This window comes from Pongo pygmaeus, chromosome 18 (assembly GCF_028885625.2).
Source record: "Pongo pygmaeus isolate AG05252 chromosome 18, NHGRI_mPonPyg2-v2.0_pri, whole genome shotgun sequence".
Lineage (NCBI taxonomy): Eukaryota > Metazoa > Chordata > Mammalia > Primates > Hominidae > Pongo > Pongo pygmaeus.
Genome location: NC_072391.2, coordinates 24152405 through 24280868, shown reverse-complemented (window position 1 = coordinate 24280868; position 128464 = coordinate 24152405). Strand labels below are relative to the sequence as shown.

Here is a 128464-nt window from a genome sequence, read left to right as displayed (position 1 = left end):
CATTTTGGGAGGCTGAGGTGGGAAGACTGCTTAAGGCAAGGAGTTTGAGACCAGCCTGGGCAATACAGCAAGATCCCATCTCTATTTTAAAGAAAAGTTTCACTTTGGGATGCCAAGGCGGGCGGATCACAAGGTCAGGAGATCGAGACCATCCTGGCTAACATGGTAAAACCCCATCTCTACTAAAAATACAAAAAATTAGCCAGGCGTGGTGGTGGGTGCCTGTAGTCCCGGCTATTCGGGAGGCTGAGGCAGAAGAATGGCATGAACCCGGGAGGCGGAGCTTGCAGTGAGCTGAGATTGCGCCACTGCACTCCAGCCTGGGCAACACAGCGAGACTCCGTCTCAAAAAAAAAAAAAAAAAAAAAAAGTTTCAGCAAATTCCACCTAAGAATTCCACCAGAGTTCTGTTGTCTCCAATGTCATCTTCAACAGATTTCAAATTGTGAGGCCCTGAACTGTTAATTTATCTTGAGAATGTATATTTAAGCTTAAAGACTATATACCTAAAAATTGAGCATATAATTTGTATAATTTGTTTATGTAAGTTTCTGTAAGTCATAAGTATGTAGTTTCCAAGTGTATAATTTATCTGAATGTAATAGGCATTAATATATTTTACATTATTGGGACCATAGTACAGAAATTTCTAAATGGTTTATAAAATAACTAGTTATTTGCGTTGTTGTAAAAGTAGTTAATACAATGGAAAAACTCGTAATAAGAATATACATTTTAACATCAAAAAGTTTACCCAAGGTAATTATAAGTACTACCTGGCAAAACTTTACAGAAGCTGTGGTATCACTTTTATGATGGAAGAATAGTGCTTGCATTTTGTGTAAAAGTACTTGGGGCTGGGCGTTGTGGCTCATGTCTATAATCCCAGTGCTTTGGGAGGCGAAGGCAGGTGGATCATCTGAGCCCAGGAGTTTGAGACCAGCCTAGGCAACATGGTAAGAGCCTGTCCCTTCAAAACCTACAAAAATTAGCCAAGCACGGTGGTGTGAGCCTGTAGTCCCAGCTACTTGGGAGACTCACGCACGAGGATCTCTTGAGCCCAGGAGGCAGAAGATGAAAAAATAAATGGATGCAACTGAATGAGATGAGGTCTCTCTTGAAGGAGAGAGCAAAAGAGATTTAAATAATAACAATTATAATAAGGCTGGGTGCGGTGGCTCACACTTGTAATCCCAGCACTTTGGGAGGCCAAGGCAGGCAGATCGGTTGAGGTCAGGAGTTTAAGACCAGCATGGCCAACACGGTGAAACCCTGTCTCTATTAAAAATACAAAATTAGCCGGATATGGTAGTGCATGCCTGTGGTCTCGGCTACTCAGGCGGCTGAGACAGGAGAATCGCTTGAACCTGGGAGGCATAGGTTGTAGTGAGCCAATAAATATAAAAAGTATTAGAGTACTAACAGAGGAAAGTTTCCACTGATCACCTTTTAGCTTTAAATAATGCAGAAGCACTTGCCCAGTTTATTGTAATTAAAAATCATGCATCATTCACAATTTATCAGTCTTTTTTGTTTGTACAAAAACTAATACAAGTTATTCTCTTTTATCTGTACTGTGATTGGTTTGGTGAGAGGTAATTAGGCCACTTGAGAGTTTGTGTGTGTTTAAAATTTTCTGGTCAGGCACGGTAGCTCATGCCTGTAATCCCAGCACTTTGGGAGGCCAAGGCGGGTGGATCACTTGAGCTCAGGAGTTCGAGACCAAACTGGGCAACATGGTGAAACCCTATCTTTACCAAAAATACAAAAATTAGCTGAGTGTTGTTTCTTGTGCCTGTCCTCCCAGCTACTTGGGGGGCTGAGGCAGGAGGATGGCTCAAGCCCAGGAGGCAGAGGTTGTAGTGAGCTGAGATCATGCCACTGCACTCCAGCTAGGGCAACAGAGCAAGACTCTGTCTAAAAGAAAAAAAAGAAAGAAAAGAAAATTAACTTTGGTATTTCAGGTTGTATTTAAATGGGGACTTCACATGAACTATGTTCATTACAGTTGACCAAGTTAAGTGTAGACAGTCTCTTTAATAGAGAGATTATCTGGAACTGCAATTTCTAACTCATACATCATTGCTACAAATCTTATTTGTTTACTGTTTCTCTTCGAAGGACCGTCAGTCATCCTTTAAAATTCATTTGAAGCTCTGAAAAGATATTTTTTGTTACATGGGCAGTTTACTTTTAGTACAGTAAAATGTTATGTGAATTTCTACAGTATGTTTGCCAAAATGAATTATATCTAGAATATGCTTAACAATATATTCTGGAGGCAGCTTTCATTTGAAATTAGGTTCATCTTCTGAGAGTATTAAAAAGTTAATGGGTTTTTGTGCCTGAAGATTTTGATGTTGCTTTTGGCTACATTTAATCCACTTTCACCCATAAGGTTTAGCATCTAAAAAAAGTAAATCACTGCTAATGCAATTAAAATGCATTATGAAATGCATTTCTGTCCAGGCTGGAGTGCAGTGGCACAATCTCGGCTCACTGCAAGCTCCGCCTCCCTGGTTCACGCCATTCTCCTGCCTCAGCCTCCCTAGTAGCTGGGACTACAGGTGCCCGCCACCACGCCTGGCTAATTTTTTTTTTTTTTAATGAGGCGGAGTCTCACTCTGTTGACCAGGCTGGAGTGCAGTGGCGCGATCTCGGCTTACTGCAAGCTCCGCCTCCCGGGTTCATGCCATTCTCCTGCCTCAGCCTCCCCAGTAGATGGGACTACAGGTGCCCGCCACCACACCCGGCTAATTTTTTATATTTTTTTAGTAGAGGCGGGGTTTCACCGTGTTAGCCAGGATGGTCTCGATCTCCTGACCTTCTGATCCGCCCGCCTTGGCCTCCCAAAGTGCTGGGATTACAGGCGTGAGCCACCGCGCCCGGCCCCGGCTAATTTTTTCTTTTTTTTTTCTTTTTTTTTTTTTACAGCCCAGAGGTCTTTTATTTATTTATTTATTTTAACACCTATTATGCCATGCATTCATAGGGAATAGGTTCCAGCACTCAGGCTCCTTCCCATTGGTTCTCACAAAGTGTGCTTCTCTAGGTGGAGCAGGCTGGCACTTTAGTTGAACCCAGGTACCTTTCTCTTTGGCTTCCTTCTTTTTCTGATCATTTTCCTTCACGCGTTTCAGGAAGCTATCTCGGCTCTTAGAGTGCTTAATGTGCTCAACACGCACATTAATTCTCTTGGCAAGAATCTTGCCCTTCACTTGTTTGTTTACAATAATGCCAACAGCATGCTGGGTAACATTGTAGACTCTTCCAGTTTTGCCACGATAACACTTGTGGGGCATTCCTTTTTGAACAGTACCCATTCCCTTGATGTCTACAATATCACCTTTCTTATAGATTCACATATACGTGGCCAAAGGAACAACCCCATGTTTTCTAAAAGGCCTAGAGAACATACATCGGGTGCCTTTCCTCTTTCCCTTTGTGTTCATCATTTTGGCAAATTACTGGAAGATGGCGGTTCCGGCCAAAAGGGCAATATTTTCTATTTTTTAGTAGAGATGGGGTTTCACCATGTTAGCCAGGATGGTCTCAATCTCCTGACCTCGTGATCTGCCTACCTCGGCCTCCCAAAGTGCTGGCATTACAGGTGTGAGCCACCGCGCCTGGCCACGAATTGATATTATTTTATTATCTTTAAAGTAAAATTAGGAATGCCTTTGTTCTCCAGATACTGGGATATTTGGACACTCCCAAGTCTGGGTCTGTTTAGTAAACATTATTAATTTGTTCCCTTAACTGTAAGCAGTCAGCAGCTAGGACTGCTTACCTTTCTGGGAATGCAGCCCAGGAGGTCCTAGCCTCATTTTCCTAGCCTTCAATCAAAATGGATTCACTCTGGTTTGAATGCCTCTGACAGTACTCTATGTCAATAAAAAGAATTAAACTCTGTAAAATATTTTAAGAGGTTTATTTTGAGCCAAATATAGGTGACCAAGGCCTGAGGCACAGTCAAGACGTCCTGAGAACATGTGCCCAAGGTGGTTGAGTTGCAGCTTGATTTTATACATGTTAGTGGGACAGCAGTTACAGGCAGACATCAATCAATACATGTAAGGTGTACACTGGTTGGGCCTGCAAAGATATAACTAGAAGCAGTGGGCAAGCAGGGCTGGAGGTGGGGGAAAGTTACTAGGTCATAGTTGGATTTAAAGATGTCCTGATGGCAATTGGTTGAAAAGGTTAAGCTCTGCAGTCTGAAGTCAGCAGAAAGAAATGTTTGTAGTGAAGATAAAGGGGGTTGTGGAAGCCAAGGTTCTTGTTACGTAGATGAAGCCTTCAGGTGGCTGACTTCACAGAATAGATGATAAATATGTCCTATCAGGCCCTAAAAGGTGCCAGCTTAGTTAAATCTCTCCCGGATGAGGGAAAGACATGGAAAGGGAAGGAGATTCTCTATAGAATGTAGATTTTCCCCAAAAGAGATAGCTTTACAGGGCCATTTCATTTCATAATACATTAAAATAATGTATTTTGGTATAAAATACTTTGATTTCTTTCAGGGCTTATTATCTGTCCTGACTAGGGTCAGGCTATAATTTGGTATCTTGTTGCTACAAAGAGTCTGTTTTGTCAGTCTTAAGGCCTCTTTTTTTTTTTTTTTTTTTTTTTTTTTTGAGTTGGAGTCTCACTCTGTTGCCCAGGCTAGAATGCAATGGCATGATCCTGGTTCACTGCAACCTCCGCTTCCTGGGTTCACGTGATTCTCCTGCCTCGCTGGGATGACAGACGTGCACCACAATGCCCAACTAATTTTGTATTTTTAATAGAGACCTGGCTTCGCCATACTGGCCAGGCTGGTCTTGAACTTCCGACCTCAGGTGATCCCACCTTGGCCTCCCAAAGTGCTGGGATGACAGGCATGAGCCACTGTGCCCAGCTTAACATCTCTGTTTTAATGTTAATGCTGGTCAGTTGTGTCTGGATTCCAGAGGGAGGAAGGTAGAATGAGGCATGTTGACACCTCGCCTTCCCATCATGGCCTGAGCTGGTTTTTTCAGTTTACTTTGGAATGTCCTTGGCCAACAGGAAGGGTCCATTCAGTCGGATTGGGTGGCTTAGAATTTTATTTTTGGTTTACATCTAAACTATCACAGCAGCCAGGTGCGGTGGCTCACGCCTGTAATCCCAGCACACTGAGAGTTTGAGGCAGGGGGATCACCTGAGGTCAGGAGTTCTAGACCAGCCTGACCAACATGGAGAAACCCCTGTCTCTACTAAAAATACAAAATTAGCCGGGCGTGGTGGTACATGCCTGTAATCCCAGCTACTCGGGAGGCTGAGGCAGGAGAATCACTTGAACCTGGGAGGCGGAGGTTGTGGTGAGCTGAGATTGTGCCATTGCACTCCAGCCTGGGCAACAAGAGTGAAACTCCGTCTCAAATAAATAAATAAATAAATAAATAAACAAACAAACAAACTATCACAGCATAAAGTAGGAGAGAGATTTCGTTACTGTCTAGTTAAACTGGTTAATACAGAAAGGAAGTCTGGAAATTCCAGTTTTAAAGTAAAATTTTGGACATTGTAGGATTATTTGGCATAGTTGTGATGTTTGTTCCTGCATTATGGTTTTGTTGTCAGGGCAGCCTTTAAGGACCTGTATATTTTCTTCTAGACTCTATATATTCCCTGTGAGTATTAGTTCCATGGTCAAACTGGCAAATTTTACCATAGGTATAAATAATAGAGAATGTGGAAGAATAGTGAATAGTGTCAGAGATAGTTAAAAGTCCATACAATAGTAGAGAAGGTAATAAGTAATAGTGGCTTGAACTAAATATTTGTTGAATAAATTTTTTAAAAAACAGGCTACCTAAAATTTGTGTTGAAGATATGAATGAATGAAGTTTCCACACCCTTATGTGGAGTCCTGATGAGTAAGCAACAATAAGGGTCCCCAGGTTGGGGAGAGCCCCAAGTTGAGGAGAATAATGAACAATTATTCTATGAACAATTGTTAGAGACAGCTAATCACAAACACCCTGCAGGCACAATGACCTCATTCCACATGTAGCACCCTTCAGCATGACCCTATAAAACTTTCCTCCAGCCCTTGCCTCTTTGCAGATAGCCCCTTCTCTGCTGAGCTGCCCATTGCAACCTTGCAACATATTTTCATAATTTCTCTAATAAATCTGCCTTTCTTTACCTACAACTATCTTGGTAAATAGCTTTACCACCTGCAAAACTGACCCTAGGTAGTTGCTACCTGTTATGGTTTGGCTGCATCCCCACCCAAATCTCATCTTGAATTGTAGCTCCCATAATCCCCATGTGTCGTGGGAGGGACCTGGTAGGAGGTAATCGAATCATGGGGGCAGGTTTTTCCCATACTGTTCTCATGATAGTGAATACATCTCACTAAATCTGATGGTTTTATAAAGGGCAGTTTCCCTGCACATGCTCTCTTGCCTGCTGCCATGTAAGATGTACCTTTGCTCCTTCTTTGCCTTCCACAATGATTCTGAGGCCTCCCTAGCCTTGTGGAACTATGAGTACATTAAACCTCTTTTTCTTTATAAATTACCCAGTCTCGAGTATTTCTTCATAGGAGTATGAAAAGTAACTAATACACTACCCGAGACACCTTAGGAGATTTGTAATAGCTGTAATGCCAGGTCCACCATATTTTTAGCATAAAGCAAATGTTTACCCATGATATGACTGCACAGGCTTTCAGCTGGAGCCATAGCAACTCAAGTAGTAACCCTATCTTAGTCTGATTAGAAGTAAATATTAGTCTAGGTATGGTGGGAAATGCCTGTAATCCCAGTACTTTGGGAGGCTGAGACAGAAGGATTGCTTGAGCCCAGGAGTTTGAGACCAGCCTGGACAACATGGAAAAACCCCGTCTCTACAAAAAATACAAAAATTAGCTGAGCGTGGTGGCACACACCAGTAGTCCCAGCATCTTGGGAGGCTGAGGCAGGAGGATCTCTTGAACCCAGGAGGTGGAGGCTGCAGTGAGCAGTGATCATGTCAGAGGCATGTGAACCAGAGCAACTCCATTTAAATAGGAGCTGGGAAAAATGAAGCTGAAACTACTGGGCTGCATTCCCTGATGGTTAAGGCATTCTAAGTCACAGGATGACATAGAAAGTCAGCACAAAATACCAGTCATAAAGACCTTGCTGATAAAACAGGTTGCAGTGAAGGAGCTGGCCAAAACCCACCAAAACCAAAATAGTGACAAGAGTGACCTCCCATCATCCTCACTGCTACACTCCTATCAGCACCATGACAGTTTACAAATGCCGTGGCAACATCAAGAAGTTACCCTATATGGTCTAAAAAGAGGAGGCATGAAAAATCCACCCCTTGTTTAGCATATCATCAAGAAATAACCATAAAAATGGGCAACCAGCAGCCCTCACGGCTGCTCTGTCTATGGAGTAGCCATTCTTTTATTCCTTTACTTTCTTTTTCTTTTTTTTTCAGATGGAGTCTCACTCTGTTGCCCAGGCTGGAGTGCAGTGGTGCAATCTCAGCTTACTGGAAGCTTCGCCTCCTGGGTTCACGCCATTCTCCTGCCTCAGCTTCCAGAGTAGCTGGAATTACAGGCGCCCACCACCACACCTGGCTAATTTTTTTGTATTTTTAGTAGAGATGGGGTTTCACCGTGTTAACCAGGATGGTCTTGATCTCCTGACCTCGTGATCCACCTGTCTCGGCCTCCCAAAGTGCTGGGATTACAGGCGTGAGCCACCGTGCCCCTCCTCCTTTACTTTCTTAATAAACTTGCTTTCACTTCACACTGTGGGCTCACCCTGAATTCTTTCTTGTGCGAGATCCAAGAACCCTCTCTTGGGGTCTGGATTGGGACCCCTTTCCTGTAACTATCATGCCACTGCACTCCAGCCTGGGCAACAGAGCAAGGCCCTGTCTCAAAAAAAAAAAAAAGTAATATGACTTAATACATTCATTTTGGAAGGTAAGTCTCTTAAAATAGGCCTTTCACTGGGAGAAAATGGTAAAAATACTCCCTGGTAATTCAAGAATTGGAGACTCCTGAGATGCTGCTCATATTAGCTGAACACTTACCAATACTTCACTTTTTTCCATATATGCTCAAGGAACAAGTGCTATTTAAAGTGTTTCACTCTGCTGTGCTAGGTGCAAGACTATAAAGGGTGTGAGGATCAACACTTTTATGAAAATCAATGTCATTCTGAATATAGTTTGAGATGCTAGTGCAAAGGAAGCTCTTGGTATACGGAAAAAGTATTCAACAATAAATTAGGCATAGTTGCTTCCATTTGCTGCCTCATGTACTTTTTTTTTTCATGGCTAAAGTGATGAAATGTCTATGATATTTTAGATTGGCAGTTGAAACTAGCGGTCCTCAGCGTGCTTTCTATGACACCTACAAGGTTTGAAGACTTTGATTTCATATTAAAAATCTGGGTTTCAGGCTGGGTTTGGTGTTGCACGCCTGCAATCCCAGCACATTGGGAGGCTAAGGCGGGTGGATCACCAGAGGTGATGAGTTCGAGACCAGCCTGGCCAACATGATGAAACTGTCTCTACTAAAAGTACAAAAATTAGCCAGGCGTGGTGGCATGTGCCTGTAATCCCAGCTACTCGAAAGGCTGAGGCAGGAGAATTGCTTGAACCGGGGAGGTGGAGGTTGCAGTGAGCCAAGATCGTGCCACTGCACTCAAGCCTGGGCAAGAGAGCAAGACTCCATCTCAAAAAATGAATACACAAATAAATAAAATCTGGGTTTCAGGCCAGGTGTGGTGGTGCACTTCTGCAATCCCAGCACTTTGGGAGGCTGAGATGGGCAGACAGCTTGAGCTCAGAAATTCCAGACTAGCCTGGGCAACATGGCAAAACCCCATGTCTACAAATAATACAAAAAAATTAGCTGGGTGTGGTGGAGTGTGCCTGTAATCCCAGCTACTTGGGAGGCTGAAGTGAGAGGATTGCTTGAGCCTGGAAGGTTGAGGGTACAGTGAGCTGAGATCACACTCCTACACTCCAACCTGGGCAACAGAGCCAGACGTTGTTTCAAAAAAAAAAAAAAAAAAAAAAATTCTGGGTTTCTGGCATCTCAAAAAAAAAAAAAAAAAAAAAAAAAAAGGAAAGGTCTGGGCACACGGCTGCTACAGTCCTCTATTAAGCAATGTGCCGCAGCAGGGGTCCCTGACCCCTGGGCCATGGACCTGTACTGGTCTGTGGCATGTTAGGAACTGGGCCACAGAGCAGGAGGTGAATAGTGGGTAACAATTGAAGCTTCGTCTGTATTTCTGGCCGCTCCCCATTGCTTGCATTGCTGCCTGAGCTCTGCCTCCTGTCAGATCAGCAGCATCATTAGATTCTTACAGGAGCATGAACCCTGTTGTGAATTGCACACATAAGGGATCCAGGTTGCATATTCCTTATGAGAATCTAATCCCTGATGATTTGAGGTGGAACAGTTTCATCCCAAGACCATTACCGTCCTGAGCCCCATCCCTTGCCATCTGTGGAAAAATTGTCTTCCACAAAGCCAGTCCCTGGTGCCAAAAATGTTGGGGACTGCTGTGCTTTAGAATGTGCCATGAATCTGCAGCCTCTATTATATAGTTCCCTATAGACTTTGCTTCCTACCGTCTTACATTCTGCTCTATAGGCATTTGAGTTTGCAACCCTTCTTTTTGTTAGTATGCTATGCTGGTGACATTGACCAAATGACCACACATTAATTATAAGCTTAGTTGGTGAAGACCTCAATGGAATAACGTGACATAAGTACTGTGACAATACTTCTTGCATGTATCTGCAGGTGGAATTGTAAACCTGGTGATCTGAGATGGTCTAATTCGATCTTCCTATGTATCTCCTTATATTAATAGTGGTAACATTTGAGGTGGTGATTCAGAGTTTCAATGCCTCTTCTCATGGCAAAAACAAATGTTTTCCTTCTGAATCAGCATTAACCTAGATGTTACTGTGGATCAAAATTAGACTGTACATTTTCAACCACAGAAATATTGGGCAGTAAAAATTTTTCTTAATATTGATTGCCTACGTAGGTTGTGTAATTAGCATATGTTTATAGTTCTGTGATTTATGCGTGGCTGCTACAGAGCCGGAGGGGGTAAAGCAACAGTGTTTTCTCAGTTGTGTGAGCAGCATTACATTTTAATGAACAGGTAATATTAAACTGGGCTGATGAGAGTTGCAAAAGACTACTTTAAAGTTCATATGGAACCAAAAAAGAGCCCGCATTGCCAAGACAATCCTAAGCCAAAAGAACAAAGCTGGAGGCATCATGCTACCTGACTTCAAACTATACTACAAGGCTACAGTAACCAAAACAGCATGGTACTGCTACCAAAACAGAGATATAGACCAATGGAACAGAACAGAGCCCTCAGAAATAATACCATACATCTACAACTATCTGATCTTTGACAAACCTGACAAAAATAAGAAATGGGGAAAGGATTCCCTATTTAATAAATGGTGCTGGGAAAACTGGCTAGCCATATGTAGAAAGCTGAAACTGGATCCCTTCCTTACATCTTATACAAAAATTAATTCAAGATGGATTAAAGACTTAAATGTTAGACCTAAAACCATAAAAACCCTAGAAGAAAACCTAGGCAATACCATTCAGGACATAGGCATGGGCAAGGACTTCATGTCTAGAACACCAAAAGCAATGGCAATAAAAGCCAAAACTGACAAATGGGATCTAATTAAACTAAAGAACTTCTGCACAGCAAAAGAAACTACCATCAGAGTGAACAGGCAACCTACAGAATGGGAGAAAACTTTCACAATCTCCCCATGTGACAAAGGGCTAATATCCAGAATCTACAAAGAACTTAAACAAATTTACAAGAAAAAATCAAACAACCCCATCAAAAAGTGGGCAAAGTATATGAACAGACACTTCTCAAAAGAAGACATTTATGCAGCCAACAGACACATGAAAAAAATTCTCATCATCACTGGCCATCAGAGAAATGCAAATCAAAACCACAATGAGATACCATCTCACACCAGTTAGAATGGCAATCATTAAAAAGTCAGGAAACAACAGGTGCTGGAGAGCATGTGGAGAAATAGGAACACTTTTACACTGTTTGGTGGGATTGTAAACTAGTTCAACCATTGTAGAAGACAATGTGGTGATTCCTCAAGGATCTAGAACTAGAAATACCATTTGATCCAGCCATCCTATTACTGGGTATATGCCCCAAGGATTATAAATCATGCCGCTATAAAGACACATGCACACATATGTTTATTGTGGCACTATTCGCAATAGCAAAGACTTGGAACCAACCCAAATATCCATCAATGATAGATTGACAAATATACACCATGGAATACTATGCAGCCATAAAAACGGATGAGTTCATGTCCTTTGTAGGAACATGGAGGAAGCTGGAAACCATCATTCTGAGCAAACTATTGCAGGGACAGAAAACCAAACACTGTATGTTCTCACTCATACGTGGGAATTGAACAATGAGAACACTTGGACACAGGGTGAGGAACATCACACCCTGGGGCCTGTCATGGGTGGGGGGAGGTGGGAAGGATAGCATTAGGAGATATACCTAATGTAAATGACGAGTTAATGGGTGCAGCACACCAACATGGCACATGTATACATATGTAACAAACCTGCACGTTGTGCACACGTACCCTAGAACTTAAAGTATAATAAAAATAAATAAATAAATGAACTGGGCTGATGAATCATATTACAGTAATTCAATATTTCACTTGTAAGGTCCCTGAGGTTTACAGAAGGAAATCTTTTCTAATAATAAGAAGAGTGAGGCATGTGCTTTGGTCTTTATTTCCTAGTGATACGATCCTGGGTAAGGAGCTCAACTTTTCTCTGCCAAAATTAAATGAGGATTAAATGAGATCATATATGTGAAGGTGTGAAGGACAGTGCCTGGCACATAGTAGGATCAATCAATGTTAGTATCTCTAAAATAGAGATTGAATCTGAAGATCCACAAAGTGGTAGAACCGATCTTAAGATTCCCAAATGATAGAATTGTTGTTTATTTGCCTAAGTAGTATGATATTACTTATTGTATGCCCAGGGGATCCTTTTTTTAAAAATAATGTTTATTTATTTATTTTGAGACAGAGTCTCACTCTGTCCCCCAAGCTGAATGCAGTGGCACCATTTTGGCTCACTGCAACCTCTACCTCCCCGGTTCAAGCAATTCTCCTGCCTCAGCCTGCTGAGTAGCTGGGATTACAGGTGTGCACCACCATGCCTGGCTAATTTTTGTATGTTTAGTAGAGACGGGGTTTTGCCATGTTGGCCAGGCTGGTCTTAAACTCCTGACCTCAGGTGATCCAGCTGCCTCAGCCTGCCACAGTGCTGGGATTACAGGTGTGAGCCACCGCGCCCGGCCCTAATGTTTTTTTTGTAGAGATGAGGTCTTACTATGTGGCCCAGGCTGGTCTTGAATTCCTGGACCCAAGTGATCCTCCCACCTTGACCTCCTGAAGTGTTGGGATTACAGGCATGAGCTACCGCGCCCAGTTCCCTGCTTAAATAGTTTTAAGGGGGAGAAGAAAGAAAAAGACTGATTTTCTTCCCTTCCACTACCAAGACAGGCAAAACACACCAGAATACTTTTTTCTTTTCTTCTTTTCTCTTCTTTTCTTTTTTTGAGGCAGAGTATCCCTCTGTCATCCAGGGTGGAGTGCAGTGGGGCGATCTTGGCTCACTGCAAGCTCCACCTCCCGGGTTCACGCCATTCTCCTGCCTCAGCCTCCCGAATGGCTGGGACTACAGGTGCCCGCCACCACGCCCGGCTAATTTTTTGTATTTTTAGTAGAGACGGGATTTCACCGTGTTAGCCAGGATGGTCTGGATCTCCTGACCTCATGATCTGCCCGCCTTGGCCTCCCAAAGTGCTGGTATTACAGGTGTGAGCCACCGTGCCCGGCCGTCCCTTAATTTTTTAAGATAAATTCACATACCACAAAACTTACCATTTTATTTTCTCTCTCTTCCTTTTTTTTTTTTTTTTTGGCAGGCTGGAGTGCAGTGGCCCTATCGTGGCTCACTGCAACCTTGAATTCCTGAGCTCAAGAGATCCTCCCACCTCAGCCTCCCGAGTAGCAGTAGCTGAGACTATCAGTGCACACCACCAAGCCTGAGTGATTACAATACTTTTTTCTATTTCTTTTCTGTTTTTTCGTAGAGATGGGGTCTTCCTATTTTGTCCAGGCTGGTCTGGAACTCCTGCCCTCAAAGGATCCTCCTGTCTAATTCTCCCAAAGTGCTGGGATTACAGGCATGTGCCACTGTACAAGCCAAATGCACCCCATTTTTTTGTGTACAATTCAATGGTTTTTAATATATTCACAAAGTCATGGAACCATCACACCTATCTAATTTCAAAATGTTTTCATCACTCCAAAAAATAACCCCATATGGGAGGCCGAGGTGGGCAGATCACTCGAAACCAGACTGGCCAACATATTGAAACCCCGTCTCCACTAAAAATACAAAAATTGGTAGGGCATGGTGGCGCACACGTGTAGTCCCAGCTGCTCGGGAGGCTGAGGCAGGAGAAACCCTTGAACCCGGGAGGCGGAGGTTGCAGTGAGTCCAGATCGCGCTATTGCCCTCCAGCCTGGGCGACAGAGACTCCGTCTCAAAAATATCTAATTAATTAATAAAAATAAAATAAAGTCATAAGCAATAAATTTAACAGTCGAAATCTAGTGAATGATGATGATGCCATTGTTGCTGCTTCAAAGTGCTTGAAAATGGTTTACTATGCAAATGCAGTGGGAGGGGAAGTGGACACAAATCACAATAAAGATGAGGAGGAGCCCATCCCTGAGTCCAGTGAGCTGACACTTCAGGAGCTTTTGGGAGAAGAAAGAAGAAACAAGAAAGGTCCTCGAGTGGACCCCCTGGAAACTGAACTTGGTGTTAAAACCCTGGATTGTCAAAAACCACTTGTCCCTTTTGAAGAGTTTATTAATTAACCACTGAATGAGGTTCTATAAATGAATAAAGATTATACTTTTTTCAAAGTAGAAACAGAGAACAAGTTGTTTTATGACATGTCCCTTTATATTGAATGCTGTCACAAAGAATTTGGGATTATATTATGACAATAGAATTCACACGTACAGTGAACGAAGACTCACTATTCTCTACAGCTTAGTTCAAGGACAGCAGTTGAATCCATATTTGAGACTCAAAGTTAGACGTGACCATATCACAGATGATGCACTTGTCTGGCTAGAGTTGATCGCGATAGAAAATCCTGCAGACTGGAAGAAGCAGTTGTATGTGGAATTTGAATGAGAACAAGGAGTTGATGAGGGAGGTGTTTCCAAAGAATTTTTTCAGCTGATTGTGGAGGAAATCTTCAATCCAGATACTGGTATGTTCACATATGATGAATCTACAAAATTGTTTTGGTTTAATCCATCTTCTCTTGAAACTGAGGGTCAGTTTACTCTGATTGGCATAGTGCTGGGTCTGGCTATTTACAATAACTGTATACTGGATGCACATTTTCCCATGGTTGTCTACAAGAAGCTAATAGGGAAAGAAGGAACTTTTCATGACTTGGGAGACTCTCACCCAGTTCTATATCAGAGTTTTCAAGATTTATTGGATTATGAAGGGAATGTGGAAGATGACATGATGAGCACTTTCCAGATATCACAGACAGTTTTGGTAATCCAATGACGTATGACCAAAGGAAAATGGTGATAAAATTCCAATGACAAATGAAAACAGGAAGGAATTTGTTAATCTTTATTCTGACTACATTCTCAATAAATCAGTAGAAAAACAGTTCAAGGCTTTTCGGAGAGGTTTTCATATGGTGACCAGTGAATCTCCCTTAAAGTACTTACTCAGAACAGAAGAAATTGAATTGTTTATATGTGGAAACCGGAATCTACATTTCCAAGCACTAGAAGAAACTACAGAATATGACGGTGTCTATACCAGGGACTCTGATCTGATTAGGAAGTTCTGGGAAATTGTTAATTCGTTTACAGACAAACATAAAAGACTCTTCTTGCAGTTTAAAATGGGCACAGACAGAGAACCTGTAGGAGAACTAGGAAAATTAAAGATGATTATACCCGAAAATGGCCCAGACAAGAAAGGTTACCTACATCTCACACTTGCTTTAATGTGCTTTTACTTCCGGAATATTCAAGGAAGGAAAAACTTAAAGAGAGATTGTTGAAGGCCATCACATATGCCAAAGGATTTGGCATGCTGTGAAACAAAACAAAATGAAACAAAAAAAGGAAGAAAAAAATTTAAAACCTTTAAAAAATATAACAACGGGGATAAATTTTTGGTGGAGATAGTGTCCCAGTACAAAAAGGCTGTAAGACAGAGAACCACAGTAGTCACCTGTGTCTGTGCCTCGCTTCTTTATTGGGGACATGAGGGTTGGAACAGCACATTTCAGCTACATATATGAACAAATCCTTTATTATTATTATAATTTTTTTGTGTGAAAGCGTTACAAATTTTTTCACTTGTATGTACAGAGAGGTTTTTCTGAATATTTATTTTAAGGGTAAAATCACTTTTGCTTGAGTTTATTACTGCTTGAGGTTGAGCCTTTTGAGTATTTAAAAAATATATGCCAAGAGAACTACTCTCCCAAGGAAAATATTGCCACAATTTGTAGACAATGTAACCTTCAAGCATGTGCTACTTTTTTGTCCCTGTATCTAAATCAAATCAGGAACTGTGTATATATTTTTTAAAGATTTGCTTTTGAAACTTGAAAAACAGTGTGATGCAATTACTGCTGTTCTAGCCCCCAAAGAGTTTTCTGTGCAAAACCTCGAGAATCAATAAAGATGGAAGGGAGAAATTGGAATGTTTTAACTGCAGCCCTCAGAACTTTAGTAACAGCATAACAAATTAAAAATAACTCATGCCACAGTATGTCGTCTTCGTGCGTCTTGCAATGAACTGTTTCAGTGGCCGGTCCTCTTTCTTAGTATATGAAAGGACAAGGATTTTTGTTCTTGTTGTTATTTTAAGTTTACTGGGGAAAGTGCATTTGGCAAAATGAAATGGTAGTCAAGCCTATTGCAACAAAGTTAGGAAGTTTGTTGTTTATTATAAACAGAAAGTATGTGAAAGTACACTTCAGATAGAGTTTTTCTTAATTACTTATTGCCTAGATTTTCAATAGACAATCCAAAGTCTCCCCTTCGTGTTGCCATCATCTTGTTAAATCAGCCATTTTAGAGAGGTACATGATGAGTGTTGCAACATAATGACAAAGATGGCTACTGTGCCTTGTGTTAATGAATCATACAGTAATCTAACCTGGAAATGAATGAAACTATTACTCCTGAGAATTACATTGTATAGCCCCACAGGTAAAATTTAATTCAAAACATGTTAAACATTATTTTCATGTACTACGGACAAGTACAAATAGGTTTACATTACTGGATTTTCAGAAGTAAGTAGTTTCCCTTTTCCTAGTCTTCTGTGCATGTGATGATAATTTCTTTTACTGCATTATGAAATAAAAGAATTATGTATTTTAACTAAAACAAAAAAATAAAAACAACAACAACAAAACAGAGAGAAAATAATCAACTAGAGAAAAATGGTACAGGTCCCAGGGGACATGAGACTGGAAATGTCAGTCATCTCAAAAAATCATCAACTAGAGAGGAAGAAAAGGTACCAGAAGACACTTGAGGGGAGGTGTCTGTGATGCCAGAAAATCATCAGCTTGAGAAAATGGTAGGAGTCCCAAGGGAAAGTCAACTGCAGGTGTCTGCGGTCTCAGAAAATCATCCGCTGGAGACGGTGGTTGAGGTGCCAGAAGACACTCGAGGGGACATGTCTGTGGTCTCAGAAAATCATCAACTGGAGAACGTGGAAGAGGAACCAAAAGACACTTGAGAAGTGTCTTGAGTCTGAGAAAATCATCAGCTGGAGAAAATGGTACCGGTCCTAGGCGACACTTGATAGGAGGTGTCTGTGGTCCCAGAAAATCATCACCTGGAGAAGGTGGAAAAGGTATGAGAAGATGCTCAGGAGGTGTCTGCAATCTCAGAAAATCATCAGCTGGAGAAAATGATCGTGGTCCCAGGGGACAGTTGATGGGCGGTGTCTATGCTCTCAGAAAATCATCAACTGGAGAAGGTGGAAGAGGTAGCAGAAGACACTCGGGAGGTGTCTTGAGGTTGAGAGAATCATCAACTGGAGAAGGTGGAAGAGGTATGAAAAGACACTCGGTGGGGGTGTCTTCAGTCTCGGAAAATCATCAGCTTGAGAAAACGGACCAGGTCCCAGGCGACAGTGGATGGGATGTGTCTGTGGTCTGAAAATATCATCAACTGGAGAAGGTGGAATAGGTACCAGAAGACACTCGAGAGGTATCTTGAGGCTCAGAGAATCATCAACTGGAGAAGGTGGAAGAGGTATGAAAAGACACTCAGGGGGTGTCTTCAGTCTCGGAAAATCATCAGCTTGAGAAAATGGACCAGGTCCCAGGCGAGAGTTGACAGGACGTGTTTGTGGTCTGAGAATATCATGAACTGGAGAAGGTGGAAGAGGTAGCAGAAGACACTCGGGAGGTGTCTTGAGGCTCAGAGAATCATCAACTGGAGAAGGTGGAAGAGGTAGGAAAAAACAGTCGGGAGGTATCTTGTTTCAACTAAAATCATCAGCTCGAGGAAATGGTACAGGTCCCAGGCGACAGTGGACGGGAGGAGTCTGGTGTCAGTAAATCATCAACTGCAGAAGGTGGAAGAGGTACCAGAGGACACTCAGGAGGTATCCTGAGGCTCACAGAATCGACTGGAGAAGGTGGAAGAGGTATGGAAAACACTCGGGAGGTGTCTCGAGTCTCGGAAAATGATCAGATTGAGAAAATGGTCCAGGTCCCAGGTGAGAGTGGACAAGAGGTATCGGTGCTGTCAGAAAATCAACTGGAGAAGGTGGAAGAGGTACCAGAAGACACTCGAGGGGTATCTTGAGGCTCAGAGAATCATCAACTGGAGGAGGTGGAAGAGGTACGAAACGACAGTTGGGAGGAGTCTTGAGTCTCCGAGTATCATGAGCTTTAGAAAATGGTCCAGGTCGCAGGCGAGAGTGGATGGCAGCTGTCTGTGGTCTCACAAAGTCATCAACTGGAGAAGGTGAAAGAGGTGCCAGAAGACACTCAGGCGCTGTCTGGAGGCTCAGAGAATCATCTACTGGAGAAGATGTAAGAGGTACGAAAAAACAGTCGGGAGGTGTCTTGAGTCTCCTAAAATCATCAGCTCGAGGAAACGGTAGAGGTCCCAGGTGACACTCGACTGGAGGTCTCTGTGGTGTCAGAAAATCATCAACTGGAGAAGGTGGAAGGGGTGCGAAAAAACAGTTAGGAGGTTTCTTGAGTCTCCTGATATCATCAGCTCGATGAAATGGTACAGGTCTCAGGTGACACTGGACGGGAGGTGTTTGTGGTCTCAGAAAATCATCAACTGGAGAAGGTGGAAGGGGTACCAGAAGACACTTGGGAGGTGTCTTGAGGCTCAGCGAATCATCAACTGGAGAAGGGGAAATTAGTATGAAAAGACCCTTGGGAGGTGTCTTGAGTCTCGGAAAATCATCAGCTCGAGGAAGTGGTTCAAGTCCCAGGGCACACTCGTCTTGAGGTGTCTCTCTTCTCAGAAAATCATCAGTTGTAGAATGTGGTTGAGGTCCTAGTGGACACTGTAGTCGAGAAAGAGTCAGCAGTCTCAGACACCCTTTAACTGATGGATGTGGTTGACCTCTCAGATCACACTGAGGTGGAGGAGTTGGCTTGTGGCCCATCCTTTTTCTTAAAGTTTCAGCCGTGAGGAAGGGCCAGTAGGGCAACCCTGAGGAATGATGGTGCTCCACTGCCGCCATCCTGACCTGTAGGGCCGAAGGAGGAAATGTTTTCACACATATTCATTTGACGGACAAAATTACCGCCACCAACACAGGCTGCACCTTCTGTTGCTGGTGATAGATTTTTGCACCTTTCTATCCTCCAGGTTTCAAAATAGCAGTATCAGTGTCATAATATCACCCTTCCACTGAGTACTGCCCACAGCTGGGGAGTAAAGAAAAGTCATTGGGACACACTGTTGTCTCCACATGCCACTGTGTCTGTTTGCAAATGTAGGCAGGCTGGGGTCCTGCCCCAGGGAAGACAGAGTCACAACAGAGTAATAAAGAAGCATGTTTGAGACACAGGAGTGTCTATGTCTATCCTCTTTCCTCCCTCACAGCCATCACCAGAGCATGTTTCTTGCACCAGGTCAACAGAGAGTAAGAGAGGCATGAAAAGCCCATTGTCCACACATGTTACATCTTCTTTTTGGAGAATGTTTTCCAGGCCTTTTATGTTCTGTCTCTGATTCTCAGAACTCTGCAAGGTCAGTGTGACCACCCTGCTCCAAATCGAAGAAAACAGAGGTTTCCACAGGAAGGAGAAATTGTGCCCAGGGTCACACAGCTTGCAAGAGGCAGAGTGGAAGTTGATTCCAGCTCTGCCTGCGGGACCCTCTCATTTCCCCTCTGTTTCCCTTCTGGACAAAGGATCTTCTTCACTCTGGAGGTGCCACCCATGACAACAAAGAGCTCTGGAAAGATGTGGATTCCTGAAGAGTTTCAGGGGAACTGGGAGAGGGATTTCTGACAGAACAATCTTATCTCAAGAAGTCAGTTAGACATGGCTGTAATATTTCTTTTCACTCCCAGGTAATACCAAATTGTAAGTGCACTAGGACATAAAGAATACTTTTGTCCATTGAAAAATGAGGTGGGAATTCTAAAGAAAGCAAGTTTTAAAACTGTGTTTCACTTCAAGTGTACAAGTCCCATCATGTGTAATCATAGGACCCAACAGCTTTTGAAGGTACAGAGGCCACACAAGAACCAGCTTAGCTGAGCATCATTTAAGGCCTTCATTTGGAATTGTCCCTCTGGGTAATAAGTTACATTCACTCTTCACTAATTTACAGTCAGGGCCTATTTGCTATTACAAATATGGAACCTCTGACACTTAGAACATTAGATCAGGGGCTCCACTGGGTGGGTATGAAGGTGTTTTTGCACAACACGGTTACCAACAGGGATGGGACTGTGATGAACTATGGAATTGGCCTTGTCAAAGAGCATTCAAAATTGCACAAAGCACAAATTAATGTTAGATTAATGTGTTTTCACTATTTTCATTTCTGGGAATACAGCAGATATTTCAAATGTTAATCACCTACATTATAGCAGAATGCAAACAAAATCACAGCAAAAGAAAATCCCACATATTTCGGAAATGAGACCCCACAACATCTTGGGTAAGGTGGATCAGTCAGAGTTCACCGCGCCATGAGACCTACAGTACTGGAGGTCAGTGGTGCCTCCTCGTGTTATTTCTGGAAACAGAACAGTAAAAGCCCTTCAGCCCTCGGTCCCTGAGCTTTTATGGATTCTGGAGGTGCCACCAACGATGATCAGCTGGGAATGGAGAAGGCTGAAAGCTCATGGAGAAGATTTTGCTTCTCAAGAAGTCGAGACAGAAAAGGCACCACAGAACCCACAGAGCAGAGGCCAGGCCAGGAGAGGGTGTTGTCGGAAAAGACCAAAGCGTCCTGATATAGGAAGAGTGAAAACGTCCCCAGCATTTACCTTTGTCTTCTCTGTGTTTTCAGCTGGGACGCCGCTGCTGTTCCTCATGGGAACCCAATGAGGTCCTGAATCTGCTAAGGGCCAGAGAAGGGAATGGGGCTAAATCTGGCTTGCATGTTCTGTGCAGAATAAGAAACCCTCCACACCCTCCGCTGCCATCTCACTCTCTGCCACACAGGTCCCTTACCAGAGGCACAGGGTTTATTGACCACATGCCTCAGAGGACTCTGGAGCCCTCTGGACCCTCATCCTTGAGGAAGATACCACAGAGCCCTGGTCCAGGGGTATTCTTAACTCTCAACAGGCTGTGAACAGGTCGGGCTCTAACCAGCTGGAAATGAGCTCTAAATCAGTACATATCAGAGGAAATCACTCATCATGTGAGCACAGACTCAAAATTAAAATAGGAACAGCCATGGTTGGAAGAATATCAATAAACCCTGGACAGGAACAGCACTGCTCCTCTTCTTCAAGCCATAGGGACATTTAAAATTCTGTGGATTCATAGTTAATCTAACTTTCATACCTCGCCAGGTATTATCAATACTTATGAACAGAAATGGACATAAAGAGATGAACAGTCATGAGAAAAGGTAAGAGCTACAGAAATTAACTGGAAAGTTTTAGGGTTACACTTCAAATGTTAGAGGAGTAGGATTACATAGAAATTTAACTTACTAATGGAGTTATATAGTTGACAATAAACAACTTAAACAAAAAGAATGAAGGAAGTTCCAAAAAGTGAAAATAAATGCTTCTTTTCTTAAAGCAGACCTCAAGCTACAATATTGATCCATGAAGACACGGCCAGAAAATCTCTGCTCTCATCAGCACATGTGGCTCCCATTCTAAAGTGCTATTGTTGTTTTCTCAAGTGAAAGAAAAATAAATCCTTCACACTGAGTGAAGGTGGAAAGGGGAGCTGGCCCATCTGCCTTCTAGGCTCAACTCCTCAGTTAAAAGTAACCAAGACATCAGGGTGGGGCAACGTCCACAGTCAGTGGAGCGGCCTGAGCTCCACCATTCACAGGGGACTAGCCAAGAGCCATTCAGCTCGGGCACCTGAGAAAAATAGGGTCCTGCCACCCAGCGAGACAACTATTCTCTTTATAAGTGCTTGGAATTGTTTCCAGGAAACATAACAATCACCCCACCCGAGCCCTCATCCCCAAAAGGAGAAGCAAGGTGTGTGGATTGTGCAGCACCAATTAAGCGGCTGCCTTCACAGCGAGCTCCTACCCCTCCAGAAAGGGTTCTCTAGGCCCGGTTGTCCCTGGACTGGCTCCTGACTCATGCGTCTCTCTGGCACTCTCTGCTTTTGCCTCATTTCACACCTAGAAGACATAGAAAGAATTGACTTGAAGAATTAAAACACCAAGTTCTTTACTAGATGCTCAAAGCTTTATCTCAAAACAAAAACATCCTTTAAAATGTCCATCACAATGACCTACCTGTGCTGCTTGTAGGCAGCCTTCTTCTCTGCCATCCCCCTTTGCAAGGCTTGAGCACAGAGCTGTGGGGAGAAAAATACATCCATGTCCTGACCTGGCAGACTATATCCAAAAGCAAGGAAAACAAACAAACTTACTGAGTTGGCAAGAGGTTTTCTTGCAGAAGGGGCGATCTGAAAAAGCCAACACATGAGAAATTGAATGTTGAGAGAGTCTAAGGGCCGTGGCATCATCTGCATCAGCACTGAACTATCCTGCAACTGCGGGGAGGAAGCTCCTTACTTTGCATCTGTAGTAGTCCTCTGCCCGCCGCCGCAACTCTTGCGTGCGTTGAAACAGTTTCCTACGGATTACAATCACTTTCATCAGATAAAGCACCACTTTCAGGATGATTTTAAATAATCTGCCATGTTTCTGTTATCCTCACAACTGTACCCTTACACAATCTATCTATACCTAGAAAACGTATTTCAGATGGCTATAAGAGTACAGTCTGAGCCGGTCGCGGTGGCTGATGCCTGTAATCCCAGCACTCTGGGAGGCCGAGGCAGGTGGATCACGAGGTCAGGAGATTGAGAACATCGTGGCTAATACGGTGAAACCCCATCTCTACTAAAAATACAAAAAATTAGCCAGACGTGGTGGCAGGCACCTGTAATCCCAGCTACTCGGGAGGCTGAGGCAGGGGAATCACTTGAACCTGGGAGGCAGAGGTTACAGTGAGCCAAGATCATGTCATTGCACTCCAGGCTGGGTGACAGAGCGAGACTCCGCCTCAGAAAAAATAACAAAAACAAAAAAACAGTACAGTCTGATCCAAACTGTTGCTGTATTGATTCCTCCTCTTTTGCTTACTGCCTGCTGACTTCTGAGTTGACAATTTCCTTCCCCGTTCTCAGTATATCCCTAATTCATCCTTCATTGAGCATCTTTTATCATAAAGCTCTATTCTCTTTGTATTAATATCCTTGCCATGTTTCACAGGGCAGAAACAGCTGGGCTTATAAACAGGCATAGTCCTTTTGAAGGATGTGGTTGATCCTACAACAACACACTTTCCTAAGGGTGACAACAACTCACTCCACCCACACAATCTAGCTGGCAATGGGGTCAGGAGACGTTTTGCTACTTCACATCTTTTGGTCACTGGTAAATCTTAAGGTACTTTGTTTTCTGTTTTGTCAACTCTCTCTCTCTCTCTCTGGATATGTCTTCTGACCATTTGTTTCTATTTCTGCATTTACTGGGTCTAAACATTGTACAAAGGTTAAAAACAACATTCCAATGGGGGTTTCCCAAGAGGGTGGGGTTGTTTCTGAACTCACAGGTAGGTGTGTATTTCTTTCATATCCAATTTCCCATTCTCCTCTGCCTCTGATAGCTGCCTCTTGTTTTCTGCTTGCTCACATTCTTTCATGTTTTGTTTCCTGAGATTAGAAGGGAGGGAAATGCACACACATGATCCACCAGCCCATGTGGGATTCCCTCTGCCCTTCTGGCATCTGAAGGCTGTGATTCAAAGATCCCCCCTGCAACCTTCCCATAAATGAACCAACTGATTCTCACAACCAAAGGGAGAATTGACACCTCCCATTGAGGGACAAAGAAATATCACACTCTGGCCTGCTGGCAAGTCACCTGTCATTTCCAGCTCATCTTCATAGTTCTATAGTTAGTCCTATTCTTTAGTAAATAAAGACTATTAAAAGCTTCTATGAAGTGCACTATGTGTGTCTCTGGGGTCAGTCTTGTGCTTGACACAGCGAAAGCTCATTTTAGTTCAGTGTGAAAAACCAGACCTCACCAACTCATCACAACTAACTCCATCGGAAGCAGAGGAATGCTCCTCATCTGACTCCTCCTGTGGGAGACCTGATTCTCAGTCAGAGGCTGATGCCGGAACTGAGACCATCAGCCATAGAGAGATCCTTCCAGAATATGGTGTCATTAACCCTGCAGTTCACTACTGCACTTTGCCATGATTCAGGACTGGAACTCTTGTCATCGACTTTAATGATCCTGGTTGAGAGAAAAGGCAATCTCAATGCTGGGCACATCTATTGAATTAGAAATGATCGGAATGGCTCCTAAGTCAGGGTGTTATGTCCTGAAAATAGATGACAACTGCAAACCATCCACCCTGGTGTTGACTGACTTTAACAAGGTTCAGTTCACAGAGAGTGAGGGCAGAAAAAGGAAATGGCCTAAAAAGGTAAGTTTGCTGTGTTGCCCTCACACCACTTATTCATGGTCCTGATCCTAAGGACCTCACCTGATACTTGGTTTTATAGGAAGGATGTGTAAAATTCCCAGAATGCTAGGAAACAGGGACAAAAACACTTCAAATAGAAAGTTAATGAACTTGTTTCTGACCACAGGGCATCCTTCAGCACATGCTGTCTGGAGTGGTCTCAAACAAGGAGTGTGTGGTGAAGTTCTGAGAATGCAATGGGAGCAGGGTCCTCTCCCCACGCTAAATGAGCTCACAGATTAATGCAAATGAGAAGCCAGTGAGGACCTCACTACTCCTGCTGTGCACTTGGGAACTACAAACACAAAACCTGACTCTGGAGGGAAGCTAAGGAAGCATTCTAATCTTGAGTTGACATAAGTGCATCTGAAGCTTCCGATCTCCGATGAGAACAATGGGGGACACCAAACAGAATATAAAACCTATGATTGAATACATCAAATTGCTAACATGGCAGTAAACAGACATGAGGTCAAGATGGAGAAGAAGGAAACCCAGGACGAAAGTCAACCTTGCATTTGGAACCCATTTCCCTGAGTTTCATTGCTGAATTCCAGAAGGGACTACTGAGATGCGAAGCAGAGCAGCTTTTGCACACATGCATGCGATTAGATGAAAAACAAGTGGATTGAGGGTCTGCCAATGAAAGCGACCCGTACTGAAGTCCACTGGCTCTGGTTGAGACCCAGAAGAGTCACACATCAGAACAGAGGTGGATAGGAAATACCCTGGCCTTTGTAGGGACTGAGCCTGCACTGACGACCTCAATTGCAGCCTGTATGGAGGACCCCTCACTATCCCCCAGAAGTAGACTCCCATCTCTTCTGCAGCAAGTTAACATGCTACTAGGCCTCAATTCATTGCTAAATATTTTTTAACAAGTATCTCACATTTAACAAAAAAAGATCAGTCATATGGCAGCAAAATACAATGTAATATGACCAAAACGTGAAAGACTGTGAAAATGAATCTGGAGGTGACCCAAGCATTGAATTCAACAATCCAGGCTGGGAGCGGTGGCTCACGCTGGGAGGCAGACGCAGGCGGATCACCTGAGGTCAGGAGTTCAAGACTAGCCTGGCCAACATGGTGAACCCCGGTCTTTACTAAAAATACAAAAATTGGGCTGGGCACGGTGGCTCACACCTGTAATCCCAGCACATTGGCAGGCCAAGGTGTGCGGATCATGATGTCAGGAGTTCTAGACCAGCCTGGCCAATATGGTGAAACCCCACCTCTACTAAAAATACAAAAATTATCCGGGCATGGTGGCATATGCCTGTAGTCCCAGCTACTCAAGAGGCTGAGGGATAAGAATCGCTTGAACCTGGGAGGCAGAGGTTGCAGTGAGCCAAGATCACACCACTGCACTCTAGCCTGGGTGACAGAGTGAGACTCTGTCTCAAAAAAAAAAAAAAAAAATTGGCTGACTGTGGTGGCACACACCTGTAATCCAAGCTACTCGGGAGGCTGAGGCAGAATTGCTTCAACCTGGGAGGCAGAGGTTGCAGTGAGCCAATATTGCGCCATAGCACTCCAGCCTGGGCGACAGAGTGAGACTCTATCTCAAAATTAAAAAAAAAAAAAAAAAAAAAAAAAAAGGCTGGGTATGGTGGCTCACACCTCTAATCCAGCACTTTGGGAGGCTGAGGCGGGTGGATCACCTGAGGTCAGAAGTTCGAGACCAGCCTGGACAACATGGCAAAACCCCATCTCTAGTAAAAATACAAAAATTAGCTGGGCATGGTGGTGGGCACCTGTAATCCCAGCTACTTGGGAGGCTGAGGCAGGAGAATTGCTTGAACCCAAAAGGCAGTGAGTCGAGATCCTGCCAGTGCACTACAGCCTGGGCAACAAGAGCAAAGCTCCGTCTCAGGAAAAAAAAAAAAAAAAGAGAAAGGAAAACCAATGCCAGTACTAGCACCTCCTCTTCCCCCGAAAAAATTACAAACAAGAATGTAGGAAAGGAAAGGAATTATGCGGATTAAACTAATCAAGCAGAAAGGACAAACTCAATTTTGAACCCACTGAATTTGCCACAAATATTGTAGAAAATATTCTCAAGGACTTTACAGTTGTCTACTTTGATTGGCACATGGTTCATAACAACAGTATTTGTGTCAAGGCACATCTTACTCTTCCTCGGCAGTCTTCCTCTGTCCATTGATTTTGTAATGACTGTTGACCTTCCTTGTCACTTTATGGACTTCAGCTCGAACTTTGGCTTCCATATGTCTCCATGAAGTAAAGAGGTCTTCCAGGCCAATTTTAATTCCTGGAAAGGAAGAAACCCTTTTCTTTGTGTGCATACAAATGGACCTCAGCCCTTGGTGAGAGTGAGGAGAGGAGAAGGTGAGAAACCTGAGGGCAAGAAGCTGTTCTTTCCCTTTCCAGGGCAAACTCATTTCCACACTATGGGGACTCCAACAGAGCCATACCTTCCCGGCTACGGCTATTGGACCTCCAGGCTTTCCGCTGTACATCCTTGGATCCGTCATGTACATTTTGTGACTTTAAGACAGTCTTGAGGAACGACACCTAGGAAATAATAATTTAAGAATAACGGCTGGGCACGCTGGCTCATGCCTATAATCCCAGCACTTTGGGAGGCCGAGGCGGGTGGATCATGGGGTCAGGAGTTCAAGACCAGCCTGGCCAAGATGGTGAAACCCCGTCTCTACTAAAAATACAAAAATTAGCCGGGCATGGCTGCGGGCGCCTGTAATCCGAGCTACTTGGGAGGCTGAGGCAAAGAACCATTTGAAGCCGGGAGGCGGAGGTTGCAGTGAGCCGAGATCACCGGGAGGTGGTGCATGCCTGTAATCCCAACTAGTCGGGAGGCTGAGGCAGGAGAATCACTTGAACCCAGGAGGAAAATGTTGTAGTGAGCTGAGATTGTGCCATTGCACTCCAACCTGGGCAACAAGATTGAAACTCTGTCTCAAAAAAAAAAAAAAATAGGCCAGGTGCGGTAGCTCACGCCTGTAATCCCAGCACTTTGGGAGGCTGAGGCAGGTGAATCACAAGGTCAAGAGATGGAGACCATCCTGGCCAACATGGTGAAACCCCGTCTCTACTAAAAATGCAAAAATTAGCTGAGCATGGTGGCGCACGCCTGTAGTCCCAGCTACTCGGGAGGCTGAGGCAGGAGAACTGCTTGAACCCGGGAGGCAGAGGTTGCAGTGAGCCGAGATCACACCACTGCACTCCAGCCTGGTGACAGAGTGAGACTCCGTCTCAAAAAAAAAAAAAAAAAAAAAAAGACATGAATATACGTCACACAACTGAACTGCACACTTCAACACGGTTAGATGGTAATTATCATGTTATAAGTATTTTACCACAGGTTAACATGTTTCACAACTTGAAAAGGAAGTAATTACCTTCAGCTCTCCGAGTTCTAGAATTTGTAACATTTCACCCCCTGCTCCTTCCTGATCTGCACTGGAGCATCTTCCTTCTACCCCTGCTCTACTCAGAGTCCACTTTCCCTTCCCTCACATCAGCTTCATTGAGGCTGGTTTGAACCTAACGCAAAACACTCTCACTAATGACTGAATTCCCACCAAGATTTCCATATTATCACAGTATGCTTTTAGTCTTCTAAGATATTAAATATTTGTTCTCATCATAGCTAAAATGCAATGCAAATCCCATCTCAGATGTGGGTCAGATACCTATGAATCTCCTGAGGTAGTCACTGAAATAACTTTTTTTTTTTTTTTTTTTTGAGATGGAGTGTCACTCTCACCCATGCTGAAGTGCAGTGGTGCTACCTTGGCTCACGGCAACCTCCACCTCCCAGATTCAAGCGATTCTTGTGCCTCAGCCTCCCAAGTAGCTGGGATTACAGGCGCCCACTACCGTGCCTGGCTAATTTTTGTCTTTTTAGTAGAGCTGGGGTTTCACCATGTTGGCCCATCTGGTCTTGAACTCCTGACCTCAAGTGATCCACCTGCCTCAGCCTCCCAAACTGCTGAGATTACAGGCATGAGCCACCACACTTGGCCTGAAATAATATCTTTCAAATTCTTTGAAGAATTTGTTCTTTTCTGATTTCTGCACATAGGATAAAAAACAAAACATGTACTAGGATTTCGAGAGAAGCAATGGGTAATCTAAAAAGATGAAAGAGCAACCACATCTATCCCACAGCTACCGCTAGATTTCATAGGAAAGGTAGCTGGCCCAGTTTGGAGCTAGGAGGAATGTCAAACACATGAAGAAATGAGAAGCAAGGAAATGCCATCATGCATGAATGCTTCATGGCACCCATGATGTCCCTGCTTAGGAGGTAGTGGTACAGATGACTAGATGACAAGGACAAAGATGAGAAGGCGCAAAGTTGTCCAAGTCCAACAGCTCAACTGAACTTTCCTAAATGGAATTTTTAAAAAGCGGTAAATTTAAAAACTTCCCCCGGCTCCCGTGGTGGCTGACGCTTGTAATCCCAGCACTTTGGGAGGCTGAGGCGGGTGGATCATTTGAGGTCGGGTTTTGAGACTAGCCTGGCCAACATGGTAAAACTCCGACTCTACTAAAAATACAAAAATTAGCTGGGCATGGTGGTGGGCACCTGTAATCCCAGCTACTTGAGAGGCTGAGGAAGGGGAATCGCTTGAAGCCAGGAGGTGGAGGTTGCAGTGAGCCAAGATCACACCATTATACTCCAGCCTGGGCAACACAGGGAGACTCGTCTTGGGGGTGGGGAAAAAAAAAAAAAAACACTTCCTCCAATTTATACTGAAAATTCTCTCTTCAGGACTAAGTGGCATAGAGAATGTTAAATGTGCCTCGATATCTTCATAACTCATATATTTTCTGTTTTCTACATATCTTGAAAGGCAGTGCCAAATGATGTGTAATTATCTAGGTGGTAAAACTGAAACATAAACTTCCTCTTCCCTTGAATATAAAAAAGCATTGTGGTATTAGTACTTTTATCTTGGATCATTGTTCAGAAGGAGGTTCAGCCCCCACACAACCACGTTTTTACTGCCATGAATGGCAAGAGAAAATGTAGAGCTCAACTTACCCAATGGAAAAAAGGCTCAAAAGACAAATTATGGCAGAACTTAGCAGCCAAATTCTTACCAAGTACAGACTTTTCACATACTGATCTCTCTCCAGTTGCAACTGGGAACATGCACTTTGAATGATGTCATTCAAAATTACCCTGCCCAGATACACTTTTCATTGATTCTCTGGAGGGCAGTTCTAAGAGATTCTCTGGGGCTTTCTCTGCATCATGAGACGCAGTGCAGTTCTGCCCTTCACCTTCTGGCAGTTTGTCACCTCGTCCCTATGACCTCGGAGGAACTTTGTCTCAGGCCAATTGTTTGTTCCTTGAGCTCTTTCATTTCCCCTAAAAATCATTTGCTGCCCCTCTAAATGTCCTACATCTCCATCTATCTCCCTCTCCCCTCAGAAGAGGGTGCTCTTTAAGCATCAACCATCCGGCCCTTCTAGCAGTCTCATTTTTCAGCTGGTTCCCATGTTTATGACTGTTCTATGTTTTTCTTCTCCTGTTAAGCTGTCTGTTGTCAGCTCATTTCTGCAGTGAATCTTCAGAGAGGAGACTGGAAGCTTTCCTTCCACCCATATGCTAGAACTATAAAGCAGAAGAGTTTAGAAAGAATTTCCTATTTAAGTGATGAAACCTCATACTCCATTTCTGATAAATAACACTAAGGTTAAAAAAAGTTATTTGTGACCAAAAGCTCTGTTGACATTTTATTAAACAAACACCAACCTATTTAATTTTCATAATGTAAATGGCAGATATTTTCATAATTCTTATGCTAACAAATCATTTTCCTGATTTTTTGGGTAAAGCCACATATTCATAATGAAGTCCAGAAACGTGAACTGTTTTAAATAATTTCTTCTTATTTGTGATTACAATTATACCTCTACAGAAAGTTAGTATACTCACACAAAGGCTAGTTTTCCAGAGGAAAATGGCAAGTGTAGAAATTCCCAGAAACACAATAATGATAATCCAAGGAATTCCACAAAAGTCAGTCCCAGGATGAAAATCATCAGGCACAGAATTGATAACCTGGAGTAATAATAGTTGAAATAATGAAAAGGTCAATGACACTGACAATATTTCACTCAGAAAGAATCATCCTTAGAAACCATCAACCTCCTCCAAAAGGTAACCACATCCCTCAGATATCACCGTGGGATTCCACTGCTACAAAAAAGAACAGAAGTTAGAAGTCTCATGTTTTTCAGATGGCTGGTAGTGTTTTTAGGCATTGCAAATGCGGGGTGTCGTCTTTCTTGGTATAAAGCAGGGATATCCAATCTTTTGGCTTCCCTGGCTATATTAAAGCAAAGTTGTCTTGAGCCACACATAACATACACTAACACTAACAATAGCTGATGATATAAAAAAAAAACCTCCTTTTTTTTTTTTTTTTTGGAGACAGACTTCCGCTCCGCAGAGTCGTCCTCCTTCAGCCTCCCAAGTAGCTGAGATTACAGGTCTCTGCCACCATGCCCGACTAATTTTTGTATTTTTAGTAGAGATGAGGTTTCACCATGTTGGCTAGCCTGGTCTCGAATTCCTGACAGGCGATCTGCCTGCCTCAGCCTCCCAAAGTGCTGGGATTACAGGTGTAAGCCACCGTGCCTGGCCACTTTTTGCTTTTGTTCTTGTTTGTTGTTTGTTTTTGAGATGGGGTCTCACTCTGTCACCCAGGCTGGAGTGCAGTGGCGTGCTCTCGGCTCACTGCAACCTCTGCCTCTCAGGTTCAAGTGATTCTCCTGCCTCAGCCTCCTGAGTAGCTGTGAGTACAGGTGCCTGACAGTGCACTCAACAAATTTTTGTATTTTTTGTGGAGATGGGGTTTTGCCATGTTGGCCAGGGTGGTCTCAAACTCCTGACCTCAGGTAATCTGCCCGCCTCAGCCTCCCAAAGTGCTGGGATTACAGGCAAGAACCACTGCGCTTGGCCAAAATCTCATAATGTTTTAAGAAAGTTTACAAATTTGTGTTGAACTGCATTCAAAACTGTCCTGGGCCACATGCAGCCCATCACTCATGGGTAAGACACGCTAAGTATAAAGTAATTATCTTATCTTTTCTGTTTTGAGACAAAGTCTTGCTCTGTTACCCAGGCTAGATTGCAGTGGCATGATCTCAGGTCACTGCAACCTCCGCCTCCTGGGTTCAAGTGATTCTCCTGCCTCAGCCTACTGAGCAAATGGGATTACAGGTGCCTGCCACCGTGCTTGGCTAATTTTTGTATTTTTAGTAGAGACAGGGTTTCACCGTCTTGGCCAGGCTGGTCTCCAACTCCTGACCTCATGATCTACCTGCCTCGGCCTCCCAAAGTGCTGGGAATACAGGTGTGAGCCACTGCGCCTGGCCAGTAGTTATCTTTTCTTTAAAGTTATTTACTTGTTTTTTAAATTGATGTGTAACATTGGATGCATTTATTATATATCACATGATAAAAGAATCCCTCTAAATAATACTTCTCTGTTGGATTATGTGAATCTTTGTCATTTAAAGCTCAGCATAAGTAAAAAAAAAAAAAAAAATACAATGAAAGGATTACTTCATTCACAAATAAGTATCAAATTTTAGTGCTTAAAAATTAACAAGGTGGGCCGGGCGGGGTGGCTCATGCTTGTAATCCCAGCAATTTGGGAAGCCGAGGTGGGTGGATCACGAGATCAGGAGATTGAGACCATCCTAGCTAACATGGTGAAACCCCATCTCCACTAAAAATACAAAAAATTAGCAGGGCCTGGTGGCACGCGCCTATAGTTCCAGCTACTCGGGAGGCTGAGGCAGAAGAATCACTTGAACCGGGGAGGCAGAGGTTGCAGTGAGCCGAGATTGCACCACTGCACTCAGCCTGGGTGACAGAGTGAGACTCCGCCTCCAAAAAAAAAAAAAAAAAAATACCAAGGTGGAGATCATGACAATGGCATGAAGAGTGTGGGATTTCTCTAAGATTGTTCATATTCATTCCATTAGACTCTTATCTGAGTGAACACGAAGACTTCCCCTGACTAAGTTCAGACAGCTTGTGATAGCATTTCTACATCGATTCCTCAGGATTTAACTATATATTTTTGAAAACATCTCAATTTTAAATGTTTCTTTCAAGATGGTGAATTAAACAGAGATAGCCCTTCAACAGGTTGAACTCAGCATATGCTGAGTCTGAAATGCAAATGATGGAGTTAGAGAACCATACAACAATGGTAATGATTCAGAAACATGGTGTTGAGCAAAATAAGGCAGACACAAAAGAGTAGCTATGGCATGGTATGCATCTGTATACGCGAAATTCCAGAATAAGCAAGCTAACCCATGATAAGAAAGAGACTGGCTGGGAAGAGTGAGAGTTCACTTTCTGGGGTGACATACTAGTTAGATCTTGGCTGGGCACGGTGGTTTACACTTGTAATCCCAACGCTTTGGGAGGCCGAGGTGGGCGGATCGCCTGAGGTCGGGAGTTGAAAACCAGCCTGACCAACATGGAGAAACCCTATCTCTACTAAAAATACAAAATTAGCTGGCTGTGGTGGCACACGGCTGTAATCCCAGCCACTCGGGAGGCTGAGGCAGGAGAATTGCTCGAACCTGGGAAGCAGAGGTTGCGGTCAGCTGATATTGTGCCACTGCACCCCAAAGGGCAACAAGGGATATTGTGCCATTGCACTCCAGCCTGGGCAACAAGGGAGAAACTCTGTCTCAAAAAAATAATAAAAAATAAAAATAAAAATAATAAAAATAAAATAATGTAGATCTTGAACGGGGGTTGGGTTATGCTGGTGTACGTACTTTCCAAAGTTAGTAAACTTACACTTAAGGTTATATATTTTGGCGGGGCGTGGTGGCTCACACCTGTAATCCCAGCACTTTGGGAGGCTGAGGCAGGCGGATCACGAGGTCGAGAGATAGAGACTATCCTGGCGAACATGGTGAAACCTCATCTAAACTAAAAATAGAAAAATTAGCCAGGCGTGGTGGTCTGCGTTTGTAATCCCAGCTACTCAGGAGGCTGAGGCAGGACAATTGCTTGAACCCCAGAAGCGGAGGTTGCAGTGAGCTGAGATCTTGCCACTGCACTCCAGCCTGGGCGACACAGTGAGACTCTGTCTAAAAAAAAAAAAAAAAAAATTCGTCAAACCAGATGACACAAATCAAATGATATTTCACTTTGTTTTGGTCCATTTTGTTTGTTTGAGACAAGAGTGCAGTGGGGCCATCTCAGCTCACTGCAACTTCCAGCTCTTAGGCCCAAGCGATCCTCCCACCTCAGCCTCTCCAGTAACTGGGATAACAGGCACGCACCACCAGGCCCGACTAATCTTTTTTGGAATTTTTTGTAGAGATGGGGTTTCGCTATGATGCCCTGGCTAGACTTCAACTCCTGGACTCAAGTGCTCTGCCCACCTCGGCCCCCTAAAGTGCTGGGATTACAGGCCTGAGCTGTGTAATTTCATGCCACATGACACAGCCCGGTAACAAGGAAGAAACCACGCGGATCCAGCGTCTACTCACATAGGTGGGGTGATGGCTGATAAATCCCAGCAGGAGGAGCCAAAAGAGCAGCCACCACACCGGCATGTCCTGGTCCTCTCAGGGCGCCCTGAGGCGGCCAGGACAGAGGCGGGGGTGGCTTAGGGCGGGGGTAGGGAAGGGGAAGGGGACGGGGAGGCAGAGGGAAGGGGAAGGGGAGGGGAGGGAAGGGAAGGGAAAGGAAGAGAAGGGGGCTGTTGGGCACCTGGAGGTGGAAGAGGAGGAGGAGGAGGAGGAGAAAGAGGTCTGGGAAAGGATCCGGTTCAAATTAAGTTCTCAAGCGCTGGTGGAAGGTTTAGCTACAGGTCACGGAGAAGGTCAATCAGGGAAGCAACAGGACGCGCAGGGCAAGGGAGCGTGAGGCTTAGGAGCAGTTAAATGGAGACCAAGGTTCTGCTTTCCACCCAACTGCCAAACCTTCTTCGGTCTGGGCCGTCTCTTAGCAACCCCAGGATTTTATACTCCCTCTCCACCAATCCCTGATGCCTGTGGTGCTGCCTCACAATGGACAGTCCGTGCGCGCCCCGCCATTCCAATGCCCCCTCCCCCATCTCAGGCCCCCATGCTCCTCCCAAGGACAGGTCCTGTCTGGAACCTTCAGAAACCTGATTTCTGGTCCTCCCCAACCAGCTCCCTGTCCCTGCTTCTGGGCACTCCTTCCTTCCTGAGCTCCCAGGGTTCCTCAAGGTCAAACATGGAGAAAACCCTATCTCTACTAAAAATACAAAATTAGCTGGCCGTGGTGGCACACGGCTGTAATCCCAGCCACTCGGGAGGCTGAGGCAGGAGAATTGCTCGAACCTGGGAAGCAGAGGTTGCGGTCAGCTGATATTGTGCCACTGCACCCCAAAGGGCAACAAGGGATATTGTGCCATTGCACTCCAGCCTGGGCAACAAGGGAGAAACTCTGTCTCAAAAAAATAATAATAATAAAATAAAAATAAAAATAATAAAAATAAAATAATGTAGATCTTGAACGGGGGTTGGGTTATGCTAGTGTACGTACTTTCCAAAGTTAGTAAACTTACACTTAAGGTTATATATTTTGGCGGGGCGCGGTGGCTCACGCCTGTAATCCCAGCACTTTGGGAGGCTGAGGCAGGCAGATCACGAGGTCGAGAGATAGAGACTATCCTGGCAAACATGGTGAAACCCCGTCTATACTAAAAATACAAAAATTAGCCAGGCGTGGTGCTCTGCGCTTGTAATCCCAGCTATTCAGGAGGCTGAGGCAGGACAATTGCTTGAACCCCAGAAGCGGAGGTTGCAGTGAGCTGAGATCTTGCCACTGCACTCCAGCCTGGGCGACACAGTGAGACTCTGTCTAAAAAAAAAAAAAAAAAAAAGTCGTCAAACCAGATGACACAAATCAAATGATATTTCACTTTGTTTTGGTCCATTTTGTTTGTTTGAGACAAGAGTGCAGTGGGGCCATCTCGGCTCACTGCAACTTCCAGCTCTTAGGCCCAAGCGATCCTCCCACCTCAGCCTCTCCGGTAACTGGGATAACAGGCACGCACCACCAGGCCCGACTAATCTTTTTTGGAATTTTTTGTAGAGATGGGGTTTCGCTATGATGCCCTGGCTAGTCTTCAACTCCTGGACTCAAGTGCTCTGCCCACCTCGGCCCCCTAAAGTGCTGGGATTACAGGCCTGAGCTGTGTAATTTCATGCCACATGACACAGCCCGGTAACAAGGAAGAAACCACGCGGATCCAGCGTCTACTCACATAGATGGGGTGATGGCTGATAAATCCCAGCAGGAGGAGCCAAAAGAGCAGCCACCACACCGGCATGTCCTGGTCCTCTCAGGGAGCCCTGAGGCGGCCAGGACAGAGGCGGGGGTGGCTTAGGGCGGGGGGAGGGAAGGGGATGGGGACGGGGAGGCAGAGGGAAGGGGGAGGGGAGGGGAGGGGAGGGAAGGGAAGGGAAAGGAGGAGAAGGGGGCTGTTGGGCACCTGGAGGTGGAAGAGGAGGAGGAGGAGGAGGAGAAAGGGGTCTGGGAAAGGATCCGGTTCAAATTAAGTTCTCAAGCGCTGGTGGAAGGTTTAGCTACAGGTCACGGAGAAGGTCAATCAGGGAAGCAACAGGACGCGCAGGGCAAGGGAGCATGAGGCTTAGGAGCAATTAGATGGAGACCAAGGTTCTGCTTTCCACCCAACTGCCAAACCTTCTTCAGTCTGGGCCGTCTCTTAGCAACGCCGGGATTTTATACTCCCTCTCCACCAATCCCTGATGCCGGTGGTGCTGCCTCACGATGGACGGTCCGCGTGCGCCCCGCCATTCCAACGCCCCCTCCCCCATCTCAGCCCCCCACGCTCCTCCCAAGGACAGGTCCTCTCTGGAACCTTCACAAACCTGATTTCTGGTCCTCCCCAACCAGCTCCCTGTCCCTGCTTCTGGGCACTCCTTCCTTCCTGAGCTCCCAGGATTCCTCAAGGTCACTCTTGGTGACAAAACATAAAAAACAAATGATGGCAAGACGGCAGGAAGAACCTCATACCCAAGCAGAGTGCTAGGTTTTACAGCCCCCGCTCAGCCATTCATATCCTAAGCAACAAAACATCACCAGGATGCGGAAGGTCCCAATAGTAAACCATCTCCATCACATCCACGTAGCCATCAGGCCATCAACCTGTATCTCAGGGACAAATGTTGTAGATACACTCATTTTAAGCATGCATGGTACATTTACAAAAATTAACCTGACTTATTTTGTTCCAGCAAATCTCAATATATTTTAGAGCAATCAAATCACACAGCATGTTTCTGATCATATAACTGTGCTAGAAGTTAATGATTAAAAGCTAACTCAAAATTATTATTTGCTTGGAAATTCAAAGTGCCCTTATAAGATATAAACGTAAGAAAGAATCCAAAATGAAACAAGATTGTCTTTAAACTCAATGATAAGATCATAACATGGCAAGAAAATGTCTCCCTCTGGCCTGGGAATTCCACTTTGTGGCACAAGGTTGTGTGATCTCACATCACCCGTAACCCACGTAGACATGTTAACATCCGAAACAGAGTGATGATGTCACTTATCTATATCATCTTACTGCCTGTGTGCATGGACTTTAAATTCTGAACCCAAATGAGGGGGAGAAAACCAAGTTGACTTTCATGATTGACCTTTCAGGGATGTCCAAGAAATCTGCATTTCAAGAAACAAAGTTCATCAGCTTCTCTCCTAGGGTATTTGGCCACAATACCCAGAGGGCTTGGCAGCATCATGAGTGATGGGTGGGGAGCACCAAGCAGGTGGGCAGGACCCAGGGCCTGGTGACCAGGACAGACCCCCACTATCCATCACCTTTGCAGGCCCTGTCCTCAGCTAAACTTCCCAAAGGCCTTCTTCTGCCCGATCACACAGAGTGTGCCCAAACTCACTCAGGCCTCTGGCAGCTGAAAACCACTGCTTTAAATCCCTTTACCATTTATTATGACATAAGGTTACTGTAAGCAGGAAATATTCTACTGATGCTACCAATGGAAAGCCAATGCCTTTACCATAAATAGAAAAACAACCCTAAGAAACAAACAAAACAAAAAACAGGGGCTGAGTGTGGTGGCTCATGCCTGTAATCCCAGCACTTTGGGAGGCCGAGGTGGGCCAATCACAAGGCCAGGACTTCCAGACCAGCCTGGCCAATATGGTGAAACCATGTCTCTAATAAAATACAAAAAGTAGCCGGGTGTGGTGGTGGGCGCCTGTAGTCCCACCTACTTCAGAGGCTGAGGCAGGAGGCAGAGGTTGCAGTGAGCGGAGATCGCACCACTGCACTCCAGCCTAGGCGACAGAGCGAGACTGTCTCAAAAACAGCAACAACAAAGAAACAAAAAACAGGGTTAACAAAACTATGGAATTCAATTCTATTTGTATGCTGCAGCCATGCTCCAGCCCTAGATTTGGCTGGGCACGGTGGCTCATGCCTGTAATCCCAGCACTTTGGGAGGCTGAGGCAGGCAGATCACAAGGTCAGGAGTTTGAGACCAGCCTGGCCAACGTGGTGAAATCCCGGCTCTACTAAACATACAAAAAGTAGCTGGGCATAGTGGCGGGCAGCTGTAGTCCCAGCTACTCCCAACCTGGGAGGCAGAGGTTGCAGTGAGCCGAAATCGTGCCACTGCACTGCAACCTGGGCGACAAGAGCAAAACTCCATCTCAAAACATAAAAATAAATAAATAAAATAAATGAAAAAATAAAATAAAAATAAATTCAAGCTTAGCCTGGGCAACATAGGGAGACCCCATCTCAAAAAAAAAGGCCAGGCACGGTGGCTCACACCTGTAATCCCAGCACTTTGGGAGGCCAAGGTGGGTGGATCACCTGAGGTCAGGAGTTCAATACGAGCCTGGCCAACATGGTAAAATCCTGTCTCTACTAAAAATACAAAAGCTAGCTGGGCGTGGTGGCACATGCCTGTAGTCCTAGCTACTTGGGAGGCTGAGGCAGGAGAATCGCTTGAACCTGGAGGCAGAGGTTGCAATGAGCTGAGATCACACCACTGCACTCCAGCCTGGGCATCAGAGAGAGACTCTATCTCCAAAAAAATAAAAAATAAAAGTAGTCAGGAAGAGACATCAACAAAAATTGGTGATGAATGGGGTAGCAGTGGCACTGGGGAACAAAAGGGAACAGATATTTTGCACTGCAATTGTCATCTCGTTTCGTTTCTTTTTTTTTTTTGAAATGGAGTCTCCTTCTGTTGCCAGGCTGGAATACAGTGGTGTGATCTCGGCTCACTGCAACCTCCGCCTCCCGGGTTCAAGCGATTCTCCTGCCTTAGCCTCCCAAATAGCTGAGACTACAAGCACATGCCACCATGCCCAGCTAATTTTTTTATTTTTAGTAGACACAGGGTTTCACCATTTTGGTTAGGATTGACTTGATCTCTTGACTTTCTGATCTGCCCACTTCATCCTCCCAAAGTGCTGGGATTACAGGTGTGAGCCATCATGCCTGGCCAATTGTCATCTCTTTTCAATATTGAGCACATATGGGTACGCTGTAAAGGAAACTTTAAAATCTCAGGATCCCAGCCCCCATCTTCTTATGCAAAAGAGAAAGTCATTGCAACACCCTTTTCCAAATGAATAGCTGTTCCTAAGATCATGTAACAGCCAGATAGATGTCTACTCAGCAAGAAAAGGCCTCAGGCATCTGGGAAGGGCTGCGCCCCATAGATCATTCATAAGTAAATTATTTGCTGGCCTCCTATAATCAAGGACATGCCAATGTTAACGTTAGGTCTACAAACTATTTTTTTCTTTGAGATGGAGTCTCTCTCTGTCACCCAGGCTGGAGTATAGTTGCGCAATCTGGGCTCACTGCAACCTCTGCCTCTCAGGCTCAAGCAATTCTCTTGCCTCAGCCACCTGAATAGCTGGGATTATGGGTGTGTGCCTCCACACTGGGCTAATTTTTGTATTTTTAGTACAGATGGGGTTTCACCATGTTGGCCAGGCTGTTTTCGAACTCCTGACCTCAGGTGATCCACCCGCCTTGGCCTCCCAAAGTGCTGGAATTACAGGTGTGAGCCACTGCACCCAGCTGAGTAAATTTCTTGATTGCACAGAATGTATGGTGATATTGGTGGACTTAAGGACATTGAATTGTTGATCAGGAATAAAGTATTATGTGTGTTTTCTGGGGTCCTGGATAATGCTGTAGCATTCAGGGTAGATTGAGTAAAAAAAATGTAGAGATGGTTTCCTAGTTACTTGTTTTTGCTTCTAATTTTCATTCATTTGCTATTTATTCTCTTCTGGCTTTCCTTGTGTATGCATATATATAAAACCATTATTATTATTATTATTTTTAGTTTCTAGTGGAAGGCTTTTATTTGGTTCTGTGAATAGTCATTTTATTTCCTATGTATTTCTAGCAAGTTGTATTCATTCCATTGATCTAAAATTCCTAGGCTGCCTTTGTCGGGCCTGCAGGAATTAATGGAGCATACCAGCTTTTTATTTTTTATATTTATTTTTTGAGACAGAGTCTCACTCTGTCGCCCAGGCTGGAGTGCAGTGGTGCGATCTCAGCTCACTGCAGCCTCCACCTCAGAGGTTCAAGCGATTCTCCTGCCTCAGCCTCCCGAGTAGCTGGGACTACAGGTGCCCGCCACCACGCCCGGCAAATTTTATTTATTTACTTATTTATTTTTTAGAGAGATGGAGTCTCACTCTGTCACCAAGGCTGGAGTGCAGAGGTGCAATGTCACCTCACTGCAACCTCCACCTCCTGAGTTCACGCCATTCTCCTGCCTCAGCCTCCCAAGTAGCTGGGACTACAGGCGCCCAGCACCACACCCAGCTATTTTTTTGTATTTTTAGTGGAAACGCGGTTTCACCGTGTTAGCCAGGATGTTTTTCTCTCCTGACCTCGTAATCTGCCCGCCTCGGCCTCCCAAAGTGCTGGGATTACAGGCTTGAGTCACTGTGCCTGGCCTGACATTGTATTTTAAAGAATTTTTTTTTTTCTTTTTTTTTAAGAAAGGATCTCGCTCCGTCACCCAGGCTGGGGTATGGTAGCACAATCTTGGCTCACTGCAACCTCTCTCTCCTGGGTTCAAGCCAACCTCCCACCGAAGCCTCTGGAGTAGCTGGGACTACAGGTACACACCACCACACCTAGCTAACGTTTAGTACTTTTTGTAGAGATTTCCTAGGGGTTTCTCCATGTTGCCCAGGCTGGTCTCGAACACCTGAGGGCAATTGATCTCGCTGTCTCAGCCTTCCCAAGTGTTGGGATTACAAGTGTGAGCCACCTGTAATTTCTCCATTCTAAGAGACATGTAGTAATGTCTCATGGTGATCTTAATTTGCATTTCACTAATGACTAATGATGTTAAACATCTTTTCAAGTGCTATACATTTTCATTTTCTTTGATGAAGTATCTGCTCAAATCTGTTGTTCATTTAAAAAATTGCATTGTGGCTCACACCTGTAATCCCGGCACTTTGGGAGGCCAAGGCAGGCAGATCACCTGAGGTCAGGAGTTCAAGACCAGCCTGGCCAACACAGTGAAACTCCAACTCTACTAAAAATACAAAAAAACTAGCTAGGTGTGGTGGCGCATGCCTGTAATAACAGCTACTCAGGAGGCTAAGGCAGAAGAATCACTGGAACCCGGGAGGCGGAGGTTGCAGTGAGCCAAGATCGCACCACTGCACTCTAGTCTGGACAACAGAATGAGACTCCATCTCAAAAAAAAAAAAATTGTATTGCTCATCTCCTTATTGAGTTGTAACAGTTCTTTATATATTTTAGATACAAATTCTTTCTCAAACAAATGTTTTGTAGCTTCTGGGGAAAAGAATGAAAAAGAAATTTTAAAAGAAGACAGGCCTGGGACAGTGGCTGGGTGGCTGTGGTAGCTCACGCCTGTAATCCCATCACTTTGGGAGGCCAAGGCAGGTGGACCACCTGAGGTCAGGAGTTTGAGACCAGCCTGGCCAACATGGCGAAACCCTGTCTCTACTAAAAATACAAAAATTAGCCCGGCATGGTGGTGCACCCGTAATCCCAGCTACTTGGGAGGCTGAGGCAGGCGAATCACTTGAACCTGGGAGGTGGAGGTTGCAGTTAGCCAAGGTTGCACTGCACTCCAGCCTGGGCAGCAGAGCAAAGCTCCATCTCAAAAAAATAAAAAATAAAAATAAAAAAAGACAAAAAAAAAAAAAAAAGAAAGAAGAAAAAAATGTTCTGCAAATATTTCTCCCAGTCTGTAACTTGCCCTTCATCTTCTTAATAGGGGCTTTCAAACAGCTAATGCTTTTAATTTTTGATAAAGTACAATTTATGGTTCACCATTTTATATCCTAAGAAATGTAACCTAAAGTCACAAAGATCTCCTGTATTTTCTTCGAGACATTTTATTGTCTTAGATCTATGCTTAGGTTGATGAACCATTTATAGTTAATATTTATATATACAGAGAATAAGATAAGGGTTAAGATTCAGTTTTGTTCCACATAGATATCCAAGCTCTAAGACCACTGATGGAGAAAGATTGTCCTTTCTCCCTCGAATTACCCGGGCATCTGTAAAAACCTGAAGTGACCATATACTTCACATAAGTCTATTTCTGAATTCTCTTATTTTCTTTGGTTAATCTCACACAGTCTTACTTGCTGCTTTACAGAAGTCTCGAAGTATGACAAGACAAGTCTTCCAATTTTGTTCTTTTTCAAAATTATTTGGGCTATTCCTAGATCCCTTGTGTTTCCATATAAACTTTAGAATTAGCTCATCAATTTCTATAAGAAATTGTAGCCTGTTGAGATTTTAAGAGGGATTGATTTGAATCTATAGATTAGTTTGGGAAGAACTGACTTAATACTTAGTCTTCCAACCCATGTGTATAGCATATTGTTCTTGGGTCTTCTTGAATTTCTCTCAGTAACATTCTTAGTTTTCAATGTACAGATCTTGCATACATTTTGTTAAATTTATCCATAAATTTTTCATGTTTTTTGATCCTATTATAAATGACATTTAAAATTCAATTTCCAATTCTTCTTTGCTAGTATATAAAAATCCAGAAAGTGGTTTAGATTTGATCATTAGTTCCAGGAGCTTTTCTTTAGTTTTCTATCTATACAATCATGCCTGCAAACAAAGTTTTACTTCTTCCTTTCTAATCTGTCAGTTTTTTTTTTTTGCCTTATTGCACTGTCTTAGATTTCAAATATGATGCTGAATGAGATAAATGGAGCAGCAAGTGGTAGTTGCTCTGCCACCTATAAGGTAGATATTTAAGTATGACATTTTATGAATTTTCTTGTTTAATTTTTACAACAATCTTACGATGTCAGTACAATTATTTTTATTTATTTATTGAGATGGGGTCTTGCTATGTTACCCAGGCTGGTACTGAACTTCTGGGCTTAAGCCAACATCTTGCTTGTCTCCTGAGTAGGGGGACTATAGGCATGTGCCACCACACTTGGCTTAAATGTGTCCTTTAAAAATTCAGGCCAGGCACAGTGGCTCATGCCTATAAACCCAGCAATTTGGGAGGCTGAGGCAGGCGGATCACTTGAGGTCAGGAGTTCGAGACCAGCCTGGCCAACATAGTGAAACCCTGTCTCTACTAAAAATACAAGAAATTAGCCAGATGTGGTGGCACACACCTGTAATCCCAGCAATTCAGGAGGTTGAGGCAGGAGAAACACTTGAACCCGGGAGGCAGAGATTGCAGTGAGGTGAGATTGTGCTACTGCACTCCAGCCTGGGCAACAGAGTGAGACTCTGTCTCAAAAAAATAAAATAAAATTCAGTTTAGAACAGAGAAAGGAAGTACATGAAGGAGAAGATAGAGAAGCATTTACAATCTAAATGAAAAAGTATACACACACATAAAATAACTTCCAAAACAAACCAACGATTAAAGAAAAATCTAACGAGCCAACCTTACTATTACAGTTTTTGCTACAATGTGGATATGGGCTATCTTAAACATGTGGTACACACACATTTCTTAAGACTTTATCTTTTATAGGCTGAGGACGCAGCCTCGCTCCTATATATTCAAAATGGTAGATTCAGCATCATGCTACCTACCTGCATTTGTGACAAGCAACAGGGGCAGTCTTCCTAGCTCTATATCATCTTTAATCAGTTTCTCCAGGAAGGCAACATCCTGGAACCAAAACAAACCATTAAAAAATGAGGTGCCCAGTATAAAAGCTATAAAATGAAAAATTATGACTTACAAAAGAAGCAGATAACTCTCAAAAGTAATGTCAAATCAATTCTTACTCTTGACAATTTTTCTGTTTTCTCTCATCATAGATGTGAAAATCAAATAGTTTTCCTTTAAGACTAGAAAAATCCGTTAAACAAGATTAAAGGTAAAAACTGCACATATGCAGGAACATTTCTTTGATTTTAAACATTTACATTTAAATGAAATGTTCTCTTAACTCCCCTAAAACAGCCAAGAATGTGTCTCTACTATGACTCACTGACGTACCTGAACTAGAAAATAAAACTACCTTGACAAAAGAAATAAAAAACTCTAAAATCCATCCCTTCCTTTTCCTTCTGGAATCATTAAGGAGAGATTTATCACCTACATGTCTGAAAATAAGCAGAACTCAATTCCACGATGACAATGAAGAACCTCATTTTCAAAATCTGCCCATTCATAAATCCAGGAAACAGTGCTAACTCATTAAAAGTAGGAGCTTCAGAAGAAATTTCTGGTGCTCAATTGAGCTGCCATGTTTCTACTTAAAGCAGGTGATACAGTAATTACAAGACTCCTTGAAAGCCAGGTGCTCCTGACCTATATACCAACCAACCTTCATGGACATTCACATATTAACAGAAGCATTTATTACACAATGCAAGGATCCAAGCAATACATGAGTAAGTTACTAATTATCTGGAGGCCAGCAAACAGAACTTCATTTGAAAGGTAGTTTCAAAACACAATCCCACATGATTTTACAAACCAAAAGTAGAACTCACCATCTGATGCTGGGATCCAAACATAGCGTTACAAGGTACACGGCACAAGCAGGGGAAGGGCAAGCCGAACTGCAGGAAGAAACACACCACTTGACAAGAAAGCTCTCTGCACCATTCACTTCAGATTGTGAAAGGCTGTGGCTCTAAGACAAGCCACGATTATTCTTCTAAGAAATCTCTCTCCTTAGGGGAACTCTTAATATTATAAATTGATGTTAAAGTACATTTAGAAAGCCAAGCCAAAAAAAAAAAAAAAAAAAAGGTGAATTTCCAAGTGCCTTATAAGAGGATATAATGTAAAATTTTCTAAATGAGTGAAGTAATTATCTTTGGTATATTCTAGAATATACCAGAAACACTTTGACAAACACAGAAACAAGTGGGTCGTGAGCATTTTAATGGGGGTAATTTTGGATTCTTTCTCCAAGCATTACCGGTAAATAACACCAGCTAAAGGCATTCAAAGAACAGTATCTTATTTATGGGTTCACCCACCTCTAAAAAGTAATAAATATGGATTAGCAGATGCACATTTCTCAAGAGAAGTGAAGTCAGTGTTATGCACAGAGACAGTGGTTGTCAACTTGATTTTATATTCTTCATGTTTAGCTTCCAAGTCCTTGAGGAGTTTACAGTTTTAGGAAGTGTAAACAGTTGCAGCATATTGTTTTGTGTGACTAAGACTCGGTAGCATTCAGAGACCAAAAATTTAATAAGCACATTTTTCTCCTTAAAGGATTAAAAATTATGAATGTGACACCCAAGTAAAACAAATCCTCAAAAAAAATACAGGTATTAAAAGTGAAAATGCCTAGCCCCCTACCCTATAAGCCACCAATCCACCCCATTAACAGTTTAATACAAAAACTTTCAGATATTTTCTAGGTATAAATTTACGTATTTTTCTAGGTACAAAAACATAGGTATAAAGGATACACACACTTTAAAAAACATGAACATAACCATCTTATATATGCTGCTCTGCCAGCTGCCATTCCCAACAGAACACTCTCACACATCTTTTGAAGGTTAGACTGTTGTCCCCAAACACCCTTGTGTCCGCAAGAGCCTGGCTCTTAATTCATTTCACGTTTCAGAGGATTATTATTAAATTCCCCATTTTGTACACCCTCAAGAAGAGGACATAATTTCTTAACACCAGTGATCACAGCTCAGAATCAACTTAAAAGTCACTAAGTGTCTCCCATACATCCCCCTGGGACTCCTACAGCTTACAAAAGAGGAACCCTCCAATCCTACGGGTTTAACTTTCAAACGTTCTTGGCAAAGACAGTTAACTGTTTTATCTCGATGTAGTCCCCCCAGTTGGGCTAGAAGCGCCATGAACTTTAAAAACAGTCATGCTCGGCTGGGTGTGGTGGCTCACGCCTGTAATCCCAGCACTTTGGGAGGCTGAGGTGGGCAGATCACAAGGTCAGGAGATCGACACCATCCTGGCTAACACGGTGAAACCCCATCTCTACTAAAAAAATACAAAAAAATTAGCTGGGTGTGGTGGCAGGCGCCTGTAGTCCCAGCTACTTGGGAGGCTGAGGCAAGGAGAATGGCATGAATCTGGGAGGCAGAGCTTGCAGTGAGCCGAGATCGCGCCACTGCACTCCAGCCTGGGTGACAGAGCAAGACTCTGTCTCAAAAAAAAAAAACAAAAACAAAAACAAAAACAAAAAAGTAGTCATGCTCTTTGATCCAGCAATTCTAGACTGACTCTGAAAATCCATCTGAGGACCATAACCCTAAATAAAATACAGGAAGAGCTTTATGCACAGAGAAGTCCTTAACAGCACTACACAAAGAACATTACCTGAAAATGGTCACAGAAAGCAAGAGAATGCAAACACTCTTCGTTGTCCAAAAAGGCAACAGTTAATTACTATATATTCACTTGAAGAAATACCATGAAGCCACTAAAAATAAACTATACTTTGAAAAATTATTATTAAAATGATATATTCCTGTTTTAACAGTAAGTGAAAAGAGCCAGATACAATCATATAAACACAAACACACCCCCTTCAATTAAAGTCTGGGAAAAAAGAGAAAATGTTGACTGTGGATGCCCTTGGGTAATCTATCACATATTCCTTATTTCTAAATTCAGTAATTTTTACAAATATGACAAAAGCATGTAAGACCATCTTTCTTTTCACTCAACAAGAACAGCAACTAGAGAAACGGGTCAACTTTAAAACTTTCAGAACAAAATAAGACATTATTTCTTTAAAATAGCCACCTGATACCACATTACCTGATTACAAAGGTATTGGCCCAGGCAAGGTCTAGCAGCAGCACTAAGATATATGACAGGCTTCTTGTTATATAACACATTGAAGCCATCCACTACGAAGTCTTCATATCGAGAATGAATGGCAAGCCTACATATCTTTGCAAGTCCTTCTCTTTCCTCTTTGTGGAAATAAGCACAGCCATTTTCATATCTGTTAAGAGATACATATTAATATGCTCTTATTTCTAGTTAAGGATTGTATAAGTCAACCTTATAATCATGGAGACAATTCTTTTCTCAAGCTAGGAATTGTCACTTTTATCAGGCAGAGAGGACAGGAATGTGAAACATCCTCATCATAGATGGCTGACACCTCATTACAGCTGAGGTTACCAAGCAGCGAGACAATAACCCTCCATCCATACCCAATTCCATAAAGAGCAGAAACTATGAAAACAAGTAGAGACCAGGAATTCCCAGATATAAAAAGCCTGAAGATCATGGTTCTGGCTTATTATGAACTAAGGCCAGCATTGGATAACACAGGCATAGTTCATAGCAGAGTTTCAGCCCTAAAACATCCAGAGTAAATAAAACTGTCAAAAATGCTAGCCAGAGGCTGGGTGTGGTGGCTCATGCCTGTAATCTCAGCACTTTGGGAGGCCAACGAGGGTGGATCACCTGACGTCAGGAGTTTTGAGACTAGCCTGGCTAACATAGTGAAACAACTGTCTCTACTAATTGCCAGGTGTGGTGGTGAGTGACTGTAGTCCCAGCTACTCGGGAGACTGAGGCAGGAGAATCGCTTGAACCCAGGAGGTGGAGGGTGCAGTGAGCCGAGATTGTGCCATTGCACTCCAGCCTGGGCGACAGAGTAAGACTCCGTCTCAATAAAATAAAAAAGCTACTCGGGCTAACTTTTGGTTTTACTAAAATCTGCTGAGGCTCTATCTCCTAGAGGAGGAGGGACAATTTCAATTACAGGCATAAGATTTTTACTAGAACAACACAACACTGCTCCTTTAATAAAGTTGGGCAAACTTATACTCTTGCTTGGCCAAGTTCTTTCCCAACACTGAAAGTGAGGGTCTCTCAAGATAAATGTCTCAAGTTAGGCAAACATTCCTTCTCCATAAAAGTAATAGCATAAACCCAATGCCACTAGTCCTATGTCTCCTACTGAATCCTTCATCTGTTGTAATTTCTTAGTACTGCCAGGATTATCACAGAATAAAACAAATTTCAATTTCATAGCACATATTCATCTTCCTTATGACAGAGTTTTCTTTTTTTTTTTTGAGACAGAGTCTTGCTCTGTCACCCAGGCTGGAGTGCAGTGCCTCAGCCTCTGGAGGAGCTGGGACTACAGGTGCCCACTACCACGCCTGGCTAATTTTTTTGTATTTTTAGTAGAGACAGGGTTTCACCATGTTAGCCAGAATGGTCTCGATCTCCTCACCTTGTGATCCGCCCACCTCAGCCTCCCAAAGTGCTGGGATTACAGGCATGAGCCACCGCGCCTGGCCTCAGAGTTTTCTAATAAAACACAAGCTAATATTTTCAAAGCACAGCTGGCCCTCCAAACCTGTGGGTTCTGCATCTGTGGATTCAACCAAGCATGAGTAAAAAATCTTCAGAAATTTAAGAAGATGGGTGCCTCTGTACTGAATATCTACAGACGTTTTTCCTTGTTATTATTCCCTAAACAATACAGTGTAACAACTATTTACACAGCATTTACATCATATTAGGTATTATATGTAATCAAGAGATTAAAGTATATGGGAAGATGTGCCTCAGTTACATGAAAATACTGTGCTATTTTGTATAAGGGATTTGAGCATCCATGAATTTTTTTATCCAGAGGGTGAGGATGGGAGGTCAAGAACCAATCCCCCAAGGACACTCAAGGATAAGGGACAACTGTATTTGAATCTAGATCATTGCTCTATCTTCCACTGACATGTGCCAATTAGATACCCCACAAATAAATAACTGCTGACCCTATCAAACACGTATGTACTTCTATTCTCCACCCTTCACATGTATTAGTCCATTAGCTCATTTAATCCTCACAACATTTCTGTGAAATAGGCATTAATACTATCCCCATCTAACAGACGATGAAACAGGCACTGAGAGGTTAAACACCCCTTTCAAGGAGAAGGAAATCTGAACCCAAGTAGTACAGCTCCAGAAAAAAGATCTTTCAGTCTATGCCCGACTCAAAAAAGTCTTCACTGGAAACTCATCATGTCTTTACCCGAAAATTCTGCATAGCCATAAGGTGGTATCTGAAAGTATCCTAGTTGTAAGTTTTCTCAGCTTCTCTTTGTCCAGAGTTGAAATATAAGCTCCCAGACTATGTCCCAACAAAGCCATATGACCTTGTTCTCCAATATTTTGGATTCTGTTAAGCAAAATTAGTTTAAAGTATTAGAGTCAAACCATAAAAAAGGACATAGAACTTAGAGACACAGAATTCCACAGAAATATCTGTCAGACTCGAAATCTACTTAATGGCCCAGAAGGCAAATCAATGCATAAACAGTAGTGATAGTTTGGTGAGAATTTTTTCTATTTTTTGAGATGGAGAAAAAAATATATATTTTTTTTTCTGAGATTGAGTCTCCCTCTTGATGCCCAGGCTGGGGTGCAGTGGTGCGATCTCGGCTCACTACAACCTCCACCTCCTGGGTTCATGTGATTCTCCTGTCTCAGCCTCCCAAGTAGCTGGAATTACAGGCACCCACCACCAAGCCCGGCTAATTTTTTGTATTTTTAGTAGAGATGGGGTTTCACCATGTTGGCCAGGCTGCTCTTGAACTCCTGACTTCAGGTGATCCACCTGCCTCGGCCTCCCAAAGTGCTGGGATTACAGGGATGAGCCACCACTCCTGGCCAGAAAAATATTTTCCTAATTTGAGTTCCAGGAGGTAAATATCCCTTTTTAAATTGAGTACCTACAAACTGTTTTAAAATAATTTCCTATTAAAGTATTTTAAAAATTAAATACCAGCCTTAAGAATTGTGGAGGGTAGAGCTAAGGTAAAATGAGCTGAAAGCATTTTTTAAAGAACTAAATCCTGGCCAGGCACAGTGGCTCATGCCTGTGATCCCAGCACTTTGGGAGGCCAAGGCGGGTGGATCACGAGGTCAGGAGATTGAGACCATCCTGGCTAACACGGTGAAACACCATCTCTATTAAAAATACAAAAAATTAGCCGGGCCTGGTGGCGGGCACCTGTAATCCCAGCTACTCAGGAGGCCGAGGCAGGAGAATGGAGTGAACCTGGGAGGCGGAGCTTGAAGTGCGCCGAAATGGCACCACTGCACTCCAGCCTGGGTGACAGAGTAACACTCCATCTCAAAAAAAAAAAAAAAAAAAAGAATTAAATCTCAGGTATATGCATCAAATAAGAATTATTTATTGCAATAATACAGCAGATTCATGGGGGACTAGGTATTATTTTATATATAATTAAAATTGATTATATGAAATATTTTATATAGAATTAAAACTAATTTCCCTTATAAAGAATAACTGTAAAAAAGAAGGAATAAGTTTACAATTGTTAACTATGAATAATAAGAAAAAGACAAATAACCTAATAGGATCATGGGCAACAGACAGTTCCTAGAAATAGAAATGGGTCTTAAAACATACAAAAAGACATGTCACTTGGTTCATAATTTAAAAAACCTGCAAATTCAAATTATGCTGAAACACCATTTCTCACTTATCAGATTTCTCATCAGAATATCACTTATCAACGATCCTTCAGTCTGATAATGCCTTTGCAGGTGAAAGTGGGGAAATAAAGTACTCTCACACATTGCTGGTGGGACTGCTAAATGCCACAACTCCATGGAGGGAAATTTGGCAGGATCTATCAAAATTACAAAAGCACACACTGTCTGAGACAGCAACTCCACTTTCAGGACTTTGTCCTCCAGACACCTGCTACTATGAGAAGTGACACATGTTGAAAGTTGTTTGCTGCAGCAATGTTTGTAACAGTGCAACATGACAGGGGACCAATAAAATAAAATATGGTTCATCTGTTCAAAGTAAAATACATAGCTCTGACAAAGGAGAAAGTTCCTGTGCATTAATATGCAGTGAACTCCAAGACATAAGTGAAAAAATGCAAGGTGCAGAGCACATGCGTAGTAATTATGTATTAGAGAGGGTGGGCATAGACATTTTGCTGGTGTATAATACATATAAAATCTCTCTGGAAGAATACACAAGAAACTGGTAATGTCTGTCTCTAGAGAAGAAAACACGGTAGGAAGATAGAGGTAGGAAGGAAAATTCCCTTTGTATATCGTTTTTTATTGTATAAATTTTGAACCAAGAGAACAATTTTACTTATTTCAAAACATTAAACTTAAAATAATTAAAGAGAAAACTAACTAAATACCTAATGAATACAAGTACAGCAATCCTTAGGAAGCAGAAGCACAGCAGCAGAAAGACATACGACACTCACTCTTCAGTCCTTCTGCCAGCGCCTCTCTAAGGCATGACACCATAAAAACTATGGGATCTAATTTCAATAAATGCCTTCATTTCACAAAATATATATTACATATAAATGTCTTTCTGAAAATAAAAAGGACTATTTTAATATCATATGTAACTCGATGAAATATAGCTTCTTATTTGAGCAACTTGTCAGAGCGCAATCACTACTGAAATCAAGAACACATACACTTGAAAAGAGAAGCTGCCAGGTTCATTACCTGGGGCTCTGGGGCTCCTCATCTTCATCTCCATGCATCAGATTCTGAACTAACTGGAGGATGCTCACCATATCTTGTCCACTGAAGAATAGAAAGAGTTGATGGGCTGATGGGAACAGCACACATCCCCCACCACTCTCCCGCTACTTCCCTCATCCAACTAGTGTTGCTTCAAGTTTTTTTTCTTAAGCAACTATAAGAGAAAGAACGTGGTATATAGTTTATGCTTTTTAAAAAACAAAGCTCAAATTATAAACTGAATTCTGATATAAACTTACTTGTGGTTAAATAAATCTTCTACCTAATTATGAGTTTCATTTTAATAAATGTCACCAGTCTTTTTATTTTTATTTTTTTTTTTTGAGACAGGGTCTCACTTTGTCACCCAAGCTGTAGGGAAGTGGCATAATCTGGGCTCACTGCAACCTCCGCCTCCCGGGTTTAAGCGATCCTCCTGCCTCAGCCTCCTGAGTAGCTGAGATTACAAGCGTGCGCCACCACGCTCGGCTAATTTTTGTATTTTTAGTAGAGATGGGGTTTCACCATGTTGGCCAGACTGGTCTTCAACTCCTGGCTTCAAGTGATCCACCGTCCTTGGCCTCCCAAAGTGCTGGGATTACAGGCGTGAGCCACCACGCCCAGCTGTTTTTTCATTTTTGGTAGAAACAGGGTTTTGCCATGTTGCCCAGCCTGGTCTCAAACCACCGAGCTCAAGCAATCCTCCTGCCTCAGCCTCCAAAAGTGCTGGGATTACAGGCCTGAGCCACTTCGCCCAGCCACCAGTCTTGCTCTAGCAACATTTCTATACATTTCATTTGAATCTTGGAGTACAAGACACAGAATATTTAATAAGCATGTAATAAGAGCCAAAAGTCCTTATAATATGTACTCATATAAGTATATTATATACTACATATTATATAAAATATAAATAAAATATATAAAATATAATAATCATCCTTAGTATATTATAATATGTACTCATATAAGTATATTATATACTACATATTATATAAAATATAATATATAAAATATATAAAATATAATATATAATCATCCTTAGTATATTATAATATGTACTCATATAAGTATATTATATACTACATATTATATAATATAAAATATATATAAAATATATAAAATATAATATATAATCATCCTTAGTATATTATAATATGTACTCATATAAGTATATTATATACTACATATTATATAAAATATATATAAAATATAGTATATAATCATCCTTAGTATATGATAATGCTAGACAGTCACACAATACTCCAATGCCACTGGTATATCGAATTTTCCTCCTTAGGGATCTTGTCCGTTTGGACTAACAGCCTTTAACAATGCAAGCTTCATTTATTACCAGCTCTTCCCCGAGCTGGGAACCTTGAGATCTGCTTAGGGTGTAAAAACATTTTACTTCTATCCGAGATATGTTGCTATGAAATGCTCATTACATGAGGAGATGGAAAGTTATGAAAAGAATTCGAATGGCTGAAGTAGCAAGCAATGGCAAAGCAACTTGCAACAGGAATAATGTAAAGCTATTCCTCTGTTAATGAGAATAGACTAAAAAGATGTTTCCTCTTTCAAAAAAGGAAGTGCCATCAAAACACTGTCCCCAAACCAATTGTCCCCAAGGTGCTGCCCTTCAAGTGAGAGGGGCTCTGGGCCTTGGACACTGTAGAGGTTAGAGCAGGCAGGGGCCCTTGAGGCACACTTGGCTGACTGCCACATGACCTTGAGCAAGCTATTCCAACTTGCCAAGCCGGACTTTATGGATTTGGGAGGCTTCAGACAGTGAAGGTATGGCACTTAGCTGTGCCTGGCACATTACTAGTCTTGAATGCTGGGTGGTAGCACTCCTAAGTGTGAATCCTCCTAGTCAGTGGCTTAAGGCTGAGAATTACAGATGCTGCTGGGAGTATCTCTCCTGGGAAAACTTCCGTGGAATTAGGAGACTAAACCCTAAAACCTTTGGTTTCCATCAGTAGGCCTGGAATGAGGAGATTTTATAGGACCTGCCTCCTGTTCTGAGCTGAGAATGCACTTCACACCTAGCTTCACATCAGCATTATTCATGCTACGAATAGGAGTGACTGTTTTAAAGTATTAGTATCTCGGCGTGTTATTGGCACACTGTGATCCTTCCTCCATACTTTTCTTTTGCAACCTGGTTAAATTTATATCCACGTCAAAGGATATTTAAGGGAGTTGTACTGTTTACTTATGTGCAGTTTCCTGGTTATAATAGGAAAAAAAATAAGTTTGTCTCAGGGAAGCTGGGCTGGGATACTAATCCCAGATTAACTGCTAATGTCTTGTGAAAATTTTAGTCAGCTACTTACTTTTTTGCTATTTTTCCTGCTATTCAAACCATGAAGACGTGACAGATTTGCTTCAGTTGCCAAAAAATAAGTAATTTGACATTTTCCTTTCATTTACATTATGAAAACAATAAATCAAATTAAAATACCTCTTAGAATAAAACTCAGTCTACCAAGTAGATTACAGGCTTCAAGAGTGAACTAAGTATGACACACCAGTTATAATGATGAATTTGTATATCACTTTTATTTTATTTCATAGGGTCTCGCCATGTTGTTCAGGGTGACCTCGAACTCCTTGACTCAAGCCATCCTCCTGCCTCAGGCTCCCAGCAGCTGGGACTACAGGTGTGCACCACGGTGCCTAGCTCCATGTATCACTTTTGAGTCATGAAGTTGTATTAAATTGTTGGTTTTCTGTTAGTCTCTCTGAGACGAACTCTGGCTGTGCAGAGAAATGCGGCCTTGTCTTTTTTCTGGCACCTTTATCTGTCAGGATGTTATCAGCCCAAAGCTATGGAGCCATGTGGGGAAGTACCACTGAGAATGTTAACTCAGAGGACAACAGGGCTAGGAAATGATGAAAGAGTGGGTGAAACTGAGTACTGACAACACTGCCTGATCTCCTGGATCAATCCATGCCTGAAGCTAGTCCCCAGATTTCTGAGTACAGGCAGCCCCAAAGTTCCCTTTATTTACTTAGGCTACTTTTTTTTTTTTTTTTGAGACGGAGTTTCGCTCTGGGTTGCCCAGGCTTGGAGTGCAATGGCACGATCTCGAGACACTGCAACCTCCGCCTCCCAGGTTCAAGCAATTCCCCTGCCTCAGCCTCCCAAGTAGCTGGGATTACAGGCATGCACCACCATGCCCAGCTCATTTTGTATTTTTAGTAGAGATGGGGTTTCTCCACATTGAGGCTGGTCTCAAACTCGTGACCTCAGGTGATCTGCCCGCCTTGGCCTCCCAAAGTGCTGGGATTACAGGCGTGAGCCTCCGCGACCGGCCACTTAGGCCACTTTAAGATAGATTTATATCCCTTGCAACTGAGAGAATCTTGACCACCATAATTAGGGACTAGTGAATAAGTGAGTCTGGTTAGCGTTTGGGAGGATTCAAGGGGAGAAATATGATGTGTCCATTGTAGGGTAGTTAATTACTGACACTATCAAGGAAAGAGAAAATGAAAACGCCATGCCACCAAGGAGAACATCAACCTGACAATTCAGGAAAGGAACAAAATACCAAGGAATTGGTTAACAGGCTGGAAAATAAAATATGAACGACAGCCGGAACTGCCAGGGAGCTATACATGCCATTACCATCAACACCCACTCCCTCAGCCCACTGCCCACACGTAGAAGTCCCTCCCTGCATGCAAAGGGAAATGGTGTCAAACACACACCAGCTACAGGAGGTAGAGAGCAAAGATGACTTGCAGGGGGGCTGACCAGATCATGTTAATGTACGTGGCCAAGTCCATGAACCTCTGAGCGTCCACAGACATGAGGCTGACGATCTCCCCGACTGTGGAGGATTTTCTGGCTGAGCTGGTGATCACCAGGGCCTGTGGGACAAAGGAGAAGGAAGGTGGGTGAGTGTGGCAGGTGAAGAGGCCTGACTCTCCCTCCAGACCCACAGAGACGAAGGAGACTCTCAAGGGCAGAAATGCTGCAGATCTCTGCTCCTCCCCTCCCGACCTATCTGTCTGCCCAGGACGCCTGTGTCATCTCAAAGCCCACATTCTTATCCATGGTGCTCAATGCCTCCCAACCTTGAACTCATCAGTTGGCAAGGGACCCTAGGTGTCCTCAAAACCAGGGCTTCGCATGCTTTAATGTGAGCACATGCGGCTGGGTTTTTTTGGGGGGAGTGGTGGGGGATGGGGGGAGTTGTTTCGGATTCTGCAGGTCTGGGGTGTGGCCTGGGATTCTGCATTTCTACGCTTCCAGGCTGTGCCAATGCTGCTGGTCCCAGATCCCACTGAAGGACCGAGAGTCTGGGCCAGGGTCTCTAAGCCTTGGCATTCTTGACATCTGGAGCTGGATAATTCTTTGCGGGGCTGTCTTGTGCACTGTAGGAGTTTTAGCAGCAATCCCTGGCTTCGACCCACTACATGCCCTCACCCCCAGCTGGGACAACCAAAAATGCCCCCAGATATTGCCAAACATGCCCTGGTGGGGGAAAATCTCCCTAGTCCTCAAACATGGTTGCACACTATCATCTGGTGAGTTTTAAAAACACTAAGACATTAGCAGGTGTGGTGGTGCATACCTCTGGTCCCAGCTATGTGGCGGGCTGAGGTGGCAGGATCGTTTGAGCCCAGGAGGTGGAGGCTGCAGTGAGCCAAGATCGTGCCACTGCACTCCAGCCTGGGTGACAGAGCGAGACCCTATCTCAAAAAATAAAAACAAATAAAAAATAAAAACAATGATACCTGGGTGCAACCACGGCAATTGCAATTTCACTGGTCTGGTGCAACCTAGGTGTCAGGAAGTTTTTTTGTTTTTTGAGACAGGGTGTCATTCTGTCACACTGGCCGGAATGCAGGGATGCTATCAGGAATCACTGCAGCTTCCAACTCTGGGGCTGAAGTGATTCTTTTAACTCAACCTCCTGAGTAGATGGGACTACAGGTGCGCACCACTCTACCTGGCTAATTTTTTTTTATTTTCTGCAAAGCCAGAGTCTTGCTATATTGACCAGGCTGGCATTGAACTTCCAGCCTCCAGTGATTCCCCCACCTTGATCTCCCAAACTGCTGGGATTATAGGCATGAGCTATAGCGCCGGCCTTCATCAGTTTAAGCTCCCCAAGTGAGTCTAATTCCCAGACAGGCCTGAGAATCACTCCTCTAGTTCATCAAGTACCTGCAAGACTGTCTCTTCCTAACCTAGGAGCCAAGCAGTTTCCTTGACCTCGAGACAAAAAATAATAATAATAATTTATAGGGATCAAGAAGGTAATTTGGTTCCTTTGAAATTGGATGTACACAAATGCCTGCTACATACTCTTATCATGCAAGGAATGTGCCACCTGCTCAGTTCAAATTAAGAGTGACAACAGGATGGGTGCGGTGGCTCATGCCTGTAATCCCAGCACTTTGGGAGGCTGAGGCAGGCGGATCACCTGAGGTCAGCAGTTCAAGATCAGCCTGGCCAACATGGCGAAACCCTGTCTCTACTAAAAATACAAAAATTAGCCGGTCGTGGTGGCAGGTGCCTGTAGTCCCAGCTACTCAGGAGGCTGAGGCAGAAGAATCGCTTGAACTCAGGAGGTGGAAGTTGCAGTGAGCCAAGATCATGCCACTGCACTCCAGTCTGGGGGAGAGAGAGAGACTTGGTCTCAAAAAAATGAAAAAAAAAAAAGAGTGACAACAAGCTGAAACACAGAATGTTAACAGCAGAATGAGGATCCAAACTTGGATTTCCCCACATCAAGGGCCACGGATCCATCTAAGAAACTCAATTACCCATAGCTGATACACAAGGACATCTACACGCCAACCCTTGAAATCAGCTTTCCTAAAGTACAATGCCTGATGCGTACTGTCCCTGCCACCTAAGGTCACGGAAGCTACCCTCATCCTACTGCTCCAGAAGCTGGGCTGGAAATCCCCACGCTGGCCCCAGAGTAACCCAGGGCTGCAGGAGGAGATGTCGAAGTCAGGCCACATGCCAATGGCACAGCGTCCCCTACCTTCCGATAGACAGCCCCAGTGAGAGCGGTCTTGATCCTCATGCCACTGACGAAGCAGATGTGGAAGTACTGGTGCAGCACGAGGGTCTGCAGGCAGGCAGTGACAAACAGCAGCACGGTGTAGAAGTAGCCCTGCCAGTCTGGGGCCTTCGTGTGGTTCACAAACTTGATGAGCAACCTGCAAAGGAGCAAAGAGAGGGCCTGGAATGACTTGTGACACGTGGGGGCTTCAGTGTTGGCACTGCAACTTTCTCCTGAGCCAGATGAGCTAGACACTATCACTTCAATTTCATAGACAGAAAAACAAGTCCACAGTGGTGATCTGGCTGTGCACGTGACCCAAACTGCTCATAAAACAGGCCTCTGCCTTGAGGTTGTGCACTAAGTGCTCTAGCTCTATCTCATCACCAGCAAGTCACCCAAAGGAATTGCATAGGGAACACGAGGTAAAGAGGTAGGGAGGAAAAGACAATGAATGTGTAGCCCCCGAGTCACAGAGCAGCAGAGAGCCAGGGAGGAGCGAGGCAAACTCCTTTCTGACTCCCCAGTTCCTGGTTGCAGTTTTTGTTGTTGTTTGTTTTTTTTATTCTTTGCTTTTTTTTTTTTTTTTTGAGACAAAGTCTTGCTCTGTCACCAAGGCTGGAGCTCAGTGATACGATCTTAGCTTGCTGTAACCTCTGCCTCCTGGGTTCAAGCAATTTTTATGCCTCTGCCTCATGAGTAGCTGGGATTACAGGTGTGCGCCACCACGCCCGGCTAATTTTTGTATTTTTAGCAGATAGTTTTGTCATGTTAGCCAGGCTGGTCTTGACCTCCTGACCTCAGGTGATCTTCCCACCTCAGCCTCCCAAAGTGCTGGGATTACAGGCATGAGCCACTGCGCCCAACCCTGGTTGCAGTTTTTTCATGAGATCTGCTGGCATTTCCTTGCTCTTGGTTTCCCAAGACAATGCCATATCCTCCCCATTTGGGTTTCAGGGGAGCCTAGTGGGTTTCTGTTACTTGCAAACGAAGTGGTCTTCACTAATATGGTAATTAAGTAAAGCATAAAGCAAAGCTAGGCAGTGATTGTGGCTCACATCTGCAATCCCAGCACTTCCGGAGGCCAAGGCAGGAGGATCACTTGAAGTCAGGAGCTCGAGACCAGCCTGACCAACAAAGCAAGACCCTGTCTCTATTTTTTTCAAAAAAGTTAAAGTAAAAATGGAGACATCTGGCTATGAGCCCACTTCAGGACACAGCATGACCCCAGGGTTATGACTGATGCAACTGAAAGATCAAATCCAAGGAGGGAAAATGGAGCCCACCTGGGAGGGAAGGGGTCTTACTTTAAGATCTGCGGCCCAGAAAACATCATCAGGTCGTGGATGGCCTTAAAGAAGAAGCTCATGAGGAAGTAGGGCCCAAAGGTCTTGTATAACACCTTAAACAGGGAGGGGTTCCACTCCTTCTGTGGGGACTTGACAATCAAAGCCTCCACCTCCTCATTCGCATCCCCCTTGGAACTCTCTTTTGGCTGGGCAGGATCCTTGGAGGAGTACACCACCTTCACCGGCTGCCTGGAACACAAGGAGGTGAAGCCGTTGTGGGGTCTGCCAGAGACGCAGCCCCCTACCACAGGGACATGGCCAGGGAATGTCACCCTTCAGGGAAGGCAGAGTCAAAGACAACAAGCCCAGGGAGAGAGGCAGCTCAGCACAGTGGTTACAAACACGGGCTCTAGAGCCACCGGCTCAAGGTCTGGCTTGGCCACTGGCCAGCTGCGTGGCTTCAGGCAAGGTCCTTAAGCTCTTGGCCTCAGTTTCCTCCTCTGTGAAATGAGGATAAAAGTAGGACCTACCTCCAAGGTAGGTAAGATTAAATGAGTTGAATAAGTTAAAGACTTAGAAAACTGATGGCTCCAAACTGATCTAGAGTCAAGGCAATCCCCACCAAAAGCCCAGCTGGCTGCCAGGTAGAAATTATGAGCTAACTCTAAAATTCACATGGAAACTCAAGGATCCAGAACAGCCAGAACAATCGTGAAAAATAAGAACTAAGTTGGAGGATTCACACTTCCTGATTTCAAAACAATACAAAATAACAATCATGGCTGGGAGTGGTGGTTCACACCTGTAATCCCAGCACTTTGGGAGGCCAAGGCGGGTGGATCACTTGGGGTCAGGAGTTTGAGACCAGCCTGACCAACATAGTGAAACTCCATCTCTACTAAAATACAAAAATTAGCCAGGCATGGTGGCAGGTGCCTGTAATCCCAGCTACTTGGGAGGCTGAGGCAGGAGAATTACTTGAACCTGGGAGGTGGAGGTTGCCGTGAGCCGAGATCACGCCATTGCACTCCAGCCTGGGTGACAGAGCAAAACTCCATCTCAAAAAGAAAGAACAACAATAGGCTGGGCGCAGTGGCTCACGCCTGTAATCCCAGCACTATGGGAGGCCGAGGTGGGCAGATCACCTGAGGTCGGGAGGTTCAAGACCAGCCTGACCAACATGGAGAAACCTCATCTCTACTAAAAATACAAAATTAGGCCGGCATGGTGGCGCATACCTGTAATCCCAGCTACTTGGGAGGCTGAGGCAGGAGAATCACTTGAACCCAGGAGGCGGAGGTTGTGGTGAGCTGAGACCACACTATTGCACTCCAGCCTGGGCAAAAAGACTTGGTCTCAAAAACAAAAACAAACAAACAAAAAAAGAACAATAATCATCAAGACAGGTAAAGGGATAGGCATATATAGATCAATGCAAAAAAAAAAAAAAAAAAAAAAGATTTCAGCCAGCCAGAGCAACATAGCAAGACTCTATTTCCAAAAAAAAAAATTTTTTTTTTGACTGGGTGCAGTGGTTCATGCCTGTAATGCCAGCACTTCGGGAGGCCAAGGCAGGTGGATCACTCGAGGTCAGGAGTTTGAGAACAGCCTGACCAACATGGCAAAACCTCGTCTCTACTAAAAATACAAAAAATTAGTCAGGCATAGTGGCGGTTGCCTGTAATCCCAGCTACTTGGGAGGGTGAGAAAGGAGAATCGCTTGAACTCAGGAGGAGGAGGGGGTTGCAATGAGCCGAGGTTGTGCCACTGCACTCCAGCCTCAGCGCCACAGCAAGACTCTGTCTTAAAAAGCAAATAAATAAAATTGACTGTGATGATGACTGCACAACTCTGTGAACACACTAAAAATCAGTGAATTGTATGTTCTGCATACATGGATCATGCGGTATATGAATATCTCAATAAAGCTGTCACCAAAAAAGTAGTCTTTATCTTACAGGGATTTTTTTTTTTTTTTTTTTTGAGATGGAGTCTTGCTCTATCACACAGGCTGGAGTGCAATGGTGCGATCTTGACTCACTGCAACCTCCGCCTCCTGGGTTCAAGCGATTCTCCTGCCTCAGCCTCCCGAGTAGCTGGCATTACAGGTGTGCGCCACCACACCCGGCTAATTTTTATGTTTTTAGTAGAGACAGGGTTTCACCATGCTAGCCAAGCTGGTCTCGAACTCCTGACCTCAAGTGATCTGCCTGCCTTGGCCCCCCGAAGTGCTGAGATTATGGGCATGAGCCACTGTGCCCAGCCAATAGTTCATTCTTGTACATCACTTAGTATTCAGTTGTGCAGATGTACATAACTGGTGCATCTGTCTGTTCACTTGCTAATAGATGTCTGGCTTACCTCCAGTTTGGGTTATCACAAAGTAGCTAAGAACATTCCTGTACCAGCCTTTTATGAACATATGTTCTCAGCTCTGTTGGCTGGATGCCTGGGAAGGGGGTGACTGGTGGTATGTTCACTATGTCTAACTTAAAAAACTGCCAAACTCTTCCAGAGTCACAGAAGCATTTTGCATTCAGGCCAGCAGAAACCACAGTCCAAACTGGCCCTAAGCTCTGAGTGGCCATACACAAAAGAGAACATAAAACCACTACACACAAACCAATGAAGCACTGGGTTTTTAAATCCAAAGCTAGAGCAGGAAGATTACTCACACCTGCCTTTTTTTTTTTTTTTTTTTTTTTTTTTTTTGAGACGGAGTCTCATTCTGTCACCCAGGCTAGAGTGCAGTGGCACAATCTTGGCTCATCGCAACCTCCACTTCCTGGGTTCAAGCAATTCTCATGCTTCAGCCCCGCTGTAGCTGGATTACAGGTGAGCGCCACCACACCTGGCTAATTTTTGTATCGTTAGCAGAGACAGGGATTCATCATGCTGGCCAGGCTGGTCTCGAACTCATGAACTCAGGTGAGCCTCCCACCTCAGCCTCCCAAAGTACCACAATGACAGACATGAGCCACCATGCCCAGCCACACCTGACTTTTGAGAAGGAGTCACTTAGGGGTGAAGAGAGGTGGTAAAAGGATCCAGGAAGCCATGCAGATCCCCCAGCCCTGGCATCCATCACCTGATCCCCGAGCCTAGGACACCCAGCAGCCCAGAGCTGCACGGGCTGCATTCCTTTCTCTGGTTAACAAAAGGGATCTGAGTGTAAGGAGCCACATCAAGAAATTCCAGCCTAGGACAGGGTTTTCCTTCTCACTCTCTCCAGGTTCACAGGGGTTACAGGTGCCAGATCTGGCTTACGCCTCTGGGAATAAAGCAAGCGATCCGTCTACCAATGTCCCAAGGAAATGATCCCCTGGGTCCATGCTGAGCATCTCTAAACACCAAGGTACTCACAGAGCCAGACCCTTCTCAGGTGGCCCGCTTTCAAGCCTAAAGACCCAGTTCTCACCACATCCTCCCTGGCAAGATCGAAGTGTAGATGAATAAATAAAACTTGTACAATTAAAACCTGCCCAGCATGTACTCAGGGCTAGGGCACAGCTTATCGTGACACACATCTCACTGAATTCTCAGAAAATGATCTGGGTGAAAAATGGAGGCTCCAGTCAGGCATAGTGGCTCACGCCTGTAATCCCAACACTTTGGGAGGCCAAGGTAGGTGGATTGCTTGAGCTCAGGAGCTTGAGAACAGCCTGGGCAACATGGCGAGACATCATCTCTACAAAAAAAAAAAAAAATTAGCCAGGTGTGGTGGCACGTGCCTGTAGTCCCAGCTACTAGGGAGGCTGAGGTGGGAGGATCACTCCAGCCTAGGAGATGGAGGTTGCAGTGAGCCGAGATCATGCCACTGCACTCCAGCCTGGACAAAAGAGTGACACCCTGTCTCAAAAAAAAAAAAAATAAATAAAATGGAGGCTCCCAGTGAGGCATGAAGAGACTTCACGGACAGCCCTTGAGGTTCCCACCCTGGTATCCCTGCCTTCACTCTTGTCCCTAAATATCCACCTTCCCCAGGGCAGCCTGGGTTGTTACGAACCAGAACTCAGCTGGGTGTGGTGGCTCACACCTGTAATCCCAGCTATTTGGGAGGCTGAGGCAGGAGGACTGCTTGAAGCCAAGAGTTGGAGACCAGCCTGGGCAACACAGTGAGACCTGTCTCTATAAAAAAAAAAAAATTTAAAAGGCCAGGCGCAGTGGCTCACGCCTGTAATCCCAGCACTTTGGGAGGCCGAGGCAGGCAGATCACCTGAGGTCAGGAGTTTGAGACCAGCCTGACCAACATGGAGAAACCCCATCTCTACTAAAAATACAAAATTAGCCAGGCGTGGTGGTACATTCCTGTAATCCCAGCTACTCGGGAGGCTGAGGCAGGAAAATCGCTTGAACCTGGGAGGTGGAGGTTGCAGTGAGCCAAGATAGCGCCATTGCACTCCAGCCTAGGCAACAAGAGCAAAATTCCATCTCAAAAAAATAAATATAAAATATAAAATTAATTAATTAATTAATTAGCCAGGCATGGTGGTGCGCACCTGTAATCCCAGCTACTCTGGAGGATGAGGTGGGAGGATTGCTTGAGCCCGGAATTTCCAGGCTGCAATGAGCTGTGATAATGCCACTGCAATCCAGCCTGGGCAACAGAGCAAGACCCTGTCTCTAAAATAAACACATACATACATACATACATACAAACAACAGAACTCATGTCACACCACTGCCCTGCAGAAAACCTGCCCCTGTGTTCTCACTGCACCTGGAATCCCACCCTAACTCTCAGAGGAGACCCCTGCAAATCCTTTTCCTGCTTCATCTCCTCCCTTTCCCCTCCTCACTCACTTTCCTCAAGCCACACGAGCCCCCTGATGCACCACGAGCTTCCTCAGAGCCTTTGCACTGGCTGCTCCCTCCACCTGGTAAGCCCTTCCTTCCCCAGATACACACAAGGCTCACTCCCTCCAATGCAAGTCTCTGCTCAAATGTGACCTTCTCAAAACAGACATACATGGTCAGCTGGGCATGTTGAACAAAAACACTTCAAAACACAGTAACGCTCAGGATGCCAGAGGCTCAGAAAGAGCCAGAGATAGACTTAGGGAGGGACAGGCACATGCTCACCACGGGTCATGGCCGCACTGGGTAGAAGAACTTTCACCACTGTATCTAAAACAGCTCCCTCAGCTGGGCACGGTAGCTCATGCCTGTAATCCCAGCACTTTGGGAGGCTGAGGCAGGAGGATCACTTGAGGTCAGAAGTTCGAGACCAGCCTGGCCAACAGGGTGAAACCCCATCTCTACTAAAAATACAAAAAATTAGTCAGGCATGGTGGCGTGCACCTGTAATCCTAGCACTTTGGGAGGCCAGGGCAGAAGAATTGCTTGAACCTGAGAGGCAGAGGTTGCAGTGAGCCGAGATCACACTACTGTATTCCAGCCTGGGTAACAGAGTGAGACTCCATCTCAAAAAAAAAAAAAAAAAAAAGCACACACACACACATACACAAAAGCTTCCTCGGTTACTCTCACCCTCATTTCCTCATTTTTAATCTCACCCCAACACTATCATTCTCCAAAGCTTCTTCTCAATGCATGTTTCACAACCAACGTCCTGTCTCCCATATAGAATGTCGATGGCACGCAACTAGAGTGTGTCTCTTTTGTTCCACTCTCTGAACCCTCAGGGACTAAACATCGCTAAGCACAAAAAGCAGCAGTCAGTTTCATCTGCTCAATGAATTAAGGGCCAGGCCAGTGGAGGAGCTTCTTGATTCAAACTCCATCCTCCTCCCAAGGCTGTGATATTGGCCTCTCCCATGGTGTCTCCAGCAACCTGCTCTCCTGACAAGCTCCAGGGGACACAAAGGTGGGCATCCTTCTTCCATGAGAGGAAGCCAAGCCAGGTGATCAGTAGAGGCGTGGATGATGAGGAATGCTGAAGCCCACGCTACAAATGTGGCCTGCTTAGTGTGGGGAACACTGCAGGTGAGGCTGAAGGAATCCAGATGAGATGGGTGATGTTAGGGGTCAAGTTGACTGGGTTAAGGGATACCCAGATGGCTGGTAAAGTGTTATTTCTGGGTGTGTCTGTGAGGGTGTTTCCAGACGAGACTGGCATTTGAATGAGTAGACTGACTAAGGAAGATCCATCCTTGCCCCATGTGGGTGGCACCGCCCAATCAGCAGAGGGTCCAGACACAACAAAAAGTCAGAGTAATGGCAAATGCAGGCGCTCTCTCTTCTGCAGCCGGGATGTCATCCTCTCCCACACTTGAACATCAGAACTCCAGGATGTCGGGCCTCTGGACTCTGGGACTTACCCAATGACTCCAGGTTCTCAGGCCTTTGACTGTGAACTGAGAATTCCACCATCAGCTTCCCTGGGTCTGAGACTTTTGGACTTGTCCTGAGCCATGCTACCAGCTTCCTGGGTTCTCCAGGTTGCAGATGACCTAGGGTGGGACTTCTCAGCCTCCATAATCACATGATCCAGTTTCCCTAGTAGATCCCCTCTCATCCTCCATCTATCCATCCATCATCTCTCAATCATCCATCTATCATCTATCCATCCACCTACCATGTATACATCCACCAACTATCTATCCATCTATCATCTACCTATCATCTATCATCTATCAATCTATCATCCATCTATCTATCATCTATTCATCCATCCATCCATCCATCCAACCATTCATCCATCCTACTAGTTCTGTCTCCATGAAGAACTGTAACAAACAGGGACCCCACCTTTGCCTGCCAAAAACCTTCAACTGGGTCATGGACATGGGCCATTTCCTTACAATGCTCAGTCACAGAGGCCCAAGCTCTATCTGCCTCCCACGAGACAATTTCTCCCATCACCTGGACCACCCAAACAGCTTCTGACCAGAGTCACGAGGTCCTCTGCTGATGTCCTAGTGGCTGGCACCATGGATGTCCAGATTCCCACCCACCATCTGGGTCTGACTGAAGGCCTGTATCCTGGGCATCCCCGGAACAGAATGAGGAACAGAACCCTGGTCTGGGGTTTTTCCCTGTAAGGTCAATGGGTCTGTGGGGAATCCAATGCACCACACTGGCCCCATCACAGCTTATCGTAGTAAACTTACCCCGGAACAGGCAACAGGAACAAAAACAGCCATTCTACTACCATCCATGGCTGCAATCCACTGCCCCCATGTCACCCGCAAGTTCATGTTCCAGCTCGTCCAGGCTCGAGACACGTCTTATGTCCTTGTTTAATTGGCAGCTGCTTTTCTTTCTTACTGTTACATAGAATAATAACTCATCGTGCAACTAATGGCGTCTCAGATTTGATGAGTTAAGGTATGCGCAGGGGAGGCCCTGGCCTGATTCCCGAAAGAATGACAGAGGTGGTGTAGTGGGGCACAGCTTACATAGGGGGTAGAGCCTAAAATCCAGTAGAGCCAAAATCACCCTCAAATGGGGCTTCTTTGGCTAAACAGACTTACATGGTCAGCTGTGCATGTTGGACAGAACATTCAAACAGCAAGAACATGCAAGATGCCAGATGCTCAGAAAGAGACAGAAAAAAGTGAGACTGACTCAAGGAGGGATAGTCACGCACCATGGCAAACAGCATCAACTGCCTATTTGGACAACATTTTTCTTTCTTCTTTTTTTTTTTTTTTTTTGACACAGAATCTCACTCTGTCTCCCAGGCTAGGATACAGTGGCGCAATCTCAGCTCACTGCAACCTCCGCCTCCTGGGTTCAAGTGATTCTCCTGCCTCAGCCTCCTGAGTAGCTGGGACTACAGGCACGTGCCACCACGCCTAGCTAATTTTTGTATTTTTAGTAGAGACGGGGTTTCACCATGTTGGCCAGGCTGGTCTCAAACTCCCGACCAAGGGATCCGCCTGCCTCGGCCTCCCAAAGTGCTGGGATTAGACATGAGAGCCACCGCGCCCAGCTTCTTTCTTCTTTTCTCTACCTAGTTGCTTTAATGACATGTGAGATTCTACCCCATTTGGCAGAAAAGCAAACTGAGGCCAGGAGGAGAAGTGAGGCATCTTGCTCAGAACCACAAAGCTAGTAACAGGCAGCACTGCCAGGGCCCCATCCTGGATTCAGGCCACAGTAGTGGAAAGGAGGTGACCGGGGAATCCTGGAGGACAAGGAAACTCACACTTACTTCCTAGTCTTGGCGCATTCCTTCTTCCAGTTCTTTACCAAAACAGGCACGACTTGTTCCGACGTGTCCTCTTTGTTTAAGGACCAGAGGTCACTGCCCACCAGGGGCTGGCGGTAGCCCCGCACAATCAACCTGGGGCCAAGACACAAGGGGGTTAGGCAATGAGAGTCAATGAGAGGAGGAGGAGGACGGGGCTCACTCAATCCACACGCCTGCTGATGCTGCTCCCCTCTGCAGAACAGCTGCCTGCTGCAAATGAAGGCAGCCATGCAGCTGGGGAAGTCAGAATGTGGCTGGACATTTGCACATATTACAAGCTAATTACAGCTCATTCTGTTGGGTCATGCAGGAAAAATGGCTTTTTTTTTTTTTTTTTTTTTCAGTGGTGCATACAAAAGACTTAGGGGAAAAAAAGATGATTTAGGAGCGAAATATCAGGATGGCTCTAATTTATTTTTTATTTTTTATTATTCATTCATTCATTTATTTGGAGACAGGTTCTCGCTGTGTCACCCAGGATGGAGTACAGTGGTGCGATCGCAGCTCCCTGCAGCCTCCAGCTCCCGGTCCAGAGCAATTCTCCCACTTCAGCCTTCCGAGTAGCTGGGACTTTGGGTGCAAGCCATTATGACTGGCTAATTTTTTTTATTTTTTATTTTTGTAGAGACAGAGTCTCCCTATGTTGCCCAAGCTGTTCTCGAACCCCAGGCTCAAGCAACCCTCCCACCTTGGCCTCCCGAAGTCTTGGAATTATAGGCATAAGGCACCGTGCCCCGCCAACTTTTTAAAATTTTAAATTAAAAAAGGCTGATATGGGCCAGGCACGGTAGCTCATGCCTATAATCCTAGCACTTTGGGAGGCCGAGGTGGGAGGACTTTGTGAGCCCTGGAGTTCAAGACCAGCCTGGGCAACATAGGGAGACTATCTCTACAAAAAGTAGAAATAAAAAAATTAGCCAGTCATGATGGCTCGCACCTGTAGTCCCAGCTACTCAGGAGGCTGAGGTGGGAGGACTGCTCAAGGCCAGGAGGTGGCGGCCACGGAGAGCTGTGATTGTGTCTCTGCACTCCAGCCTGGACAATGGAATCAGACCCTATAAAAAGAAAAAAAAAAAAAAAATAGGTTGAAGGAAAAAATTAAAAAATAAAAAGGCTGACATGACAAAGCATTAGTAAGCATGAAATCTGGGTGATGAGATTATTGAGTTTTATTATATTAATCTTTCTATGTGACTCCATCCAGGCTGGAGTGTAATGGAGCCATCTCGGCTCACTGTAACCTCTGCCTCCTGGATTCAAGCGATTCTCCTGCCTCACCCTCCCAAGTAGCTGGGATTACAGATGTGTGCTGCCCAGCTAATTTTTGTATTGTTAGTGGAGACAGGGTTTCACCATGTAGGCCAGGCTGGTCAACTCCTGACCTCAGGTGATCCACCCACCTCGGCCTCTGAAAGTGCTAACATTACAGGCATGAGCCACCGCGCCCAGCAGACTAAACACTTTTATAATAAAAGGTAAAATACTTTCATCTTTTGTTCTAAAATAATTTCAAACTTATAGAAAAATTACTGAAATCATACTAAGAATTCACTCAACTCACCATTGTTAACACGTTGCCACGTTTGCAGTATCATTCTCTGTCTGTATCCATGGACATGCACCCACAAACACACACACACATGCACACACATCATCTTTTTCTGAACCATTTAAACAGTTAAAGGCCTGGCACGGTGGCTCACACCTGTAATCCCTGCACCTTGGGAGACTGAGGTGGGTGGATCACCTAAGGTCAGGAGTTTGAGACCAGCTTGGACAACACAGTGAAACCCCATCTCTACTAAAAATACAAAAATTAGCTGGACGTGGTGGCAGGTCCCTGTAATCCCAGCTACTCAGGAGGCTGAGACAAGACAATCTCTTGAACCCAGGAGGCGGAGGTTGCAGTGAGCTCAGATCCTACCACTGCACTCCAGCCTGGACGAAAGAGTGAGACTCCATCTCAAAAAAAAAAGTTAACATATAGGCTCTACATGCCTTTACCCCCAAAAAACTGGAGGTATTCCCTTCCAATCCAGGACATGCTCTTATGTAACTAGAGCACAATTTTCCAAAACAAGAATGAACGTGATCAGCATGCATCCGGTGTCCTGTAGTCATGTACAAATTACATCAACTGTCCCAGTGATGCTTTTTAATAGTAATTTGAAGAAATTATTCAAAACATCTAATTTTTTAAAACGATGTTTGTCATTAAGACAAGGATGAGACCAGGCATGGTGGCTCATGCCTGTAATCCCAGCACTCTGTGAGGCTGAGGTGGGACAATCACTTGAGCTCAGAAGTTGGAGACCAGCCTGGGCAACATGATGAAACCCCATCTCTACAGAAAGTACAAAAATCTACTGGGCATGGGGGAGCGTGCCTGTAGTCCCAGCTACTCAGGAGGCTGAGGCAGGAGCTTCACCTAAGCCCAGTAGATTGGGACTGCAGTAAGCTACAATTGTGCCACTGCACTCCAGCCTCAGCGACAGAGCGAAAGCCTGTCTCAAAAAAAAAAAAAAAAAAAAGATGATGCATATTAGGGGCAAAAAAAGATTCTTCAAACAATCCCCAATAAGATGTTAACAATGGGCAGAAAAAGAGGACCAGAAGGTACCTGGGCATGGTGGCTCACACCTGTAATCCCAGCACTTTGGGAGGTCGATGGGGGTGGATCACCTGAGGTCAGGAGTTTCAAGACAAGCCTGGCCAACATGGCAAAACTCTGTCTCTACTAAAAATACAAAAAGTAGCCAGGCATGGTGGTGCAAGCCTCTAATCCCAGCTACCTGGGAGGCTGAGGCAGGAGAATCACTTGAACCTGGGAGGCGGAGACTGTAGTGAGCTGAGACTGACAGAGCGAGACTCCATCTCAAAAAAAAGAAAGACGACCAGAAGGAGGCATACTAAAATGGTGACACTGGTTGCCTCTGGATGTCTCCTACACTGCTGATCTGCACGTGTGGTTTTTTAATCCATACTTCCTGTGGTGAGACAGTATTATTTTTCTAAGGAGTGGGGGAGAGGAGGGGGACAATGTCAATAATAACTATACCTAATATTTTAAAAACCCAAATCTGAAGCTAAAGCAAGAGCAGTCCAGCATATGGCTGTCCCAGGCAAAGCCTTCTGCAGAGGTGTAGGCTGCTCACGGCTCATGTGTTTATCACATGCAAGTTCATGGAACTGGCCGGACAGAGATGGTGTCTCTGAGACCACATGGCCAGCACAGGCAGATTCAAGATAACTCTGCAGAAGAGCAAAGGAGGGAGAAGTTGGGGGGGCGGGAGCTGAGCATGTTCGTTCATTCATTCATTCATTCATTCCCCACCACCTCCCTGAGGTCTGGGGGGCCCGGCCTTACCCTGTGATCCACCAGAAGGTGATCCTGGACAGGAAGGAGGCGCTGGACTCCGGGCAAGGATTCTAGTGGAAAGAAAACACAGGTTTGGGAGGAAGAGAGAAAGGAACGATTTGACTTTTCATCCAGGTCAGAGCTTAGCAAGTAGTCAGCTGCTCACTTTTCCTTCCAGAGGACTAGCGTCAGCTCCACACCATTCCGCACCCCAAAAGGACCCTCTCCTAATCCCCAGGAGAAAGAAACTCATGGCAGCTCTTCCAGTTTCAATCAATGGAGTGTCTACCATGTACAACCACAATACAACATGCAATAGACCTGCCTTATCTTCTATCCCCGCAACAACCCTAGGAGCTGGTGTTAACGTCATCCCTACTTCATTCATTCATTCAACAAATATTTTCTGAGCACCTACTATGTGCTAGGCATTCTACAAGGTACTACAGGGTTGCCTTATATCCCCACGACAACCTCATGAGCGGGTATTACTATTGTCCCTACTTTACTCATTCAGTCACTGAATATTTATTGACCACCTACTATGTGCTAGACACTCTACCAAGAGCTTATATACTTGCATTATTTTATATCCTCATGGAATTCTATAAACATGGTATTACTATTATCTCCACCTCATTCATTCATCTATCCAACAAGTATTTCCTGAGTAAAACCCTTGTACCAAGCATCCTGCATACAAATCTAAACAAATAGAAATGACTCCTGCCTGTATGGAGCCTGTGGTCTACTGCAGTAATCATCAGTAATACCTGCCAAGATACTCTACTATTAATAGCTAGCTCAGTTCTAAGTGCTTTACACAAACTACCTTACTTAATCTTCATCCTTGCCTCACAAGATAGATAAAAGTATCATGTCATCCCTGTTTTGCAGCTAAAAGAAACTGGGCCTGTAATCCCAGCACTATGGGAGGCTGAGGCAGGCAGATCACAAGGTCAAGAGATCGAGACCATCCTAGCCAACATGGTGAAACCCTGTCTCTCCTAAAAATACAAAAATTAGCTGGATGTGGTGGCGGGAGCCTGTAGTCCCAGCTACTTGGGAGGCTGAGGCAAGAGAATCGCTTGAACCCGGGAGGCGGACGTTGCAGTGAGCCATGATCGAACAACTGCACTACAGCCTGGCAACAGAGCAAGAGTGTCTCAAAATAAAAATTAAATTAAATTAAATTAAATTTAAAAACTGGGGCCCAGAGATGAAAAGATTTGTTCAAGGTCCCACAGCTAAAAGCAGTGGAGTCAGGATGTGAGCCCCAAAGAGTCAGGCTCCAGAGAGAGACATGCATCAAATGATCACATGAACAAATGCAAAACTACAACTTCTGGGCCTTGATGTGCGTCCTGAAGGGAGAGAAATATTACCAATGAGACAAAGTAAGTACATGGGGACTGATCTCGTGTACGAAGGTCAGAGAAGGCTCCCCCGAGGAAGACAGTCAAGCTGGCACCTGAAGGGTGAGTAGAGGAGAACTAAGTAACGAGGAAAAGCAATGCATTCCCAGCAGACAGCAGTGTGTGCAAAGGCCCGGTGGTAGAAGAAAGCATGGTAGACTCCAGGAACCAAGAAGGGGCCTGAGCAGTCTACACTGGAGGCTGTGCACAGTCTATACTGCAGGCCACATATTTTGGTCTTCATTCTAAGGGCAATGGGAAGTACTGAGAGATTCTAAGCAAGCTATCAAAGAACTTATTTCCCAGAGAAATGAAGATGAGCCCCAAGTCAACAACATGCAGGCAAGGAAAGGGACCGACACAGAGCTCCTGGGATGATGGACAAAGCCTGGCTTTCAACATGGATGCATCCGGGTCTAAATTCTGAAACACAAGATTTCGCAGCAGAGGGAAGAGAGGTCACCATGCAGTAATGACAGCTTTAGCCAAGGATTCCACTCAAAGTTCCAGCCTTGTGCAGATATAAGGCATTTACACAGCCCGATAAGGTGGCATACTCTCATCAAGTGGTTTTCCATTCAAGGCTGGGCATGCTTTTTAAAAAATACTGTATCCTGGCTGGGTGTGGTGGCTCACGCCTATAATCCCAGTACTTTGGGAGGCCAAGGCAGGCAGATCACTTGAGGTCAGGAGTTCGAGGTTAGGAGTTTGAGACCAGCCTAGGCAACATGATGAAACCCCGTCTCTACCAAAAATACAAAAAATTAGCTGGATGTGGTGGTGGGTGCCTGCAAGCTCAGCTACTCAGGAGGCTGAGGCAGAATTGCTTGAATCCATGAGGCGGAGGTTGCAGTAAGCTGAGATCCTGCCACTGCACTCCAGCCTAGGGAGCCTGTCTCGAAAAAAATAAAAATTAAAATAAAAAAAAATACTGTATCCGGGTCCTACCCACACCAGGGAATCTCATTAAGCTGGTTCTGGGTGCAACTGGGGCACTGAAGCTTTGCTTTTGTTTTAAACTTCCAGATTTTTCTTGGAAAAGTGGCTGGGCAAGAAATATGCAAGATAAGCCAAGAACATCTTGTCACACCGGACAACAAGGAAACTAAGCATGAATAGGATTGTTAAAAGGCTCAAGAGCCAAGCAGAAGTGGTGGCTGCAGGCTAAAAGAGGGACAATTTCAGCTTTGACAAGAATAAGTACAACGGGCTAAAACATACCATGCAAGGTTTTTGTTTTTTGTTTTGTTTTTTGAGATGGAGTCTCGCTCTGTCTCCCAGGCTGGAGTCCAGTGGCGTGATCTTGGCTCACTGCAAACTCCGCCTCCTGGGTTCAAGTGATCCTCCCGCCTCAGCCTCCCAAGTAGTTGGGATTATAAGCGTCAGCCACCACACTGGGCTAACGTTTGTATCTTTAGTAGAGATGGGGTTTCACCATGTTGGTGAACAGGCTGGTCTCGAACTCCTGACTCAAGTGATCTACCCACCTTGGCTTCCCAAAGTGGTGGGATTACAGGCTTGAGCCACTGCGCCCGGACTTACAAGTTTATATACACAAGTTTCATATTGATGCTGGAAATAAAGAGAAACATCTGATGTTGTCAGTGAACCAGGTCATTGTTTGAAAACAGAAAAAGCGGAAAGAAACAAGTATTTTCTCCACCTTTCCCAAATGTACTCATTTGGTTCACCAGGGTCGGAGAAGGCTTCCCTGAGGAAAACAGTCATTTATTCAATCACTACAGAGTGATCAGTGATCAAAGAAATGAAGGGGAAACTCTTTTCCATAAAAAAATCCCAGCTAAAACATAAAGAATGATACCATAGAAGAATGAGCCATTGTGCAACGACAATGGATTACTGGGATATTTGATATTAATGAATTATTATTAAAGTTAGTATTACAGTCACATATACATGTTTTTTTGTCAAGACAAGGTCTAGCTATATTGATCAGGCTGGTCTCAAACTCCTGGGCTGAAGTGATCCTCCTGCCTCAGCTTCCCAAAGTGCTGGAATTACAGGCATGAGCCGTCACATGCAGCCCAACAGTTACAGTTTTTAAAATTCTTATCTTTTAGATGTTATCATTAAAGAAAGTTGAGCAATGAACATCAGGAACTCTGTTATTTTTGCAACTTTTTGTGAGCCAAAAAAAGTCATTAAAAATAAACAAATCCATGTCCTTCGGAGATACATATTAAAACGTTCACCTATGCAATGCATGGTAAAGAGCTCATGGTAGCTGGGTGCGGTGGCTCACACTTGTAACCCCAACACTTTGGGAGGCTGAGGCAGGAGAATTGCTTTGAGTTCGAGACCAGTCTGGGCAACAAGGCAAGACCCTGTCTCTACAAAAAATATAAAAATTGGCTGGACATGGTGGCACGTGCCTGTAGTCCCAGCTACTCAAGAGGCTGAGGCATGAGAATGGCTTGAACCCGGGAGGCAGAGGTTGCAGCAAGCTGAGATTGTGCCATCGCACTCCAGCCTGGATAATAGTGAGACCCTGTCTCAAAAATAAATAAAAAGAAAAGAAAAAGAGCTCATGGTAGTTCATTATCCTATGCTGTCTACTTTACGTTTCCATCATAAAAGGCTAAATAAAAAGCTCCTCCAGTGATTCAAATACACAGCCAGGGCTAAGGATCAGGCTCCACTCTGGGACTCGGAGGGGTGATGAAGTTCCCAGCCCTGCCTGTCCATTGGAATCACCTAAGGAGTTTGTTAAGTGCCAAGTGCCTAGGGCCCCACCCCAGACCAACTAAATCAGCACCTCTAGGGGGAGGACCCTGACAGCCACAGATCCTTAATAAGATCATCAGATGCAGCCGATGCATTCCAGACCAACTGAAGCAGAGTTCAGATCAGACCGTGGACCCGGACAGACCTGGGTTCTAATCCCAGCCCTGCTATATTCTAGCTGATGACCTTGGGCAAGTCCCTTCACCTCCAAGCCTCAGTTTTTATACCTGGAAAATGGGAGTCGTTTGTCCTACTGCTTGCTCAACCTACCCCCCGGGACTGCCAGGAGGGAGAAATGACATGAGGCCCATGGGACTGTGTCGTAAAGCGGAATTTCTCCAACCTAAGGCGTGGAGGTAGTGGTGTTTGCTTTGTAGGCTGGGTAGAAATGCTGCATTGCAGGCTGGTTTTTCATCCAGAAGAGCTGACGCCTTCCTGCCCGCCTGCACAGTCGGTGGGTGGGTTATCAGGGAATTGCAAATCCATTTCACCTGTAGCCCAAGCCCTACCCACTGTGAAAGACGGAGGTGCTGGCTGGCAGAGAGAGGAGGAAGGGGTGGGGCATGGCTGTCAATGATTCATTTATTTCTTGGTCAAATATATGGGCAGGACTCGCTTATAGGCCAGGATGTGGGTGAAGTGCTTCGGACGGAGCTGCGAATGAGACAGCGAGACCCCTGCCCCATTCAGCCTCCTGCCCTGGGGGAGATGGATAGTAAGTAAACCACGGTGCAAATAAATATATAATTACAATCGGAATTACAATCAGTGAGAGCTGCAACAAAGGAAAAAGGTCAGTCATTTGAGGCCTGATATCACCCCTTAATCACTGAGGGTTGAGGTAGGCAGGTTAACCAAGCTTTTCTGGAAACGGCCAGCTGATAACAAAGGAACAAAGGAAAAAGAAGGTGGCGGGGGTGGAGGGGCAGCTTCTGTGTGAAGCAGTGCATAGCACGGGGCTAGCTGGCGTGGCTCAATCCCAGCTTGCCATTTCCTAGCTGTGGGACCTTGGGTCAGTTCCTTGGTGGTGAAGATTAAATGAGATCAAACATGTTAAGTACTTAGAATAGTACCTGGCACAGAGTAACAGCTAAAGAAAGGGTAATATGAGTAGTAGTGGTAGCAGTAATAATAATAGAAGCAGTGACAGTAGCCTCTGGTATATGGAAACATCAAACTGTACACCTTAAATATATTTTCGAGACAGGGTCTCGCTCTGTCACCCAAGCTGGAGCACGGTAGTGTAATCATAGCTCATTGCAGCCTCGACCTCCCAGGTTCAAGTGATCCTCCCACCTCAGCCCCCCAGGTAGCTGGGACTACAGACGCACACCACAACACCCAGCTAATTTTTGTATTTTTTGTAGAGACAGGATTTCACTCTATTGCTTGAGCTAGTCTCGAACTCCTGAGCTCAAGTGATCCACCTGCCTCGGCCTCCCAAAGTCCTGGGATTATAGGCATGAACCACGGTGCCCAACCTATATACCATTTTTATTTGTCACTATACATCAATAAAGCTCAAGAGTTTGGTGGGGGAAAAACCCAGTGGGTTCACAATACACCACTGTACCAGATGCTTTATATAGCAGAAGCATCTATGGCCCACAGGCCAGCTATTTATAAATAACGTTTCATTGGAACAGTCACACCCATTCATTTATGTATTATAAATGAATATGGCAGCTTTTGAGCTACACAGCAGAGTTAGGAGTTGCCACAGACAGTGTATGGCATGCAAAGCCTAAAGTATTTATCAGCCAGCCCTTTCCAGAAAAGGTTGGCTAACCTCTGCCTACCTCAACCCCCACAACATGCTAAGACACAGTGATTAAGGGGTGAAATCAGGCCTCAAATGACAGTCTTTTGCCTGCAAATCCAGTCTTCTTCAGCCTTGGCATCAACACACAGGACAGAGACAGCCAGGGGAGGCTTGAAATGCAGCCCCTATCCAGCTTAACAAGACCCTCAAATCCTAACCTTCCCTCAGCCCAGTAAAACTGAGTCCCCAGCCACTGGTAGAAAACCTGCCCTGCAAATGCAACAAGGACATTGACAGACGGAACACTGCACAGTTTTTTGTTTTTTTGTGTTTTGAGACTGAGTCTCACTCTGTTGCCCAGGCTGGAGTGCAGTGGCCTGATCTCGGCTCACTGAAACCTCCACCTCCCAGGTTCAAGCAATTCTCCTGCCTCAGCCTCCTGAGTAGCTGGGATTATAGGCACCTGCCACCACGCCCGGCTAATTTTTGGATTTTTTGATAGAGATGGGGTTTCACCATGTTGGCTAGGCTGGTCTCGAACTCCTGACCTCAATTGATTCGTCTGCCTTGGCCTCACAAAGTGCTGGGATTACAGGCATCAGCCACCACGCCCAGCCATTGCTGTTTCTAATTTGCACATTCAAAGAGCTTTGTCAAATTCTTCTCCTCACGCTGCCTCTCTTGTATGGCTCTAAATACAGATTTTCAGATTATCTCGAGTTACAGATAGGGAGGCCAACACAGGGTCCCCTCTTCGCTGGCAAAAAAAAAAAAAAAAGGAAATAGCCTCTTTTTTTTTTTTTTTTTTTTTTCTGAGACGGTTTCACTCTCATCGCCCAGGCTGCAGCACAATGGTGCGTTCTCAGCTCACTGCAGCCTCCGCTTCCCACATTGAAGTGGTTCTCCTACCTCATCCTGCCATATAGCAGGAATTACAGGTGCATGCCACCATGCCTGGCTAATTTTTGCACTTGTAGTACAGACGGGGTTTTACCATGTTGGCCAGGCTGGTCTCGAACTCCTGACTGACCTCAAGCGATCCACCCACGGCCTCCCAAAGTGCTGGGATTACAGGCATGAGCCACTGCGCCCAGCCTGGAAATAGCCTCTATCTGACGTGGAAGGCCTTACTTGACAACAAAGACAACTAACTTCTGAAGTAGGTCAGACAATAAAAAATAATAAAAATGGAGGAAATAAAAAAGGAGGAAAAAAAATCATGGGGCACTGGATTGTAATCCAGGGAGCATCTCATTTAACCCAAACCAAGGAGAATCTTTTGACATCATACACTAGGTACAAAAGACAGAGCCACCTCCAGGGGGTTTCCCACCCTCAGACACTGAAATACAGCAACTCCCGTCCCAGATAGCATTGAAAGCAGCTTGTGAACTGGTCCCTCCTTCATTTGAAATGAAAACAATTCAGAGAAGGCCTGGCTGAAGGCAGAGGGAGGAAAAGCCTGATTCATCCAAACAGAGTGATGTGTTCTTTGGCATCCACCATATTGACATCTACGTTTGGTACCAGATGAGCTGGCCAGAAACCCTGTGGTTTGAACCAATTAGGTACGGCAGCCCCAGGCACTGATTCTTGGAGCGCAGGGTAGTTTAAGGACCTTGTCTGGGTCTTTCCGCATGTTGACCTGTTTGTCAGAAACACTCTCGGCTTTTAGTTCTAATGGGTTTTCTGCTGGTTACCTCTGCTCTGCACTGCTAAAGTGCTCCCCACAACCCCTGCACCCAGCAGGAGGTAATGCGTGCAGCAGCAATACGATTTAGAGCAGTGGCCCTCAAACGCGGCTCCATCACCAGCATCGGTGGCACCTGGGAACTTGTTGGGAACCACAGATGCTCGGGACCCACCCAGACCTACTACATCAGAAACTGTGTGGGTGGGGACCAGCAATCTGTGTTTCAAGCGTGAGAACCCAGTGGGAGGGTTCCTGACACATCACCACTCTGACCCTCGATGTCTTCATCTGTCAAGTGGGGAGACAGATCATCCTGTCCTACTGTGAGGACTAAATAAATAATATGGTGCACCCAGCTGTTATCCTTATTATTAGACGGAGACTAAACGTCCAGCAGTAAGAGATTTGCCAGTATAACGTAAACATTGGTGATTTGTTTGCCCTGTTGCTTACCAACTGTGCAAAATGCCTCCCTGCCCAGGACCTCCATTTCCTCTACTGGAGCACACCCTGGAATCTTTTCCCATGCCCTTTGCCCATCAACTTGTCTGTTTTCTTTGTTTGTTTGTTTCAAGAGATGGGGTCTCACTATGTTGACCAGATTGGTCTTAAACTCTTGGCCTCAAGAAATCTTCCCCCCTAAGCCTCCCAAAGTGCCAGGACTACAGATGTGAGCCACTGCACCTGGCCCTTTTTCTGGTTTTGGATGCTGTAGTGGGCACAGGTCAATGTCCTGGCTCAGCCTCCCTCTCTACCTGCCTGGGTGCCTGCAAAGGCTTTTTAAGTGCCACCGACCTCACCCCCATGTCCAGTGTATCCTCTTCCTTTCAGCCTGAGGATCTTCCAAAACCTGTCCAACCTGAGTGTGTCATTCCACTGGTGAAAAACCTTTCCTCAGCTCCCACCACGGTAGGGTTAAAATTCCAAGTCCTGGCTGGATGTGGTGGTTCACCCACCCCTGTAATCCTAGCATTTTGGGAGGCCAAGGCGGGGCATCACTTGAGCTCAGGAGTTCAAGACCAGCCTGAGTAACATACAGAAACCCCATCTCTACCAAAAATAGAAAAAGTTACTTGGGCGTGGTGGCACGCAACTATGGTCCCAGCTACTTGTGAGGCTGAGGTGGGAGGATCGCTTGAGCCCTGGAGGTGGAGGGTACAGTGAGCTGAGATGGCACCACTGCACTCCAACCTTGGTGACAGAGAGAGACTCCATCTCAAAAAAAAAAAAAAAATTCCAAGTCCTTATTGTGACACATAATTGCAGCCTTGATCTCTGATGCTCCCTGACTCTTGCCTCTCTTTTCACTTACATCCTAGCCCTTCCAATCTAGCCAAGCAGAATTCTTTTTTCCTTTCTTTCTTTCGAGACGGAGTCTTGCTCTGTCGCCCAGACTGGAGTACAGTGGCGCGATCTCGGCTCACCACAACCTCCGCCTCCCGGGTTCAAGCGATTCTCCTGCCTGAGCCTCTCGAGTAGCTGGGATTACAGGCATGCACCACCACACCCAGCTAATTTTTGTATTTTCAGTAGAGACGGGGTTTTACCACATTGGCCAGGCTGGTCTTGAGCTCCTAGTCTCAGGTGATCTGCCTGCCTCAGCCTCCCAAAGTGCTGGGATTACAGGCAAGAGCCACTGCACCCAGCCTGGCCAAGCCGAATTCCAAGCGATTCCCAAACACCCACAAGCTCCCTCAACTGGCCCTTTGCACATGCCAGTTGCTCTACCAGGAGCACCCTCCCACCCCACCACCTCCAACCATATTCACCTGGCCAGAGCCTCGCATTCCTTAGACTTGAGCATCTCCTCTCCTCCCTGGATGCTAGCCCTGGAGCCCCAGGCTGAGTCAGGGACCACTCTCCCAGCCCCCACAACTCCCAGCACTTCCCTCCCTCAGAGCCCCCACTGTCCATCCTGCAGTTGTTGGTTTAACTGCCTGCCACCCACCTTCCATCTCTCCTCCAGGTCAGTGGTCAAGGTCTGTTTCTTTCTAGCTCAGCCCCTGGCACAACACCTGATTATTAAATGACGGAAAGCATGATGGAGAAATGGAAAGAAAATGGAGTTTCAACGCTTTAATCAACGGTCCAAGATCAGGCCTTGGTGGGTGGGGACAGAGACTGATCATGAAGCGGCACAAGGGAACTTCCTGGGGTCCTTGCAATGTTCTGTATCTTGACAGGGGTTTAAAGTATTCCTTTATCAAGACTCATCAAATGCTAACTTGAGATCAGCAATTTCACTGTATGTAAATTTTAAGCAAAAAACTCAGAACGGTAAACAGATCTTAAACTCTAGCTAATGATTTACTTGGAAGTGGGTGCATGAAAGAATACTAATATATTTCGAAGGAAGTTTCAGATATCAAAAAAACTAGGTTCAGTGGCCCAAGCCTGTAATCCCAGTACTTTGGGAGGCTGAGGTGGGAGGATTGCTTGAGGCCAGGAGTTCAAGACCAGACTGGGAAACACAGGGAGCCCTCACGCCTATAAAAAATTAAAAAATTAGCCAAACACAGTAGTGTGCACCTGTAGGGTCCAATCTACTTGGGAGGCAGAAGTGGGAAGATCATTGGAGCCCAGGAGTTGGAGGCTGCAGTGAGCTATGATCGCACCACTGCACTCTAGTCTGTGAGACAGAGTGAGACCCTATCTCAAAAACAAAAAAGAAAACAAAAGTAGCCGGTTGGCTGGCTGATTAGCTATCTGGTTAGACAGACAGATATGTGACAAAGCAAGTTTAGCAAAATGTTAACTGTGGTTCTAGGTACCAACTATACGACTGCTCACTGCAGAATTCTTTCAACTTTTCTGTAGGTTTAAAAATGTTCATAGTAAAATACGGGGGGGAAAATATTACATATTATACAGACAGGACTAAAAATACCTCTTACTGCAAATGAGCTGAGTAGCTTTCACTGAATGTTCCAAACCAGTGATTTGCAACCCTGAACTACCTGGAGATCTTGTTAAAATGAGTTTGACTTGGTAGGTTTGGGAGGAGGCCTGAGACCCAGCATTTCTAGCAAACTTCCGGGGGATATCGAGCTGTTCCAACTGGTCCAAGGACCTCTGCTTTCAGCTGGGACCTAATAAATGATCTCCTTTGGCCTTGATCCCCTTATCTACAAGATCCTCCTCCCCCAAAGCTAAACCACAGACTCAGTGCCAATGAGAACAAAGGCAGGAGACTGGGGTCCGGCCGGAGCCCTAGCAGTCTTGGTCAGCCCTGCCCAGGCTCCCAAAAGCCTCGGCAGCCCCAGAGCCAGAAGGACAGATGGCAGGAGCCCCACCAAGCAGCCAGGGCTGGAATAGACATCCGAGTCATGCACTGGGAACAGGGCCAGCTGGGGAGGATTGGCCGACTCAGTGACTCAGCACGAAGTGGCCTGGAGGAGCCGGCTCTGCCAGCTCCCACCCAGGCCCCGCCTGACCTGACCCCAGCTGCCCCAGGCCTTGGCTGATCACTCTGAGGACAGGCGACAGGTGATGGATGGCCTGCTGCTGCTCTGAGGATGGGACAGCAGCAAGCCTGGACTCTCCCCATCTTCCTGGCTCCACTGTGATTCAATCCCTGAGAGTGATGGGAAGACAAGCAAAGAGGATGTCCTGTTGTCCTCCTCCCCAGATCACAGGGCTCAGGTCCGGGACAGAGAGAGGAGGTGAAGCCAACAACAAATCAAGTTGCAAACCGTTTTCAAGAAGGGGCTGCTGAGGTCCCCAAAGGAAGAGCACCGAGACCAAAGCCACAAGTCTAGCTGATTCTCACAGGACCTGGTTCCTACACTTCCTTGCCCCCATCTCAATTGCTAGGCTATGTTGCTAGGTAGTTATGTGGTTATTATGTTTGTTTGTTTGAGACAGGGTCTCAGTCTGTTGCCCAGACTGGAGCGATCTCGGCTCACTGCAACCTCTGCCTCCCGGGTACAAGCAATTCTCCTGCCTCTGCCTCCTAAATAGCAGGGATCACAAGTGCTCAACACCATGCACAGCTAATTTTTGTATTTTTAGTAGAGATGGGATTTCACCATGTTGGTCGGGCTGGTCTCAAACTCCTGACCTCAGGTGATCTACCTGTCTCGGCCTCCCAAAGTGCTGGGTTTATAGGTGTGAGCCACCACACCCGGCCTTGAACAAGATTTTTAAAAGCACTTAGCATCACCAAATTGCACACTTAAAATGGTTAAAACGGCAAATCTTAGGTTACATATATTTAACCCCCCAAAATGCAACGTTTTAAAAAAGAAAATAAGGCTCTTGACACCATGCCAGGCCTTCAGAACATCTGTGCATACATGAGTCCCCTTCGTCTTTCCTGCTGGTAATACCTGAACAGGATGAAGGCAGAGAAGCAGCTTAATCTCATGTCCTGTGAGGCCTCATGCACACTTCACCCTTATGCAAGACATAACATATGTGCCACATGTACTGAGCACCTCCCCATTGAACACAACACTAAAATTACCACCAAAGGCCCACCGTGTGCCTGGCTGTGTCTTAGGCACTGAGGTTACAAGGTGGATACTGCCATGTGAAGCCTCTAGTCTAACACAAAGCCATTATTTAGCCAAGACCCTCCCGTTCAGCAGTTACAACCAAGAGAAGTGACATGATTGTGCAGAACAGCCAATCGTGAGTTCGAATCTCTGCTCTACTACTCACATTGAGCAAGGCACTTATGTCTACGATTCAGTTTGTCTGTAAAATGAGAAAAATAGTACCAAGTTCACCAGGACTGCTGTGAGAGTCAGGTGAGACATGCATATAAAGAACTTAGCATAGTGCTAGTCAGTACACAGCAAGCATCTAATAAATGTTGATTCCCGTCCTTGCCTCGCATAGGAAGAAAGAATGCCTGAAAATGGAAAGGGGACAAAAAAGGAAGCTAAAAAGTCATCAGAGCTAAAGACATGCTTAGACCAGCGGTGAACAAACTTCTTCTGTAAAGGGCCAGATGGTAGGTATCTTAGACTTTGCGGGTGCTACAGTCTCTGTAGCAACTACACAACTCCACTGCCGCAGCTCCAGACACCTGTAGACACTATGCGATGAACGCGAGTGGCTGTGTTCCAATAAAACTTTATTTACAAAAACAGGCAGCAGGCCAGATTCGGCCCACAGGCTACTGGCTAACTCCTGGTCTAAACTCTAATCTGCAAAAAGGTAAATGGCAACCCCATGGGGTACCTGAACAGGAACCCAAAGAGAAGTTCAGGCTTCCTGGACAGAGAGTGTCAGCCAATCAAAGTGTTCTCTCCCGGACAGGTGCACAAATGTCAGAAATGCAGCAGCCTGCACACCCACATTTGACACCCTGCTGGATCTCACTGCACAAGAGGCAGACCACAGCCAGGCACGGTGGCTCAAGCCTGTAATCCCAGCACTTTGGGAGGCCAAAGTGGGCGGATCGCTTGAAGTCAGGAGATCGAGACCATCCTGGCCAACATGGTGAAACCCCATCTCTACTAAAAATACAAAAACTAGCTGGGCATGGTGGTGTGCGCCTGTAGTCCCAGTTACTCACGAGGCTGAGGCAGGAGAATTGCTTGAACCTTGGAGGCGGAGGCTGCAGAGCCAAGATCATGCCACTGCACTACATCCTTGGAGACAGAGCGAGACTCCAAAGAGACAAACCACAGTGTCTTCCACCATCTTGGAAGACCAGCAATGACACAGGAGGAGCCGGGGGAGATGAGACAGAAACAGAAAACAATGACTGGGGAGAAGAGTCAGGGTGTCCCAGCCCCACAACAGTGCAGCCTTTTAGCCGCCAGAGCTGAGAGCTTCATGTCACCCAGGGTGGCAGAGCAAATCCCAGGCCCAGGCTGCCAGGAACGCAGAAAGCACAAAAAAAGGTCCAAGTCAGATCTGTGAGTCACCCTGGTACACACACGCCCAGGGGAGAAGTGAAAGGGAATTTATCCAGATTCCCAAGGGAGATCAGAAATCAGAATGTCCCTCCTTTAAAAAGCTTCCAGAACCATCCATGGCAAGAGAGCTCTTCCCAGGCTCCCAGAGGAAGCTCGATGGGTCAGGTGATCCCCACGCCAGCCAGGCAGCCCCAACCAGACTCTGTTTACCCTGAGCAATCCAAGGTCTGCAGCCACCCAGGTGAGGTGTGACTTGTTTTGTATAAATCCCAGTTCTAAAGAATGGCTCGGCCAGACGCGGTGGCTCACACCTGTAATCTCAACACTTTGGGAGGCCAAGGCGGGTGGATCACCTGAGGTCAGGAGTTCAAGAGTAGCCTGGCCAAGATGGTGAAGCTCCGTCTCTACTAAAAATACAAAAATTAGTCAAGCATGGTGATGGGCGCCTGTAATCCCGGCGACTCAGGAGGCTGAAGCAGAAAAATTGCTTGAACCCAGGAGGCGGGGTTGCAGTGGGCTGAGATCGTGCCACTGCATTCCAGCCTGGGCAACAAGAGCAAGAATCCATCTAAAACAAACAAACCAAAGACAAAAAAGAATAGCCCGACATTTGACAAACAGGGACACTCGACTGCCACACACTTGCACACACTGATATGCAATACATACAACAGCCACTGACTCATGAGCCCCTCTCTTCTGTGTCAGGCACCAGCCAGGGATCCAAAATGGGGTGACCCCTGGGCTCAAGAGATCCTCTAGCCTTGGCCTTTCAAAGTGCTGGGATTACAGGCATGAGTCACCATTGCCTTTGTGAACTTTATACATATGCAAGCACACACAACACAAAGACACACACACACATACATGAACATAAACACACAAGCACACATTCACATATAAGCACATACATGCATATACATGCCTATGACTACCGAGACACACGAGCAAGCACATGCATGCATACATACACGTACACACAGATGCATAGGAATACATACACAGACGCGTGCACTTGCTCATTTCTCCAACCCAGCTCCTCTTTGGGCAAGGACATACCAACACGGGACTCCTCAGAACATACACTGGGACATGCATTTCTTTTTTCTTTTTTTTTTTTTTTGAGACAGAGTCTCATTCTGTCACCCTGGTTGGAGTGCAGTGGTGTGATCTCTGCTCACTGCAACCTCCGCCTCCCAGGGTTAAGTGATTCTCCTGCCTCAGCCTCCTGACTAGCTGGGATTACAGGCATGCGCCACCACGCCTGGCTAATTTTTGTATTTTTAGCAGAGATGGCATTTCACCATGTTGTCTAAGCTGGTCTCGAACTCCTGAACTCAACTGATCTGCCTGCCTCAGCTTCCCAAAGTGCTGGCACTACAGATGTGAGCCACCACGCCCGGCCTGGGACATAGGTTTCTAAAATCTCTTAGTTATCATCAACCTCCTCCTCCATACTGAGGCCCACCAAGCCCTTTTGTCACCCACAAGGTGAGCCTCTGCCCCTCACAGAGGTTTAGACCAAACCCAACAGAACCACAGAGGTGAAAAGTGCTCCCACTGCAATCTGCCCAATACCAGCTGACTAGCCATGAATCAGCATTAAATAGGTGCTCCAAGGCCTCCCTGCCATACTCACAATAAAACCCAGACAGCTCATCTGGCTCACAAGGGGACTCTCCCACTTCTCAGGCACCCACCGTCTCTTAGCCTTCTCTGGCTGTGCTGGCTTTTCTTGCTGTTCTCTCCACACCTCCCCACCCCAGGGCCCTTGCACTTGTTCCCCTCTGCCTGGAACACTCTTCCTCCAGGTGTTTGCTCCACCCACTGCCTCACCCCTCTAGGTCTCTGCTTACATGCAGTTTTCTGGTCAGGCCTTCCCAGATCTCTCTTATCAAAAGCTGAACATGAGCCTGGGCAACACAGCAAGATCCCATCTCTATTAAAAAAAATAAAGAATAGGCCAGGCGTGGTGACTCACACCTGTAATCCCAGCACTTTGAGAGGCCAAGGCGAGAGGATCGCTTGAGCCCAGGGGTTTGAGACCAGCCTGGGCAACATAGTAATACCCCATCTCCCCATCTTTAATTATTAATTAATTAAAAGTAAGCCAAGTTGGAGAGCAGGTGGAGGGAGAGCATCAGGAGGAATAGCTAATGGAACCTGGGCTTGATTCTTAGATGATGGGTTGATCTGTGCAGCAAATCACCATGGCACACATCTACCTATGTAACAAACTTGCACGTCCTGTATATGTACCCTGGAACTTAAAAGTTGAAGAAAGAAAAAAAATTAGCCAGGCATGGTGGTGTGTGCCTGTAATTCCAGCTACTCAGAAGGCTGAGGTAGGAAGATTGCTTGAGCCCAGGAGGTCAAGGCTACAGTGAGCCGAGACCACACCACTGCACTCCAGCCTAGGCAACAGAGCAAAACTCTGTCTCAAAAAAAGAAGAAAGAAAAGAATTAAGGGAAATTAATAAAGTGTTCCCTTTTGTTCTACTAGCAGAAACGGTGGCCATCTCTACACTCCTCACTGATAAGTTTCCATATTTACAGAATTTCTCTGAAACTGACAAAACAGACCAAGGGTCTCAAACTCAAATCCCTCAGGGGCCAGGCGCTTGCCACAAGTAAGGAAAGCATGCCAGTATAATACAATAAGGAGTGGTGGGGACTCCAGCAACTCCTCAGCTCTGCCCTGTAGGATTATAGGCCTAATCTGTCAGAACTTCACTTTTCCAGAACATCTGGACAGCTAGAATTCATAAAAAATACCTGATTTGTAATTATCTGCTCACATTTTCCAAAATCACCATGCCAAGTGAGAAACCTACAGGCCTGGAAGATAGCAGTTCATCAACAACAAAGCAGATTCTCTCCTTCAGCTCCCCCAGTCACATCTAAGCCTCAGTTTTTCCATCTGTAAAGTAGGCGGGATGATATTCCCTGTACCAGGGGTTGAGGGAGGCTGGAACGAGATCCTGGATGGATCTAAGAAATGTTAGCTGGTACTGTGTCACGCATCTCTCTCACACTCACACACACACGCACACACACTTGTCTGTGGTCACACTTACAGGGTCGTGGATGGTTTCCGAGAACAGGGGTGAGCGATCTGAGAAACAGGACAAGACGAGCTGAATGAGTAAGAGGGAAAAGTAGACGTAGAAAGTGATGTCACGAAACAGGTCCACCTGGGCATCCTGCGTGGTGGGGAAGGAAGGAGGAAAAAGATCACATTCTGTAGCTGGGTGTGGTGGCGCATGCCTGTAATCCTAGCACTTTTGGAGGCTGAGACACGCGGATCACCTGAGGTCAAGAGTTGGAGACCAGCCTGGTCAACATGGTGAAACCCCATCTCTACTGAAAATACAAAAATTAGCCAGATGTGGTGGCGGGCAACTGCAATGCCAGCTACTCAGGAGGCTGAGACAGGAGAATCACTTGAACCCAGGAGGCAGAGGCTGCAGTGAGCCGAAATCGCACCACTGCATTCCAGCCTGTGTGACAGAGCGAAACTCCATCTCGGAAAAAAGAAAAAAAAAACAAAAAAAAAACAAGATCATATTCTGAGAGCAGGTGGCAGAAACCCAGAGGGCAGACGGCACCATGGAAGGTGCACCCACTCAGCCGCAGGGACATCGCAGGCTCCCCAGGGGCTCCCAGCTCCCCACGGGATGTAACAGCAGAAAGCCGGCTCCATCACCGGTAGTCTCACTGCTCACCGCTGCCTGATGGGAGGAAGACAGGGCTTGGGAGTGAAACAAAGCTGTATCAAGGCCTGGCGCTCTCACACTGGCTGTGGGATCTTGTCAACTTATTTAACCTTTCTGTGCCTCAGTTTCCCCACCTATAAACCACCCGTGGTTCTTAACCAGGGGTGATTCTGCCTCCCAGGAAACATCTGGCAGTGTCGGGAAATCTTGTTTGTCGTAACTTGGGAGTGTTATGGCACCCAGTCAGGGGAAGCCAGGGACGCCCCTAAATGTCTATAAAGCACAGGACAGCCCCTACAACCAAGGAGTCTCCAATCCAAAATGTCAATTAGTGCTGAGGCTGAGAAATTCTGTCCAAGTCACTGCAAAAAGTCAGGAAGATTATTTGTGACACATACACAGTCCCCTGTGAGGCACTTTGAAAACATGAACTCAATCAGCATCAGCTGCTATCACTCATGATAGATAATATGTAGGCACTCAATAGTCAAATGTTCAGCTTCTTTTCCTTCCTTTGCCTCATGCCAGTCTCTAATTAGCTCCAAGACGGCAGGAACAGCAGGTTATTCTAAAAGCACACACTCCAGGTCAGGTGTGGTGGCTCATGCCTGTAATCCCAACACTCTGCAAGGCCGAGGCGGGTGGATCATGAGGTCAAGTGATCGAGACCATCCTGGCCAACATGGTGAAACCCTGTCTCTACTAAAAATACAAAAATTAGCTGGGCATGGTGGTGCATGCCTGTGGTCCCAGCTACTTGGGAGGCTGAGGCAGGAGAATCGCTTGAACACAGGAGGTAGAAGTTACAGTGAGCCTAGATCATGCCACTGCACTCCAGCCTGGTGACACAGCGAGACTCCACCTCAACAACAACAGCAAAAAAAAAAAAAAAAAAAAAAAAAAAAGTGCACACTCCTCAGAATTCCTAGGAGCAGCACACGGCAGCCAATGTAAACAACTTCTCCAGCCAGAGCAGCAACTGATGGGACAAAGGTAACGTGAGGACAAGCCTAGGGTCCCCCAGGGGAACAGTCACTCTGCATACACCATTCCCAGCTCAGCTCCATCCCAGCCTGGCAAAATTTGGAGCTGCCAGTCTTGCTGTTTCCTGCTGATGGGGCCAGCCTGGCATCGGCCCACAGCTCTGGCCCTTGGAGGTCCCATGGGAGCCCCTTGGAGCAACACAGACAACTCAGGCCCTGGGGAAAGGAGGTGCTAGAAAAAAGGCTGGGGCTGACTTAGTGAGGATTTGGTGGGGTAGGCAAGTCACCAAGGGATAAGCTAGGTGCATGTGGTACCCATCCCCTGGTTCCCATGGCAACGCATGACTTCTACACAAGCCAGAGGGACCCAGCATCTCTCCCCCCTGGGCCACTGAAGGAAGATGAGGAACAAGACCGCCACTTACCTCTTTTAAGGCTGTCATAATTTTGGATCCCAGGATGGCTAGGGCACACAGTAGGGCTACCAGCCAGAAAGTGAGCATGATCCCTGAAGACTGAACTCCCTTCCTCCTCTCCAGCTGAATTAAAAAGGTAGAAAGCAGCTGAGGAGAGAAGCACATGACAGGAGTTGTTGGTTATTTTATTTTATTTTATTTTTTTGAGACAGAGTTTCATTCTTGTCACCCAGGCTAGAGTGCAGTGGCCCAATCTCAGCTCACTGCAACCTCCGCCTCCCAGGTTCAAGTGATTCTCCTGCCTCAGCCTCCCAAGTAGCTGGGACTACAGGAGCCCGCCACCACGCCTAGCTAATTTTTGTATTTTTAGTAGAGACAGGGTTTCACCATGTTGGCCAGGCTGGTCTCAAACTCCTGACCTCCGGTGATCCACTTGCCTTGGCCTCCCAAGGTGCTGGGATTACAGGTGTGAGCCACTGCTCCCAGCCACATTATTTCTTAATGGACCACGTAATAAGTATTTTGGATTTCATGGGCCATAGACTCTACATCAAAACTACTCAGCTTTGCCACTGCAGTGTCAAAGTTGCAATAGACAAGATGTAAATGAATGGACATGCCTTCATCCCAATAAAACTTTATTTAAAAGAACAGGCAGAGTACCCGGAATGAAAAACAAAACCCACTTGCCCTGATGCTCAACGTTCCCAGGGTCAGCCTCTGCCCCATCGCCCCTGCTCTCCACCTCGGCCATCTCTGCTCCAGCCACACAGAACTCTCAAGTTTTCCCTGTGACCCCCAGGACTTTACATGTGCTTTTCTCCCCAGCTGGTCCTCTGCCCTCAGCCCCTTAAGCTTTTTAACAACCTGCTCATTCTCAGGCTTCAGCTCCACCATCTCTCCCTCAGAGAAGCCTGGCTATCCCCCAGACCAAAGCAAGCTCCCCTACCTTCACCCTCACACAGCATTCTGCAGACATTTAAACACTTTCTGCCTTTTTGAGGAATCATTTGTTTATGCTTGTGTCTCCAACACTTGATACAGAGTAGGGATAAAAAATAAAAAAAAAAAAAAAGAAAAAATCAGCTGGGTGCAGTGGCTCATGCCTGTAATCCCAGCACTTTGGGAGGCCAAGGCGGGCACTTGAGGTCAGGAGTTTGAGACTAGCCTGGCCAACATGGTGAAACCCTGTCTCTACTAAAAATACAAAAATTAGCCAGGCGTGGTGGTGTGCGCCTTTAGTCACAGCTAGCTGGGAAGCTGAGGCAGGAGAATCACTTGAACCTGGAAGGCGGAGGCTACAGTGAGCTGAGATTGCGCCACTGCATTCCAGCCTGGGCAACAGAGTGAGACTCCATCTTAAAGGAAAAAATATATATATATATATATGTGCTGGCTGCATCCTGTCCCATATTCCCAGTGCCTGCATACTCTGGTTCCCTGGGATATAGTCAGAATGTTTCTGACACATTCACAGCTGAGCTGGTCCTCCATTCCATCCCAGAGATCTCAGGTGGATAAAGAGAAGCTGAGGATCTCATAGGCCAGTTCACCTCTTGGCCAGCCCAGCTCAGAGTCCCCTGAGGGGTCAAAAGCCCCAACCCTCAGACTATCACCCCCGTTTCCCCCAGGGTGACAGAGGCATAAATGAACGATCAAAAGACCAGGAACGGCCAGGCACAGTGGCTCACGCCTGTAATACCAGCACTTTGGGAGGCCGAGGCACGTGGATCACCTGAGGTCAGGAGTTTGAGACCAGCCTGGCCAACATGGTGAAACCCCGTCTCTACTAAAAATACAAAAATTAGCCAGGTTTGGTGGCATGTGCCTGTAATCCCAGTTATTGGGGAGGCTGAGGCAGGAGAATCACTTGAACCCGGTAGTCAGAGGTTGCAGTGAGCCAAGATCGCGCCATTGCGCACCAGCCTGGGAAAAAAGAGCGAAACTCTGCCTCAAAGGAAAAAAAAAAAGACCAGGAACAGGGAAAGTTAAGGGAGGACGACCTACTCAAGTCAAAACAGCTGACCACATATGGTGGCTCATGCCTGTAATCCCACCACTTTAGGAGGCCAAGGGAGGGGGATCACTTGGGCCCGGGAGTTTAAGACTAGCCTGGGCAACATGGAAAGACCCTGTCTCTTTTATAGTGAAATTGGAAAAAAAAAAAAAAAAAAAAAAAAAATCCACTCTAATACCCCGCTGCCAGACGCGGAGCCCAAGACCCGAATTCAGGACAAAGCAAAGCCCTTTACTCTCTCATTCCCTCCATGCATTTATGGAACGCTTACTGCATGCCAGGCACAGGGCCAGGCTCTGAGGACACAAAGGGGAATCAAACCCAGCAGGAGAGCCAGGCGTGAAGCAGAGAGAGCCCCACAGGCGCCAGGCCACACGCTGGGGCCTAGACTGGAAGCTGGCCCTACCACTTACTGACCAGGTGACCTTGGGCCAGTCCTTCTCCTCTCTGTACCAGTTTGCTTATCTTATTTACAATGTAAAAGGGTTAATAAATAAAGGGATTAGGACAGTTCCTGGCAGACAGTGGACAGCACATATGTGTGCTATATAGAATCATGGTCTGGGCCAGGCATGGTGGCTCACACCTATAATCTTAGCAGTTTGGGGGGCCCAGGCAGGAGGATCACTTGAGACAAGGAGTTTGAGGCCAGCCTGGGCAACATAGAGAGACCCTGTCTCTACAAAAATAACAAATTGGCCGGGGGTGGTGGCTCATGCCTGTAATCCCAGCACTTTGGGGGGCCTAGGTGGGTGGATCACCTGAGGTCGGGAGTTCGAGACCAGCCTGGCCAAAATGGTGAAATCCCGTCTCTACTAAAAATACAAAATTAGCCGGGCATGGTGGCGCATGCCTGTAATGCCAGCTTCTCGGAAGGCTGAGGCAGAAGAATCGCTTGAATTCAGGAGGCGGAGGTTGCGGCAACTCAAGATCACGCCATTACATTCCAGCCTGGGCAACAAGAGCAAAACTCCACCTCGGGGGGAAAAATAAAAAAATAAATAAATAAAAAAATAAAAAATAAATTTAGATGGGCATGTTGGTGCATGTCTACACTCCCAGCTACTTGGGAGGCTGAGGCAGAAGGATCATTTGAGCCCAGGAGTTCAAGCCTGCAGTGAGCTGTGATCTCACGCCAGTGAAGTCCAGCCTGGGCAACAGAATATGACTCTGACTCTAAAATTTAAAAAATGAAAAATTAATTCAGAAAAATAAAGATTCATGCTCCTTGGCAATCTGGCTCCGCGTTGTCTTTCCTGACCCCTCTGTCACATCCACTCTATACCCTCAACCCTCACACCATGTTCCTTCACCGAACACCTTGTCCTCCCTGCCTGCATAGTCCCCTTAACCTTCCACCCCTCCCTGGACACACTGTTCACCCTGCTCAGAATGTCCTGCCTTAAACTTGTTCTTTCCCTTTTTTTTTTTCTTTTTTGAGATGAGGTCTCACTCTGTCCCCCAGACTGGAGCACAGTGGCGTGATCTCGGCTTACTGCAGCCTCCACTTCCCGGGTTCAAGCAATTCTCCTGCCTCAGCCTCTTGAGTAGCTAGGACTACAGGCGTGTGCCACCACGCCGGCTAATTTTTTTATTTTTAGTAGAGACGGGGTTTTGCCATGTTGGCTACACTGGTCTCAAACTCCCAACCTCAAGTGATTCTCCCGCCTCAGCCTCCCAAAGTGCTGGGATTACAGGCATGAGCCACCATGCCCAGCCTCCCCCCTCTTTTTACAATACTCAAGGGCTACACTCTCCAAGAACTCTCTGATCAGGGCTCAGAAGCTGCAGGTTGCAGGGGCTAAAAGCATGGCGTCTGGGGTCCCACCCCTGACTCAGCTGCACATTAGCGGTGTGACCTTGAGCAGGACACTTAACCTCTCTGTGCCTTGTTTCCTCACCTGTAAGATGGGAACAAAGCAGTACCCATCTCACAGGGTTGTTGTGAAGATTCAATGAATCTTCACACACACGTGAAAACACCAAGAATACTGACAGGTACATACATAGTAAGTGCTCAGTACACATCAGCTGTAATTAATAGTTGTTTCCTTGTCTCTATCACTCACTAAGTTGTGTATCCCCCCGGGACAGAGCAGTTTCCTATTTAGCTTAGCAACCGACCCCCTGCACCAGATAGTGAAAACTCAAGGCCATTAGACCCCAGGCAGTTAGTATATAAGTGACCAAAGTAGCCAATACAAGAGCAAAGTATGGCAAACACAACAAAAGGTGGCAACTGCCACTCAGAATCAGTGGCAGGGAAGACAATAGGGCATGGTGGGGACTGTGGCAAATTGGACAACACATGCCCCATCCAAAGACTGCAGCTGGGGCTGGGAACAGTGGCTCATGCTTATAATGCCAGTGCTCTGGAAGGATCACTTGAGGCCAGGAGTTTAAGACCAGCCTAGATAACACAGTGAGATCCCACTTCTACAGAAAATTTTAAAATTAGCCAAAATAAGCTGGGCATGGTGACACACATCTGTAGTTCCAACTACTCATAAGTCTGAGGTAGGAGGATTGCTTGAGGCCAGAAGTTTGAGGCTGCAGTGAACTATGATGGTACCACTGCACTCTAGCCTGGATGAAAGCGAGATCTCATCTCTTAAAAAAAAAAAAAAGGCTATATTTATATCCCAGCTCCAGCTGATCACTGCCTTAAAAAACTATGATTCTAGTCTTACGAGTTACTACTTTTGGTCTCCACTGATCCCAGCAGATGGCCCAGGGGTCACAGCCAGCTCCTACTTACCATGGTGATGCTGAAGAGAGTTGGGCTGACCAGAAACACTGGGGCCAGGAATATGCCCCGACTTCTTTCCCAGAAAGAGTAGAAGAGTTCTGCCCAGCAGACGATCCACAGCAAAAATCCCAAGGCCTGGAAGAGAAGCACATACATATCCTACAACAGACAGCCCTGGAACCTCCCCCAGGACCTGCACAAACAGCTCAGCCCCAGGGATAGGGGAACCAGCCAGCCTTCAAATGATCAGCCACAGTCCTAGGACATGGCACATATCCTCTGGAATAAGGACAAGTCCTCGGTAGGGTGAGCTGGCATCCAAGCCAGCACGTGATGGTCTGTAACCAGCTTGCTACACCCCACTACCTCCAACAGGACTGTTTGTCTGGTCACCATGCTCCCCGGTGCCTGAACACTCAAGAGCTCAGCTCACAGCTCATCTCTAGCTGCAACTCCGGCGCACTGCACAAGAAAGCCCTCCACGACAACCATTCATTCAACCAGTACTTACTGAGGGCCCTCTATGGGTGGGATACGTTTCAAGGTGCATCCATTCTCAAATGATTCAGAAAAAATAAATTATAGCATGCGTATAGAGAGAGAGAGAGCAAAAGCTCATGATAAAACAAATGTAGCAAAAGATTTAAAAATCAGTGAATACAGGCCGGATTCATGCCTGTAATACCAGCACTTTGGGAGGCCGAGGCAGGAGGATCACTGGAAGCCAGGAGTTTGACAACAGCCTGGGCAACAAGGCGAGACCCTGTCTCTACAAAAAATTGTTTTAAATTAGCCAGGCATGGTGGTGTACGCCTGCAGTCCCAGCTACCAGCTACTCAAAAAGCTGAGGCAGGAGGATGACTTGAACCAGGAGTTCGAGCTTGCAGTATGCTGTGATCATACCATTGCACTCCAGCCTGGGCAAAAGAGCAAGACCCTGTGTCAAAAAACAAAACAAAACAGGAAACAGTGACTATGAGTGATGGATAGAGAAAATCAGGCAGCAGTTCCTGGTATCATTATCTCAACTTTTTTTTTTTTTTTTTGAGAAGGAGTCTCGCTCTGTTGCACAGGCTAGAGTGCAGTGGCACGATCTCAGTTCGCTGCAACCTCTGCCTCCTAAGTTCAAGGGATCCTCCCACCTCAGCCTCCCAAGTAGCTAAGATTACAGGCACATGCCACCACACCCAGCTCATTTTTGTATTTTTAGTAGAGACAGGGTTCACCATGTTGGTCAGGCTGGTCTCAAACTCCTGTGATCCGCCCGCCTTGGCCTCCCAAAGTGCTGGGATTACAGGCGTGAGCCACCACGCCTGGCCCATTATTGCAATTTTCCTATAGCTTTAAATTATTTCAAAATAAAAGCCAACTTAAAAAAAAAATTAGGAGCCAGGCATGGTGGTTCACACCTGTAATCCCAGTACTTTGGGAGACCAAGGCAGGAGGACTGCTTGAGGCCAGGTGTTCAAGACCAGCCTGGGCAACACAGCAAGACCCCTCTCTCTATAAAAAATAAATTAAAAATTGGCCAGAAAAAATCTATATACATATATTTAATTAAATAAAAAGGAGATCGCCTCAGTAAGAGGGGAAGAGCTGATAATCTCCCAGTAATGCCTTGAGAACAATCCTATCATTACTGTTGCATAAACAGGGAAACTGAGGCTTGGGGAGGTTAAAAAATTTGCTCAAGGCCAAATACTAAGTGGCAGAGCCAAGATTTGTACCCACGTTTGTCTCCAGAGCTCCAGTTTTCACCTCCCACATTATTCTTCTGCCTTCTAGAAGAAGGAACTTAGGGCCAACTAAGTAGAAGAGAAATGTCAGTTCTCACCAACCACCACTCCCCGTCCAGGTGCACCTTCCCACCCCCCACAACGAAACCCCCTGGTGACTTACAGTTTTGGTTTTGTTGAGAGGTGTCATATGAATGTAGCCCCGGTCATGTCAGGAGAGATAGAGGAAGTAGAAGGGGAAACAGGCCCAGAGGTAAAAACAAGGCACCCACATGAGGACCGTGTTCTGAAAGCACTTGGTGAAGTCGGGGTTGCTGGTATACCACATGACATTCCAGTCCTGCGAACACAAACACAGGCGAGGGGTCAGCGGGACACACCCCAGAGGACAGGAGCTTGCCTGGAGCATGAAACCAGCTGCCATGGGGTTTGAAGAAACAGACAAGGCTCCTATATATCCAAGGACCTCTCAGGATGAACACGCAAACTCAAAAGATCAGTAGCCAGAAAGACTAAGAAATGAGGAACAAGGGATAAAGGTACGTGGTGTCTTCTGCACTCCCACCTGAGCAACAGAGACCCTGTCTCAAAATAAATAAATACAAATAAAGCTCTCTTAACAGGAGCATACAGGTCAGGTGCAGTGGCTCATGCCTGTAATCTCAGCACTTTGGGAAGCCAAGTGGGCAGACCACTTTAGGCCGGGAGTTCGAGACCAGCCTAGGCAAGATAGTGAGATGCTGCCTCTATGAAAAATACAAAAAGTGGCTGAGCATGGAACGTGCCTGTATTCCCAGCCACTCAGGAGGCTGAAGTGGGAGGATTGCCTGAGCCTGGAAGGCGGAAGTTGCAACGAGCTGAGATCATGCCACTGTACTACACCCTGGGCAACAGAGCAAGACCCTATCTCTCACACACACACACACACACACACACACACAACAGTTCATACACACAAAAAAACCCCACCAACAACAAAAAGGTATGTAGCATCTCATCTCACATTAACAGTCCCCAGAACCTGTGGCAAGTCCCACTGTAGTATAAAAGATGGAGAGAGCCATTTAAAGGAACCCTGAAGGATATTCTCTTGTAACCGAAGAACCCTGTGTCATCTAGATCACTCTGACCTTGTGAACTGAGGACTTTCTAATCATCTTCATTCATCACCATCACCTTCCCCACTATGACCATCACCACCACCAATATCACTGCCAACACCATCACCGCCATCACCATCACCACCATCACCATCACCACCAGCATCACCACCACCATCATCATCACCATCACCACCAATATCACCATCACCACCAATATCACTGCTACCATCAACACCATCACCACCACTGCCATCACCACCACCACCACCACCACCACTGCCATCACCACCACCACCACCGCCATCACCACCACCACCATCACTACTACTGCCATCACCACCACCACCATCACCACCACCGCCACCACCATCGCCACCATCACCACCACCACCATCACCACCACCACCACCCCCCCACGACCACCACCACCATCACCACCATCACTACTACTGCCATCACCACCACCACCATCACCTCCACCACCATCACCACCCCCCCCACGACCACCACCACCATCACCACCATCACCATCGCCACCATCACCACCACATCCGCCACCACCACCATCATCACTGCCATCACCACCGCCGCCACCACCACCACCACCACCACCATCACCACCACCACCACCACCACCACCACCACCACCACCATCATCACCACCACCACCACCACCATCACCACCACCACCACCACCACCACCATCACCACCACCACCACCACCATCATCATCACCACCACGGATAACAACCAAATTGCAGTTCTGTGTGCCAGGCTTTATTCTAAGTACCTCATGTGTATTATCTCCTTTCATTCTGTAATTATTTTTATTATCTCCTTTTTCAGATGTGAAACTCAGGAACAGAAGGGTTAAATACTGTGTCCAGTATCACACAGCTGGTAAGCTCTGGAGCTGAATTCAAACTCAGGCAATGTTGTTCAAGTCTGCATTTTGCCACTGAGCTGTCCAGCCTTGGAAACAAATTTTGTTTCAATTACTTTTACTTAAAAAAAAAAAAAGCCTGTATTTTGTTAAAGAGCCATGCCAAATAGACAAATTCATAGATACATACATAAACAGATCAGATGTACCTGCGCAAGAATAAACCTCCACCATCAGCTGTTCTGTAATGAAGAATTTAAATTTTTCTTTTTTTTTCTTTTTTGAAATGAGGTCTTGCTCTGTTGCCCAGGCTGAAGTATGGTGGTAAGATCATAGCTTCCTGTGCCTTGAACTTTTGGGCTCAAGCAGTCCTCCCACCTCTGCCTCTCCAAGCAGCTATACTACAGGTGTGCACCACCATGCCCAGCTGAAGAATTTAAATTTAATTCAAGCCATAATCTGGCAACTGACTAAACAACTTTGGGAAAACTTACTACCCTTTTTGGGGTCTCAATTTCCTATCTCCACCACAATTCGATAGGATAAAATAAGAAGTACAAAATAGGTTTCCCCACCCACAGTTTGGCCCATAGATGGCTTGTTGTTATTGCTGTTGTTTTAGGCATACTTTTTGTTTTTTAAAAAAATTAGATTAGATCCCAACATTTAAAATTTGATTTCTGGCTTATTTTTATTTATTTATTTACTTTTTTTTTTTGACAGAGTCTTGCTTTGTCACCCAGACTGGAATGCAGTGGCATGATCTCAGCTCACTACAATCTCTACTTCCCGGGTTCAAGTAATTCTCCTGCCTCAACCCTCCTAAGTAGCTGGGACTGCAGTCACCCCGCTCGGCTAATTTTTTTGAATTTTTAGTAGAGACAAGGTTTTACCATATTGGCCAGTCTAGTCTCAAAGTCCTAAACCTCAGGTGATCTGCCAACCTTGGCCTCCCAAAGTGTTGGAATTACAGGCGTGAGCCACCGCGCCCAGTCTCTGGCGTAACTTTAAAAATCAGAAAATCTTCTGGGCGCAGTGGCTCATGCCTGTCATCCCAGCACTTTGGGAGGCCGAGGCAGGAGGATCACGAGTTCAGGAGATCGAGACCATCCTGGCCAACATGGTAAAACCTCAATTCTACTAAAATACAAAAAATTAGCCAGGCATGGCGGCGCATGCCTGTAGTCTCAGCTACTTGGGAGGCTGAGGCAGGGGAATCACTTGAACCCAGGAGGCGGAGGTTGCAGTGAGCCAATATCGTGCCACTGCACTCCAGCCTGGCAACAGAGCAAGGCTGTGTCTCAAAAAAAAAAAAAAAAAAAAAAAAAGAAAATCTGGTGGCGCTGGGCCCCATTCCTGCTACATGACCATCGGTAGGAGCTGGGAGGGGCCAGTCTTTAGATTAGGCCCAGTTGTCCATTTGGCTTCAGTCCCCAAAAAGCCCACTTCTCCCCCAGCCTTCCCATCCTACCGGCCTATGCACCCTCCAAATAGCTCTGATTCCAACAGCCCTTCCACGATCACCTGAGACCCCCATGGAATGTCAAGGAACCCAGACCCTTACAGCTCCACACAGCTTTAAAGCCATGTCAAAAAAAAAAAAAGTTAAAAATGAGAAATGAGGGAAATAAGATCACTTCACTTAAAAAAAAAAGTGTCAATCTGATCAAAATACACATGTTCCAATAATTAAAGAGATCTAGTTATTAGGTTGGGCGCGGTGGCTCATGCCTGTAATCCCAGCACTTTGGGAGGCCTAGGCAGGCAGTCAGGAGTCTGAGACAAGCCTGGCCAACATAGCAAGACCCCCCCACCCCATAAAAACATAAAAATTAGCCGGGCAGGGTAGTGCACGTCTGTAATCCCAGCTACTCGGGAGGCTCAGGCAGGAGAATCACCTGAACCCGGGAGGCAGAGGGTGCAGTGAGCCGAGATTGCACCACTGCACTCCAGCCTAGGCAACACAGTCTCCATCTCAAAAAAAAGAAAAAAAAAAGTAAACCTTACAAGGCCAACACATACAAAGAGATTTAGCTAGGAAACATCAAGACACAAACCCTAAAAAGGACAAAGTTCACGTCTTTTTGGCCTGGCACATTTGGAACACAGCCTTGTAAAGAAGAAGTTGATCGTGGAGAAGGCATGACATCTCAAAGATTATTTTAATTGATTTCCTACTATTGTTAATTCCTAAGATGATGGCTGAAAAAAGGATTAAACTGTTGTTGGTCATTATATACAGAACAGCTTCTGAGCAGTTGCCAGTAAAAGCTCATTCCAAAGGAAGTTGCCCTGCTAGAAAGAAAACAATACCAAGACTTGACATATGCAGTTATGTATACAAGAGACATAGTTCCAATGTTAAACATTTAATTGACCTGATCCTAGCCCCAAATTATTCCTTGCCAGGACTATTGTAATTGCTTCCTAAGTCTTCCCTGCTTCCAGCCTCTCCTTGTCCTACTGAGTCCTCCCCACCACAGCCAGTGCTCCCCACCACAGTCAGTGCTCCCCACCACAGCCAGTCCTCCCCACCACAGCCAGAGAATTATCTATGTACACATCCATATGTATACCCATGGATATATTTATCACCCAACCATGAACCCATCCATCCATCCATCCGCCCATCCACCAATTCATCCATCCACCCACCCACCAATGCATCCATCCATCCACCTACTCACTCACCAATTCATCCATCCACCCCCCAACCAATTCATCCATTCAGCTACCCACCTACCAATTCATCCACCCATCCACCCACCCACCAATTCATTCATCCATCCATCTACCCATCCACCAATTCACACATCCACCCTACCCACCTACCAATTCATTCACCCATCCATCCATCCACCCATCCACCAGTTCATCCATCCATCCACCCACCCACCAATTCATTTATCCATCCACCTACCCATCCACCAATTCACCCATCCACCCTACCCACCTACCAATTCATTCACCCATCAATCCATCCATCCACCCACCTACCAATTCATCCACCCATCCACCAACCCACCAATTCATTCATCCATCCACCTACCTATCCACCAATTCATCCATCCACCCTACCTACCTACCAATTCATTCACCCATCAATCCATCTACCCACCCAACAGTTCATCCATCCATCCACCAACCAATCCATCCACCTGTCTATGTATCCAGCTACCCAACCAACCATCCATCCATGCATGCACCCATGTCTCCCTCTCTTTGTAATTATTTTTAATAGGTAATACATTTGTGTGCTAAAACTCTTTCAAATTACTCAAAAAAGGTATACAGTGAAAAATACGTCTTTCTCCCCAAACTAACAGCCCCCCAATCCTACCCTACAGGCAAGCTACCATTGCTAACATCTTACATTCTTCCAGATATATTCCAAATACGACCTATTTTGTTGCCGCAAAAGGCACCACAATACTCTATTCTATACACCTTGCTTTTTTTTACTTAGCTAATATTGAAAACTGAATTTTTTTTTTTTTTTTTGAGACAAGGTCTCACTCTGTTGCCCAGGCTGGAACGCAGTGGTGCAATCATAGCTCACTGCAGCCTCAACCTCTCAGGCTCCAGCAATCCTCCCACCTCAGCCTCCTGAGTAGCTAGGACCACAGGCACACACCACCAAGCCCAGCTAATTTTGTATTTTTAGTAGAAATGGGGTTTTGCCACATTGCCCAGGCTGGTATCAAAGTCCTGAGCTCAAGCGATCCACTCGCCTTGGCCTCCCAAAGTGTCAGGATCACAGGTGTGAACCACCGCACACAGCTTTTGGAAACTGATCTTTATCAGTAACATAGATGTGTTTTATTCTTGGTATTTCTTTTAAACAAACAGGTAAAAGGGACAAGTCTTCTCATTCCATTCCCTAAACCCTTCCTCTCAGTTCCTCTCTCTAGAGGCAACGATCATAGGTTTCTTATGTCTTCTTTCAGAAAATATTTTATACAAAAATAACTAAAGTAAATATATATCTTCTGTTATCAAATGGAAGGAAGCATACATTGCATAATGTTCTGTACTTTGTTTTCTCTTAATCACAGATTTTAAAGATCATCCCGCAGTATACATGAACAGTTTCCTCACTCTTTGTTACAGCTGCTTTGTATTCTATTGTAGGGATGAACTTGACTTCCATCGGTCTCCTGGGGACTTGGCATTGGTGTTGCTCTTACAAACAATGCAGCATTGAATAAACAGCTTGGTAGGAGGCTTATTTCACACTCAAGCAAGAGTGTTGATAAGATCACTTTCTTGGCCAGGTGTGGTGGCTCCCATCTGTAACTCCAGCACTTTGGGAGGCCCAGGTGGGAGGATCCCATGAGCCCAGGAGTTTGAGACCACCCTGGGCAACATAATGAGACTGTGTCTCACATACATATATATAAACTTTCAAAAAAGGAACCTGCCAGGTCAAAGGGTGCCTACAGTAACATTTAGACAGACACTGCCCTCCAAATGGGGAACATCAATTCATACTCCAGCTGATAAGGTACAAAGGCAATTACTTCACAAAGCACAGCAGATAACAAGTTTCTGACCTCTGCCAATCTGAGGTGAAAAATATCTCTCTATAGTTTAAGTTCCTTTTCTCTTCATCAAGAGTAAAACTGAGGGTCTTTCCATATGGATTTAAAAGCAATCACGTTTTCCTGCTCAGAGGAAGATTCATAGACTTAGATATTTGCATTAATAAATAGGGCAGATCTAATGGCCTTCTCTCTTCTGCTGGGAAACAACTTCCCATAGCTCCCTATTGCTTTTAAGAACCAACCCTGGCTGGGCGCGGTGGCTCACACTTGTAATCCCAGCACTTTGGGAGGCCGAGGCGGGTGGATCATGAGGTCAGCAGATCGAGACCACAGTGAAACCCCATCTCTAATAAAAATACAAAACATTAGCCGGGCATGGTGGCAGGTGCCTGTAGTCCCAGCTACTCTGAGGAGGCTGAGGCAGAAGAATGGCATGCACCCGGGAGGCGGAGTTTGCAGTGAGCTGAGATCGCGCCACTGCACTCCAGCCTGGGCGACAAAGCGAGACTCCATCTCAAAAAAAAAAAAAAAAACACCAACCTTTGCAGTGATCCATGAGACCTTCCTTCTACATTCAAGTCCCATCTACTTCTCCTACAATTTCTCCCACCCTGTTTCCCAGATGTGCCAACTCAGGCATTTACTTAAACAAGTATTTACCAAGCTTGTTGTCAGATAATGTTCTAGACACTGTTCCAGGCACTGGAGATTCAGAAAGGCTGTGGTTCCTGCCTTCAAGGCATTCCCCAGCTGCTGGTCAAATAAATGGTTTCTTCAGTCACCTCTTGCTAGATCCTCTCTCGGCAATGTCTTTCTGTCCTAACAAACCCCTATTCATCCTCCACAATCCAACTCAGGTACCTCATTTAAAAAGCTTCCTCCACACTCCCCAAACAACCTGCCCCCAACCTTTGCAATGATCTTCTTACTTGTCCACCATCAATTTCCTCCTTTCTTTTGGTTTTGTTATTGTTGTTTTGGTTATTAAGTAATAACCTGGCTAGGCACAGTAGTTTGCACTTGAAACCTCAGCATTTTGGGAGGCAAAGGCAGGAGGATCACTTGAGCCTAGGAGTTCAAGACCAGCCTGGGAAACATAATGATACCCTCTTTTTTAATAAAATAATTTAAAATTATTTTGAAAAAATTTAACAATTAAATAACAATCCATCCAGGTAGAGACTAGCTATGACCACTCACTTCCTAATCGAGCAGATGTAGATTCAAATTCAGGCCCTGACCCCATGTGAACTTGGGCAAGTCACTTAGTTTCTCCAAGCTTCAGTCTCATGATCAGTAAAAAGAGTCAGAAAAGCTGGACACAGTGGCTCACGCCTGTAATCCTGGCACTTTGGGAAGCCGACACGGGTGGATCGCTTGAGCCCAGGAGTTCAAAACCGGCCTGGACAACATGGCGAAACCCGTCTCTACTAAAAATGCAAAAATTAGCCAGGCATGGTGAATTCGCCTATAATCCCAGCTACTCAGTGGGCTGAAGCAGGAGATCACCTGAGCCTTGGAAGGTAGACACTGCAGTGAGATATAATCACACCACTGCACTCCAACCTGGGCAACAGAGTGAGAACCTGTTTCAAAAAAAAGGAAGGCCAGGCGCGGTGGCTCACGCCTGTAATCCCAACACTTTGGGAGGCCGAGGTGGGCAGATCACGAGATCAGGAGTTCAGACCATCCTGGCCAATATGGTGAAACCCCATCTGTACTAAAAATACAAAAATTAGCCAGGCATGGTGGCATGCACCTGTAGTCCCAGCTACTCAGGAGGCTGAGGCAGAAAAATCACTTGAACCTGGGAAGTGGAGGTTGCAGTGAGCCCAGATCATGCCACTGCACTCCAGCCTGGCAACAAAGCGAGACTCAGGCAGAAAGAAGAGAAGAGAAGAGAAAAGAAAGAAAAAAAGAAAAAAAAAGGCCGGGCACAGAGGCTCACATGTTTAATCCCAGCAATTTGGGAGACCGAAATGGGAGGACAGCTGGAGGCCAGGAATTCTAGACCAGCCTGGGCAACACAGTGAGACCCCATTTCTTTTTTTTTTTTTCTTTTTGAGACGGAGTTTCGCTCTTGTTGCCCAGGCTGGAGTGCAATGGAGAGATTTCAGCTCACTGCAACCTCTGCTTCCCAGGTTCAAACGATTCTCCTGCCTCAGCTTCCCAAGGGAGAAAGGCTGGGCACGGTGGCTCATGCCTGTCATCCCAGCACTTTGGGAGGCCAAAGTGGGCAGATCACAAGGTCAGGAGATCGAGACCATCCTGGCTAACACGGTGAAACCCCGTCTCTACTAAAAACACAAAACAATTAGCCAGGCGTGGGGGCAGGCACCTGTAGTCCCAGCTACTTGGGAGGCTGAGGCAGGAGAATGGCGTGAACCTGGGAGGCAGAGCTTGCAGTAAGCCGAGGTCGCACCACTGCACTCCAGCCTGGGCGACAGAACGAGATTCCGTCTCAAAAATAATAATAATAAAAAAAAAAAAAGGGAGAAAGAAAACACAGCAACCCAAATGTCAAACCACAGATAATAATTATGTGATTGTAGCCCACCAACACACGTAACTATTGATTGAACATTTATAGGTTTAATTAAAAAGCTTACGTGGGTACATGGGAAAATTCTTATTACAGTAAATAAAAACATAGGAGACAAAACAGTATGCAAGCTACAAATGCAACCTTGCAAAACCACATACTAGTAAGAACAAGACTCAAATGTTAACATGCCAATAGGAAAACAATAGCCTATAACAAAATATTTATACAACACACATGATGGACAAAGAGGAAAGGTCCCACGATAACAAGAGCCCCTGCAAACTAACAGGAAAAAGACAAACTAGTCCAGGCATACCCAAAAAGGACACAGAAAGACACACTGAAAATACACAAATTGCTGGAAAATATGTTAAGGATGCATAGCTTCTAATTGTAATTGAAATGCAGATGAAAATATTTTTTAGCTATCAAATTAACAAACTCTGATCCCAGCACTTTGGGAGGCCAAAGCCAGAGGATCGATTCAGGCCAGGGTTCAAAACCAGCCTGGGTAACATAGGGAGGAGATCCTGTCTCTACAAAAAATAAATTTAAAAATTAAAAAAAAAAAAAAATGGCTGAGTAATGATTACAACATAATCCACTTTGATTTAAATATGTTATTTAAATTTATAAATATTTATATAATTTCAAAGAAAGAATACAAGAATACATTGCTTATTGGTTAGCCCAAGAGATTACTAATATGGTCTGGCTCTGTGTCCCCACCTAAATCCCATCTTGAATTGTAATCCGAATTGGAATCCCCACATATTAGGGAAGTGACATCATGGGAGGTGATTAGATCATGGGGACGGTTCCCCCATGCTGTTCTCCTGATCCTTGCTATGCTTTAGCAAAGAGACTGGCAGCATTTTGACCCTGCCCTAGAGATCTGTGGAACTTTGAACTTGAGAGAGATGATTTAGGGCATCTAGGGGAAGAAATTACTAAGCAGCAAAGCATTCAAGAGGAAGCAGAGCATAAAAGTGCGGAAATTGGCCGGGCGCAGTGGCTCACGCCTGTAATCCCAGCACTTTGGGAGGCCAAGGTGGGCAGATCACTTGAGGTCAGGAATTCGAGACCAGTCTAGCCAACATGGTGAAATCCTGTCTCTACAAAAATACAAACATTAGCCAGGCATGATGGCGGGTGCCTGTAATCCCAGCTACTGGTGAGGCTGAGGCAGGAGAATTGCTTGAACCCAGGAGGCAGAGGTTGCAATGAGCCGAGATCATGCCATTGCACTCCAGCCTGGGCAACAGAGCGAGACTCCATCTCGAAAAAAATAAGTGTGGAAATTTGCAGTCTGACAATGTGAAAAGAAAAACCCATTTTCTGAAGAGAAATTCAAGCCAGCTGCAGAAACTTGCAAAAGTAACAAGGAGCCCAATTCCAAGACAATGGGGAAAATGTCTCCAGGGCATATAACAAACCTTTACAGCAGCCCCTCCCATCACAGGCCTAGGAGGGAAAAACGGTTTCCTGGACTGGGTCCAGGGGCCCCCTGATGTGTGCAGCCTTAGGACTTGGTGCCCAGCCACTCCAGCCATGGCTAAGAGGGGTCAAGGTACACAGCTCAGGCTGTGCCTTCAGAGGGTGCAAGTCCCAAACCTTGGCAGCTTCCATGTGTTATTGAGCCTGTGGGTGCATAGAAGTAAATTGAGGTTTGGAAACCTCCACCTAGATTTCAGAGGATGTATGCAAATGCCCGGATGTCCAGCCAGAAGTTTGCTGCAGGAGTGGAGCCTTTATGGAGAACCTCTACTAATGCAGTAAAGAAGGGAAATATGGGGTCAGGGCCCTCACACAGAGTCCCCACTGGGGTACTGCCTAATGGAGCTGTGAGAAGAGGGCCACCATCCAGAACCCAGAATAGTAGATCCACCTGCAGCCACACCATGTGCCTGGAAAAGACGGAGACACTCAACGCCAACCTGTGAAAGCAGCCAGGAGGGGGGCTATACCCTGCAAAGCCACAGGGGCAGAGCTGCCCAAGGCCGTGGAAGCCCACTTCTTGCATCAGTGTGACCTGGATGTGAGACACGGAGTCAAAGGAGATAATTATGGAACTTGAAAGTTTTATGACTGGCCTATTGGATTTTAGACTCGCATGGGGCCTGCAGCCCCTTTGTTTTGGCCAATTTCTCCCATTTCAAACAGGTGTATTTACCCAATGCTTGTACCCCCATTGTATCTAGGAAGTAACTAACTTCTTTTGATTTTATAGGCTCATAGGTGGAAGAGACTAGATTTTGTCTCAGATGAGATTTTGAACGTTGACTTTTGAGTTAATGCTGAAATGAGTTAAGACTTTGGGGAACTGTTGGGAAGGCATAATTGTGTTTTGAAATATGAGAAAGATGAGATTTCGGAGGGGCCAGGGGCAGAATGATATGGTATGGCTCTGTGTCCCCACACAAATCTCATCTTGAATTGTAATCTTAATTGTAATCCCCACGTGTTGGGGGAGGGACCTCATGGGAGGTGATTAGACCATGGGAGCGGTTCCCTCATGCTGTTCTCCTGATAGTGAGTCCTCAGAAGATCTGATGGTTTTATACGGGCTTTTCTCCTCTTTACTCTGCACTTCTGTCTCCTGCCACCATGTGGAGAAGGACACGTTTGCTTTCCTTTCCACCATCATTTTAAGTTTCCTGAGGCCTCCCCAGCCATGCAGAACTGTGAGTCAATTAAACCTCTTTCCTTTATAAACTACCCAGTCTCAGGTATTTTTTCATAGCAGCATGAACAAACTAATATCAGTACCATGTTCAGGCTTTATTTAAATATCTTTGTATTGTTTGTTCTGTCATATGGAACACATGTCACTTGTGATCAGAAAACGCTGCAATTAAATTAGTTTAGGTGTAAAAATCAGAGTGACATTAGCATGGTGAGATTATCAGTAATGTTTTTACACATTGTTAAATTATTGATTTAAAAGCAATTTTTAAAATAAGTCCAAAAATGTTTAAAATTTAAACACATCTTTTTAAAAACTGAACAAAACCAAAGCACACTTCTGCTTTGATCTCCTGACCTCTGGAATGTAAGGTTTAACTTAACTGGGTAAAGCCCTCTCATACACAGCCAAGCAACATAGGCCTGGTCACTTCCCAGCTTGCTCAATTTTTCTGATATGGCAGGAAAACAACAGGTGCTTAATAAGTGCCGGTGGGCCCATTAGTGGGAGCATAAACTGCTGCAGTAACCTGACAATTAACTATCAAATTTCAAAATGCAAGTACTGTCAACCTAGCAATTTCCTGTGGGAAAATTTATTCTGCTGAATCATTTACATATATTTGCATACATGTGCCTTCAGTGCAGCACTGCTTATCACAGCAAGAAACCAGGAACTGGGAATGACCTTGATAGCCACCAAGAGGGGACTGGGTGAATACATGGCTCAGCCATTTAACAGGCAAATGGGTGGCTTGTAAAAAAAAAAAAAAAAAGTGGATTTGATTGGCTTTTACTTTCAATTTGCATGGGCTTAAAATGGCAAGAAAATCAAGATCCCCATCTCTATCAAACAACAACAACAACAAAATTAGTGTTATCAACTGCTTATGTTCTTGGTAAGGCTTCCAGTCAACAGTAAGCTGTTAGTAGTTAAATTTTTAGGGAGTTGAAAGTTAGAACTGAATTTTCTTTCCTTTTTTATTTTTTGTTTTTTATTTTTTTAAACAGTCTTGCTCTGTCACCCAAGCTGGAGTGCAATGGCGCAATCTCGGCTCACTGCAGTGTCCGCCTACCAGGTTCAAGCAATTTTCATGCCTCAGCTTCTCAAGTAGATTACAGCTTCTCAAGTAGATTACAGCTTCTCAAGTAGATTACAGGCACCCGCACCCGCCACCACACCCAGCTAATTTTTGTAGAGACAGGGTTTTACCATGTTGGCTAGGCTGGTCTCAAACTCCTGACCTCAAGTGATCTGCCTGCCTTGGCCTCCCAAAGTGCTGAGATTACAGACATGAGCCACCACACCTGGCTAATTTTTGTAGAGATGGGCTTTCACCATGTTGGCCAGACTAGTCTCGAACTCCTGACCTCAGGTGATCCATCTGCCTTGGCCTCCCAAAGTGCTGAGATTACAGGTGTAAGCCACTGTACTGCATCCTAAATTTTCAACGACATGGGGCATCAGCACTCCTAACCCCTGAATTGTTCCAAGGTCACTGTTATTTACTAAGCCCCAGGCACAGTTCTAGGTGCTGGGATTACAGCCATAAACAAACACAGGCCAAAATCCCTGCCCCTATGGAGCTGACCTTTTGGTGGGAGTTTACAGAGTAGGCACAATACTTAAGAAAAATATTACATGTATTAGAAGGCAGTAAGTGCTACTGGGGGTATAGATGGGGGACAGAGATTTGCTAGTGGAGGGAAAGAACGGGATGCCTGAGGTGACACCTGAACAAACTTTTAAGGTGAGGGACATAGCAGGTAAGAGAAACAGCAAGTGCAAAGGCCCTGAGGCAGGGGCAGGCCTGGCCACAAGTGTGGCTGGAGGAGAGTGAGACAGAAAGCAGCCAGAGAAGGGGTCAGGGAGGCCAAGGGGACAGATGCTGCCCAGCCTTCGAGGCCACTGTAAGCCCTTTGGCTTGTACCCTCAAGGACATGGGGAACTACTGCAGGGTTTTAGTAGAAGAGGGACAGCTGGGCCAAGACTAGACTGTAGGGGTCAAGGGCAGAGTAGGCACAGCAGCGAAGAGGTGACTGTTTTCTTTTTTTTTTTTTTTTTTTTTGAGACAGAGTCTCACTGTCACCTGGCTGGAGCGCAGTGGCGAACTCTCGGCTCACTGCAACCTCCAACCCCACTGGGCTCAAGCGATTCTCCTGCCTCAGCCTCCCAAGTAGCTGGGATTACAGGCGCCCACCACCAGGCTCGGCTAATTTTTGTATTTTTAGTTGAGACAGGTTTTCACCATTTTGCCCAGACTGGTCTCAAACTCCTGGCCTCAAATGATCCGTCTGCCTTGGCCTCCCAAAGTGCCAGGATTACAGGCATGAGCCACGGCGCCTGGACCAAAGTGACTGTTCAAATCCAGAAATTGGCCAATGATGACTCCAGCCAGAGTGGAAGTCAGGGAAGCCACGAGAAGCAGCCCGTTTGAGGCAATGGGCGACACGATTTGCTGACAGATGTGATAGGAATGGGAGGAGAAAAAGAGAAGTCAAAGCTGGAGACTGACATGGGAAGAGGAAGCTCACGTTCTTTAGGAACATGGTCAGTGGGAGACACCCACATAGAGAGATCAGTTCCTAAAAGTTGTGTCCACAAACAGAAAAGGCTTCTTTTCCCCCCATCTACCACCAGGTCCCAAAGGCGAGACACCCCTCCGGGCTATCACAAACGGAGCTTGTCCTCAGAGAAAGAGAACACGACCCTTCAGGAGAGTCTTGGCCAAAGGGACGGGCTGCAGCTGCCTTCTGCAAGGCCCCTGGTGGTGCAGTGGCTCCATTTGGCCAAGTAACCCTGAATCCGCTCCTGATTGGCCTGAATCATGAACCCATTTGGACCAGGAACCCTGAGTCCACTCCTGCCCAGGCCTCTCCAGGGTCACCCTCACCTCCTCCCAAAGCCATTCACCTTGCCGCCTCGCACCCTGTCATGTCACCATCCTGGACCTCAGTGTCCACATCCATGAAATGGGGTGGGTGGAGGTGATGACCCCCCCACAAGATCTGACATCCCTTTCCACTCTAACACTCCACAAGGAAGGGAGAGAGGAAGGGTCTGGAAGGAGGGGCAGCCAAAAAGGGGGAAAACAGGCTGAGCGCGGTGGCTCACGCCTGTAATCCCCAACACTTTGGGAGGCTGAGGCAGGGTGACCACTTGAGGTCAGGAGTTCAAGACCAGCCTGGCCAACATGATGAAACCCCGTCTCCATTAAAAATACAAAAATTAGCCAGGCGTGGTGGTGGGTGCCTGTAATCCCAGCTACTCGGGAGCCTGAGGCAGGGGAGTCACGTGAACGCAGCAGGCAGAGGTTGTAGGGAACCGAGATCACACCACTGCACCCTAGCCTGGGCGACACAGCAAGACACCATCTCAAAAAAAAAAAAAAAAAAAAAAAAAGGGTGGGGAGGGGAAAACAGAGGAAGTAGGAGAAGGCTAAGGGATGGATTTGAAAACCAAAGCCACACTTGGAGGAGAGGAAAAAATTGGCTCTTCATAGACTGCTGTTGAGCCAAGGGGAAGAATTAAACCAGGGATCAGACTGACTCCAAGGCCCAGACCTAGCCCCAAGAGGAATTTCTAATAGCTTCTAAGATATTCTTCCTTGGCGGCTAAGTCAGATATTCAGGGGGTTACTGAGTTGGTGGATGCCACAGAGCATCTCAGAGGTGCACATCAACTCTGGGACCAGCTCACTCCATCGATGGTGACACACAGCTGCAGCTTCCTTCTGGTCTTCTCCAGTGGCAGTCGGTGCAACAGCAAAAATTAACTGGAGAATTCCAGGTGGTGACAACCACTGATCTTTACTGAGTGCTGCGTGCCAAACAGCAACATTTTAAGTCCTTGCTAAGGATTCACTCACTTATTCCTCAAGTCACCGCTATTCACTAGGTACTATGTTATCCCACATAGGGAAACTGAGGCATGCTGCCTCAGCAGCAGAGGCGAATTTGCTCTGAGCCACCACACTATACTGCTTAATACCAAGTTGTTTTCTCTGCTTTTCCATAATTTCCAATTTTTCTACACAGGGCCTGAAACACAATTTTTTTTTTCTTTTGAGACAGTCCCTCTGTAGGCCAGGCTGGAGTGCAGTGATGTGATCTCAGCTCACCGCAACCTCTTCCCAGGTTCAAGCAATTCTCCTGCCTCAGCCTCCCAAGTAGCTGGAATTACAGGAGTGAATCACCAGGCCCAGCTAATTTTTGTATTTTTAGTAGAGATGGGGTTTTGCCATGTTGGTCAGGCTGGTCTCGAACCCCTGACCTCAGATGATCCGCCTGCCTTGGCCTCCCAGGCATGAGCCACTACACCTGGCCCTCTTTTTTTTGAGACAGGGTCTCAGTCTGTGTCCCAGACTGGAGTGCAGTGACTGTGATCTCAGCTCATTGCAACCTCCACCCCCACAGCCTTCAAGTGATTCTCGTGCCTCAGCCTCCCTGGTAGCTGGGACCACAGGTGCTGCACCACCATGCCTGGCTTTTTTTTTTTTTTTTTTTTGGTATTATTAGCAGAGACGGGGTCAATCCATGTCGCACAGGCTGGTCTCAAACTCCTGACCTCAAGTGATCCGCCTGCCTCAGCCTCCCAAAGTGCTGGGATTACAGGCATGAGCCACCGCGCCTGGCCTTTTTTTTTTTAATGAACTCACAAAAAGGCCCAGGCCCATTTTTCCAACCATCATTCCAACATCAACCACAAAGCAGCACCTCCTACCAGTCCCACCCCCATCTCCAGAGACCTGCCCCATGAGAAAAGAAAGCCAAGGGCTGCTGTGCCCTGTCCTCAGGCCCTATTTTCCGTTTTGATAGCAAAGTTCTCCTTTTCTCTTCCCAGAGCATCTGTCTGAGTAAAGGTCAACAGAACCCTTATCATGGGCCATTTCCATCTTCTGGGTTTTCTGGACATTTCCTGTGGCTCAGAGGCAGACAGTAGCCCAGAAACAAAGCTCTAACAGAGTCACGCGAGGCCCACTAACTTGGCTTCTAAGCACATGACCTTGGTCACAACAGGAGCCAGGCACGAGTACCTCACTGCCTTTCCACAGCCCAATCCCATCTCCACCAGCTGAAGAAAAGGGGAAATCCAAAGGAAGAACAAGGAGCTTGAAACACACAAGTTTATCTTTGGAAAAAATAATATTTAATACTAACCATTGTTTATCTCCGTGCAGGGCACAAGCTGAACCACTTACAAGATTAACTCAACGACTCTTAACAACCCAAGAAGGCTGCCACATTTTTGGCTCCTGTCCCATTTTATAGATGAGGAAAGTGAGGCACACAGAGGGAAAGTGGCTTGCTCAAGGTCACACAGTTATCTGACCGCCTGGGAGGCCAGTCGTTCCTGGCCTTGGACACGCTACCTTGAAAAACACAAAAACAGCTGGGCACAGAGGCTCATGCCTGTAATCTCAACACTTTTGGAGGCCGAGGCAGGAGGATCGCTTAAGCCCAGGAGTATGAGACCAGCCTGGTCAATATAGTGTGACCCTGTCTCTACAAAAAATACAAAAATTAGCTGGGCATGGTGTGGCACATGCCTACAGTCCCAGGTACTTGCGAGGCTGAGTTAGGAGGATCACTTGAGCCGGCGAGGCAGAGATTGCAGTAAGCTGAGATCGCTCCACTGCACTCCAGCCTGGGTGACAGAGCAAGACTCTGTCTCAAAAAAGAAAAAAGCAACAACTACCTACTTTCTAGCTTTCGGTTAACTATATTTCAATTTGCCCACTCAGGCCCCAGTTGCCTCCTCTCAAATTCTGGTTCCAGGGCACCTCCAACAAGTGTTGGAATCCAGACAGCAGAAACATGCAAGGTCAAACACGGGGATGGGGTACCTACCAGAGACAGAGATCAGCTACAATTACCCCCCCAAGCAAAACCCAACCACCTGGCAATTTCTGTGGCAGAAAGTCCTTAAGGAAGGAAAAAATAAAAATAAAAAACAAAATAAAAATTTAAAAACATATTACAACTGGACTTTGTGAATGAGTTTCTTAAGATAAACAAAGCACACCCCAAACATACTCATTAGCCATCAACTACCAGTTGCCATCAATAAAATACGTCCTGATACAAAACCTTATGGATGTTCACCCTGTTTTGCCCCCTCCTCAATTCAGGAGAAGAAAATAAACAAGAGAATATTCTGGAATTCACAGCAACACGAACCCAGATCACCATGTGAATCTTAGCAAAAAATAATCTTGCTGTTACTACACCTGGCAACAAGGGAGCCACAGGTTTTCCTCTGCTCAAGAAAGTCCATCTGCAAAGAGGTTCCAACCACTCCCAGACCGTCAAGACAAAGTCTGTGTTCTATTTCCACCCCTGGGGTCACTCTCCAACCCCACTGGCTTAAAATGGGAGACATATCAAAGTGTGGTAGGTTATTAAACACAATGATACCCTACTAAAAAAACAAACAAAACCAAACCCTCCAATGGGGCCCTGGAGGATGACTTTTCAACAATCCAAATGCAGCCCTCAAGGAAAGGCCAGCAAAACAGGACAAGAAAGTATTTTTGGATGCTGATCACCAGATCCTAAGAACCAAGGCTGTCTCTCCTGATTCCTAAACAAAAGAGGAGAGAAACAGTCGTGTCCAGATTTGCCTACTGCGTTCACCAACAATCAAGACAGCACGACACAGAAGTGCCTTCCTGGAACAAAGAGGCAAATCGCATTACGGAGAAGCTGAAGCCCAAAAGACTGGGGCTTAAACCACAGAAAGTGGACTCCAGACACCCAGTCAGGCTCCGCAGGCCACGTTACAGAAGAAAACTTGCTGGGGTTAAATCTAAAGGGCATCCCCAGAGAGGAGCTCCACGTGTTGCAGGGAAGGGAGGGCAGGACCACAGCTACCAGGGTCCTGGGAGTCCTCAGCAGCACCCCAAGTCTGCCCCGAGCCGAGGGTCAGGTAGGGCACGTCAAGGGTGAACATCCCCCTTCTTCCCTGGTTACCCCAAACTTCCTCCGCAGTATTTAAGCAGAAAAAACAAAAAAGACAAAGCTAGGTAACCACAGAAGAGTAATGTGGCTTGTACAACTTTGGGGAGACAATCAAAGTCCCTTTCTACAATCTAAGCCCCTCCCCAGCTCACCCCGTTGGTCATGGAGTATTTTTCGTGAAAGGGGGGACCCTAACCATAAAAAAGAAGGGAAAACAAAAGCAGAGAGACACCCCTCTTCCCGCCCCCCATCTCTAACGTCCCCTTCCCTAAAAAGTTGTTTTTAATTAGAGACGGGAACCCCAAAACAGGAAGGCCTCCTCACGGAGGCTCTGACCCGACCCTCCCCTCCAAAACCCCAGGGCTGGGCACGCGGCCCCCCACGCTCTGCTCCGCAGGAACTGAGTCACCCAAGTTTTCCCCCATGCCTTGCACCCCCGAAAGGGGCTGGGCCGCGGGCGACGTGGGGGTCCCGGGCCCCCCAGGCCGACAGCACAGCGGGGAGCGGGGTGCCCCGGGAGGCTGCGGGCCCGGTGCTTTCCCTCCCAGCCGGCGTCCCTCCTTCCCTCCGTCCCGCCGGCCTGACGCGGCCCCCTGCACTTACCCAGAGAGGGTCGGAGCCATCCGCGCTGCAGAAGCCCCTGAGCGCCATGCGGGTGGCGCGGGCGGCGACGAGCACCGGGCGGCGGGTGATCGGGCCGGCTGCTGGCGCGGGCGGCGGCGCAGGGGGGCGGGGCGGCGCCTGGTTGGCCCGCGCGTCACGGGGATGCGGCGGCCCCGCCCCGCCTCGGCGCCCGCTCACCTCGAGCGTCTCGGCGTGGGCAGCCGGACCCGCCACCTCTCGGCGCCCCGGGCCTGGACCCTGCACCACCCCCACACCAGATCCTCCAAGGCCTAGGCCCACCCGCTCGGCGACGGGCCTGGGGAGCGTTGGCTCGCCTTCCGGAAGCGCCTGGAATCTTTGGGGCCACACACCCTGCGACCACTTTTCAAATGCTGTTTAACGACAGTATCTGTCACCAGGGGAAAATAACGTGAACGGAGCCCCCTACCTGCCTGGAGTGTGCCCGACGCCTTAACTGCGTCCTCATTTCATCCTGTAAAGTCTCCACTTTCATGAAGGAAGAAACCCAGGTGCAGAGAGGTTGAGTGATTCCCTCTGCCCAGGGTCACCTGGCTAATCACTTGCAGGGCTGGGATTTGAACCCTGACCGCTGACTCCAAAGCTGACTCACACAAAGGAGGTGGATACTGTTATTCACCTACCTTTTACAGATGGGGAAACGGAGGTTCAGAGAGGCGAAGTGACTTGCCCGAGGTCACACAGTTAGCAAGGAGTGAAAGTGGAAGTGAGATTCAAACCAATGAGCAGCCTGATTCCAGAGCACTGATGACCCAGACGGCGCCAGTCTCCATCACTGACAGCTGTTGACCTCACCTGTGTGCAGAGCGCCTTTGCTTCTTCTCAACCTCTTTAAGCATCACTTAGAAATAACCAGGTTATTGATCCTCACCTCAGAGGTAAGGAAACTGAAGCCTGGAGACATGATAATCATAGGCCAGGCATGGTGGCCACTTGCTTACTTTGGATGAAAGATTGTACTAAGTACATGAAAGAAAAAAATGATTTATTTTACCATCTGTGTACCGCTTATAAAGGGACACCAGGCCAGGCGTAGTGGCTCACGCTTGTAATCCCAGCACTTTGGGAAGCTGAGGCGGGCCGATCACATGAGGTCAGGAGTTCAAGACCAGCCTAGCCAACATAGCAAAACCCTGTCTCTACTAAAAACACAAAAATTAGCCGGGCGTAGTGGCAGGCACCTGTAGTCCCAGCTACTTGAGAAGCTAAAACAGGAGAATCACTTGAACCTGGGAGGCGGAGGTTGAAATGAGCTTAGATCACACCACTGCACTCCAGCCTGGGCAACAGAGCAAGACTCCATTTCAAAAAATAATAATAATAATAAAATAATTAATATGCATTCACAGTGACAAGGCTTCCTAAGGCTGTGTTCTTAGCAACTTACACAAATTAACTTGTGCAATCCTCACAACCCCATGAGGTAAGAAGTAGTAGTATCCCCATTTTGCAGATGAGGCGACTAAGGCCCAGAAAGACAGAGTAAATTGTCAGGGATTATTTAGATGGTAAGTGACTAAGCTAAACTTTGAACCCAAGAAGTCTGGCCAGGGAGGTGGGAAGTCTATAATACCATCCATTGCACCATATTGCTTTTGAACTGTTTCATAGGCAGACAGGCAGAGACAGAGGAGCTAGGGCGAGGCCGCAGAGTGTAAATTTCACTGTGATACCAGCGATGCCTTTCTTTTCTCCTCTCCTCCTTAATCTACTGCCTGATGTGGGTCTCCATAACACACGCACACAACAGCTGCACCAAATAAAACAGAGACAGTGTGCGCATTTGAGACCCCCCCCCCCCCACATCAAAGGACCTAGCGAGGGCTGGAGGAAGGAGGAAGGTTGATAGGATTGTTTTCTGTGATTTTTTTATTGGCCCGGGTCCCCCAAGGGTGAATGAGTTTCTAAGGGATAATTACTTTCATGTAACAATGCCAGTTATGCTGTTGCTTGACCTTTATACTGTCAACAAATATTTATTGAGCATTTACTATATGCCAGATGTCTTGCTAGGAACAAGATAAAATTGCTACTCTTATACAGCTTAAAGGATTGGGATTTTTTTGGATTGGGATTTTTTTTAAGTGTTTCTTATGGTAAGATGGCAGATGTTAATCAAATATTATATTTTTGAAAGGGTATTTACAGGCCAGAAGCGGTGACTCACGCTTGTAATCTCAGTGCTTTGGGAGGCCGAGGTGGGAGGTTCATTTGGCCCAGGAGTTCAAGGCTGCAGTGAGCTATGATTGCACCGCTGCACTGCAGCCTGGGTAACACAGCGAGATCCTGTCTCAGAAAAAAAAAAAAAAAAGAAAAAGCCAAGGAAGGGGAGATATGTACAACTATGGTCACAGCTAGAAAGAAAAAGTGGTGGCCGGGCATGGTGGCTCACGCCTGTAATCCCAGCACTTTGGGAGGCCAAGGCAGGCAGATCACTTAAGGTCAGGAGTTCGAGACCAGTCTGACCAATGGTAAAACCCCATCTCTACTAAAAATACAAAAATTAGCTGGGTGTGGTGGCGAGCACCTGCAAGCCTAGCTACTCGGGAGGCTGAGGCAGGAGAATCAGTTGAACCTGGGAGGCAGAGGTTGTAGTAAGCCAAGATCATGCCACTGCACTCCAGCCTGGGCGACAAAGCAATACTCTGTCTCAAACAAACAAACAAACAAATAAATAAATAAATAAATAAATAAATAAAATAAAATAAAATAAAAATACAAAAATTAGCTGGACGTGGCGATGGGTGCCTGTAATCCCAGCTATTCAGGAAGCTGAGGCAGGAGAATCACTTGAACCCAGGAGATGGAGGTTGCAGTGAGTTGAGATGGCCCCACTGCACTCCAGGCTGGACAACAAAATGTGACTCCATCTCAAAAACAAAAACAAAAAAAGTGGGCAGAAGTGGGCCTAAGTTAGCAATTTATACCACCCTTGCGGGGGGTGGAAGTCAGAGAAGGCTTCCTGGAGGAAGAGGCTTTCAAACTGAGATACAAGGAACGCGTCTGGGTTCCTTGGGCCTGGGTTGTGTTCTGGGCAGAAGAAAACAGTTTATAGCAAAGTTATGAAGCAGGGAGGGTCCTTGGAGGAAACTGAAGACAGCCTGGGTGGCAGGAACCCAGAGAAGGAAGCAAAAGAAATCCATCCGGAGTAGGAGGGGTCAGAAGGAGCCAGGGCAGGCAGGTACCCGTCGGCCAAGGGAGGGGCAGTGGGAACCACTGGTGGGTTTTAGGCAGGGCACAAGACAGAGTTGGATTTCTTTCCATGTTTTATTCATTCACTCTTTATTCATCCTTTCAACAAATATTTATTGAGCAAGCACATGAAAATGTGCTCAACATCATTAGTCATCAGGGAAATGCAAATAAAACCCCAGTAAAATACCATCATACACCCACCAGAGTGACTGGAAACAAAGACTGAAAATTCCGAGTGCAGACAAAGACACGGATTAACTGGAAAAGGCACGCTCTGTTGGGAGGTGTATAAATTGGCTTAACTACTTTGGAAAACTAACAATTTGGCCAGGTGCAGTGGCTCATGCCTGTAATCCCAGCACTTTGGGTGGCCAAGGCAGGTGGATCTCTTGAGCTCAGGAGATTGAGACCAGCCTGAGCAACATGGTGAAACCCCATCTCTACAAAAAATACAAAAAGGTGGGCCAAGGTGGGCAGATTGCCTGAGCTCAGGAATTCAAGACCAGCCTGGCTGACATGAGGAAACCCCATCTCTATTAAAAATACAAAAAAATTAGCCAGGCATGGTGGCACATGCCTGTAATCCGAGCTACTCGGGAGGCTAAGGCGGGAGAATTGCTTGAACCCGGGAGGCGGAGGTTGCAGTGAGCTGAGATCGCGCCACTGCACTCCAGCCTGGACAACAGAGAGAGACTCTGTCTCAAAAATAAAATAAAATAAAATAAAATTAGCTGGGCATTGTGGCACACGCCTATAGTCCCAGCTACTTGGGGAGCTGAGGCACAACACTCACTTGAACCCAGGAGGCACAGGTTGCTCTGAGCCAAGATCGCACCACTTCGCTCCAGCCTGGGTGACAGAGCGAGACTCCATCTCCAAAAAAAAAGAAAACTAACAATTTGTGCTAAAGTGAAACATACAATTACATAGTGACACAGAAATTCCACTCGCCTCCAAAAGAAAGGGGAGCTTACATCCACCAAAACATATGTACAAAAAATGTTCATAATAGCAACAATATGTATGAAGCCCACAAAACATAACAGGGAGCAAACAAGCCAGACACAAAAGAGCATATTTGCCATGATCTCATTTACACGATGTTCAATAGGCAAAACTAATATACATTATTCAAGAGCCAGGCACTGTGGCTCATGTCTGTAATACCAGCAATCTGGGAGGCCCAGGCAGGAAGATTGCTTCAGGCCAGAAGTTTGAGACCAGCCTGGGCAACATAGTGAGACCTCATTTCTGCAAAACAAATTTCTTTTTTTTTTTATTTTTTGAGACAGACTCTCACCCTTTTGCCCAGGATGGAGTGCGGAGGCATGATCTCGGCTCACTGCAACCTCTGCCTTCTGGGTTCAAGTGATTGTCCTGCCCCAGTTTCCCAAGTAGCTGGGATTACAGGTGCGTGCCACCATGCCTGGCTAATTTTTTGTATCTTTGGTAGAGACGGGGTTTCACCATGTTGGCTGGGTTGGTCTCAAACTCCTGACCTCGTGATCCGCCCGCCTCGGCCTCCCAAAGTGCTGGGATTACAGGCGTGAGTCACCGGTGGCACCTGCCTCAAGAAAACAATTTTAAAGGTTAGCTGGGCATGTTGGCACACACCTGTGGTCCTAGCTACTCAGGAAACTGAGATAGGAGAATTGCTTGAGCCCTGGAGTTCCAGACTGCAGTGAATTGTGTACGATTGCAACACTGCACTCCAGCCTGGGCAACTGAGGTAGACCCTGTCTCTGAATAATAATAATAATAACATATGTTGATCAAAGTCAAAATAGGAAGAAATGTCCTAGGGAGATGGAAATGTTCTATAACTTGATTTGGTGGTAGTTATGTGGTTTAAAAAATATATATATATATATATATACACACACACACACACACACACACACATTTATATTTTAAAATTCATTGAGCTTGGCTGGGTGCAGTGGCTCACACCTGTAATCCCACCCATCACTTTGGGAAGCCAAGGTGGGTGGATCATTTAAGGTCAGGAGTTCAAGACCAGCCTGGCCAACATGGTGAAACTGCATCTCTACTAAAAATACATAAATTAGTCAGGTGTCCTGGTGCACGCCTGTAATGCCAGCTACTCTGGAGGCTGCAGCAGAATCACTTGAACCCAGGAGGCAGAGGTTGCAGTGAGCCGAGATCACACCACTGCACTCCAGCCTGGACAACAGAGCGAGACTCTGTCACAAAAAAAAAAAAAAAAAGTCATCAAGAGGACATTTAAAGTTGCTGTACTTTGCTCTATGAAAGTTAAACTCAATTAAAAAAAATTTTTTGAGCTATGATCTTGCTCTTGCTCTGTTGCTCAGGCTAGAGAGCAGTGGTGCTCACTGCAGCCTCAAATTCTTGGACTCAAGCAATCCTCCTGCCTTAGCCTCCCAAGTAGCTGTGACTATGGGACACACCACCACGCCTGGCTAATATTTTTTGTAATATTTTTGTAAAAAGGGATCTCACTACGTTACCCAAGTTGGTCTCACACTCCTGGCCTCAGGCGACCCTCCTGCCTTAGCCTCCCAAAGCACTGGGATTACAGGCATGACCCACTGTGTGCAGCCTCAATTAAAAATTGTAAAATAGAAAATAAATAAATGTGAACCAGGCATGGTGGCTCACCCCTGTAATCTCAACACTCTGGGAGGCCGAAGCGGGTGGATCACCTGAGGTCAGGAGTTCAAGACCAGCCTGACCAATATGGTGAAACACCGCCTCTACTAAAAATACAAAAATTAGCCAGGCATGGTGGTACATGCCTGTAATCCAAGCTACTCAGGAGGTGGAGGCAGGAGAATCACTTGAACCCAGGAGGTGGAGGTTGCGGTGAACCGAGATGGCGCCACTGTATTCCAGTCTGAGAGACAGAGTGAGACTCCATCAAGAAAAGAAAGAAAGAAGAAGGAAAGAAAGAAAGAGAGAGGGAGAGAGAGAGAGAGAAAGAGAGAGAGAGGAGAGAGAGAGAGAAAGAAAGAAAGAGAGAGAAAGAGAGAAAGAGGGACAGAAAGAAAGAAGGGAGGGAGGGAAGGAGGGAAAGAAAAGGAAAGAAAGAAAAGCAAGAAAGAAATTTATTGCGAGTCTACTGTGTGCCGGATACTGTATTAGGTGCTGTAGACACAGGAGTGACCAAAACAAAGAAGGAAGTAATTATAGACCAAACAAATTAGTCTACCATTTTCCAAAAGTGGAAACTGGGTTTAGAGGGAAGAAGTAATTTGTTCCAGATCCAGCAGCTGGGATGTGGCAGAGATAAGGCTCAGCTCTGCTCCTAACCACCAAGCCTCTCTGTGCAACTCTTTCAGCCACAGGCTCAAACCACCCCCTTTGCCTTCTTTCTAAGCCCCTTCCTCCCCATTAGGGGCTCTCGCAATGTAACAAACCCTTAGACCAAGAGACTCTGGGCCCTGCATCAAACCCACTCAACTGGCAGCAAAGTGATTCATGATTAAAATGCAAGATTTGGATTTTGGATTTCAAGCATCACTAAACTGGTAGGTAGCATAGAGAATGCCAGAGTTCCTCTTTTTATTTCCTGTAATCACAGCACTCTGTCTTGTTCGTTTATTTAGGAGTACTTTTCACTATTTGTAACCATTCATTTATTTATTTACTCCATATGGCCTCCCCAGCCAGACTGAGAGCACTTTTTTTATTTTTTATTTTTTTTTAAGATAGAGTCTCGCTCTGTCGCCTAGGCTGGAGTGCAGTGGCAGGATCTTGGCTCGCTGCAACCTCCATCTCCCAGGTTCAAGCGATTCTCCTGCGTCAATCTCTTAAGTAGCTGGGACTACAGGCACACACCACCACGCCCAGCCAATTTTTGTATTTTTAGTAGAGACGGGATTTCACTATGTTGGCCAGGCTAGTCTTGAACTCCTGATCTCAAGTGATCCGCCCGCCTTGGCCTCCCAAAGTGCTAGGATTACAGGCATGAGCGCCTGGCCCAGACTGGGACCTTGAAGCTGCTGCTACCTCTGACCTGAACTTCTGTACCTACCTCCTCCTTGGTCTCCCCACTTCCTTTCTTTCCCCACTACAATCAGAACCCCTCACAGCAGCCCCAGGGGACCTAGTAAAGCACCCTGCATGCAGCTTCCAATGGCCTCCCTTTGTCCTTGGTATAAAATCCTGCTGGAAAAAAATACAATTCTACTTCTAGGTATATAACCAAAATAAGTGAGGCTGGGCGCAGTGGCTCACATCTGTAATCCCAGCACTTTGGGATCCAGAAGCAGGTGGATTACCTGAAGTCATGAGTTCGAGACCAGCCTGACCAACAAGGAGAAATCCTCTCTCTACTAAAAATATAAAATTAGCCGGGCACAGTGGCGTGTGCCTGTAATCCCAGATACTCCGGAGGCTGAGGCAGAAGAATCGCTTGAACCCAGGAGGCAGAGGGTGTGGTGAGCCAAGATTGCCCCATTGCATTCCAGCCTGGGCAAGAGTGAAACTCCGTCTCAAAAAAAAAAAAAAAAGTAATGAAAGCAGGGGTTCGAACAGGTATTTGTACACCCATGTTCACAGCAGCATTATTCACAGTAGCCAAAAAGTGGAAGCAGGCCGGGCATGGTGCTTCCTCCCACCTTAGCTTCCCGAGCAGCGGGATTACAGGTTGGCACCACCACGCCCAGCTAATTTTTGTATTTTTAGTAGAGATAGGGTTTTGCCATGTTGGCCAGCTGGTCTTGAACTCCTGGCCTCAGGTGATCCACCCACCTCGGCCCCCCAAAGTGCTGGGATTACAGGCGTGAGCCACCATGCCTGGCCACTTCTTTTCTTACCATTTAATTACCCTAAGTTATATACAAGTCATATACTAGATGTATTCATGGTGTCTTATAAGTATGCAAATCTTTTTCTTTTTCCCACTAGAATTTCAGCTCCATGATGGAGGGATTTAGCTATGTTTTGCTCACTTATGTACCCAGAACACTTACACCAGGGGTCAGCAAAGTTTTTCTGTAAAGAGCCAGATTGTAAATTTTTTAGGCTTTGCAGGCCCTGCAATGTCTGCCACAATTTCTTATATCTATCATGGGAGTGCAAAGGCAGCCATAACAAATACATAAATGAGGCTGAGTGTGATGGCCCACACATATAATCCCAGCACTTTGAGAGGCCAAGGTGGGAGGATTGCTTGAGCCCAGGAGTTCGAGACCAGCCTGGCCACCAGGGACTAACCTTTAGTGAGAAAAAGTTAGGTTTATTCACTTATTAAAAACAAGGAAAGGCTGGATGGTGACTCACGCCTGTAATCCCAGCACTTTGGGAGGCCAAGGCTGGGGGATCACTTGAAGCTAGGAGTTCAAGACCAGCCGGGGCAACATGGCAAAACCCCATCTCTACAAACAATACAAAAATTAGCCAAGCGTGGTGGTACATGCCTGTATTCCCAGCTACTCGGGAGGCTGAGGTGGGAGGATTGCTTGAGCCCAGGAGGTAGAGGTTCTACTGACCTGTGATTGCACCACTGCACTGCAGCCTGGGCAACAGAGTGAGACCCTGTCTCAAAAAATAATAATAATAATAAGGGAGAGGGACACCAGAGCAACTGAGCAGCTATGGGTTGCTTCACCAAACAAAGGCAAAAATTAACTTCTAAAGTTTAGTAAATGTGGACCATTTTGTTCAGGGAACCCTTATCTGAATTGCTGTGCCTGGGTATCCAACTGCCCAGATCCTCCAAGCAAGAGGAAAAAATTTCATTTTTACTGACATATTTTCTTTTCTTTTCTTTTTTCTTTTCTCTTTTTTTTTTTTTTTTTTTTGAGACAGAGTTTTGGTCTTGTCGCCCAGACTGAAGTACAACGGCACGATCTCAGTTCGCTGGAACCTCTACCTCCCAGGTTCAAGCAATTCTCCTGCCTTAGCCTCCCAAGTAGCTGCAATTACAGGCACCCGCCACCATGCCTGGCTAATTTTGTGTTTTTAGTAGAGACGGGGTTTCACCATGTTGGTCAGGCTGATCTCGAACTCCTGACCTCAGGTGATCCACCTGCCTTGGCCTACCAAAGTGCTGGGATTACAGGCGTGAGCCGATGCACCTGGCCTGTACTGATATATTTTCAAACTGCAAATTATCTATCTATGATTTCATGGAACAAAGTTTCTCAGCAAGTCAGAAAGCAATGGTTCACAGTAGGAAGTCACCATGGCACTTTACTGCTGCAGTGTCCTTGGGAGAAATATTATTTCCTGTTATCTTTGCAGATATCTTTATCTGGTTTTGAGGGGTTTTATTTTTTTCTGGAGGTCTTGCTCTGTTGCTCATGCTGGAGTGCAGAGTGCAGTGGTGTGATCATAGCTCACTGCAGCCTCAAACTCCTGGGTTCAAGCAATCCTCCTGGCTCAAGCCATCTGCCTGCCTCAGGCTTCCAAAGTGCTGTGATTACAGGTATGAGCCATCATGCTTGGCCTGTTTGTTTGTTTGTTTCTTTGAGACAGGTTTTCCCTCTGTCACCCAGGCTGGAGTGGCATGGCATGATCAGAGCTCACGACAGCCTCATACTCCTGGAATCAAGGGATCTTCTTGCCTCAACTTTCCTAGTAGCTGGGACCACAGGCACGTGCCACCATGCCTAGCTAATTTTTGTATTTTTCTTTGTAGATATGGTGTTTTGTCATTTTGCCCAGGCTGGTGTCAAACTCCTGGGCTCAAGCAATCCTCCTGCCTCGGCTTCCCCAAAGCTCCGGAATTACAGGTTTGAGCCAACAAACCTGACCCATCCCAGGAAGTTTTAGCCTCATTCCTGGCCCCTACCCACCAAATGCCAGGAATGTACCTGCATACACACCCTGACGTTGTGACAACCAAAAATGCCTCCCTACATTGCCAAATGTCTCCTGGGAGGGCAAACTGGACCTGGTTGAGAATCATTGCTGGAGAGGACCTCAGACTGGAAAGGGACATGATTTGATGTACAGTTTTGAAAGGCCATTCCCTGTGCCCAAAATGTGTTCCCAGACTTAGACAATGAGTACATTGCATTTATCTGGACACAGTGATTGGTTCAAAAGAGCATGTGACCTAGTCACAGCCCAAGAGTCACAATGTAATTTGGGCTAAGAATCTGGGGAAAGAAGCCAGGTGCGGTGGCTCATGCCTGTAATCCCAGCACTTTGGGAGGCCAAGGCGAGCAGATCACCTGATGTCAGGAGCTCCAGACCAGCCTGGCCAACATGATGAAACCCCGTCTCTATTAAAAATACAGAAATTAGCCGGACGTGCTAGCGCATGCCTATAATCCCAGCTACTCGGGAGGCTGAGGCATGAGAATAGCTTGAATCTAGGAGGCAGAGGTTGCAGCCAGCCCAGATGGTGTCAATGCACTCCAGCCTGGGGCAACAGAGTGAGACTTCGTCTTTAAAAAAAAAAGAATTTGGGGAAAGAGAGTCTTGCTTCTGACTCCTCTCACTGGAAGTCTGAGGGGACCCAGGTACCTGAATGACATCCATCGTGTCCCTGCTACATGAAGCCTGAGGCTGGGGCCAACACAGGGCAAGCAGAAGTCAAGAAAGGGAGAGAAACAGACTCATGATGGCTTCATTTGCATCCTGGATTCAGCCCTATCCATGAACGTTTTATTTACAGGATCCCCAAATTCAGACTTTCAGATCTTTTATCAAAAAAGGCCTAACTGTCTTGAGAGACCTTGGGCTTGGGCTTCAGTCTTCCTCATAGCTCTGCTCTGCGTGGACTTTCCCTGCCCGGCCCAAATCCTCACCTTCAAATTCTGCCAGTTTCGGTGCCTCATACCTGTAATCCCAGCACGTTGGGAGGGTGAGGGAGGCAGATCACTTGAGGTCAGGAGTTCCAGACCAGCCTGGGCAACACTGGGAGACCCCTGTCTTTATTAAAAAAAAACAAAAACAAAAAACGAATAGGAAAGAGACCAGGTGCAGTGGTGGCTCACTCCTGTAACTCCAACACTTTGGGAGGCCAAGGTGGGCAGATCACTTGAGGTCAGGCATTCAAGACCAGCCTGGCCAACATGGCAAAACCCCATCTCTACTAAAAATACAAAAATTAGCTGCGTGTGGTGGTGCTTGCCTGTAGTCCCAGCTACTCAACAGGCTGAGGCAGGATAATCACTTGAACCTGGGAGGTGGAGGTTGCAGTGACCAAGATCATGCCACTGCACTCCAGCCTGGGTGACAGAGCGAGACTTTGTCTCAAACAAAACAAAACAAAACAAAAACCCTGAAAATGTCAATTACATGTGGAATATCAGTAGCACAATGTATGGCTGTTGTAACACAGTACTGAAGTCCAAGATCAAAGTGCTGGTAGATTCAAGTGTCTGGAGAGGACCTGTTTTTCTAGATGGCTGTCTTTTCACTGTGCCTTCCTATGGTAAGTGGCAGGGGATCTCTCTGGGGTCCCTTTTATTTACTTATTATTATTTTAATTTTAAATGGAGATGGCGTCTCACTATGTTGCCCAAGCTTGTCTCGAACCGCTGGGCTCAAGCGATCTCAACACTTTGGGGGCCTTGGTAGCTGAACCATTACAGGCATGAGCCACCACACCCCGCCTGGGGTCCCTTTTATAAGGGCACTAATCCCAGTCATGAGAACTCCACTGTCAAGACCTAATCATCTCTCAAAGGCTCACCTCCTAATACCGTCACCTTGGGGGTTAGGATTTCAACATATGAATTTTGGGGGGTACAAACATTCAGAACATAGCATGGAGACTGTAGTGAGTTAGAACTGAAAACTGCTTAGAATTCAGTTTAAAGAAAAGTTACACTCCTCCCACCCCATAAAGCAAGTGAACTATATTGATCCCAACCACAAAAATTAGACATTCTAGATGAATGTCTTTGAGAAAATGAATCAGAGAGAGTCCAGATGTAGCAAGAGACAGCGTAGAAGAAGGAGTGAGTAATCAATGCAACTATCAACAGGAGAATTTAGTAAGAGGGCACTTAAGAATGGTAAGATCCCTGGCTGGTCGTGATGGCTCACACCTGGAATCCCAGCACTTTGAGAGGCTGAGGTGGGTGGGTTGCTTGAGCTCAGCAGTTGGAGACCAGCCTGAGCAACATAGCAAAACCCCGTCTCTACCAAAAATACACAAAAAAATTAGCCGGCTGTGGTGGTGCGCACCTTTGGTCCCAGCTACTTTGGAGGCTGGGAGGATCACTTGAGCCTGGGAAGTTGATGCTGCAGTGAGCCACGATGGTGCCACTGCACTCCACTCTGGGTGACAGAGCAAAACCCTGTCTCAAAAAAATGAAAATAAAAATAAAAAAGGGCTGGGCGCGGTGGCTCACGCCTATAACCCCAACACTTTGGGAGGCTGAGGCTGGCAGATCACTTGAGATCAGGAGTTCGAGACCAGCCTGGCCAACATGGTGAAACCCTGTCTCTACTAAAAATACAAAAATTAGCCAGACATAGTGGTGGGCACCTGTAATCCCAGCTACTCAGGAGGCTGAAGCAGGAGAATCACTTGAACCCAGGAGGCAGAGGTTGCAGTGAGCCGAGATCATGTCACTGCCTGGGCCTGGGACAGCCTGGGCCTGAGCAACAAAGCGAGGCTGTGTCTCCAGTGAAAAAGAAGAAAATTTGAGTTGCTCGATACACATGTTCCTATCTGAGGTTGAATGAGGCCACATCCTGACTTCTTGTTTCAGCTGTCCTATTGTAAATGTCCTTTTTTCTTTCTTTCTTTTTTTGAGATGGAATCTCACTCTGTCTTCCAGGCTGGAGTGCAGTGGCTCGATCTCAGCTCACTGCAACCTCTGCCTCCTGGGTTCGAGCAATCCTCCTGTCTCAGCCTCCCGAGTGGCTGGGATTACACGTGCCCACCACCATGCCTGGCTCATTTTTGTATTTTTTGTAGCAACGGGGTTTCACCATATTGGTCAGGCTGGTCTTAAACTCTTGACCTCAGGTGATCCACCCACCTCGGCCTCCCAATGTGCTGGGATTACAGGCGTGAGCCACTGCAGCAGGCCACAAATGTCCTTTTTGCAGCATTGCTGTGCCACAGTTTTCATATTTCTATGCTATTTATTATTGATTTTGCTGTTTGAAATGGCCCCCAAGCATAGCACTGAAGTGCTATCTGGTGTTCCTAAGAAAATACATGTTTTGGGCCCGGCATGGTGAATAGTGCCTCTGTCAACATGTGTGTATGTGCATCTATGTGAGTACATGTTTTCATTTATTTTGTGAATATTCTAGGAGTAGAATTGCCGAGATATATGGTAATTCTGTGTTTAACTTTTTGATGAATCATTAAACAGTTTTTCTCAGCAGCTGAACCATTTTGCATTTCCGCCAGCAATGCATGAGTGTTCCAATATCTCCACATTCCTGCCAGCATTTGTTATTTTCTACATATTTACTTATTTATTTATTTATGTAATTTAGAGATAAGGTCTCACCCTATTGCTCTGGCTAGAATGCAGTGGCATGATCATAGCTCACTACAGCCTCAAACTCCTGGGTTCAATCCTCCCGACTCAGTTTCCCAAGTAGCTAGAACCACAGGTGTGTGCCACCACTCCCAGCTAATTTTTTAA

The 128464-nt window shown here is 45.8% G+C and overlaps 1 protein-coding gene and 3 pseudogenes across 33 annotated transcripts; 3 read left to right on the top strand and 1 right to left on the bottom strand.

Annotated features, from left to right (window-relative positions):
• Positions 1 to 13695: 13695 nt before the first annotated feature.
• LOC134737543 (ubiquitin-protein ligase E3A-like) lies at positions 13696 to 14710 on the top strand (annotated as a pseudogene).
• A 34-nt stretch (positions 14711 to 14744) lies between these two features.
• LOC129016296 (ubiquitin-protein ligase E3A-like) lies at positions 14745 to 15259 on the top strand (annotated as a pseudogene).
• An 839-nt stretch (positions 15260 to 16098) lies between these two features.
• LOC129016289 (nuclear pore complex-interacting protein family member A7-like) lies at positions 16099 to 114817 on the bottom strand. 33 transcript variants are annotated; one of them, XM_063654031.1, is made up of 23 exons: positions 95518 to 95689; positions 94130 to 94555; positions 93628 to 93753; positions 88862 to 88999; positions 86815 to 86940; positions 70262 to 70323; positions 66856 to 66987; positions 58755 to 58985; positions 57427 to 57604; positions 55179 to 55294; positions 51395 to 51475; positions 48909 to 49055; positions 46667 to 46856; positions 30303 to 30428; positions 26806 to 26905; positions 26504 to 26642; positions 23442 to 23543; positions 22399 to 22459; positions 22254 to 22289; positions 22117 to 22178; positions 21905 to 21999; positions 20666 to 20739; positions 16099 to 18907 (listed from the first exon to the last, which is right to left on the bottom strand). In XM_063654031.1, exons 2-23 carry the CDS (start codon positions 94166 to 94168, stop codon positions 17810 to 17812), a joined length of 3459 nt encoding a protein of 1152 aa, XP_063510101.1. In that variant the 5' UTR covers positions 94169 to 94555; positions 95518 to 95689; the 3' UTR covers positions 16099 to 17809. The 33 variants fall into 33 exon arrangements, with proteins under 33 accessions (XP_063510101.1, XP_063510114.1, XP_063510115.1 ...); XM_063654044.1 differs by having other exon boundaries at positions 16099 to 17020; XM_063654045.1 differs by having other exon boundaries at positions 16099 to 19428; positions 20666 to 20736.
• An 11350-nt stretch (positions 114818 to 126167) lies between these two features.
• LOC129015097 (large ribosomal subunit protein eL15-like) overlaps positions 126168 to 128464 on the top strand; it is a 6645-nt pseudogene continuing 4348 nt past the window's right edge.

Coding starts and splice junctions, on each gene's coding strand:
- LOC129016289 (XM_063654027.1), bottom strand. CDS start 94,168: ATGCACCTTGAAACGTATCCCACCCATAGAGGGCCCTCA. Junction 93,754..94,129: donor CCACCCATAGAGGGCCCTCA/GTAAGTACTGGT, acceptor CTTCTCTTCCAG/GCCTTGGGATTTTTGCTGTG. Junction 26,643..26,805: donor CAATAGCCGTAGCCGGGAAG/GTATGGCTCTGT, acceptor CTTCCTTTCCAG/GAATTAAAATTGGCCTGGAA.